General features: G+C 40.3%; 1 protein-coding gene and 2 long non-coding RNA genes across 4 annotated transcripts; 2 read left to right on the forward strand and 1 right to left on the reverse strand.

Annotated features, from left to right (window-relative positions):
* The first annotated feature begins 5,591 nt into the window (after window positions 1–5,591).
* Window positions 5,592–75,861, forward strand: LOC5568153 (muscle segmentation homeobox). Of its 2 annotated transcripts, XM_021854436.1 has the most exons (3): window positions 5,592–6,652; window positions 56,058–56,084; window positions 74,188–75,861. In XM_021854436.1, the coding sequence occupies exons 1-3, from the start codon at window positions 6,055–6,057 to the stop codon at window positions 74,526–74,528; spliced, it is 966 nt and encodes a 321-aa protein (XP_021710128.1). In that variant the 5' UTR covers window positions 5,592–6,054; the 3' UTR covers window positions 74,529–75,861. The 2 variants fall into 2 exon arrangements, with proteins under 2 accessions (XP_021710128.1, XP_021710133.1); XM_021854441.1 differs by lacking the exon at window positions 56,058–56,084.
* Window positions 63,608–64,217, forward strand: LOC110679545. The gene is made up of 2 exons (XR_002502578.1): window positions 63,608–63,803; window positions 64,088–64,217. It is a non-coding gene; the product is annotated as an uncharacterized LOC110679545 (long non-coding RNA).
* On the reverse strand, window positions 64,022–72,170 carry LOC110679544. Its single transcript, XR_002502577.1, has 2 exons — window positions 71,547–72,170; window positions 64,022–64,202 (listed from the first exon to the last, which is right to left on the reverse strand). It is a non-coding gene; the product is annotated as an uncharacterized LOC110679544 (long non-coding RNA).
* Window positions 75,862–144,179: the final 68,318 nt, after the last annotated feature.

The raw sequence follows: 144,179 nt of genomic DNA on the forward strand, positions 1-144,179 counted from the left end.
GCGCGTATGATTGGGATGAAATCCTTCAGTGAAGAAGTACGAAGGTTTTACATAGTAAAAATAAGTGCCTGGCGAAGTAAGTCATACAGGGGGGCGGGAAGAGACTTGTATCATAAAGTGATGTGACTGGTGGCGATTGCTAAGCATTTCTCTCGAATCGTGTTCGTCCATGCGATTTCGTTGAAAAAGTGCAAAGTGGATAATTGAGCTGAAGTTATTTAACGAAAACAGTAGTTTTATTGCATTTTTGGTGTACAAGTGTACAAACCATGAAAGCTTTCACAAAAATACACATGGAAAATGAATCTATGTAGCAAGTAAGTTGGAATATCCGCCGTAGTGGTACATTTTAAGTTAGAACGAAACCCTAACATGTATTATGTCCAGGAATCATATGTGTACCATTTTTTAACCATAATAATCACTTGACCGTTTGAAATGTTCAGATATAGGAGGCCGAAACATTCATTACGCGATGTTTGAAATTTTGGTTTTTTTATACCGGAGCTACTTAACAAAACCTAATATGGCATCTATACGTCTAGAATGTCACTTTTTTGATCCAGTTTCCAAATTGCAAGTAATTTACGTTTTTCATTATTTTCCATACGTTTTGACAGTTCTCTAACTATCATTCTTCCATGCGCTTGTGTTGAAAGTTTGAGAAATTTGAGAATCCAGCGTAGCATGATCAGTGGGAGGAATACAAACAACAGTGTCGTCGCTCGGCGGCCGGTGAAAGAAACTGAATGTTCGAAAGGTTGCCTGTACTTTTTGCCGCTGACGCCAACTGTTAGCGATTAAGAACGAAATAAACAGTCGAAAGCTCGATATTTATATTTTAAGATGTTTATTTAAGGATCGTGAAGTTATTTTTTCAATATTTTTTACAATTTCCCTTTAATTGCTGCTAAAGCTTATTTCAGGGACCATTGAATATCGCAAAAGGATTCATATCATCTTCATTATATAAGTTCCAATATAAATAATAGTTTTTACACCGTTAATCGCATAAATAGCCTGTATGCATCATTAGTAATAAAACTTATTTTATGCTATAAGCCCTTCAAAAGTTAGTCTTGATAACTTGTTTCTTGAAAACAGAACATCAAATTTGTATAACAAAACTCACAAATATGACATGAGAAGGCAAACATATTTTAGGCCGTTAGTTCATATGGAAACTGCCTATAGCGCATGCTACTAGTCCATGTTGCGAACAAACCAAGTTAGCGATAAATATAGACATTGGATTAAAAGCACAATTTGAAGTTATATGTGCGAAAATATTACATTTATTCTCTGTGAGAATCTGACTTACGCCTTCCAATCCGCTAGTGCGTAACCGTTGCGCAAAATGTTTCGGTAAGCCAGAGTTCTTCTGCGACTTCAATGATTGTTGCAAAACAAATATTGTGGCTCAGCGCTTTTTCAAAAACTTCTTTCTTGAATAACTTACAACATTTTTTCTTCTATTCTGGAGTTATGAACTCTTGGCAAATTAGGAATTAGAAGCATGATTCAAAAAAAAAAAAACTATTTCTAAAATTTAAGAAAAAGAATCATAATATATGATGGACCAAGGGTTGATTAGCTTTGAGCTTACCAAAATAAAAACTCGTCTGGGGATTCAAAATTTACTAGCACACTCTTCGAAAATTTCGTGCAAATTTCAGTCTTTTAAGATGCACATAAAAGAAGCGAATATTTTGACTCAAATTTACATCCGTTCTTAAAATTACAATATTATCACAAACCAAAAAAAAAATACACGACATGACGTAAAAGTAAGTTATGAACACTTACTTCCACGCCATGCCGTGTATTAACTCTGCATCCATCAGCTCTGATGACGGCTTTGTTGATCACGATGACCGGGGTGACAAATTATACATTGCTAGACAAATTGAAACTCTCAACGAATGGAAAAACTTACCTTCTAGTAGTAAAACTGCTCTTTCTCTCGTTGTGTGTTTTCTGAAGCTGAATGAAACCTTACTTACACTCAAAATTAATTTTCAAAAGCAGGAGATTTCGGAAAATGATAATTTCACTCTCACTGGCGTAATTTGATTTTTGGGGCCCAAATTTTAAATGCAATCAGCTCATTCACTTTCATTTACTTCCACCATCATATTTTGGTTTCAAACACACCGTTGCTTGCTATATGTGTATAAAAAAGAAACTATTCACATGATTCCACTATTGCATAAGTCAGAATAACATCTTGAGCATCTTCTCGCCTTCGTTCATAATCCTCCCGGTTAGGTTGCAACGCCATTGCGCACTTCCTACAATTTACTGGTCGTCAGAATCGAGACCAAACATTGGAAAATACTGGTTCAGTGCAACCTACGACTTGTCCTGTAACGTGTCGATGAAGGGAACAGTCAAATTTACGACAATTCACATATTGTACTTCATTTCTCACAACATTTTGCCAAGTTTTTCGAACAAACTTTACACGCGACGACTTGCCCGGACCGCGTTTGAAAACAGACTTGATTGTTTGCACGGCGCTGTCATCAGAATCAACAATCATGTAAATTTATGTCTTAATAACCATGAAATTGAACCAAATATTGAAATTGTATACACACTTCGAAAAAATCGTGTAATTTTGTGTCATATAAGACCGACATATTAAAGCGAGTCAAATGACACAAAATTGGGGTTGAACTTATTTTTACACGAGGCCACATCAAACAGATTTGTAAAATTACTCGGTTATAATTCGTTCTTGTAATTTTACCCGTATACGTATTTTCGTTGTCAACATAACCTCAATCAACAATCTTTGATATCCTAGTAGGAAAAAAAACAATGAAACGTCGATATTTCTTCCGATCCGAAATAGTGCGCTGTATAGAGAATACCTTTGCGAAAACATCGCATAATCTCCACACTGAATATCATGTGTATAGTAAGTGAAACTATATCTCATATCTATATTTTCGGCTTCCTGATCACTATACACCAAGACAATATACTGCCATCTTAACACCCATCCCTTGATCGTCACAATTCCAGTTTATTCGGTGGTAGTTCCAATGAATATTTGTTTCTGTGTTCGATGCTTCCATATTACGATATTGTTGAGTTCTGTTGTTTCGATGGTAGCAAGGAAAAATAATTCAATTACGAGGAATGTAATGATTTCGTCTGACTTCAAAACATGGATGACGTTTGAGATCACCGGACCTAACTTGGTTGTATCAACGTTCTTGTAAATTTACAAGATTTATGCCTCAACAATGAGTTCAGCATTTGAATATTGCGATAATGTGTCGGAAATGTTCTAATGCTGATTTGACAAAGTTGATAATTGCGTTTCATTATCATATAACGTAAAATTTAATCAGATTTCAATTTGCGTCATGGTTCATTAAGTCAGATCTTGCCAATGTGTCACTGTCAAAATTGAGATTTTTTTAGTGTGTAGCTTTGGACATCTAAATTTGAATTCGATAAGTTTATTTCAAATGTAATTGTAAAAATAGATTAGCGAATAAGTATAATTTATTATAGATCACAAGAGACATAAAACTCAATCATATTTCTGATTGAGTCTACAAAAAATAAGGTATTACAAGGTTTACGTCACACGTAAAAATCATAATTTTTAAGAGTGCAGGTTGTATTCAGTCAACAGTAGGTTTTTCTTCACTATGGAGTATTGGATAATACGTAGCTGCTGTTGTAATGATCGGGTTAATAATCAATAGCTAATAGGTTTGATATGAAACTCAAATGACTTTTATATAAGTATTATTTAAACTTAACTAGATCTTCAACTTCAACTGGATAGTCATTATTGGACATCTCTGATATTATTCGAATAAGTTTTCCGATATGGATAAACAATTTTTAAGATATTATTATAATGTATGAAACAGAGAGAGGAGAACATCACTCGCTGTTAGACCAAATCTGCATATCTATCAATTTTTCTAATATTTTCAATTTTACAAAAATTGCAAGATGTTCAAGTATTATGTTTATTGCACAATAATCAATATCGAGGTGGATTATCTATGGTGTCGTCATAAATATTTAAAGTTGAAAGTCGCTGAAAGTCATGTTTGTTTCTGTTACTAATGCATCATCACACGCTATGTCTAAACAAGCAGATTATGCAAATCGAATGTACCTCGGATTTTTTCCCGCTAGATATCAGTATTTGGTCCATTATTTAATAATCGGAAGGTTACAAAATGTTCTATGGGTGAAATGTTTCTCATACATTTGATATGTGCTGAAATGTGTAGGAAAACATGATCGCGTTGTTTTCCCGACGGCATAGAAATTAAATGCTAGGGGAAATATCATAAAAATAGATTTATATGTAAGCGTTTTATAATGAAAATCAAAATCGTTTTTACGCTCGAGTCAAATTACATTTTCCGCCTGAAAACAATGCCAAAACCAGAAGTCATAACTCGCAGAATTCATTATCAGCCAAGTGGTTTACGAAGCCGAGAACTTGCGAAAAACTCCCTAAAAGAAGCTCCACCAATTACCCACGGGACAAATCTTCAATTATATCAGGTCTGAAATTATTATTAAAACGGTGACCCCTTCAGCAACAGCAAGTAAAAACGGGCGGTAGGAGAGTATGCCAAATATTTCCTCGGCACGAAAAGCGCTTATCAGCATCGCCATGCTGTCATCATCAGCACCCGACCGCTCGAAGGAACCGCATCGTTCCGTTTTGTGCGTTTTCTGCCGGTTTGTGTCTAAAACCCATTAAAAATTAACAAGAATAAAATGAGCTGAAATAAGGAGAATTACCACCCGATTGTGTCCAGCTTGATGGGCGATTGCCGGTGAGACGGGAAGGGAAAGGAGAGGAAACCAAGAGAGACTATTTTGTCCAAAATTAATTACACAGTAAATAAGAAATTATGGAATGAAAATTGAATATAATCGTGTCTGCCGGTTTCACTCATCTGCACGCCCGCTATCTCTGTTTGGCTCACGTGCAACGTCTGCATGGCCTGCCATAGACCCGAGAAACGAGAAGCTAATTGAATTCGCGCTCCCTAAAGAGACGACCTGACAGCTCTTCACCAACACAGAGACCGTGTGCATAGCGCAGAAAATAAGAGCACAGTGTGCTGAAGAGCAGAATAGACGTCAAGTTTAACACCAACACCGAAGTCGACAACTGCACCAAGCGAAAGCGAAGGCAGCCAAAGCAGCAGACAGCGCAAACCAGCAGCAGGCTTCTTTTCAGCGATTCGTTTTGTATGAATGGGAAGAGAGGGAACGTACGGGGACATAATCGTAAAATATGAACAACTTCATTTGCCGTTTCTTGTAGTCGGATTGAATGGATGGAGAGGGAGTGGGGAAACGAGGTGTGATCAAAGCGTTGCAGACAGAACGTCCCCGCCGGCATGCCTTATGTACTGAGCGACGATTGGTTGGAACGGTGTGAAGCAAAGACGGAAACATGTAAGCGAACGAAGCTCCGCCCCTTTTAAGATCGTGTTTCCAAAGCAACATCATTCGGTTGCGGTGTATTGGAACGTTGGTATTGGTAAGTCGAGTCGTTTTCGGTGCTTGGGTTGGCTTAGTGGTGGACAAACTGGTTGATTGCCAGTTGTATGACAGTCGTAGAACCGCACGCACGTAATCATAGTTGACCGAAGATCCCTTGCTCTCGTCGTTTCCTAGAGTTTTGTGTTGTTTGCGCCTATAGCGGTGACGTTTATTTCGATGTGGCCCCAATTGTTGTCGCAGTCGTTGATGCCGATGTCGTTGTCCGTTGCGTCGTAGCGAGTGAGTGGAGATCGTGTGACGTGCACCGGGAGATAAGAATTATCGATTTTCTCTGGCTCGGGTGTGTTTTGGAGTAGAAGGAAGTTGCGTGAAATTATATCGCAAGAGGTGACACTTTAAGAGTTTAAACGAAGAAGTGCAGTAGAATTGCTGGAAACTGGGAGTGAAAGTGGTGTTGTTGAAGAAAATTGGATAGCTGTGTTGAAGTGCTTGTACATTATTGATCTGGCTGATGTGTGGAAACATTTAGAACAAGGACAGCTAAGATTTATGTTAAAATCATCAGGAATGACTGTAACTCCGATACGTATGGCGATGACCAGCCCGACGGTTCCCGCGCAACAGAAGAGTGCCTCGCGGATCAGTAACTTTAGTGTGGCGTCACTGTTGGCCGATACGCGGCCTAAGACGCCATCCAGTGTATCGGCCGTCACGGAAGTGCTATTACCGGCTAATCTGTCCCACGCGAGTAGTTCACCCCGATCAGCTCATGACAGTGGATCGATTAAGAATGACCTGGATCGATCGGACACTCCGCATAGTTTGCTGGAATCGGACGACTACGATTCAAATCAGGAGGACTCGATAGTAGACATTGAGGATATCAATAACGAGAATAGTAGTTCACAGCCGGGTCTACCGGATAATAGTTCACCAGCACTCCTGCAGCAATCGGCAGCCCTGGCAGCCGCCGGACATGTTCCTATTCGACCCACACCATTCAGTGCCCTGGCGGCAGCAGCTGCAGCTTGGGGCGGTATGAGTGGTGGTATGCCTTGGCCTGCAGCCGCAGCTCGGCAGATGCCCCCTTTTGGTCCACCCGGTCTGTTTCCCGGACAGGGCTTCGGATCGGGACAATTAGGTGGAGGTGAGTGTCATTAGTTTTTCTTACTTGTTAAATGTGAATGCCGATCGCGGTAGGTTGTTGACTTCATTGTTTGACCACTAAGTCAATTAGATTCTAATACGATTTGATTAGAAACACGGCGGCGCTCAAATTTGTGTATTTAATTAGTGTTCAAATGTCGCTGTGCGTCCACAACAGCTGGAAGCAAACCGCCCTACGATGGTGCGTTTTTTAATTAGCTGGAACGCTAATGTCTTAATCGAGCGTGAATCAAGAGAGCGTCGGTAAAATGGCGTTCGTTGATTTCGGTGGGATGAACTTCTCGCGTTTCTTTCTGTGCCCGGTTGTCCACAACACCAGCTAATGACAGGGCATTCCAAACTGTAACTAATTACCGACACCGAATGGGGTCCGGGCTTGTTTTTTGCCTTTCCAAACGCCTAATTAAATTAGAGAATTTAGATTAGGGAATTATGTAAATCGAAGTGTTTCTATTTCGTGCGTTGAGCGAGCCCGAAGTTGTGAAGTTTATCGCTTTTGATTGTTGGCCTAACGTTCGGTTTTAAGGAAATAAGACTCAAGTCAGAAGTTGAAAGTGTTCAACAGCTTTTTCGATGAATGTTTCACATTTTTCTCAACCATTGGAGCATTTTGTGTAAAGTAGAGCAGCTTTACAGCCACAATGTTAGTGAAACGTATTCCAATTCCTACCCAATAAAAATCGAGCTAGTTTCCAAAGCTTGGCTGACCGTCTTCGTCAGGAAGTCGTTCAAGTTCCGACAAAGCCAATTACACATCTCCCGGCTGTCATAAAACAATCGACCTCGTAGTCGCAGTGATTACTACTGTGTGCACAGCTTCTTTTATGACTGCTCCTCTTCTCTCTAACCTAACACCGGACGTCGGATTCATGAATGAATGAACTGAAACCCAATACCAGCAGACTTGTTCGTTCGCTTGGGGGCCTAACTACAAGTTAATTAAGCCACTGGAAAATTCATAAAACTCAACGTGGCCCGACTGGACCCAACTGAGTGGCTCTTCTTTATCGACACCTCGCGAGCGCGGTTCCCACACTTCTGGTTCGAAGCAGCTACCTGCATTCTCCGCTTCACCCGTTGAAAAATATCGCCGAGATAAAACTCGTGTATCCAAAATCTATTAATTAGCGTTCTTATCGGTTGTCCTCCGAGATCGCTTTTCAAATCGAATGACACAGCCGAAAAAGATACGAAACTAACGAATGAGAGAATCGAAACATGTCAATTTTTCGAATTCCTATCCCTCGATTCTTCCGCGGATGAGCCGTGCACCGACTGCTTGTCACTGCTTCCCATCCAGAGGCAGGTATACAGAGGCAGCCCATCAACGGAGAGATAGAAGGAGAGCGCACCCGGCCGGCCTCTGGACGCAGAACCAATTAATTATGGTGTGTGATCGATATAAATTCGGAGATTCCGGGAACCCGGGAGTTGTCCTTTTTCTGTCGTGTTATTGTTTTTTTTTTGTTCTTAGTATCATCGGGTCTTTGTCTTCATTTGTTGGAGGCCGTCGGTCTTTTTGTATGCGCTCCCATCGTCAGCAATTAATTTGAATGTTATTTATAACAATTTTTGGACTTCTTTTTTTTTGTACTGCCCCTTTTGGTGACGAGAAGGGTATTGTAGTCTTTGGTAATTGGTGATTCTGTTGTGTAAGCTACTGTTTGAAAACTCCTTAAAACAGTTGATTGAGGACTCAGTTGGAGATTTAAGTCTAGAGTCTATGAAATTGTAAGAAAAACTTGATCCACCAAAAAGGGGATTCTCTTGCAACATAATCGAGTGTGCTATTTCGAGGCTTCATTCAAAAATTATGAGACATCTGAAACATTTGTCATCGGTTGTTTTGGTCTCTCGAAGTGCGTTCTCCTCAGCAAAAAAAACAAGATTTATTCGGTTATGATTTGCCCATTATTGCGATTCTCTCTCAATGACATCCAATTTCTCAACGCGCCCCCTTATTGGCGAGTCAACGCGCCCGTGAGCGTTTCAATCACAATTGAGATTTCTGAGCAATGCTGTTGCGGGCGCACAACACATGTGACACACAGCTCGGAGATTATGGAGCGTGTAATTATTTTCAGCAGGATTCAAAGTGCTGCTGGTGGGACCAGAAGCCACGTTGGCTTCAATTAGTCCGTCAAAGTGGTTTTTATTGGATGCTTCCTGACAAGATGTTTTGTTTCGATGGTTGGGATATTTCAGAGTTTGGGACTCTCGGTACGCATGTGTGACTTTGACGAAATTCTTGGGAAGTCTCTTCGAATGTTTGCCACCGTGTGTGGATCGGAGTAGTACCAAATGTGAAATGGATACTCTAGAGGAGAGAATGATTGAATTGACGGATGAGTTGACGATGGAGCTGTTGGGATGTCTGTTGAGGCGGATGACACATTTTTGTTCTTTGAATTGGGTTGACGCTGGTTTTGAGTTTTGTAGAGCTATTGATAGTCGTGGATCAATTCTTCGAGTTTATATGGGAAATTATTCTACTCTATTTGAATATATTTACCATCTGGATTTAAATTTTAGGATAAGGTTGGTAGAAATCAAAGAAGACCTCCACAATGACTGCCTTATTTTAACTATCACTTTCTCATAGCACAAAACTTGTCATCGAGCGCAGTAAGTTCTACTTGCTCTTTTTCTTGGCATTACGTCCCCACTGGGACAGAGCCTGCTTCACAGCTTAGTGTTCAACAGTTATTAGCTGAGCGCTTTCTTTGCCAAAGTTTGCCATTTTCGCATTCGTATATCGTGTGGCAGGTACGATGATACTATGCCCAGGGAAGTCAAGAAAATTTTCATTATGAAAAGATCCTGGGCCGACCAGGAATCTTACCCAGACACCCTCATCATGGCTTTGCTTTGTAGCCGAGGATTCTAACTACTCGGCTAAGGGAGGTCCTCAGCAGTTTGTTTCTGCTCCTCAGAACCTTGATCCATCTGCAGATAATCACCTAATTAGCATACTATTCGCATTGATCCGGCTGCTCAATTTCAAGCAAATCCACGAACAAAAAAATCAAATCAATTAATCAAAATCAACTTCGTCAGTCAGCAAGCGACTCTCACTCCCCCCAGGCTCTCATTCTTTGCCAGCAATGATGACGACGACGCGACGCCGCCGCCATTGGCCCATCATCGCCACCGAGCTGACCATCCATCCATCCATCGCTCGATGAGCACATCGCCGCGGCGCACCGAACACGATTTTGCACGATCAATTACAGTTGCTAATTAATGTTAAAAGGCAGCGAGATTAATTAATTTAGATCTTCTTCTGTTGTTCTTGTTCGCTAACCGTGCTCCATACTAACTAAAAGGGAGAACATTTTCATCCACCAGAATCGGTTTTTAGACATGGTGCTCTGCTCGGTAGGAACATTGTAAAAACTATAATTAATTGACGAACCAACTGGTAGCGGGCCGAAAAGCTTCCAATTCGGCTGCAGAAGTATTTAAGTGGAGATGATCGCCTCCGACATGAATGCTCAAAGGTCCACGTTGAACCTTCAAGCGAATTTCGCTAATTACTGCGATGTAGTTTTGGAAGTCTCCCCACAACCTGAAATCGACGAGTTGGTTTGGGGAGGGAACGCAGACTTAGGTGGTGTAACAAATTTTAAGGCCATTGTTCGTCGGGTGCATCCGAGGCACGGTAGCTCATTGACATTTCAAATTTAAAACCTCAATATTTTAAATTTGAAGTAGGTTGGGCCATTGGGAAAGCACGGTGATGTTGTCATGGGCGTAGCTAGAGGGTAGACGATCTTGAACGTAATTTGACGTAAGTGCATGATTGACCGATCGCAGTTGCTACTCCATTTTTGCAAGAATAGCTGTACTTACACAGGGAACCTACAGACACTACTCAGGATCAGTAGCATCTAATGTGTAAGTACTGGTGCTCTCTTTATGATAACAAACAATAACGATTTCGGCTGCGTCCGAATGCAGGTCAATGCAGGAAATATTGACGTGTTACTTGCTTTATTGAAGCCGAGAAGTCCTCTGCACTTCCACAAGAAAACGCTGGGAGTTTGGATATGGGAAGGGAATCGTTTTGGTAAAAATATAACTTGAAATGAATACCTTACCATTAGTATGCGGCTTATTTTTCAAAAGTTCTCAATACCAAATATTCGTGTGCTCTACTGAATTCAACTCACATTAAAAGAGAAATCTCAAAGTTTGAGCCAAAAATATTGAGATTTAGAGGTGGCGCAAGCGTCTTGAAGGTGAATTTTCAGGTTATAAAAAATGATCTCTAGTGAAGTAAACATAACTTTGTTATTTTTCAACTGATTATTTTAAAACTTTTTTTGCATCAATACCTTCGAAATCAAGTATCAATACCTCCAAATTAAAACTTTTTAGAACACCAAATTTGTCAAAAATCAAAACAAGTTGAAGTTAAAAGTAATTTATTCCAATTTTTTTCTTATTTTACTAATAATATTAACTTTGTTTGACCATAACTTCATGATTACTCAACCGATTCCAAATCTTTTTATATGCTTTTGAAGCCAATTCAATTGTTTTCAAACCTTTCACTAAAAAAATGTCCTGACCAAGTTATTCAGCAAAAACTGCAAAAAAAATATTTTTTCACAAAGAAAGCCATTTTTTTCAAATTTTTGCCTGTTTTATATCGATTTGAATTTCAAAAAAAAGCTTCATAGGACAACAATCAAATGTTTTTTCATGAGATATGGTTTTCGTCAAAATTGTCTATCCTTAGAGCTTCATCAGATCAATAATTCCTGCATGAATCAACCTTGGGCTATTTCTAATTGCATGTGCATCATGCAGGCATTGCCGAATTTGCTCTTATTTGATTATGAAGCACGATCATAGCAAGCAAAGAAACTCATCACATTTGTATGGGTCCATGATCCACAATGTTTCGCAAGTTTTAACAAGCTTGGTAAATAACAGTAGCGGCGGAAGAGCCCCAAAGAGAGAGCGATGACGAAACCCATTTCACTCGCTTATTTGCCATTGGGCGTTGGAGTTTTATTTTACTGACAAGATAAATAATCTTCGAACATACGATAGCGATAGTGTCCTCCAGGTTCAGAGCTTGTTTAGATGGGATTTATCATGCACTGTTATCCCTCGATCTAATCAGAGCTGTAGCAGAAGAAGATAAACAGACTCACATGATATGCAAGCGGATCATGTGCACGCTAAACTTCATCCGCTCAGAAATGAGTGCCGAGTACACTAAATCGGCCTCTCTTCATGCAGCACAGATTCTGTGCAAAGGGGGCTGTACACAGTTGTGTGCAAACGGTGGTAAACAAACCGAATGAGTGAAATGCGCACAGAGGAGGAACGCTTAGAATGCGGAATTCGCATCCATGTTTGTTTTGCTTCTAAAAACATTAAAAAAACATTCCGATTTTAAAGTTTTTCAGAGATGTTTTCATTCAAATAGCCGAAACGGAAGCAAGTGGGGGAAAAACTTTCTCATTTGCGACCATCTTCCGGCTTTTCGCTGGAAAAAATCCCTAAAAACTCCCCATCTTACCAACGGCCAACTGTTTGCTGCCGCGCGGGAGATGACTGACAGTTCCATTTCCATCGATCCGCGCACAGCTTATGGCCAACTCATCGGTTACACATAGCACGAGTGCGACTTACACAGAATTTTCACTCAGCCAGAGTCCTGCATTGTTTGCCTCATTCTGTGTAGTTTTAACACATGCGCTGCGTTGAGCAGGCTTAGCGTGTAAACAGCCTATATAATAATGAGAGATTCTCCCATATCTCACTCTCAGTTTTGAATCTTACAAGGCAATACTGAAGATTTTGGGAAATTTTTCGCTATTTATCGGAAGACCTTAGCTGTACCGCTGAAAAAACCGCAAAAAAATAGTAAATGATGATGATGATGATGATGATGAAGATCTTAAGGGTGCTGTATTGTTGGTTGAATTGTTCATACAGTGACGAACAGAACATTAAGCAAAGATGATGAAAGGAAAAGGATGAACGACTCTTTATTTTGCCATATATTTTGTCGACTACACGGTTTTAATGTAACACTTCTGCCATCTCATGAGTCAAAAGTTTTCCTACATTTATTTCAATGTTCATGTTTTTCACCACGTTTGGACAGAAAAGTGGTGAATATGTTTGGGTTAGACGACTTATTTTCATCATAAGAAATAAGTAAACCACACAATATTTGACCATAAAACACAACTTCGAAATCATTTTTAATTTAGCATTTTGTCATACGGTATACTGTTTCCGAATCACTAAATATGTTGGAAATCAAGACAATCGGATTCCCGCAGCTGATAAGTCGGCAAACATCATCAGTATTCGGTTCTAGACAATATTTCTCACCAAATTTCTCACAAAAACTGTTCTTCAATATTCGTAGTAGTCAGTGAATCAATGGATTATCTGCTTCGCTCTTGCCCACAGTTGATCAGCAAAAGTTTTCTCGTTTAATTTTGTATGGGGAAAGGCATCTAACTCTAGATTTCTCGTAAATGGAAGCATTAATCGAAAAAAATATTTGATAGGCGTGATAGTCATTTTCATTACGTACAACCAATACCAAATATTTTTTTCGAAAATAGTTCACAATTTTTCGAAATAATTAAACAAATATTTTTCGCGTTACCTATTAGCAATTTTTCGTGCCTAGACACTAGCGTGCGTTACTCTGTGGCGAGTAGTGAATCAGGGCATGCATCTAACCCTGGGAGGGAGAAACTAATACAAAATTTCTGTACGTCATAGTGAGCCGAGATTCCGCTGTCACAAACTGTTACTGTGAGCCCAGATCTCAAACATTGGACTAACATGGAAAAAGCGCGTAACTGATTAAAACACATTTTCGCATTTCATCAAAAGTGACAAAAATTGAATGAAAATCAATTCATGCACATAATGCAAGTAATGTCACGTGAGCACCTTTCAACTGATTGAATATAAAGTATTGAAAACGCATCGTTTTACTTTTTCCAATGAAAATTAATGTTTAGTGCATAGAAAACTGAGGCCCTTTTTCCTTGTTTGTCAGGAAAGATCGAAAGTACACAATAAAAGAAAACTAGCGGTTTTCCCCTAGCCAGCCTTGATTGTTGTTGGCAAGCTGGAGTTATCTTGCAGTTCAAACAAACGTTGTTCTATATTTCGTGTGTAGTATCGGTGCCTCCCTCCCAGATCTAACCCATTGTCACCCAACACGCAACAACAAAGACATTAGACAATTAGTTTAAAACAAAATAGTAACGGCAATGAACCTTACAAACACTTTTTGCGGATAAGCATAAGCCGAAGTTTCACAAAATTTTGACGGTTGAGTTAGTCGAATATGTTTGCAGTTACTCAAAAGAGAGTAAAGCGATTGTCTACCGTGATTGAGTGAGATGTTACTCACTTTGATAAAATGTATCTACTCACTTTTGACAATGGATTACCTGCTTTGCTCATGTCCACAGTTGATCAGCAGAAGTTTTCTCATTTCATTTTGTATGGGGAAAGGCATCTAACTGCAAATACCTCATAAATGAAAGCATTAATCGAAAAAATATTTGGTAGGCGTGAAAGCCATAATCATTGCGCACAACCGGTACCAATTTTTTTTTTCGAAAATAATTCCCAAATTTGAGACATAACTCGTTAGATACATTTCGCCATACAAATATTTTTCGCGTTACCTGTTAGCGATTTTTCGTGCATAGACACTAGCGCAAGTGCGTTACTATGTGGCGAGTAGCGAATCAGGGCATGCATGTAACCCATTGGCATGAAAGTTCAAAATTGAGTCAAATTCATTCTTTTTTGAGTAGATCTGAACGAGCGTGTACCGTTTTGACTCATATTTCGAACACTTAAGGCCGACAGTGATTTCAAATGCATCTAATAGGCATAAATAAGCTGACATTTGTAAAATTTTTAATTTATCCGTAAAGTCTAACTGTTGACTGTTGGGTGTGCCGATAAAAATGTTTATTTTAATTTGTTTAGTAATGTTTGAACGTAAAAGTATGAAACAACATTTTGATTCAAATGCCGAACACTGTATTAAGAGGGCTGGATCCGTCATTGATTTCGGAATTTTAAGAGGAGGTTTTTCGTTCAAAATCAAGAAAATTTACAGGGAAATGTGTTCACTGTACTCTATTCTCCAAACAAAGTGAACACATATTCATCAAATAATTTTTAGTTTTGAACAGAAAAACTGCTTTTGAAGTTTCTATGATGACGATGATTACGATGATGGAGCGTTGATCGTTAAGTCTGTCTCATATTCCGAACACTTTGATTCAAATTCCGAACAGCACGAATAAATCGGGTCCTAATGAATAATTTCGCAAACAAATTTATCTGAGCTGGTTTTACTGGTCTTGAACTAGAGAATCATAACTACTTCCGAGGTAAAAAAATATTTGAAGACGATGCAATTTAATTGCAATTGACTGCCATTTCCTTATGATTCGATGATTTATTTCAGCGAAACATTTCAACCAAATCGCCATTTAAAAACCGAGTGTTCAGAATATGAGTCTGTTCAGAATTTGAGACAAAACGGTATATGATGCAACGCATATGCAAAGCGAACAGTCAACCGACGTATCAAGCAAGGTGTATGTTTAAATCAAGGTATGGTTTCGACGAACCATCATGGTGTTTGTGAGCAGCACAAAGGAAAAGGGTTTTAATAATTTTAGCAGTTTTTCAATCTTATTCAAAACAAATCAGAATTGTTTAATAGTGATTAGAAATTTTTTAACTTATAGTAGACACAGCAATAGAAAAAAAAGCAAAATATTTTAAACATGATTTACATTTTGCTCGAATCCTTCCTTAGTGAGATACGGCTTTTTGAAAAATTATGCTTGAAGTGATCGATCGAAATTTCTTCAATGCTCGAAAACTTATTTAAACAGACTCAAGTCAAAAAAGTATATAAACTTACTTTATCGATTCTACGTGTTTCGCAGACGAAATTCTACACATTTTGCTCTAAACCAACTCGATTTTTCACTTTTAGAACGTTTATTTTCCGGAATTACAAAACGACGAAAGTAAGATTTTCAACTTTCGCTACCTAACCACTACTTTCGCCGCTCCGCTGTATGGAGAGACAAAGTGACTTAACCACGAATCAAAACAAAACACTACTTGAGCTGATTTTACACTGGTACAAAAACGTCGAAAGTAACTGAATAAATCGGCTTATCATTTTGTAATAATTTTTTTGTGGGAAATAACAGGAACTCCCTAGTTTTTGAATGCGAGCTTATTGTATGCAAAATTTAAGCAATGTACACGGCGAAAAAATGTAAAAAAGGTGATTCATTTTAAAACAGTTTTAGAAGACAGGTTGTGATACTTCCGAATTAATTTTCTCAAAACTGCATGGAAGTTACTTACGTCGATTTGAAAAAGTAATCGAGAATTTTACGTCTGTTTGTCTGTGATTAATCTATGGCAAAATATTGACTGCGGCTAAAGGACAAACAGATGTAACAACTAGAACAATTATCAATCTAAAACAAAGTCCCGTGATTATTAATGACCACAATGCCAAAATATTGTGTTTGGCTAACAGCAAGCTAGGTGGTGGTAGTGCGCAAACGTCAAACTTGAACAAAAGCGATACGAGCGCCATGGGCAGCTACAGTGACGATTCGGTCGTTGGAGCTCCACTACATGGAATGATTCGATGGTTGGATGTTCGCTGGTTGGAAAAAAAACTTCATTAAAAAGCACTTGAAAGTCAAACTGACTTTGACGTCTCAACACTGTCGCATTGAAGTCTCCATATATAGAACAAATGTGCTTGTATATGTGCATTTAATGACAATTTGCTCTCCATATGCGTGAGTCTGGAGCATTTTCAACAGCTGTCAGTCGTCCCAACTAAAGGGTCGGGTTCGCTAGTTGGAAAGCAGTCTAGTTGCAACCTGCGACTACTCGCTGTACCAAATAGTAGAATTGAGCTTTTTTCACGATGAAAATTCAACTGTTTGAATTTCCCAAGCAATGGAAGTCGTGTGTGTAAGTCAGTCACGTGATCAGTGCTCTCAAAGTATTAAAATCGATTCTAACCTATATAGTTTTGCAATCTTTTTGCTCCTTACATAAATATCTTCTACTTCTTCTTCTCTTTGGCGTTACGTCCCAACTGAGACAGATACGAGATACGAAGATACTTTATGCCCTGGGAAGTGGAGAAAATTTCCAATCCGAATTGATCCTCGACCAATCCCATGACCCTAAGAGTGGTCTTGCTAAATAGCTGTGTGTTTACCATTTCGGATATCTGGAAGCCGCATGAATGTACTTTATGAAATTGGCATTGGCACCTTAAGATATTGAAATATATTCGTCACAGAAATAAATCGTGAGATTTTTGGATTTCATCAGTGCAGATCCCTCTCCTTTCCTCTTGCTACGCTCATGAAATTTGCTATAACTTAACGGTTCTACGATTCAGTTTACGGTCGCATATTAATTGATTATTTTCGATTAACTTACTTTCATCACTATATGAAGTTTGAACTTTTGTGTGTGAAGGTACCATATCGGTAGAAGCTTTGAGTTTTTGAGTGCTTTATCGTGTTTCGGAGCTCAAGTAGCGGAAGATTGCTGTTATGGTTGGGGGCTCACACGACCGAACCCCTCCAAACAAGGCTAATCGAAACTTATCGTGCACACAAGTCCCTCAGCATCACGTGTCAACTGGAATTTCTCCGGACAAATCGATTCAGTCTTGTTGTTGGTTGAGAAAGGGAAGGGGAGCGAAAATTTATGCATGGATATATAATTTAACAATTTCATTAGGCTCGTTTCCTTCCCGGTAAGGAAGGAGTCAACCGGCTGAGCCAACCAAGATTTTCCCTGTGAGGATCTTGCGCCGAAGGTGGGGACACCGGCAAAAGATAATTTACTACTTTATTGTTTTCCCTCCTTGCGGGGGAAATAACGATTCCGATGGGATTCCAAGTTTCGCGTTCGGCAGTCGTGAAATGCGGTTAGCATAAGGGACGGGGAGCATCAGGAATAATAAAACAAGAATCATGCAATAGTTTATGATTTTATTGTGTGATTCCCCGTTTCACCTGGACAACTTCTACACACGACCAAAACAAAAAAAAAACGGAGAAAAACTTTCAGGCATTCAGATTGGACAAACGAGAAACACCAAAATCGATTGAGATTGCAAATTTGAACTTTCCCGTCTCGCGTCTTTGTCGTCGCGTTGTTGATACAACAAGACGGGTCTTCTACCGAGCCGAAGTGCTCCTAGGGTTACCATACGAACTCTCGAGCTAAATGGTATAAGGTGTTCTCTTCCCTAGTTTCACTCAGAATTGCAAACCCAAACTATTTTATTATGAATTTGTTTATGATTATATATAAATATGATATCGAGAATACAAAATTAGCTTAAAACTTCTATATATTTGGGAACAAGCCTTCAGTCAATGGCAAGGAATGGTTATAACTCTTTCCCAGGGATTAAACTTTAAGGAAATTGAGAGTATCGCTCTCTGTAACAATTATGATCCGCAGCAGATCATGAAAGTCTGTTTATCATCTTTTGCTCTGATCAGTTCGGGGAGATAACGGACTGATAAAGATGTAATATTTTCCATCGCTTGCTCTGATCTTGCTTCAAAATGAGAACGGCTTCTGTAATGCCTTTTCAGATTCCGTGTTTCCTTCTTTTCAGTTCGGAAAATTGAACGAATTTCTCGTGCTTAACTTGAGCAAATTACGAAAAAGAAAATTAATTGAACAAACCAGTATCTGTTAGCTCGCTAATTTGACTTTTTTGATTTGAAGGAGTATAAAACGACTAATATAGGGCATGTCTGCTTTAAAACACCACTATGTAAGCGAATTAAAGTATTATTAAATTGCTTGGGAAATCTATTCGTTTGGAGTCAATGTCAAATAGAGAAGGCATGATTTTTACCAATTCCAAAAGTTATTGCAATCTGACAGGAGACATGGTTAACGCAAACGAAGATTTCAACATTCATAGATCGAAAATGTCCAAAACAAGCGATCAAAAATAAAAACACCTAAAAACGCAGATTTTTTTTTATTTATGACAATTTGCTTAGTGTACTCTTTTGTACTAATTAACGAAGTAATACGCGAACGACCTAATTATTTAAAGCATCTTAAATAAAGACAACTAACTAACCATTTACAAACTTACAAATATATACTCATTCCGGTCAAATATGGTAACCCTAAGTGGGCTCCCATTTCCGAATGGCGGGAACGGAGATTAAGTGGTTCGGCGGCGGGAACTTGTGGATGGTTGGAACTATTGTTCCTGTTATGTTTCTGAATTTCCAATCGCGGCTCTTCAGCCAGGACATGGCTGGTTTCTTGGCTCGGTTTTCTTTCGCCGCTACCCATGATGTGGATTTGAAATGCAAATTTTCCCTGTTCAACGGAATTGGTTACAATAGTCCGAGCATATTGGATTTGATTTTCGGGAACCAATCCGGCGCGGGGAAAATCTACGGACGGGAAACTCGCGCTACCGAGTGTGGCGAATAGTTTCGAAACACTAAACAATATCCGGCGACAAATTCTGGCGAAGTCGGTTGCGAGTTTTTTTTCGGTGGATAGTTGGCGTGCGGGAAAAAAGTGTAATGAACTAAGTTGTGGGGAATTTGTTTGCTCTACTGGTGGAAACTATTACAGCCAACTCCAGGTTGCACTATGCAATGAATACCTTTGACAATTTTGTTGATAACCCATAGCTAACGGCGAATATCCCTTTATACTCATGACTTTCCATGTGTACCCCTAATACCCGTGAATACGCTTGAAAACTCGTGAGTATTCATGAATACTCATTACTACTTATGAGTACCCGTATATACCCTATAAAATGGCATGAGTACTCTGGATTTCTTGCAAGAACTTGAGATTGTACAAGAATACTCGTAAATAACCACAAATACTCATACCTATTCCTCAGGACCCGAAAATGCTCCTGAGTACCTTCAATTACCCGTGGGTGAACACATGGTATACCTGCAAATATTTCAGGATTAATTTAGGAGAATGTTTCGTAGGGACGGGAGGAATAGTTTTGGGAGTTCGAGTTAGAAACCAATTGAGTACCTAAGGCAGAGTGCACTGTTCAGTAAAAACCATTTCTGACATTTGCATTTGAATCAACGTGAGAAATATAGAATAATTGAAAATGGCATCGCATGTAAATCTCCCTCGTGGAACTTATGCTACGATCCGATTCATACTTCACTTTCCGCTCGGAGCACCCCGATCTAGGCGTCTGCCCTCTCTCGATTGAGCATTCTACGAGGAGTGCCGGTGGGCAAATGGGCAAGACAAATTACCGCCGCTGCAGTGACAATTAATTAAAAATGCACCTAATGTAGCGCCGAATGAACGGCAGCAGCAGCAGCGCTTCGCTCAATTTTGTCCGCCAAATTGTGGATGCAAATGAATAATTCGCCGTTTTTCGCGCTCTACGGCGGCAGACTCGGAGCTCGCTGCTGCTGCGAAGTGGCTAATGGTCTGGTGACATCTTCAACTGTGGTGCTCCCGCGCCGTTCTCACGAAGTCTCCGCCTTGAGAGATGGGGAATGGGCAAGGTGGTCGTAAATGAAGCTGTTAATTTATATTTCTTTTATTTAACGGCGCATTTCGCTCACGCGGGATGCAGTGGTTGCATTCCGGGAACTTGGCTGAAAATTAATTTTCGCGTTTTCGGTTCGGTCTGGCTGGGCGCAACAAAAGAAACTCGTAAAAACCCTTTTTCTGCAACACAACAAAGTGGCAGAAATAAGAGGCCTGGGACGGTAAAAGCCCAAGGCAAGGAACTTTCTTCGCTTTGTGGGTATATTTGGAATTACAAAACTAGCATTTATGAGATAAGGATCTAATCGCACCTCCACGCGATTTCGGTTGGATTGCGAGCCGGAGAAGATGGGATCAATTCGCTTTTAGGGATGGTCGACTGTTCTTATGGTTTATTACTTAACGAGTTAAAGTAGCTTATCATTCTTAGTTGATATATTTAACAAATGTTTTCAATTAGCATATTTTTCTGACAAATGGAAAAATGCTAAGGTTGTACCTGACAAAAATCCTGCAGAAGCTTTTAGCTATCGTCCAATCAGTTTGCTTTCCTCCGCCAGTAAACTTTTTGAAAAGATCATTTTGAACAGAATGATGGTCCACATCAAAGAAAATTCAATTTTTGCCAATAAACAGTTTGGATTCCGCCATGAACATTCGACCACTCATCTACTTTTACTTGTAACAAATTTGACCCGTTCCAATAAATCTGAAGGTGGTTCTACTGGTCTTGCTCTTCTAGACATAGAGAAAGCATTTGACAGTGTTTGGCATGAAGGCATGATCGCGAAATTAAAAAAAAATTCCAACATACATTGTTACAATAATTTAAAGTTATCTGTCAAATCGTACACTTCAGGTTAATTATCAGAACTCCAGGTCTGAAAGACTTCATGTAAGACCTGGTGTTCCTCAAGGCAGCATTTTGGGACCAATATTATACAATATTTTCACATCTGACTTACCTGAGTTACCTCAGGGATGTCAAAAATCTTTGTTTGTGGATGACACAGGCCTCTCCGCCAAAGGACGAAGCTTGCGTGTCATTTGTACTCGATAGCAAAAAAGTCTGGATATTTTTTCTTCATACCAAAAGCTCTTTATATTCTAACATAAACCAAAAGCTTCTTATTTATTTATTGTCGTCAATCATGTTTGTAGACCGTTACAGAGAGTTTCTTATGCGCTAGTTACACTTCTACATTCAATTACCTAATTTTTTCTTAAGATAATGTGCGGAAGTATTGTTTTAGCTTCGCTTTGGACCAAGTTGAGTCGATTGAATTGTAATGTTTATTATAAGTAGTCATCATTTGGTTCATTGGCCCAAATTTTGCATAATTAGTACGGTGATAGTTGATTGCAAATAGTTCTCGATGGGGTAAACGTCTTTATTTGAAACCTTCAAGTAGACATGTTGTCACGATGAGAGGGGTTCCAATAAATTGGTCAGATGAAGTTAAGTATCTAGGGCTCATACTAGATAAGAATTTAACTTGCAAAATTCACATTGAGGGCATTCAAGCCAAATGTAATAACTATGTAAAATGTCTTTATCCCCTTATTAATAGAAAATCAAAACTTTGTCTTAGGAACAAGCTTTTGTATGTTGTATGCTGTACCAATATGGACTAGCTGTTGTACTACCAGGAAGAAAGCTCTGCAAAGAATTCAAAATAAAATTTTGAACATTATTCTGAAGCTTCCTTCCTGGCATAGTACCAATGAGTTACATAGAATATCCAATGTTGAAACATTGGAAAAAATGTCAAATAAAATTATTAATAATTCCAGGCAAAAATCGTAACAATCTTCTATTGAGAATCTTGAAATTGTTCTGGAGCATAATGAATATCTTGATCAGCTCTCTAGAGGTAGGCATTTTCGAATTATTAAAAGTTCATTGCAAAAAAATATAAATTTAATAATAAAATAGGCCATTTTCATTAGTTATTCGCGATTCTACATCAAGAAAACTAAGTGAGTGTAAAGAAATATGGTCTTCACTCTCGAAAACGTATTGTTATTGATGAAGAATCGCGAATAACTTATGATAATGGCCTATTTTAATATTTAAATATTTTTTTTTTGACTTGATGTAATTGGAAAATGCCAACTACTCAAGAAGTTATCCAGATGATCATTATGGTTTGAAATCATTTCAAGTTGCTTATTGTCAGAACGTATTTGTTTTGACAAAAAATAAATGAAAAACGACCAAAAAGTGTGCTTAGAAAAACTTTTTTATTAAAAATTTTTCTATCATGAAATTTGGTTCCAAACATCTGTTTACTATCAAAATTCTTTAAAAAAATCTTAAAAATATTTATATTGTCGTTTTTGTTTAATATAAAATTTAAGTTTTACATCTGTATTTTTCATGAAAAACGTAACATATTTATGCAGTGTTTTTTTTTTGTAGCCCAAACGGTTCACTATGACTTCTTAAAAGAATATTTTTCTTTAAAATCAATAGTTTCGGTGTTTGATTTTTTTAAAAAATTGCATGCAAAAATTCAAAGGCCATTTTCAAAAGTTATTCTCGAGTCAAAATGATCGATTTTGCTATGGAAAACATTTATTCTACAATACTAAAAACATGTGCAAAATTTACTGCAAATTAAAGATGTGACTCATTTTGCAGTATTTTTATTTTGCGTTAACGTTCAAGGGTCCATCATCGTAATCATCGTTAAATTCGAAAGCAGTTTTTCTGTTCAAAGCTCTAGATTAGTCGATGAAAATCTGTTCACTATGTTTCGGTTGGAGAACAGAATACAGTGAACACATTGTCGTGTAAATTTCATTGATTTTGAATGAAAACCCTACTTTTAAAAATCCTGAAATCAATGACCCCTTAAAATGCAAATTAATCTAAGCCAAACGTCAAACATTCAAGAACACAAATCTGGAGAACCAAACATCCGATTAATCTGAAAAGTTGATCGATTGGTCACATGCTGGTAGTTACCAATTGATCATGTTTTCAGCTAAAACGGATGTTCAGTTCTCCAGATTTGTGGTTTTGAAAATTCTAGGTTTGGCTTTGTTTCATTTTCAACTTCAGTTAAAAATATAAGCAAAAATATGTATCTGCTCTCTGGCAACAATTCCTTTATCACAGTTAAACTTTTCCACAATATCTTTATTTCCCTTATCTACAATTTTTCAAAAATTTATTTATATATTCTTGCTTATTTTATATATCTTTGTTTATTTTATATGTGAAGTATTTTCCACTTAGAAATTGATCGCATAAAAAGAAGGATTTCTCCAGGGAGAGACACTTAACGTGCTTAACGATTATACCACTATTCCCCGAATTTCGGTTCTCCGAATACCGATTCCATGAACGCCAGTTCCTCGAATACCCCGTTTCCCCGAATAGCTCATTTCCTCGAAAGTGCTTGGCAATCATAATCCATTTCATAGTGGCAAATGAATCGGGCATCTGATATGCACCTTTCATTATTGATTGGCGGTTCGTTCGAGTTCATCGTCCTTGGCATTTCACGCCAGTGTTGCATTTGAACGCGTTCAGTTCGCGTTCCAGTTCAAATTTTTGAACGAAAGATCAAGTAAGCTTGAACATTGAGCAGTTCATAAATTTGAACGCAAAAGAACAGAAAAATGAACGCGAAAGGAAAATTGTTTTCATGGCAGATTAAAACAAATTAAACAGCAGAAATATTTACTAGAGATGTCAAGGAACATGAAAGGTTCCATACATTGTACAGGATACCACTCAGTGCAGTTTAAAGTAGTACTTTTTAAGTTTTGTGCTTCAGTGTGTATTTTAAAGTGAACGGGCCGTTCGTGAGCAGCGGCAGAAACTTGCACGAGAGTTCAATATTTACTGCGTTTACGTGCAAAATTAGAACGCGTTCAGTTCATTTTTGGCTCGCGTTCAGTTTAAAATGCATCACTGTCCCACGCAATATTTTTTCAGCCGAGAATGAACAAATATCTCCTTCTTCTGATGTTTTATTTGATCTTTCTAGTTTGCCATCATGTCACTGAATACTATTATGGTACATTTCTAAACTGCATCAGTTTTCGGGAAACGGAATTCAGGGAGAAGTGGCACATTCCATTTTAATTAACTTCAAGGGAAACAATATATTGATATATATTTCTTAGCTAATCAGTTTAGTTTTCTAACTCTTGGCTGAATTCTAAGTCTACCTGCACAATCTTTTTTCGAGAATATAATTAAATCAGACGGTGTTCCAATTATATTGAAATATTTTTAGAATATACACTTGATAATGTGTCACATTTTTTGAACGATATATGTCCGATTGAATGGACTGATAATTTGGGTGCGACTCTTTTTTCGGAATCTTTCTAAACCAAAAATTTGAGTGCTCTTCTGAATTCAAATCACATACAAAAGAACCCTCGAAGCTTGAGCTTAAAATAATATTATTTAAAAGTGGCGCAAGCGAGAAGAAGGTGAATTTTCAATACATATGATATGACCTACAGTAACAACATAAGTTTGTTATTTTTTAATCAATTTCGAAACTTTTAGCATCATTGTCTCCAAAATTAAATTTATGAGGAGTTCGTGGAACACCAACATTGTTGAAAACCTAAGCAAGTCTTAGTAAAAAGGAGTTTTCTCCAAATTTGACCTCATTAAAAAAAAATAAAACTTGTTTGACCATAACTTTATGAATATTAAACCAATTCTGGATCGTTTTGCATGATTTTGAAGTCGATTTAGATGTTTTAAGCTGTGTGTACAGCAAATGTAATTAAACATTATTATAGCTTAGTGATCCAACGAAAACTACCCAAAAGCATGATTTTTTTTAATTTAAAATTTCATTAAATTCGATTTTATTCGGATTTTTCAATTCGTTTCGCTGGAAATTACATTTAACTGTTTACCTGAACTTTAAAAAGCATCTTGGTAAAACTACGAGTAGTGCAGCGCACATTTTTTGTCTAGTATACGCTGAAATACTGCTGTCATAAAATTCACTTAAAATGTTGCTTAGGCCTCTATAAAGGATTTCAGATAATTTAGATGTTCCAGAAACTTATCATCAATAATTAAAAAGAGAATGATGCTTAAACCATCAAAATTGGTTGAAAATTTACAAAACTATGGAGACTTCAATAAAGGTCATATTTTATAACTCTTAAATTGACCTTCATGCCACTTGAACCACCTCCGAATCTTAATATTTTTGGCTCAAACATTGAGGTTTCTCGTTTTATGTGGTTTTAACTCAGAAAACACAAGATTTTATTGTTTTAAAAACTTTTGAAAATTAAGCCTCACCTTATTGGATTTGGTGATACTTTTCTCACTAAAATCTTCATTATTGTGTTTCTGGATCATAATGGCAAAATAAAATCACAGTTCAAACCCGACCCCGACCCGAAACCGGATTTTTTTTTTGCGATAAAACCCAAATTATAAAAGATGATAATTTCATCGTTTCTGAAGCATATGAAAGCTTTCAGGTTGTTACCCTTCTCATAGTTCTCACCAAACCCGACTTTTTTCAAGCCCGAACCCGACCCGTACCCGATAATTTTATAGACCCAAACCTGAACCCGAAACCTGAAACCTCAAACCCGATCCCGACCCGAACCCGTTGGGTTCGGTTTCGGGTTCGAAAGACCGAAATCGAAATAGAAATCGATGAAACTTTGTGTCTACACATCTCGACACAATAAGAATTTCAATCTTATGTCACTGATCGCTAGTAAATGCTTAAACTTAAAGGTGATCGGTTTTATAAAATTAGTGAACCCCTTGTTCGTCAGATAGCTTAACAGTTTGCAAAACAGTCCATTTTTGAATAAATCATAGATATTTCATCAAGTGATATGTGTCATATTTCAATTGGAATTCATTGAATGGAAGGATGTAGCTTTCATTTTAAGCCTAAACATTTTGGCTGTCATTTTGAAAATTGTCGCCATCTTGAATTTCGTCAGAAAAATCGGCTTTTCACTATTAGCTTTTCACTATTAGCATTTTTGCGAAAGCCGTTTTGTTTGGCATCGTTTTGTATCAGTATCATTCACTGCAATACTGGGAAAATTGCAAGTTCTCACTGATCAAAGTTAAATACGATGGATTTTAGCACATCACCCTGCGAGGATGAACATTTTGTTGTCCGAACAAACTAAGATAAGCTTTTTTATTACAATTTGTAGTTCGTAAGTGCCATGTCATCAATATTAAACAAAAATGTTAGAACATTCAAAATATATGTTTCAAATATCCGGAAATTCGAAGTTTCTGAAAAGTTGGTTTCGAAATGAATTTTAAGATATAAAATAATTTCAGAACCAATCGAGGATATCAAAACGTTTCTTCTTGCACGGTAAAAGTAGGCCCAACCAGAACCCGAAAAAAAACCGGAAGGAGAAATGAAGCAATCGTGCCACCACCGCGCACCGTCTCCGATCCACACGCGGAGCCCCCTGTTGGCAATTAATTCAGGTTAAATGAAATATTTATATTTTATATTTCTCGCTCAACGGCTTTCGGTTCGAGCCACAGGCTTTTATTCAATTTCTGGTACTAATTAATTCCATGATGACGGTATCATGTCGTAAGATCTCGAGTCGGTAATTTCTGCCGGGCCTGCCGGGCCCGTTAGAAGGAAGGCAGGATCTCGCTCTACCAGGTTGGGGGAAGGCGAATGGACGGGGAGGGAGAGTAAATAAATGATTAACACAGGGCAAACAAAAGTGTAAATATAGCGATAATAAAGGCTAAACACTCTGACATGGGTAAACCGAAATATGGCACCTTTTTCCAGTGTTTTTAGGATCCACAAACACCGACTGGCCGACAGGCAGGCGAAAAAGTGGGTAGGAAGTTTCAATTTAGGCCCCCTCGCCTCGGGGGCAACGGGCGCGTATAAATTGAGCTATAAAAATTAATTGCATTATTGCCCGATCATAATTTTTTGTTTCACCCCACTACTGGACTGGTCGGCGATACACTTTGCGGTCGTTGGAGTCGTCGCCGTCGTCTGTTATAAGCGGTGTCAGATTTATTTTTCTGTGGGGGTTTGCACTGATTGGATAATTTTCAATTGACACTCTGTCTCGCCCTCCCAGTTGATTGCTTTCGGTTGCTGTAGGTTACACGAACTTCGGAGTGAAACGGAGCATCATCAGCACCATTAAACACAGACAAACAGATGTAAAGCTTAGGACGATTGCCTTCAAAACCCATCGCTCACTTCTGGTAGCCATATTGCACGAAATACGTTTATGTTCAAGAAGGCCTACAGAAGGCGCTGCTATGAAACGTCAAACACGAGGAAACGCCTCTGGATGTGAAGTTGGAAACATACGGAATTCGAAATTATCGTTTGAAGCGTTGTCGATGGAAACTTCATCAGTGTTACGTCTGTCCGTCTTTGACAGTGGGCTTGTCGGAACGCGTGGGACGCTTGTCGGTTGTTAATTTTGACAGAGGCTAACTGCCGAACCGAACGGGTCCCATTTTGAGAGTTCCGATTGGTGTCATTCCCCTCAATCGACACGATACCACAGCCATGGGCCGGAACTAAAATTTAAATAAATTAATAATCATCGCCAGTAGCAGCAAACGGCTAACTGGTTTCCCTGGACAACAGAGATAGCACTTTTTTACAGTTTGTGTCGGAAAAAAAAAACAGATGACACTGGTTTGAACATTGTTTTATTTTGGAAGCATTTTAAATTGTTTGATTATTTATTGTTTAGAAGCAATTGTTTTGTTTTGTGTTTGGGGTGAAGATTAATCAAAGTCTTATCCAAAGTTTTTGAATTTAAAAAACCCAAGAGTGTGCTTTGTGCTGATCCTATAATGACAATTATATGATAGGATCTTTTTTCTTAAGTTAGGGAAAAACTTCAGCTTAATCTCATAGTTGCATTTTTCTTCAAGGCCTTTGACGGGAGTTATTGAGAAATTTGAATATGCTTGAAAACCGATTATGACGCTGAAAGATGTAAACCAAACATGATTAAAAATTTTCGACAATCCTTTTGAGATGAATTTGAATAAAATGGGAAAAATTGTGAGAAATTAAAAAAGATTTGCATCAAATCATTCAAAATTCAATATGTAATATGTTATTAATAAAATTTAAATATTGGCCAAGAAATTTGAAAAATAATGTTTTCAATGTTTATTACCAGTCTCGGAGATTGGTATTCCAGATATTTTATTAATAATTATTAGTTTTCTAAATTGTATCGCCTAACACAAAACCTCTGGATAAATAAAATCAATGAGATATTTGAAATGATGTATATCAAAAAATCTTCAAACACAAATTTCTAAAACATCCTGTCCGTCCAGATAGAAGCCCGGATAACCCAGAGGGTGCGTAAATTTATGTCAATTGTGTCCACTTTCCACTCCCTATGGCGAGTTTTTCTCTTTGGCCGATCCATACCCGATGCACAGTATCGTAGAGGATGTAAATAACTCTTCGATCTTCGTAGATCGACGAGGTTCGGATCCAATACCTATCGCCAACCACCAAACCAGAGACAAACGGACGTAAAACCTTTTAAATCCATCACCCGCTTCACGCAATCATCATCTGGTGGTCATTTTGCACGAAATACGATGAACCTGCAGATGGCGCAAGTGAGAAACGTCAAACACGAAGGAAAACGATGTGCGCGGCTCAGGTTATGAGATATTAAACCTATAATGCTTCAAATGATCAATTAAAGAGTGGTCGATGGAAATTTCGTCAGTGTTACGTCTGTCTGCCTGTGTCTTCAGCCCAGTCGAAGTGGCAATAAAATTTGCGTGTTTATCGCTAATTTTGATAGTAAATTTTAATTGGTCGATAACTTTGACTTCTTTTCGCATCAGGTCCTCGATGGTGTGTTTCATTTTTTGTTTGTCGATTTCGTTTTTGGTTCAGAGACCAATTAATTGTACCGTCCGCGCCAAAATAAATATCCGTCGGCGACAATGATGCTCACTACTGGGTGCACAACACTGGCCATAATTGGAACCTGGTCGAAGGGCCCGGTCTTTAGTTCTAACCGTTTGCACCCACCATACACCATCCAACGGGAGCTTATCGGTTAATAAAGTGATAATGGACTGCCACCGGTAAGGGGACAAAATTACGCGCTTATAAATTATATTAAGCCATTAAAATGCTTTATCACAGGTGTAATTGATTTAATTAGTCCATTAAGGGGCATGGGAATACGACGACGCTTCTTGGTTCTTTGATTCCTTGGAATTTGCTGTTTTATGGAATATAACCTGTTCGGAAAGGGCATCAGCAGTAAAATTGATAAATGGCATGCAAAAGGGTACCGAAAATTAAACATTAGCCAATTAGTGCAAATGTCCTAACGCTAAAATTTGTTATTGGCATTCCGCTTTGGGTAACTTTTCGCAGTTTTCGGATCAGTTAAAACTGAAAAATGGATGAATCAATATTAAATATTTTTATTGTTTTATCTCCCTTCTTTTATTGTCGTGAAGTCGCACATAGTTACCGATTTAAAACGGTAATTACGCCATGTTTTAACCAATTCCCTGAAGAAAGCGCTAGTTCTTGAAGCATACCACCATCTGTGTGGCGTTAGTGCTGGAGTAAACAAATTTAGACTTTGCCCTCATCAAACCCCGTGCGGAAGCGACAAATGTCGTTTGAAAAAAACATTATACTATTGATAACACTTTTGATAATCTGCCTAATAATATGTGCCTAAATTATCTAGCAATTACAGAAAAGCTGGATAAAGTTATACGCACTCAAAACCAGATTGATAGGTAAAATATGAATGTCGCATTCGAAAACGAGTGTGTCTCGTGCCTAAAACGGTATTTTTGGACGAGCTGTCAAATCAGCAACATCTCCAGCACCAAATCTTTGGCTTCACTTCAGTTGTTCGTGGATGACAGCCGTTTCAGTCCTGTGGTTTTAACGCTTTTTTGAAAATTATATTTTTTAAATATTCTCTGGAACATGTTTTGTTTTCCGTGTACTTAATGAAATGAGCTTCAGAGTTAATCTCTAATATCCCCTAGTTTTTTTTCTGAGATAGGCATAATGTGTAAACATATAACATAAGTTACATGAAGGGTACCCTGTACAAAAGCTACAAAAGGGTAATAAAACTATTCTCTAAATTGAAATGTAAGGACTCCTTCAGTAAAAAGTCAGATGCTCATCTGATCAGCTAATGGAGAATCATAAGCTGTTTCGGTTTACCAGTCTGAACTACTGTGTAGACTTATATTTGGATGTTTGCTTGCAGCCACAATCAAAAGCGTTTATTTCATTGCTGACGTTTCGATCCTTTGGTTTGCATCTTCTTCAGGGCCAGTATTATATATAATAAGTCGTATAAGTTCACACAATACCAGTCAGATCTTTGAAGATTTCTGTGTAGACTTTTGTGGTGACTTATGTGATGTCCTTCGAATAGATTTATGTAGACTTTTGTGAAGCATCTCTGTGGAGATTTCTTCGCAAACTACGTTAGATGATCTGTGAAAACAACCCAAGTAACACCGAAAACATCTTCTCTGATACCAGAAAGCAGATTTTATCATATAAGAGTTATAATAGTGAATACCATGACATCTTGTGTTATAAAACAGTTATAAAATAGCTCCCAGAAAACAAATTATTTCAAAACGGTTAATTTAACTTTATGAATCGGTGGTCATAAATTTAAGCTGAAATAATGTGTTTTTAACGTTTTTTATACAAGATTCAAACATCGATTAAAATGTCGAAACTGATAAATCTTGTGTGCCATTTTCCAGAAGTAGAAGAGTCTAAAACGCCATATTCATGCCCTCTGGAGAAAAATCAACCTGAACCGAAATGCAACGAAATCGCTAAGCGATGGTTCTTAGAAGTCGGTTGCTTTTCATAATGACAAAAAAAACAACTGGTTTGAAAATATTAACACTTCAGTCGTCGCGCTGTTGTATTTTGTACAACACCGCTGAAAAAAACATCGCTTTTTGTTCGCAACAGCAGCGTGGTGGTTCTGACGGTGCCAAGCCGCGCGACGACTGGAAGGTTAACGGTAAGAATGTGAAAAAATCGCGGCAACTGCTGAAAAAATAACAGCTTTCGAGCCTTAAGCGTCGGAACATAAGTGGTCACACAAATCACCTCAAATAGGCATTTTTTTCAAGCTGAACACAAATTCTTCCAATTTCGTTTGTCTCTTCTTCTAGGATTCCCTGTTTCAGCAACGAACTTCACGAATTTTGCTATATTTGATTTGACAAAGAAACACAAAAAGGTGCCAATTTCTGACGGCTTTTTTGCACCGTGATTGGCACATAACATAATCCGGAGCGTTACCTGTACAAGGGACACCTGAAATCACCTGTCACTAAAATCAACATAATATCAAATTGCTCTAGTAGCAAAAAGCACAGGTTACTAATGATGATCTTTCACGAGTATCTATTGAAATAATGCAGCTCTTTTCCTCTGTGTTGGCTGCATTCATTGAAGTCGAATACGCTTCCAAATCGATGAATAAAAAATAGCTACCGCACGAGTTTTTTTCCGTGAACATTACTGCAAATTTTACAATGTTTACATTTGTAAACCGATGTTTGACGTTTGACGGATAAAAATCGATTCACTCAGCAAGAAGCTATATAAAAGTTGTTTGGGTGTTATTATTATTATCGAAAGAACAATAAAATAAATTCTCAAAGAGAATGTTGAAAAGATGTTCTCAAGATGTATTATAAACGTTATTATGTTAAGATGCTCTGAGGATGTTATTCTAAAGTAATTTCAGCTTATTTCAGAATCAAAACAAAGCCATTCCACATTTTGCCAAATAAATAATCTAGATTACAGTACCGGTTGAAAATTTGAATCGCCTTAACTCGAATCAAATGAAGCCGCATGTCGATGATATTAACCAGATAATTTTGTTAGAAACCTGGGTTCAATTCAGTGAATTGAGCAATCATGAAAAGATATGTAAAAAAATAAGTAACAGTTTGGAGTGTGACCGATATCATCAAAGTTATATTAAAGTTGAATAAAATAATTGAATAGTTCGAACATTTTCGGACGGTGCTGTAAGATTGATTAAAAGTCTGCCATATTATGTTTTCGTTAGAATTTGAAGCAAATTCATGAAAACAACACAATTTGGGTGGATTTGTATTATATTAAAGGATTTCTAAAATGGCCCATGAATTATTGAAGAGTAAAATTGAAAGTTTCACCATAAATATTGAACCGCATATTAAACTTCCCAAGTATCGATCCACTTTCGTTAATCTTCATTTCAGTGATAATTAAGAATCATAGATATGATAACTTGAAAAATATTTTTCAGGTTGGAGTAGCCATGTATATTATGACAAAAAATTTGTTTTGATTTTGCTGTAAGTTCATTCGTTTTGTATATATCTTGACGTTGGACATTCTAATGAGATAGTGTGTAATACAAATGTGTTTTTCAAGTTATATAGCTTACAAATAATCTCACAACAACCAAAACATTTGCCAGTATTATAAATAACAATCTTGTATCATATACACGTTATGTACACTTTCAAATATCTCAATTACAACAAATGAACTATGTCGCTCTATACTCCTGATTTGTGAGTGTTTAGTACTGAAAAATAACATAATTAGAACAAATGATCACCGCAACTTAAATTTGCATCTTTATTACGTTGGGGGTTTGTTTATAAATCGTCGATTGCATGTGATTTTAACTTGTTGTCAGATCTATAAGATGTTATATAAGCCGCCATTTTTTGCGCTGTTTAAGCTGTACAAGTGTTAGATATAAAGTAAATACTACTAGAAGAATACAACAGAATATGTTAAAAACTTGAGTTATTTACTCATATATGACTAGCTGTGTTACTTGGGAACTGTAGAAATTTAAGTATAAACTACTGTAAACTACTGTAAACACATCTTTTTTTTTCTTTTTTTTTCATGCAACTAGGAGTTTAAAAATCTTCATAGACTGGCCTGTATTTGTTCATGCTCATGCCAGTGTAATTTTTGGCGCGGTGTGGGATCCACTTAGTGCCTTCCCCACTAAAAACACTCTCCTAGGTTTAGTACCATCACCATCACCCTCCGGAACTACCTTCCGGTATTACTTCGAAGGGGAGGACAACGTGCTGAGCGCACCACTTCAATTTGTTATTCTACATGCTGAGCCCTTCGGCTCCTGAGCCCTTCGGCTCCTGAGCCCTTTGGCTCCTGAGCCCTTCGACTCCTGTTAGCAGTTTTAAAACCGTTCAACGACGTGCCTCATGCTGAGCCCTTCGGCTCCACTCGTTAGTAATTTGTTAATACCTATTTTCGCCCTTTGGCGACCCGTCAATTTGTTAGTACCTACATGCAACATTCTGAGCCCTTCGGCTCCAGTTTGTGCACCACTCTGAGCTCATACAAAGCCCGCACTCGTACGGTTACGGCGACTATCTCCTTTCCATAGTTCAGCTGGTAAGATGCCGAGGTCGGTCCAACGATTCCGGTTGAGCATAACTTCCGGTTCGTAGGCGCCCCGACTATTCAATACCAGCGTTCCGACGTATTCTACTCGACCAGTCCCCGACGGTGGACCTAATCTACACCGACGGAGAGTTCCCCGGCGGTGGAATTTCTCCCGACACCGATTCTTCTACTTCTACGATACGAGTCCAGCGATTCCGGTGGAGCCTAGCTTCCGGTTCACTGGTGCCCCGACGACCCTCAACCGTCGCTATGACACGTCTACTCAACTAGTCCCCGGCGGTGAACCTAGCCTACACCGACGAAGAATTCCCCGGCGATGGAAGTTCTTCCGATACCGTTTCTTCTTCTGATGCTGCTCTTTGATTTTTTACGGGCCGACCGGTAGGGTGCCGGAGTCAGTCCAGCGATTCCGGTGGAGGCTAACTTCCGGTTCACTGGTGCTCCTACGACCCGGGACCGGTGCTACGTCGCGTCTACTCAGCTAGTCCCCGGCGGTGGATCTAGCCTACTCCGGCGGAGAGTTCCCCGGCAAAGGAATATCTCCCGGAACCGAGCAGTATCACTTTCCCTTCGTCCGCTCTTTTAGAGTGTCGAAAACAGTCCGGCGCCCTTCTTCGTTCGGCAGGGCTGCCTACGTCATCTGACGCTGCTCCTCTCGCCATGTCCGCTGTAGTGTTGACATAATCTGAACAACAGATCGGTTCACCGCGTTCCACTTATCTTCATTACTACACATCTTTAGGACGATATTTTCCACGTTCACGTCGTCTCCGACGATGGCAGTCATTTCGCTTCGCTGCTGTGCAAACCGTGGGCAAGTAAAGACTACGTGCTCTGGTGTTTCTTCTATGTCTCGGCATTCAGGGCACAACGGTGACCTTGCGTGGCCGAACCTGTGCAAGTACTGCTTAAAGCAGCCATGACCAGACAGGAATTGCGTCAGTTGAAAATTAATCTCGCCGTGCGCTCTAGTGGTCCATATCGACACGTTTGGAATCAGTCAGTAAGTCCACCTGCCCTTCTCTGCGTTGTTCCATTGCTGCTGCCATTTACTAAGCGTGTTGGCTCTCGCTCTGTTCCGGCCTCTCCCTGTGGCTCGATCCCTGTAGCACTCGCTATCCTCCTCCAGTAGAAGGCAGATAGGAATCATTCCGGCTATTACGTGCACGGCGTGCGATGATATCGTTCGATACGCACTCGCTACACGCATTGCCATCAGCCTAAACGTACGGTTCAACTGGGCACGATTTCGTCCTGTCTTCAGTGCCGCCGACCACGCTGGAGCTGCATACCGGATGATCGACGTTGACACGCTCGCCAGTAGCCTCCTCTTGCTACTGGTAATCGCAGAATTGTTAGGCATAATTCGGGATAAGGCCGATATCACCTTTGTCGCCTTATTGCAGACGTAGTCGACGTGACTGTTGAAATTCAAACGGTCGTCCAACATCACGCCCAGGTGTTTCACTTCTCGCTTCGAGTTTATGATGCACTCACCGACCATGATGCTCACATTTTGTACTGCCTTCCGGTTACTGATCATAACCAATTCAGTCTTTTGATGGGCCAACGCTAGCTTCTTCTCTCGCATCCAATTTTCCACGGCATCTATCGCCTCCGTTGCCAGTACCTCCACCTCTTCCCGTGATTCGCCGATCACTACAAGCACTACATCGTCCGCAAAACCGACAATCTTGACTCCTCTGGGCAGGTTCAGCTTCAGCACTTCATCGTACATGACATTCCAAAGGGTGGGACCCAAGATGGATCCCTGTGGAACGCCCGCCGTAACCAACAGATTTCTGATCCCGGCATCTGTTTCATATATCAGTGTCCGGTTCTGAAAATAGCTTTTCAGAATCTGACATAGATACTTAGGCACCCTCAACCTGTGCAACGAGTCGGCAATTGCTACCCAGCTGGCGCTGTTGAAAGCGTTTTTAACGTCAAGAGTGACAACCGCACAATATCGGTTCCCTCTCCTCTGCTGCTTCTGTGCCGTCTCCATGGTTTCCACTACCATTCGGTTGGCATCTATCGTAGATCTACCTTTCCGGAATCCATACTGCATGTTCGATAGACCGTTCTCGTTCTCCGTATACTTCGTAAGCCTGTTAAGAATCACTCTCTCCAACAGTTTTCCGACAGTATCCAACAAGCATATCGGCCTATATGCAGAAGGATCGCCGGGCGGCTTACCTGGCTTTGGTAGCAGCACCAGCTTTTGTCGCTTCCAAATGTCGGGAAAGTTTCCGTCCTCCATACATTTTTGCAGTGTAGTCCTGAACATGTCTGGATTCTCCTGGATTGCCGTTTTAAGGGCCAAGTTTGGAATCCCGTCCGGACCCGGTGCCTTCTTCACTGGTAAGGCTTTCGATACCACGACCAGTTCCTCGTTCGTTACACGGGTCTCTTCGTCGTGTACATCCTGTTCATCGTACGGTGTAGGTGGCCAGACCGTAGGCTCGTGCGTCGGAAAAAGAGTTTCGATAATAACCTTCATTTTCTCCGGACATCTGTCGGGTGGTATTGCTGGACCTTTCATCTTTGCCATGGCCACTTTGTAGGCATTCCCCCACGGGTTTTCGTTGGCATTGCGGTAGAGCTCTTCCAGGCACGCTTTCTTGCTGAGCTTGATTGCCTTGTTGAGTGCGGCCCTTGCCGCCCTATAGGGCAATCTTCTTTCTTCTCTTTCGACGTTGTTGCTAGCCCTCTGCATCCTCCTCCTAGCTTGGAAGCAATGTGCGCGTAGGTCACCGATCGTCGAATTCCACCAGTAGGCTGGTGGTCGACAGTTTCTAGGTTTCCCCATCCTCGGCATAGTTGCATCGCACGCCCGCGATAGGGCTGCAGTCAACTCCTCTGCGCTTAGGTTTACTAAGTTATTCTCACGCCTCATCGCTTCCACGAACACGTCCTTGTTAAAAATCTCTGTTTTCCACCTCCGCTCGTATATCTGGGCTCCACTCGATTCCATCTGCAAACAGTGCCCAAAGCGGTACCGAATCGCTTGGTGGTCGCTGTGGGTGTAATCCTCGCATACTCTCCATTTCATATCACGTATCATTCCTGGGCTGCAGAAAGTGACATCGATGATAGACTCTCGACCATCCTTACGGTAGGTGGTGGTGGTACCGTCATTGGCGAGATCGACGTTCAACTTAGCTAGGGCCTCCAGAAGGCTGCTCCCCCTTGGGTTCGTGAAGCGGCTGCCCCATTCGACCGCCCAAGCATTGAAGTCTCCAGCTACTACCACTGGTCTTCGGTCGGTTAGCTCTTCCGTCAGTTTGTCCAACATCCGGTTGAACTGTTCGATCGTCCATCGTGGAGGTGCATAACAACTACAGATGAAGACACCGTTGATTTTGGCTATAACGAATCCTTCATCTGCGCAGTGCACCACTTCTTGAATGGGGTATTTTCCCACTGTCCATATCGCTGCAGTTTTGGTTCCGTCTGATATCCAGTTTCCATCTCCGGGTGGAATTTGGTATGGCTCCGAAATTATCGCAACATCGCATCTATGTTCCGCAACAGATTGCCGCAGAAGATGTTGTGCCGTATCACAGTGGTTGAGGTTGATTTGCACTACCTCCACTGGGACTTCGTTGCTCTCGCTCGTTTGGAGGCTGGGCATCTGCTACCGCCTGTAGGGTGTTCGTTATCCCCCGTAGCAGCGCAAATTAGGCATTTCGGAGGCTTCGAGCAATCCTTTGCCTTGTGACCTTCCTCGCCACACCTTCTGCATAGTTTGCTCCTATCCGGCCCTTGGCAATTCCGTGCGAAGTGACCAAAGCCCAGACACTTGAAGCACACGTCCGGTTGCTGGGAAACGCTCAGCGGGCACACAGACCAGCCCACACATACTTTCTCCACTCTCAACGCTTTATTAGCTGCATCTACTGGCAGCTTAATTGATGCTACCTTCGTGCCATCAGGCCCATTCCTGATACGGATGGTCATCTGGACCTCTCCTAGCTCGCATTGCTCCTTCAGGGCTAATTTTACTTCCTCCTCCGTGGTAATCTCGTCCAGATCTTTACACAGGAGAGTCGCTTCCGGGCACAAGGCTCTTACTTCCACCTTGTTTCCGAGAGCTTTCTCGGTAAGCTCCTTGTACGAGATGCTGCCTGCCTTGGGATCTCTTTTCAGCTCAAAGAGCATCTCTCCATTACGAGTGCGCCTGACCTTTTGCACGTCTTCCCCTAGCTCCTTAAGATCCGGGTTCATCCGCATAGCGCGTAGAACTTCGGCGTACGAGTCGTCACTCGCTTTGACGATGAGAGCCTCGCTCTTATTCCTCGTCCTGACGACCTTACGTTTTTCGGGCGGTTTTTTCTTGCTCGCTTTCTCCTTCTTTCTATTCTTTTTGCCAACGACCTGCCATTCAGTGTGGCTGTTTACCACGTCGGTTGCTTCTGGTGGTGGTTTAGCTCCAGTGACACGGACATCCTTGTGTCTCTTGGGACCACCTGGTCTGACATCTCCAGGCGATGCCCTTGGCCTCTTCGGTGTGAAGAAGGGCGTGGACTGCACCCCTGGGGGGATACTTCTCGCCGCGTTGACCTCCCTCGTAGCTGTGTCGGCTTCTGCCCTTCGCATTTCCGCTGCGCGACATGCCTCTAAGGCAGTTTTAACGGCTAACAACTCCTTCTCCCCTGCTTCTGCTCTCTGCACTACGTTTTTCCACTCCTTTACAGCTGAACCAAGAGCGCCTTGGAGCTTAATCACCAACGCCTTGATGTCTTTGTGCACGTTACTTCTCTTATCCACATACTCGTGCAGCTCGTCCACCAACTTTTTCGCTGTCTCTACCCTCGGTTGTTGTGGTGGTTTCGTCCACACGCTATACTGCTGCTGACCCTGCTGCTGAGCCTGCTGCTCGTTCGTGGGCTGCTTTTGCACCTGCTGGGTTTGCGGCGGCGGTGTCCTCACCAATCCACTCTTGACAAACGGATTTGTCACTTCTTCCTCAACTTCAATTACGCTTACTTCCATTCTTCAGGGTCCCCCCTCCGAGCCGCTATCTCCATCCGCCGTACGTAGTCGCCTTCACGATCCCATGGTTATCTGTACCTGCAAGCAACTATACCTGCAAGCATTGAGGCCATGCGAGGGTTGACACGGACCCTTATGGGGGCCGGGTACAGTGCCAGATCGGCGTAGATCGGGAATGTTCCATCCGAACCTACGTACTCATCAGAACTGATGGACAGATTTCGAACGTATCCGGAGGCCTGCCAAGGTTTTAACGGGACGGAGGCAATCGAACCATGAGCCCACTCGCCGTTTCAGGTCGGTGTCACCCTTCCTTAATCAGGGAGCAGAATGGCCCGACTGTCAGCCCAATAACGCCATCCAATCCGTGATCCGTAGCTTGTCCGTTGTTGAACGCCTTCACCAGTATACCATAATCAGGATGTTACTGGCATCGATCCTGATGTGCCGGTTGGCACTCCAATGGTTGGGCTATGGCACTTTGAAAGCGGTGCCAGGCCGCTTGTACGGAGTTGCTTGCGGATATGTGGCTTTTTGCAGAGATCCAACAGAGCCCACTGTTGAACCCCCACCACATCCTAGGCATCCTCTGCTTGAGCTAACTGGGAGGAGCTCGGTCACTTCTCGAGAGAAGTGCCAAAAGGTGGTAATCCATACGGATGCATGGAGTTTTTTCGCTTAAGAAATGCTTCCTAAGCTCCCACCCGACTCGCAGAGGGGGGGTTCGTCAAGCCCCTGGACTCCTGTCCCTGCTGCCCATACTGTAAACACATCTGTAACAACTCATGTAGACACATCTGTGTTGACTTCTGTATTCACTTCAGTGGAGAGCTGTGTGGAGACTTCAGGTGGCGCTTCGCCAAGAGCTCTGTGTACATCTGTAGAAAGATGTATAGAGATCCTTGTGAAGATCACTTCGGAAATTCCTATCCTCGATGAAGAGACTCGTGTGAAGAATATTATGGAGACCCACGTGGAGATTTTTTTTTTGCATGCATCTAGGAGTTCAAAAATCTTCTCAAGACTGGCCTGTTGTGTGTATTGTTCATGCACATGCCAGAATACAGATTTGGTTGGAGCTGCGTGGAATTCTCTGACTTCCCCTCCGGTACCACCTTGCAGTATAACTTCGTAGGAGAGCAGTTATGTGCTGTTTTCACCGCTTTTTTAGATTTCGACGTATTCTATCATTGCCATGCTGAGCCCTTTGGCTCCTGTAAGTAGCGGGAAATGCTCTCGTTTTCCGCCATTAAGCGACCCATATTAAGACATTTGCCATTCAGCGATCCTGTTAGCATAACTAACTTTGTTCAAATTTCGCCATTCAATAACCCATCTTGGAACCAGAAATTTCTCCCAACACCGACCGTGGGCCATTTAGCTCTCGAACTTTTCGACTCTACTCGGATAATCCCCGGCGGCGGATCTATCCTACTCTGACCGAGAGTTCAATGCCGTTGAAAAACCACGCGGTTTGTCACCGTTTGAACCACCACGCTGATGCTGTGTACGATAAGCGAGGTTTTTTCACGTTTGTTGTATAAAATACAACAGCGCGACGACTGAAGTGTTAAGGGTTGATTAGCATAATTAGCAACACTGCAACAATCTTCCTAATAGTCGTTCACGGAAAACCCATCCAATCCTATGAGTTTGTATTATCTACGCTTATTTCTTAATCGATCACAGTTAGAACTTAGGCTCCGTTTTATATATACTCACAAAATATGAATTTAATATGCCTTTTCGAACATTCTGCAAACTTTTACCACATATAAACAGACGTAACACCAACGAAATTTCCAGCGACCACTCATTTGCCGATCTCTTCACATTGACTATGTTATAAATCTCACTACCAGTGGCGCACCCATCGTTTTTCTTCGTGTTTGACGTTTCACGCTACCGCCATCTACAGGGTTGTTGCACAAAACAGTATTCCGTGCAACATGTTTACCAGGTGATGATGGTGTAAGCTGGGCGATGGATTTTAAAGAAATTTGTTCTGAAAGTTACGTCTGTTTGTCCGTGTTTTTACTGCTGTGGGAAATTTAGTGAATATTTCTTTAGGGACCTCCGTGCTGTTTTATATGCATAATTCTGCGGAAACTTCTGTGACGCATCTCCGTGGAGACTTCTTTGAAAACTGTTTAGGAGACTTTTATTGAGATTTCCGTGGAGGCTTTTGTAGAGACTTCTGTGAAGACATCTGAAGAGACTTCTATGTCGAAATTTTGTTGAATCGTCTTCTGTGGAGACTTTTCTAACGGCTTCAGTGAAGAACTTTGTGAAGACTCCTGTTTGGTTGTCTTACAATATTTCTGTTGTATGAAAATCTCTGTGAAGATCACTTGGACCACCCCCGTTATCGCAGTGAAGACCACTGTATACCTTCTTTGGAGACCTTAATGCAGATCCATGTAGAGTTTCCTGTATACACTTCTGTGCAGTTTATTGTGGAGACTTTTGTAGCGACTCCTGATGGAAAAAAACATGTTTTTTTGTCAGCCTCATAAGCCAACAATCATCTTCATTCGCAAAAACCTCATCCAAATCGTAGAATTCAAATCATCCACCCCAGGCATTTTCCACTTTAACCAATTCATTAAGTGCAATCAAATAAATAACTATCTCATGGTAGTATTTTGAAATTGTTTATCGGCATATCGGTCTATTTTGCTCAAAGTAAGAGGGAGCATGGAGAAGAAAGCATTGAATACTAGATGGATAGGAACCGTAAGGGAACGGCGAGAGAAATTGGATTAGATGTTGAAGAGGGCATACCATATGAAACAGTATTACTTGAAACGTCACTTCCTTGTGGCTAACGTCCCCTATGGGAACGGCTTGGGTGTGTTTTGCGAATGACACTACCAAGACAGCCAAAAGGAAGGAGGTCTCAAGCGCCCTAATACTGTTTGGCGATCAAGCAGGTTCTATCGATCGATGGCTTATATTATTGGGGAATCATTACACAATCATGGATGGTTTGTCCATATCATGTGTATTTCTCCCCGATAAGCCACACACATGATCATTATTTATGAACTGCGTTTTTATCTTTTTAGCCGTTTGTTATTTTACATACAAAGGTATCGACCGTGATGATTTTATCTCATGGTAGTTTCTTCCAAAGTACCCAGCAGACGAGAGCAGCATGCCCGGTTGTGATTATGTTATAAATTTCGCACCATCGCGTTCCTCTTTCGCCGGTCTCAAGTGCGAGACGATCACCGAAGTCGCGCGTGAACAACAAAAGGCAAATCTTTTGACAAATAGTCCTACACACGAGATAATGCCACCATACAACCGTTTAGCCTAAGGCTTTGGCGTTTGGTTGCGGCTGTTTTCGGCTGGCGATTGTGCGGATTTTTGTGTTTTTCGAACAGATTCGATCGACACCGGAGGAATTCCGATAGCAAATTCCCCGGTTTTTGGCTGTTTGATGTTGTTGCTGCTGGTTTCCGTCGAAAATAGTCATCACACGATCGGATCGGTTTCTTCTCACAGCAGAGTAGCAGCGGCCCGGCGGCGTGATGGGTGACACATGGGTTGCCGAATTTAATGGAAATGGTGCATGGAGTGTAGAAAATAACAGATACAAGGGAGTATGATTTCTATTACGATTTGGATCAAGAAAATTAGCACTTTTAATATTTAAGCATTTTTGATACGCATTACCCTAGTTTTTGCTCTTTGTTTTCTCGTTACTCTGCTTCATATTCATTTTTATTACTTATCGCCTAGGGTATACCTGTATGTTGTATGCTAACTTTCTCGCAAAACTTTAATATACAAATGGGAAAATTCAACCAAATGTTCGTATGCCTTGGGTAATTCCGTTGGTAAAGGACTTACTCGAAGGAAGAATAAATTTCTCATTAAATTAAAATTGAAATAATTTGTTCGATTTCCCACAGAAGATTCAACCAATCGCCTTGTTCAAAATGCCTCACTTTACTGAATCTACATGTACCAGCAGCATTAGCGGCATGAGCGCTTTTGTCTGCTGCCAAATATGTGAAATTTTAGCCCCTCTAAACCGTGGCATGTTTTCTGTCTCCCAACCCGCTCGTCAATCCCCCAATATGTTTCTTTAGTTTGCCACGACATATCGATGGGCATCGCAGGCAACTCGTCGTTCACAGTAGCTCTTCAGTCGGAGCAACAGGCTACAGTTGCCCTTAACCTCAAACTGCGATGCTTCTGCTGAAGCTGCTGCTACAAAATCGCTTTGATGTTTCTCGCAGTGTCGACTACCTATCTACCTACCTACCGATTTGGTATTTAACGTGTGACTCACCAACACTGCCGCATCCCGCACAAAGCCCGATGAATGCAGCTCATTTTAATTTGATTCTAATTGAAAAAGAGGGTCACACACCATTTAATTAGCGAACGATTTCGAACTCCGAAGGTTTCACTCGTCACCACTCGGAGGTATCCTTGCATCTCGTTCTCGCTGTGGTGGAATATCTGCGCCGGCGCTGACTCCCCTCCCTCTCTATGGGTGAGGTTGTCCATAGGGAAGAATGCTATGCTGGTGGGGTGTTTGGTATGCTGGTAGTGGTGACACGCCACACATATTAACCGGGATCATGCTAGGGTAGGTACTAGTGAGCGATACCCTTTTATGGGAACGGATCAAATGTCCGTATCCTGGTTGTGCGGATGCTGGGCAATAATTTTCAACGTAATTTCTTCTGACGAGGTTGGCTTGCTTGGAAGAAGGTCAACAGCGATACAAAACGGAAACTCATTATATTTTGTACTGATTAGATGAGAAATAGAAGTGAGTACACCAATCATGGCTAAAGTTAGTGAGTAATTGGTTTTCAAGCTTGATTATTTGCAATCCACTTTCCAGTATAGCCATAGTTTTCTGGAATCATTTTAGTGGTTTTCTACGACTTTGTAGATATTTCTCCATTTAAGGAACGATTAAAAAGAGGTTAACCTTCCAGTCGTCGCGCGGTTTGTCACCGTCAGAACTACCACGCTGCAGCTGTGTACGAAAAACGACGTTTTTTTCACCTGTGTTGTACAAAATACAACAGCGCGACGACTGAAGTGTTAAAGAATGGTAGACCCGTGCTTTTCATCATACTTCGTAGTTGCATTCTGTTCTAATCAATAGACAAGAAAAAGTTTTCCAAACCTCAATCATTATTGCCACGTATAATAAACGTGAGGTGCCATTTATGCCATCCCACATGATACCGTAGACGCTGTGGTATAACCGGTCTGCAGTCGTCGAGAAGAATACTATATAAATTCTTGCTCTTTCCCCTCGCTCAATCACTGGGATCGTTGTTGATCTCATATACTTTCTTAAGTACTGGTTGTTCCCTACAGCTGGCCTGACATTACTAGATTAGCGACCGTTGGCTGAACCGTGAAACTCAAGCTTTGCGAACTGTTGAACAGGAGCGTCCAAGTTGAACCTAAGATGAAATCGAAATACACTGAATATTTTTGCCGACATCCAGATCGGTCTGAGGGTTGCTGTTGAGCTATTCAGTATTTCGGAAGCATCCTGCTGAATTGCAAACACTTCGCAGCCCTATCGGATATTGACCTTGGAGTTAACGGGTTTCCTGTTGCTCTTATAAAACATTCAAGGATTGGAGAAACAAAAAAGTAGATTGGAGAAACAAAAAAGTAGATTGGAGTACCTTGTATCTTTCAATTCCGCCCTAAGTGCTTATCTTTGACGGATACGCGTATTTCGACTACCACTACTCTTGATTGCCGAGTTATTGGTCATGATTCAGGATAGAACATTCATCGGTAGGTGGTAAATGGGTGAATCGTGCTCTAGGAAAATCTGCTATGTCTGGTCACTGTGCTTATTTGATAGATAATCTACCGAAGCGGTCGATTTGGGCGTGAGCATACTCCCTCCGGGCTGACAAGAACTCGTACGAAGCACTGACATACTGATGTCAGTTGTTTTCTCTGGGTTCCGATTGGTCGTAGCAGAGTCTTTCTTCCTTCGTCGGTTGAAGGACATAAAGCGCTACAGGGTTGGTTCCGACGATGGACGATTCCCCATCGACCAGTGGGAGTTCTCCATGTGGATTCGCTGAACTACACACCAGGTCTGTCCATTTTCGAGCTGATGCAAGAATCGAAACGGCTCAATCTCCGGCTGCGCAGCATAACACATCGTATGCACGCTGTAGGACGTCCTCTGCTCGATGGAATGTAGCTGGATTCTTGGCAATCGACGCTGAATGACACGTTGCTATGTGTCCGTTAGTGTCTCCGGTCGTCCCTTCCTTGGTGAGCGCACATTAACGCTGATCGAGAGCTGTGAGTTGCAAGCCATTGCTACTCGATGCCAGGCTTCCTGAGTTGGTGTCCTTTTCGGCAGTTGGACTCATTTTGCTTGGAAGAAGTCGTATAGTTGTTCAGCAGACTCAGTCCAAACAACAGGTTGCTCCACTGCTGGACCGGTTCAGAGAGACGCAGGTTGAGACATTCCTCTTGTTGATTAACCAGCATGAGCCAGTTCAACAAACCAGTATGCGCTTCAAATATGGGCTCCACTTGGTTAGCCACAGTGCCATGCCGATTTCCACAGGATGCCAGGTTACACTCTTCACGGTCGAAATCCGGTTGTGCAGTAGATGACACCTCGTGAAGAATCTGGGTCGCACAGGACTGATCAGAGTGTTCCTTCTGAACGGACTCTGACTCCTCGTCCTCCTTAGGTCACTGACTGTGCTCAATCAATGGGATGTCTGCGGTAGTCTCTGTGTGAAATGACATATAAACATAGGACGGTCCAAACAGATCATTCAAAATGGGTTTTAAATGGTGTGACTGCTCTCCACTAGAATGTGTGGACTGCTTTTTAGTAGCGGAATCAACGTGTTCAGCACATGCGACGGATTGATGGTTTCACAGCTGGCTGATTGAACGGCTCCTCCTGAGCCGACTCCTAACGGTGTTCCGGGCAGTCACTTCGCTGGTGTTCCCTGATTGCTGGCACGTCGGACGTCCTAGTACGTTTCGGTGACTCCACTCTGGGCGAATCAGAGAGTACTTGCTCCTCTTGAGCGTTCTGCAGTTGGATGTCAGTCCAATCGCAACCTGACCGTGAGTCGGCACAGCAAGATTCGGATACCTTTTCCTTGGTGGGCTCTACCAGACGATGAAACCGAAATGCCTTGGAATTCAAAATGCCTGGGAATTGACTGCTCGAGCAGGTGTCACTGCTTTACTCGGCACATTTGCGCAAGACGGGTTGAAGCATTCTATTTGAGCAGACTCCGTCCGGTAACGACGATTCAACGAGCGTGCTCACGGTGGACGGCTTCGACTGGATCCTGGGTTTCACAGTGATGTACGAATCAGAGAGCTCTCTCTGAGCAGACTCTGACTGTAATCTGTCTCGCGATTTCACTGGCGAATTACAAGGGATTCCAGTGCAGTCCGGTTGCTTCCTGCTGGACGGATGATGTACTCTCGATAGTACATACCCAGCCTCTTATCGTACGCTCGTAGCAGGGATGATCTTGTCTTGGATAGATCATCCTTCGCCTCCTCCAAGTTACGGATAATGTACGTGACCTTGCGGGTGACTTGGTCACGTAGATGGGTATGTTTCTGAATCTCATCCATGCGGGGTGTCACTGCTCATGGGGTAGATCAACTGGGATTCCTCACTGTCAGTCGGCTCACTGACTAGTTGGACCTTCTCGAATGGTCACCTTGTTGACTACGGCACCTCTTCAACAGATGCCGTATCTACTGCACGCCTAGTTATCCAGGGAAATGAGGTCTTCTACTGATACCCTAGTTGATTAGCAGAAGCCTTCGCTGTTACCGATCGCCTCACAGACCGGTAGATGCATCTCACTACTGTGCGCCTCGACTCTCGCTGATCGGTATGAATCTCTGGCGGTCTGTTGTGCAGAGATTCCACACCTTCGGTACCAATCGTCACGTTGATCGGCGGGGATTCCTCGGCTGGTCTATGACCAGGGGCAGCAATGAGACCGAACAACTCCTTGATTGGCGGGAATTTCTCCGATGGTCGCCTCGATGACCAGGGTAAACGGGTCCTGCTTCTATTGTGCTCCTCGATGACCAATAGAAGGTTTCGAGGGTGCCAATCCGCTCGAAGATCGGCAAGGATGTCACCATTTGCTTTTGCTACTGCAATCATTTCTCGACTTCTTTGTCTTAGCTAAACTGAATTACGACACTTCACAGTTGCAAAAAGGCAGAGTTTCACATTATCTCAGTCACCCTTCATATTAATCAAGCGGAGTAATTCACCAACTGTGAGTTTAATTAACTATATAAGTCAGGCCCACTTCCAAACTAGGTGGATGCATTCCGCTCTCTATCCCATTAGGTCCCAAAAATAGTTTGTGGCACATATTTTTTCCTTCCAATTCGGGTGAGGTTATCGTAAAAAATAACCCTTTCCCTGACGCCAGCCGTTCGGGTCGCATTCGGTCGAACTTCCGAAGAGCATCAAAGGGATTCCGTGCTCATAAATAAGCAAAGAGAACTTATCAAAGGTGACAATCAACTCGTATAGTTTTTGATGTTCTTTTTTTTGTTTGTTTCTGTAGGGATGCGGAACATCTGCATGTTGGTGTTTTCTTCGGTTTTGTTTTCCCTTTTGTTGAGTAATGTGGAAAATGGTGGACGCGACAATCCTTATTAGGATTCTGTAATTAAGTTTATATCCTCATCAAACACCCTTCCTGGTAATGGTTATGGTTCGAAAGGGTTGATAATTAGATTTCTGTGAGGTAAGAGGAAAACGGTAAAGCCATTTTATATGTTTTTTTTTTTTTTTTTCTCTGTTCGGATGCGCCACTGCGACCAGTATTTAGATCTATTGTGGCATTACCCGTATCCTTAGTGTATAGTGCATGTCGCATTACTCCATTTCCATTGATAGGTAATGAAGCATCGATTTCTGTACAGTTCTTGCTTTGATTCCTCAGATATTGATACAAATCGACTATGATGAAAAGATCCCGCTATTTACACCCTTCAGAGAAATTTACATCTCAGCGAAGGCGCGCCCCTTAGCAAACATAATCGATTAAATTTCTGAGAAACCAAATCGATACTACTGATATTTGACCATGCAACGGAACTCTAGTCCCATCCTTGTTTCGCTTTTAGTTTAGTCCCAGAAAAATACTAGAAAAAAGGGGCTTTATGCTAGCAGCAAAACCAAATCAAGCTAGAAAATTTGTGTAGTAATCAGAATTCACGTGAGTCCTTGAATTACCAGTACTTACAGTCCTTGTTGAGTTAATACTCATGATTGTTATCCTGGCTTCAAGTGTAGTCTCGGGACTGACCAACTCCGAGTCTTTAACCATCTGCTAGGTAAAATAGATTAATTTTCAGAAACTGTTGCCAGTAACAAGGACTTTGTACCGCGAATCCTTGAATTACCAGAACATATTACCCTAGCCCGACAAACAAGATGAGACTAGGGTTCAAATTGGTAGATCTTACCTCGTAACGCACCACGAAAAGGTGATCTACCCGCGTTACGGGACATTTTATATGTTTCTATGATATGAATGAAATTGGCGGCAGAATTTTGTAACATCTTGGCTCTTCAATGCAAAAAAGGAATTAGAAAATGCGGTTTTGTAATATAATTTCATTATAAATGGAGAAAAGCTAGTAATTATAATAATAGAAATTCATTTATCCATTTTCTGTGAAACTTAAACGTTTCAGTCATGCATCTAGACGTAAAGAATGCCTTGTTTCCCGAACAGTCTTTCTACACTATAGTTTAGTCAGTCAGTAGCAAATTACCCCTTATTTCATAAAACTCCCTGAACCCAGCAAATTAAATTAAATCACCCATTGCAAGAGTACATCCACAAGTTGGCATTAATTCACAAACTAATTACAATAAACAATAAAAAGCAGCAACAACAGCCAAGAAGCAAACAATCTTGCGCTGTAAACCAACAAAACTACACGCACACGACCAGTTCGGTGGAAGCACGCCCTCTACCTTCACCGGCTGCCGGATTGGAGACTCTGGATTGCGTGTCGGGGTGCCATTATCGGCCTACGACGAATCCCAGCGGCAGAGACTGCATGGCTCGTTCCCGTCTACTTCCACCACCGCCACCATCGTCTACCCAATCGGCAACGAACCGCTGACCGGTGGAAGTGATTTGAAATTATTATTACATTAATTTGATACTTGTTTATAATAAAAGAAAACATGGAATAATACTGTTGTTAATTTATTTGTTATTATAATTTTTAAGTAGCCACTTTAGTTGGACCGATTTTCTTTTCGGTCATCTCTCGCACTGGTTTTCGTTTGGCTGTTGCGTTGCAATACAGCTGTTAACCAAGGTTGTTGCGAGGCTTGAAGCTAAATTTGTTCGACTGCTACTGGGATGCGTTTCACGATTTTTTCTTTCTTTTTTTTTGGTTCATTTATGCGACGAAAATTCGGTAGTAGATTCGCTTGCCAGATTAAGTCCCGAGTGACATATTTTTCTTTGGTTTTTCGGTCTCGTTTCGTGCGTTGGCTGTGTGTAGCAGATTGGAATCTGTCGGGATGTTTAATTGGACTGATTTTTTTTGCCTGATTTGGGAGAACATTTGAATTTGGAACATGAAGATGAAAATCGTTAAAAAATGGCTTGTGATTGGGAAGAGATAGTTCTGCTGGGAAAGTTTGTCGGAGATTGACAGCAGTTGGCATGTCTTACAGTTTTAAGAAGTTATCTACAAATAATTGAGCGTACAGAGATTGATGCAAGTGAAGTAATGTAGAGCGAGGGTAACACAATTTATGGTGGTTACTCGAAGTGCTCCCTAAGTAAGGTTTGAATCATGTGACTGTAGCGCAAAAAAATGACGAGAAGGTTCGAGTAACAATTCATATAAAAAACTTGCTGCTTAGAAATAACTTTTTCAAGGAAAACATTATCGATCAGGATAAGGCCTCTTCTTACGTAGAAGTCGGCTCCATGCATTTTGAAGTCCACAGATCGTCCTCCTCCTACTACCGCTTTTCTGCCCCTTCTCTGTGTCATACAGTAGAATCCTACCATCAAAATAGCTAGAAGCTTACACAACTGCACCGGTACCTTGCGGCGATGAAGAGCGTGGGCTACTGCTTCCCAGCTTGCGCTGTTGAACGCATTCTTCACATCCAGAGTGACAACCTAAATCCAAACTGGCTGTTTGACAGGCCGTCCTAACATTCCGTATACGTTACTAGACTGTTGACGTATCTAGTAGACAGGTAGGTCTATACGCCGACGGGTCACCTGGGGTTTCTCCGCCTTTGATAGTAGCACCAATTGCTGTCGCTTCCATACATCCGGGAAGATGCCTTGATCATAGTTCTGAACATGCCCGGATCCTCATTCACTGCCGGTTTTATGGCAACATTTGGGATACCATTTGGGAAACTTCGCCCCACCTTTCAGGCTTCTCTGCAAACGTAGAAGGTTCTCTGAATGGGTGTACCCACAAATCTGTGTTGAATACTGGTAGCTGCCAATAAATAGTGGCCAATCGATCAGATCGCCGGAGAAGAAGTACCAGCAGTTGAGCTAGAACGATTCTCTTGGTGGGAGTTGTTGCTGCGGAGCGTAGCGTACGTTGTGTGGTTCATCGACATGGATGAGCTACAGAAAGCTGAACGGTGCTTGTGGCGAATAGCACAATTTGCAGTGGCGACATGATAACGAGCTGCAGCTGATACGTGAAAAGCGGTTGGGCTAGAGAAACATCTAGCAAATCCGATCCTTTTGCAGGGGCTGGTGGACAAGCTACCAGCGACGGTAAGATCCAGCAGGGTGCTTCATTAAGAGCATGATCCAATGGTGGATCTGAACGTATTCAGCAACTACATGGCGAACGCGTTGTCGGCGGCTAGTGGCGTTACGCAGCTTGCAAGCATCCCACGAAAAGCTGGCAAAGAAGAACGAATATCAGAGCAGCCGAAAGCAAATCGCCGAGAAGAGACACAAAAAGCTGGAACCGGTATCAACAGTGGACAGCTGAACGTCGAGACTCACCAACTCGAAAACTGATCGTCGTTCAAAGGGCTGGATCTAGACGGCAGATGGAAGGCAGTGAAGGCAAACAAACTGTGCGCTCGTTGTCTCACGTCACATGTTCGATGGCCATGTAAAGGAGAGGAGTATGCGGAATCAACGACTGCCCAAAGCGACATGATCGTTTGCTTCTCTTCGAACCTCCAGTGACTTCCAAGACTACTAGTGCGGTGGTTTCAGTTCATCGTCAACTGCCGTCATCCACGCTCTTCCACATCCTGCCAGTGACCTTGTTCGGGGCAGAGGGACAGTTCAACACCTTCGCATTTCTAGACGACGAATCGTCAGTAACACTCGTTGAGCGATCGATCGCTGAAGCTCTTGGTGCCAGCGGAGAAGTTGAGACTTGGAACTTCGAGTGGTCTGTAGGTATTACCAAAACGATCGCTGGAACAAAGGTCGTCACGTTTTCACAAATTTCCGAGGCTGGGGTTAACAAGCGGTACAAGTTGTCCGAGGTCTACACAACTGACAATCTCGGCTTACCACAGCAGACCACAGACTACGCTGAGCTTGCTAATCGATACAAGCATCTCAAAAAGCTTCAGGTGTACTGTACCAGGAATCCTAACTGGATAAAGCAATGTTCATCTTCTCGCTACACTCAAGTTGCGTGAAGAAAAGTTGAATTAAGGGGACAGGATCCGTCATTGATTTCGGAATTTTCAAAAGCAGTTTTTTCATTCATAATCAAGAAAATATACAGGGAAATGTGTTCAATGTATTCTATTCCCCAACAGAAACACAGTGAACACATTTTCATCGAATAATTTTCAGTTTTGAACAGAAAAACTGCTTTTGAAGTTTCGATGATGCCAATGATTATGATGACGGAGCGTTGAACGTTAACCGATTATCACGAAGGCCAGGATTGAATGGGCAGTGTGTGGCATTCTTCGGAAGACAAGAGCTAACGCAATACGGTATTCCGCACGAGGTGATTGCTGAGTTGACGGGCGTATACAGGAAGCTGGCTTCGTGGACTTCGATGCTAGGAATCCAATGATTTAACCTAGATGAAATCGTGTGACTATTCCACTACTAACATGGTATCACCTGAAGTTCCAGCATGCAAACGATAAAACGATGGTAAACCAATTCAGGCTGCGTTATCACATACCAAGATTAAGAGTTCAGGTTCGCCTTGTGACGAAACAGTGCATGTTCCAGTAATACCAAAAATAGGACCGCTCCCAAAAGCCAAATTAGTGCCGTTTTGTCGTCACATTACTATGGTCGGAATCCACTATTTCGGACGTTACAAAGTACGATCACCAACAGGAACATGTACATTGAAGCGGTCGGTTGTCTTATTTACCTGCTTGACAATCAGAGCAGTACATGTAGAAACTGCAGCCAAACTATCGACGGACTCCTGCAAGAAATCGATTCGGCGATTCATCGGACGCAAAGGTGCTCCACGTGAATTCTTCTCGAACAATGGTACAAATTTCGTTGTTGCGAGCGGAGAGTTGGCCTCATAAATACGGACGATCATTGGAAAAATCAGCAGCACGTTCACTGACGTCAAGATACAGAGGCAGCTCAACCCTCCATCGGCACCGCACATGGTGCACTCGTTCAAAACCGCTTTAGGAGCCCTTCCGATCGTTTGCCTGTTAGATGAAGAAGCGTTCGCTACGGTACTCGTTAAGGTGGAATCTATGATCAATTCCAGACCACTGTCCTTCATCACGCTGGAGACCGCTGCATACGAATCTTTGGTGTACAACCACCTGTAGACGAAAAAGCTGCAATCCGTAATAGCTGGAGTATGATTCAAAACACACTGGAAGAATACCTTCCTACCCTAACCCGGAGAACAAAGTGATTCAAAGACGTCTGGCCGATACGAGAGGATGATTGCTAGTAGTTGCCGGGAATGTTAGGAAACGTTGGCAAAGGGGGCGAGTAGTACAAACATATTCGGGTAAGAATGGTACAGTACGAAGGCCCGATGTGCAGACATCCTGGGGAATCCTACACTGCCCTACGCCTCTACCTTTACCCAAGTAACCACTAGCTCGCTAATTCGCCTTTTTGGCCTTATAGGGCTATTACACGGCTAATTTAGGGCATGTCAGCTGTATAATAGCAGTATATTGGCAAGCAGGGTGAATTATATTGCTATTTGGTTATTTGGGTAAACCTGGTCTGCTATCTGTTCAGATGTTCGACCGACAATGAATATACCATCCGCGAAGCAAACAAATTGATAGGATATGTTGAAAATCGTTGCTCGGCTGATACGGCTCTCCTCATGATTCTGTAATAGTTCCCTTAATTGGATTGAAACGATTTCGATTGTCCGTCTGAACAATTGGTGCTATTGAAATTTCGAACTCTTCACATCAATGTTAAAGTTTGCGCAGTGTTGTTGTTGCTGCTTTTCAATATTTTGGGGTTTTCGATCTCAATATGGTGGAACGCCTTAGAACTTTTCGAAAGCAGTCTCGCCCTTTGATCCCACGTCAAGGCCTCTGGAATGATTCCACCCTTCAGCACATCCAGTTCATCGCTCAAAACATGCAAATCACAGTTTAATGAGTGAACCGTACCAGCAGCGACCGCCTAGGTATGTAAATTCGACCAAATCATGCTATAGGTCCTCGCCTCTAACAAATTACTAGCGTGCAAAGCTCTTCAACTCTCTGCGCCCCCTCGCGCCTATCTCGCCCGAACATTGCATGCGATAGTCAATTGAAAAGGCTATAAAATTAATTTATTAAACTGCAATTTACACGTTGTGCAGTACCCGTAAAGAGCGCGCACATACAGCCGCAAGCAGCTTCGGCAAAACGCTTCTTTGTTGTCGCTTTCTGCTGCTTCTGTTGATGCACACGGCACAATATTGGGCGATCGCGGAAATGGATTCGATAAATCAGAGCAAACGATTTGTTAACTAATCTATTACCGTAATCCGGGGTAACATTGATCATTTTTCTAAATGTTTCTTCAATATTTCGTTTAAAAATGCAAATGTTGCAGGTTTTATATTTTTAAAACAAGTACTGCCACCCATAGCTCGAGACTATATACTGTATTTTGTTTATTGAAAGATTTAAGCATGTTGAAAAAAATGTTTTAGGCGATTTTTTTATTTAGTTGATATGGGGTAACATTGATCACCTTTATAAACAACATTCGGTAATAAAGAAAATGTCGTTACTTACTTAAATCATGGCCCCTGAAGCCGAAAATGAAGACCAAGCGCTTACAAGTCATTTACTTTTTGAGTTATTTTAAAATTAAAAACACCTCGAACCACGGAATACGCCTAAAGGTAGGCAATTTCCTAAGGGAATTTTACATTCCTAACAGTAATTCAGTAATGTTGCCTAATTGAGCATACTTATAAGAGTTTTGACAACGGAATCGTTTTCGGCGATGTCATTTTTAGTAAGTCATTTTTAGTAAGCTTATGAATATAAGAAAGAGAAGCACCATTCATGATTTGAAAATGTTTCATCAATAAATGATAATACGAACTTTTGATGAGGTGAGTCATTCCGATCAATGTTACCCCGCTGATCAATGATACCCCGGATTACGGTACATGAAAACTGGTCGTTGAATCGTGATTTTTTGGTATTATTGTGTTTTGGCCCTTAAAAATTGCATGAGAGCATGAGCACCCTGGCCCATAGAAATTCACTTAATTGTCGTAATGTATCATTATTTTATACCGCCGATTACTAATAAAATGCCTTTAGATAGCGAATGTGTCAATTAATACACGGAAAAATCGTGGCCGGATTCATTAATAAAAAGTCATGACATCATAGAATTTTATGTATGGATTCAACAAATATAAACTAGAATCCAAATTTAAGAATAATGTTAGTTTTCATGAAATGAGTTCATGATTGCAGAATCTTGAATCATGATTTTATGACCGTAACAGGCTATCGACATGATGGAGACACCATCTTCTATGGTGACAGAGGGCTCGATTGGCTTGTCAGATAGATCAGGCCCGGGACATCCTGTCTACTGCGAATCGCTGCAGTTGATATAGGGCATGTCCATTGCCTGGAACGAAATTACCAATTTTCATTGATTACTAAAATCAATGAATTTCTTCCTGATTTAAATTTCCCTTCACTAAAAATTGAAAACGTAACGCACAGCTGACGTTACGGCGAAGTATTCATGAGTTCATGACATTTGGTCATGGTGTATATTCATAACATGAACTTCATAACATGAAGTCGAGTCTAGTACACGACACTGAAGACGGCCTTACAGTTGAAGTCGAAATACGTTTATCTGTCAAAGGATAGAAACTCTAGTGGAATTAAATGGTACAGTACTGAATTCGTATTTTTGTTTACTTATGGAAATACACTTTCCTCCCGAAATCTTGACTTTATTCTTTATTTAAAGTGTCGCATCTTTTCCCACGTATGACTAAAAATACAACACGTTTGTTAGAATGCGTGCTATTATCTTGCTCATCTATCACTCTAGTTGTACAGAAGAGCCAAAACCTCGATCAACCTTGTCCAAGTTCGCCCAATGCTAACCCCAAAGCACACCGCAGTTCTGCATGGCACATATTTACATGCATTGCACTCTCTATGAACATCACGATGCGACGACGACGACGACGGCGACGGTGTTGGCACTCGTTGTCGTCACTGTCATCGTTTTTTTTTTCGCCAAAACCTGTTCCAGGTTATGCTGTTACTGCCGCGCCGCTGCTGCAAACAAAAGTGCAAAAGTGAAAATTATCGAGCTAAATAGGAGAGCCACCGAAACCGAACGCAACTGCAGTGCAGACAACCGATTTGCTGCGGTACGCCCGCCATCAACGCCGCCGCTGCTGTGGATGTGACGTGACGTCCAGCCGTAAGGGAGGGGTAAAGTGGTAATGGCTGCGCGTTGACCACACCATCTGTTGTTGGTACTGTTGCGGTTGCTGTTTGGGGCCAAACGAGATGGTGCGGGTGTTGGTTGGTTCAGGTTTCTGTTGTACCAAGAGGAGGTGGGCCTAGCCTTTATTTGCTGCATTCACACCTTGCGCGTACCGAATGGCTCCCCACAGTCACCATACTTCATGGGGCAGTTGCAAATGCACTCTGCGATGGCTCCGTCAGGGTTGAAGTTTGAGCAGAGGGACAGCCTTTACCCAATTTAATGACGTAACTTATTTCTGTTGATGCGATTTCGTTGTTAATGCGAATGTTGTTTCTTTTAATTTCAGCTTGCAGACAACTAGTTGCACTCTTTGGTATGTTATTTGAAAATTATTATGAACTTTTTATACTTATAATATTAATCTCATCGCAAGAATTGTCCTCTAACTCCTGACTGGAAAATAAGAACCGGTTATGTCAGTCCCCACTGGTTATACGGTGGTTTCATAAACCAATTTTTGGTCCCTTCGAAATTTCTACCCATTGTCACAAAGACACTGACTTCAACACTGTAATATTTGCATTCAATTAACACACTATTTGAGTTAGTGTCGGAAATGCACCCAACAAAACCGGATACTGCCGCTCGGGGTCTGCGCTACGAAGTCATTCCATTGTGGTTGCAGCATCGGCAGCTCCTATCCAGAGGCAGGTTCTTCTAGCTAGCAACCTATCCAGCAAGTGCGAAAATCTAAATGCAACAAATTAAATGCCGTCAATGGAATTTTGTAATGCCACAGCATTACGATATGCGACGCGGTGACGTTCCTCTCTATTCGCTAATCATCGCCAATGCATGTTTAGCTGCAATAAAATACTAACACATTTCTCTTTGTATTGGACGTGATTCGGACCATTTTTGGGCTGCTGGAACCCTACCACGCGATACTTGGATTCGTTTCGTGTTCCGATCAAACGCAGTTTCCCGTCGCAGCCCGTCGATTTGCATTTCTTGGTTCCGTTACTGGACGTTGTCGCAAATGCGAGAGAAAAAAAAGGCCGAAGAGCGATATGAATGTAATTAATTTTAATTGAGTAATGTTGGGGAGCACCTCAGCCGTGCAGCTGTACAAGAGCCCATTGCAAACAACTCACAAGTGCGCCGTTCAATACCCGTTTGCATATAAAGGCATGGGGAGATCTTTCTTTCTCCAACCAACGACACGGTTACAACTGAGTACAAATAGTTTTATCTGTCAGTTGAATGGTGTTCCATTTGCCTATTAGATGCCTGATGATGGAGGAGCCGGAGAGTCGGGGAGGTCGGCCAAGAAGGATGATTACTTAATTAAGCGATTCCGAAAGAGTGCTATCGACTGCTCACTTTGGATTGAGCAACAACGCCGCCCGCCATTAGGTACTGCTAGCTCAGTCACACCGCTGCTAGAGCGAGAGAAAAACAATAAAACACAATTAATCACCGTTGGCAATAATTAATGGTTAAATGGCTGAGAACGATCGATCGTGACCAGTCCTCCTAGGATCATGGCTGAATGGTTTTGAGCAACTTTATGTGTTCGACAGGGGAGCTAGCAAGTGAAATGATATCAACTCAGCATGTATTACGACTTTCCTAGTGATCATTTCATTAGAATTCGGGGGCATTATCTGAGGTATTCTTTGGACTCTGGTTGGATTTTATATCGCTGGAGGAGTAACAGGAATCGGATGAGATCAGAAATTGCTATGGCGTGTTTTGTTGTCCAACACTTTCAATTTCTAACAATCAATTGATCTTTGCAAAAGATTCGGCTTCAAGCTCGCCTTTGTCATTATGCATCTCGTCTCAATAACTTCCTGACTAGAAAGTTCACTATTGTGGCTGGGCAAGTTTGCAGGGATCCATCTGCATCTGAGTTAACGGAGTGGTCAAATCAGACGTTGAATGGTCTCGATTCCTAGAACTTTCGGACGAATACTAAATAGTGAATCGAACATTTGAGCAATACACAGTATTGTTTTTTTTTTCTTCTATAGAGCAGAAATTATATCTGCTTAAAAGCTCACCATTCTTTGCTAGCGAAGTCATCCTTAAACTTCAGTTCATCATCGTTGATCTCACCTTTATGGCAATTGATATAGCTTACAGGAATTGAATCCTGAGAAAATCTCTTACTTATCTCTCTCAGCAACAATCATGATTTGCAACACATCATGGGCGCCTGTTTATCGTATACTACTACAGCTCTGACTAGATCATGAAATAGCAGTGAATGATAAAACCATGATAAATATCACTAACAAGAGTTCGCCGAGGTTCGGCGTCGACATTCTACCGAAGTGCTACGCCGACAAAGGAATTCCTTATGCATCGGCGAAGCACTAAATTAGAATGCCGACGCCGAACTTCGCCGAAATTTTGACTGCCGAACTTCTAATTGTCACTCGAATTCTCAATACAACTGGCGATACCTTTCCGATCATGGACCGCTACATATGGGACGTTTTTCTTTGCTTGCTTTGATCGTACTTCTAAATCAAATGAGAACGATTTCTGCAATGCCTGAGCTTCATGCTAAAAGCGAACGAGTTGTTAAACTCCATTTTTGTCGATACTGACTGATACTTATCCAGTTGACCAAACGTTTAGGGTTTCCAGCTCCAGATCATAGTGGTTTCTCTTAGAGTTAAATGAAAATTCAACAGGCTTGGTTGATGGTCTTACGATAACTGACAATATATTTCAAATTAACTTATACACTAATTCGTCCCCATAATGCTACAACTAGATAACTCGAAAATCAAAATTTTGAGATGTGCAACTTTGTAAATATGACCGTTTAACAAGGTGATGGTTATTCGCAGAGAATATGATTGGAAAATAAACTTCAAGTTATGCATATTGAATCACACGCTTATGAGCTGTAGATATTTTTCAGATCTAATTGAGAATAATATTTTGACATATTGAAGTCAAAAATTTCAAATTTCGAGTTATCTAGTTGTAGCATCAAGGGGATGAATTATTCCATGGTATGCTAAATATCACACTTGCACATGCGTCTTCTTCAACACTCTTTCTCAAGGATGATGTTCTGCAGGACGATTTCTTCCCTCATCTTCTTTAATTTGATCCGGCTCAAGGGTTTTGTTAGCACGTCAGCCAACATATCCTTAGTCGGACAATACTTCACTTCAACGATCCCAGACGTGTCCAAATCCCGGACGAAATTGTACCTGGCATCGATGTCTATCTGTCTGGTCCCACCTTCGGCGCTCAGCATCCTGATGCACCTTTGGTTGTCCTAGTAGGTGGTCCCTGGGCGTTGGACGTCCAAGCCAAGTCCTCGCATCAGCTTCAGCAACCACAATAACTCCTTGCTGGCTTCGGCTATTGCGACATATTTCGCTTTGGTGGAAGACAAAGTCACCCACTCCTGCTTCCGCGCTGTCCAACTTATGGTTCCTTCTCCAAGTTTGAACAAAAATCCGAAATTGAACTTCCGGTTGGTACTGTCGCCTGCCTAATTGGCGTCCGCATATCCCTCAAGATCGCCGCTTCCTCCAAGCTTCAACTTCTGTTAAGCAGTACCCTTGAAATACCGCATCGCTCGCTTTGCTTCGTTTGCTGAATACGCCCGATAAAAGACGTTATTATTTCCAGGTCAAGCAGTGTGCAAACGGCAAGGTAGAGTATCAGGTGTTGGTACTTTTCAGTAGTGGTCATTATCTTCTCCTCCTTTTGCTCTGCGGTGACGTATCCTGGATCCTTCGGAATCGATGATGGTTTCGCTTGCTTCATTTCGAATTTCGAAAGCATCATTTCTATGTAGCTCTCTTGACTGAGAAGAAAACTTCCATCCTCTTGCCGTTCGACGTGGATACCGAGGTAATTCTTCACATTACCCAGACAACTTATTTTGAAATTTCTTTCCAAACTCGCTTGTACTCTCTGTCGTTCTTGGTAACGATCAGCATGTCATCCACGTAGAGTAGGATAAACGATGATCAATCAGTGATCTTCGTGAAAAGGCAGTTGTCGGTTTCCGTGGCTTCATATCCCAACTCGTTCATAACGTGGGTGATATTCCGGTACCAGACCCTTCCAGCTTGCTTCAAGCCATACAAGCTCTTCCTCAAATGACATACCTCATCGGGATTTCCGGATTTGTATCCGGGCGGTGAAACATGACGAAAGCTTGCCTTCTTCGTGGTTCGATCGCCAATCCGACGCAAGCAGCTCCTTCTCCTCGTCGTCTGCTGGCTCACCGAGAACGTCCACGTCTGCAACGATAGGAAAGGATTTAGGTTTGGAATTGTCGGTCGATGGGAAGTGATATTCGATGATTCTTCCATTCACTTCTTTATCGGCTGCTGAACTAAGCGTCGGAAAGCATTACATTTCATTTTTTTTAGTTAACATCTAAACAGATAACACTGAATCGTTCGTGGCCGCATCTCTCCATCCTCGGTTTTGCCCCATGCTCGCCAAATCGATACGCACTTGATCCGTCTACCTAGCTCGCTGCGCTCCACGCCTTCTTGTACCAACCGGATCCGAAGCGAACACAATCTTTGCAGGGTTGTTGTCTGGCATTCTTGCAACATGCCCTGCTCATCGTATTCTTCCAGCTTTAACCACCTTCTGGATACTGGGTACACCGAAGAGTTGGGCGAGCTCGTGGTTCATCCTTCGTCGCCACACACCGTTCTCCTGCACACCGCCAAAGATCGTCCAAAGTACCCGACGTTCCAAGACTCCAAATGCTTGCAGGTCCTCCTTGAGCATCGTCCACGTTTCATGCCCGTAGAGGACTATCGGCCTTATGAGCGTTTTGTACATGGTACATTTGGTGCGGTGACGAATCTTTTTTGACCGCAGCTTCTTATGGAGGCCATAGTAGGCCCGACTTCCACTGATGATGCGCCTCCGTATTTCACGGCTAACGTTATTGTCGGCCATCAGCAAGGGTCCAAGGTAGACGAACTCGTCGTCCACCTCGAACGTATCCCCGTCTATCGTAACACTGCAACCTAGGCGAACCCTGTCGCGCTCGGCCCCACCAGCTAGCATGTACTTTATCTTAGTCGCATTTATCACCAGTCCAACTTTGCTGTCTCGCGTTTCAGGCGGGTGTACAGGTCTGCCATCATTTCAAATGTTTGGCCGATCATGTCCATATCATCCGCGAAGCATACAAATTGACTGGATCTCGTAAAAATCGTACCCCGGCTGTTAAGCTCGGCTTTCCGCATAACACCTTCTAGCGCAATATTGAACAACAGGCACAAAAGTCCATCACCTTGTCGTAGTCCCCGGCGAGATCCAAATGAACTGGAGTATTCGCCTTCTATAGTCGCTCTTATCAGTCTCGTGAGCTTCCCGGGAAAGCTGCTCTCGTCCATGATTTAATCGTTTTTGAAAGTAATTTCATCCGTGTTACGTATGTTTGTCTGTGTCAAAACTATTCGTTTTAGTTGAAAAACCCAATCTCTTTTTTAGTTAGTCGATTAGTAAGTTGGCTCAAGTACCATCAAGCATAACGGAGCCGAATTAATTCGGTTTCTTTTAAAACATCGTGTTTGTTTTTTGGGTAATCTTAATCTTGGGTTTGGCTAAGTCACAAATAATGAATTTCGAATAAATTGAAATATTGAATCAATCAGGATTTCCCACAAAAACAAGCAACTTTCCCCGTATGAAATACCTTCTTAAGTAAACACTCATGACACTCTTGATGAGCCCATTAATCGTCTTATAAATGACGCTTTCCCGTGGAAATTCACCATAACTCACCATCTGCCACCAACGAGTGGAATTCCCTCGGAATCGATCCGACAAACAGTTCTCTTAGCGCCTTGGGATGCATTCACTCACTTAACAACAAAGCATCGCCGCGGCGGCATGCTTGTTTCTCTGTCGGAAAAGTCGTTAATGTTATGACACGTTGTTTTGAGGTTGGTACCATCATCGGGAACCGGTGTGCGTTCCAATCCCAGTTTCGGCAACAGGAAAATTAATGAACTTGACACTGCTAAGCGATGGAAAAACTTTTGAAGCTACATAAATTTTCCCGGCATGGCATCAGGAGGAGGGGACCCACCAGATGATTTAGCACTAGTTTTAGAATTTTTTTTCCCGAAAAGGGAACAGTGTTCAAACCGACGGCTGACTAAGAGCTCAAGCTGTTCCACCTCATTAGTTAGCTATGCCCCAAAACGATTGGCTTCTCCGCGTGTTTCTTTTTCGGTTTCTTCTCCTTTTTTTTGTTCAGCGGATCGGAACTCGGTCCTGACAGCAGACGCAGCATCCACCAAGCATGTAGTCATCGATATGTTTATTTTTAATTCCTCTGTTAGGTCTCTTCTGGGACGACGGATGATGCTTATTTACGATCGTTGAAACGCTAGAACAAGTATTGAAATACTTCAAAAAATCATTGACTATCCATTGAGTTCCCGAATGACTAAAATAAGCATCACATTATGAAATTCACGTATATCAGAGAATGTGGAGCTTTTTCGTGCTTCTTCCGCTTCTTCATGAAAAAAAGTTATTAATTTTTGTCAAGACAAAACATACCATTATTTGCGATATTGCTCAAGCAACTCCGAGTGGCCACCTCGACCTGTCCCGTAGATGGATCGAATCCACATTTTTATCCCCATTCTGACTTCCTATGCGCAGCGTAACAAAAAGAACCATGGAAGTGCAATGCTACTAATAGACTATTAGCTTAAATTGATACTGTCAAGTTGGCAGCGAACCGAATGCGGTATGGAAGACGTGCGAGGAAGAGAACGGGACCGCGGCAGCCACTCTTCGGGAGTTAATTGAAAGGAAAACTCTTGAGTTTGTTGCACATCGATGAGCAGTGGAGAGCACTTCAGGAGACGATGAGATCCGCTCTTCAAGTGAGAGGTTAGGTTGCGTGGCAAAGCGAGGCGCGGTGGCAACACTGTGTGGCGAAGAGCGAGAGGGAAGTGCTAGGTGCGGCCAATAATGCGCTGGTTAAATAGCTGTTCGGATGAATGGTAACAGCGCAAAAGGCAATAGGGGAAGGGAGTAAGTGACACAATAAATTATAACCTCAATCGGATCGTTTCTGCGCCTCGCCAGCTGGGCAGAAGAATGGAGAGAGGGATGTGCCGCAGGAGACAGGCAGTCATGCAGTGTAGAGTTTGTTAATTGAATAGATTGTTTACCGATGTGACATGTTTTGTTGTTGCGTTTTGTAACGTGGCTTCTATTTTTAAACGCAAGCGAACAGAAGACAAAAGTGGGTAAACGGATTTAAGGAATTTTGACAGTTTTGACACATGTTTGTGAGGTTGGAATGGAGAAGAACAACTCTTTACTGTTGAAAGAATTTAAAGAAAGATAAATCGTTTTGAAATGTATAATGATCTGTATTGTAGAGCCATTAAGATTTCGAATCTCGTCGACGATATGCAGAATTCTATAATTTCCTCAGATATATGCCAAAATCTTTCGAAACATTTAATGGCGCTTACGTCGGTCTGTCAAATTACTGCAGTAAAACGGAGCCCGGTACTCGAATCTACAATCATGGTTTTGAAAAATTCACAAAATCAAGTTATGGACAACCCTTTTTGGGAGAATGCTACTCAAAGTCATGTGACACTTATCTAAACAGATTGTAAACAGTCGAAATACTTATCAGCTGTGTATGGTTCAAGCGCTTGACGATGAATTTGAACTGCATTTGAACTTCGTGAACGTGTTGCCTATAGGCTATTATGATTTATTACGCTTATTTCTTCTTTATTTTCCTATTTGGTTCTAATTTGACAATTTTTCAACAACTGATATGATCGGCTTGAGGGCCTTTCAATCTTGGTGTAGTAATTTTTATTTTTGGGATTAGATTTAGATTACACAGCAAAAAAAGTTGTTGAATATTACATCGAAACTGCTGCAACCAAGTCGTTCCCTCGGTTGTGGAATATTACACAGCCCGACGTACTCGAGGGCAATTGGTGTAAAAAATGCGACCGATGTAATTTTTGCGATGTAATATATTCCATGTACACAATACGATGTAATTGATGCGATGTAATATGAAAACTATGTAATCAGAACGATTTTAACAACAAAACGTTTGCAAATTTCGTCCAATGGTTGATCAAATTGCCTTTTTATCCTTTTTTGCAGCTGAATCTCGTTTATGATATAAAACGCGTTTTACTCGGGAACAAGAGTTACATATTAGTGTTTTTTTTTGCATATTAAAAATGGATAAAAAGCAATTTGATCAGCCATTGAAAAGAATTTGACGATAAAAATAAAGAATGGTTAAACAGACAGTATTAAATTTTATTTATTTTTTTTATTACATATTATTATTTTTAACAGTAATAGGCCTTCGCAATGAAACCCAGAGTGATGAATACCAGAAGACGCTCGATCTTGTGTGCTGACTTCCTGATTAGACTGTGAACCATTGTGGAAAGTTCGTACTCTGTTGAGCCTATACAAAAACAAATAAAATGTTAGTAAAATGTACTGTTTGGTATTTTTTAAGTGTAAAAGGTGATATTTAAAAATAAATATTATACATTGTTCATCACCCTACAAACATAATGATCAAAATTTTCGATTTCTTGGGAGCCCGACGCATATCCATAATGTAATTAAGATGAAACAGTTTGAGATTCTAGTTCAATCTTATACCAAAACTTCAAAGGCACAAATCTGACGAATAAAGCATCAAACAACAGTGTACTAGCAAAGAGCTTAAAATGAGAAGATCTAGTCCATTAGCTGACGATTTCATCAGCTGAGTGCTTCTGAAAACGTGAATAGGGCTACATGTCGGCCATTGTAACGGCCATGTTTGGATTCAGAGATGTTTAATCTTAAACATTTCAGCCTACAGATTATTTATCATTTCGATTATTTGTTGTTCAAAACTAGAATAGGATGAGAGACTGAGAAAAAGAATCATATTGGTATCACTTTTTTGAGTAATGAACATTTATTTTTCTGGTATACAGGTCGGATTAGATTATCCGGAGACTCGATTATTCGGAATTTTAGACTCGATTATTCGGAGTATGATTTTTGATATTCTTGTTTTTTGGTTTTTATGCATAAAATTAAAATAATTTAGTATTGCAATATACAATATGAATGGTTTAGCAGTTTTGGACTTAGGTAGGAAAAGGAGAGTTTTTGAAAATGGTTTGTTTGTGTATGCTGGTCAAAAAATTGTTTTCTTCTCAAGACCCCTTATGTTCCTAGAATTAATTTCTGGCTACGCCACTACACCATTTAAATGAAACAACGAAAAAAGATAATATTTAAGTTCTTTTCTAGCAGCTGGAACAAAAACAAAACCAAACGCTCCCGAACGTCAGAGCGCTGGTTTACTCGCATCCGTCGTGCTCCCGAGTAACCGAAGCTAAAAGTGATTCGCGAGCGTGTTCAGAGCAGTTCAGAGTCATATTGTGCTTTTAGGATAAAAACTGCTTCCTTTCCGAGATTTATGATTTCCAAGGGTTTTTGACTACAAACTAGTAGTTTACTGTCGATTTGATGGGTTTCCAATTAATTTGTCTGTCAAAACCATAATAAATCACACTTTGCTCTGTTACTCGCGAGTAGACGTTCCCGAGCTTGTTGCTACTTCTTTTGACATGTTCTCCCGAGCAGACGGGTGCGGACTTACTCACATCTAACCAGTTCGCGAGTCAGTGATGTTTGTTATGCGTTGGTATAAACTCGTGAGCTGCATCGTGATGCGAACTTTTCCACCACTGGCCTTAAAACAGTAACTTTTTAGTGATCGGCTTCAAGAAAGTGACCAAGGGTTTAACAAGTTACTCGCTATCAACCCTACAGTAATTTCAGAAATAATATATTTTATTTCCAGATTATTCAAGTGTTTTTACCCTAGCTTTTTCAAAACAAAACAGCTCTGATAAACACCAATAATAGTCAAATATTTACAAAAATCATCAGCTCTATAAATTTTGTGCGGCCTACGGAGGTTTCGAAGATTTTTTTCATATTTGGCTCGTTGAGTATTCTACAACGTGAAGTTGAGATACCGTGGTTGGTTTAAATTTAGTTTAGTTAACATTTGAGCTTGTTTTTTTATATTGAAAACATTTTTGCTTTTATGAATTATTAATAGTTTTTATTTCAAATATTTGAAAAAAAAAAATTCGGGATATTTTGCAGTAAGATTGTAAGCCCTGTCGATTTTAGTTTCACTAACAGCCAAAACATTCCACAAAGAAATTTAACTTGAAAAGACCAAACTGAGGTTACTTCTAAAAACCACAAACTTATGAGAATCTTGCTAGGTTTATAACAACACATTTTTGTGCAATAACCTCCTTCAATTTTCGTTAATGACGCCTAAACAAAAGTCATTGCATCAAGGTCCAATTTTCAAACATGATTTTACTTAATTACATTAGAATATTTACACAGGACCTTAAAATTAATTCTACCAACTCCTAGGAGTGATACCTATACGTGTGATTATAAAAAAGACAAGGTTTGCACAAAATCTTGGACAGGATTCTCAAAGAATTCTGGACACGAGTTTCAGAGATAACATGAGCAGGATTCTCATAAAATCTTCAACAAGATTCCATAGACTTCTGGTCAGGATTTTTAACCTATTCAATTCCAATTTTCGAAAATAATGGACAAGATTAAAGTGCAGCCTTAGGTAGGGATTAAAATGATTCTCAAATTAATTTATAATAGAACCCCAGACAAAAAGACGTAACACTTAGAACAAATTTCTTTAAAATCCATCGTCCAGTTTACACCATCATCATCTGGTGAGCATGTTGCACGAAATACTGTTTCGTGTAACAAGACCTGCAGATGGCATAAGGAAAACGATACGCGCGCCTCTGGTTGTGAGATTTGTAACATAGCGAATTTGAAATGATCGTGAAATGAGTGGTCGATGGAAGTTGCGTCAGTGTGACGTCTGCTTGTCTGTGTTGAACTATGAGTTGAACTATTGGAAAGTATTTAAAATGATTTTAATTCAGAATTGCGAAATGAAAATTGGAAGAAATTTTGAAGGAAGAGGGCAGAGTTTCAAAATAGCTTGAAAAAGATTATTGCACCAATTCGTAAGGGAATCTCACAATCTACAGTAGGATGTTTGGATGTTTAGCAGCAATCACTTATTGTTCGATGTGTTCAAAAGAAACTGGCTTACTGACTTTTGTCAAATTTCATGCGAATATTTATACATTGTAAAAAATGGCCCCCCACAAAAAATTGTTTCAGCGAATTGACCCGCGGTTTAAAAAGGTTGGGTAAGTCTGTTTTATAGTCTAAGCAGGGTATCAACCAAATTTTGATGAATAAATTCCCTGATTTTTCCTGACCTTCCAGTCGATTTTAGAAAAAAAAATCTAGACCATTGAATCATCAGGAAGAGACTAATCAATCAAGTTTTCCTATTAAATGGCTGCCTGGTTCTATAGATTTATTCTCTTAAAAATTTGCAGCGTGGCTTCGATCTTAAAAACCAATCGCAGGGTGTCTATTCAAAATAAGTTTTCAAATTCCCGTAGAACACCATTGCATTGGTTAGTATGTAGATTGTCCAATAATGGAAAATAAAAACAAGTATCTGAAGAAGAAACAAGTTACGAAGAGATATAATCAGTTTATTGAAAATCTGATAGATCAACTAAATTTTTTATCAAACTTTACACTGAAAGTTTGCTGAAGTTACCTTTGGACCAGGTCTTCGATTTTTAGGAAATATCAATTCAACTTTCTTATCGAAAAATCACATGTATATTTTGAAACCTTTAAAGCAAATATTTGGCACAGAAAAAATAACCTTTCATTTCAATACGTACAGTACATTGTGTGTGTGTGTGTGTGTGATACAATCCACCTCCCACTGGCCGGCAGTGCTTTTATGGAAGAAAATTGTATGCATGTATTTAATGATACCCTTCGATATCTTTATATCTGCAGACAATTTTAGCCCAGGAGATGAAAGGTGATAGCTCTACTGAAATTCCAACGACCCATTTCAAGAATGGCAGTAAATACACACACATTCTGAGGTCATTTTTATTTACAGTAAGCCCCGCATAAAAACATCCAGATATCAAATGGATATATGCAATGTTTTTACACTTCCCGAATCGAAAATTATATTTTCGACCCTGGCACGTATTTAGTTTGAATTGGTAATAAGTGAGTAAAGTAAACAATAATAAAGAACGATTTTACCAGGATGTGAAGCAGTTTTTCTCCGTCGCCGCACTGGGGTTTCCGTAAAATACTATTGACTGGTAAACGAGAAACTTGTGACGATCGACGCGCCACCATAATTCATATAACGGAGAGTATTAGAACTAACTTGGAGGTGATGATTTCGTAATTTGGAGGTTAAAATCACCTCCAAACACTAGCGATTTTGCGGTGGGATGTTGACGTTTGATCACGAATACACTTTTTCACTGCACTCCACGCATAACACGTTCGATCCTGACCGCATCACCCGCCCCGCAGGAGCAAGCGTCGCAGTCAAAGGATCACACACTACTGCAAAACAGGGGAAAAAATTCTCCGGCAACGAAAATACGCGCGAATCGGTCAGAAAAATCAATCGGACGACGCAAAACCGAACTGTCCTGCTTGGGCTTCACAAAGCACTACCCAGCAAGACGCTCCAAAACAGGGGAAACAAAATTCTCCGGCAACGAAAATACGCGCGAATCCGTCAGAAAAATCAATCGGACGACGCAAAACCGAACTGTCCTGCTTGGGCTTCACGAAGCACTACCCAGCAAGACGCTCCAAAACAGGAGAAAAAAAAAATTCTCCGGCAACGAAAATACGCGCGAATCCGTCAGAAAAATCAATCGGACGACGCAAAACCGAACTGTCCTGCTTGGGCTTCACGAAGCACTCATTTCAATACGTACAGTACATTCATTCGAAAGAGTGAAGGATGCCGTGCATGAATTAGAAATCATAAAAGTTTCTGGGATATTTTGAAATAATATGAAAACCATCTGGTCAATTTGTTCTACAAAACAGCAAAGTTTGACATGACCTGTGGCTGGTTCCTGAGTCCTGGTCAAACTCAAAAACAATATCTCGCCAAACATATTTGATGGCTTGTGTCGTTGAGAACTAAACAAAAATCTGCCCAATACTAGCTAAGTGTCCTCGCCATTTATTAATCCATTAATGATCTCGCCATTAATTAATTGCGGATCTCACTAGAAATTCGCATAAGAATTCGGAAAGCCATACAAAATCACGTCAAGTCATTAAGACTGTGGACTAGTTAAGCTAGTAATCCAAACAAGGCTTCACACCAACAAAAAAATCCTATTAGCCGCTGTAGGAATCCACCAATCAGGCTCCTTAATGAAACTGTCCAGGATTTTAGTAGGAAACCACTCTTCTAAGAAATTTATTAAAAAAAAAATCAACTGCTAAGATTCATAGCATATGAGTTGCATGAAAATAAGATCTTTTGAAGAATTCACTAAAAATCTCTTATGGAATCCGCCAATTACTTTTTCAGTTATGTTCCAAAGAATTTTCAAGTACCGTTAAGTCACCAGTCACCGTGCGGCCTCCATTCACCGTGCACATATACAAATTCCTACAGAATATTCATACAATTTTCGCAAATTATTCTTTTGTCAGCAAAATAAGATAAAACTGATAAAATGAAGTAGTTTTTGTCACAAAGCATTTGGAAAAACCTAGTTTATGTAGTCAAAATCATGCGAATTCTGTTCGATAATGAGATTTTTCAACACTCTTAGTAGAAACCCCAAAAAATCGAATTTTTCATTTTAACGTTAGGGTTTGAATTTTTTAAAATTTCAACAAGTTTTCACTCTCCCGTGAGAGCAAACTCATTAAAGATCTGCTTCGCAATTCTCACGCTTGAGATTTTGATGCAGAATCAACTCAATCAACTCAAACCGTAAAAAATGATTCAGTCGCAAAACCCGGCAAAAACTCGTGAAACCCGAATGTTGTTGTTTACGTTAGAAAGGATTACTATAATTTTACCAGACTAACAAGAAATTATTGCCGTGTGTGAGTAAACTGTGGAAATACGAGACAATGAGTTAAAAAGGTGAGCCAACTCATCCATGATTTTTTGACTGCTGAGTTGCGTGATTGACAGCTCACGCATGAAAAATCTCAAGCGTGAGTTGTGAGAAATTGAGTTTTTCACAACACTGGTCTATGCAGAATGCAGATTACATGAACACCATCGGAAAGCATAGAGAGGGTTGTGATAGGGTTGTTGTTTGTTTGTTTGTTTATTAGAGACCTTTTAACCGCTTGGTCATTCAGGTCGATAGGGTGATAGGGTAGGGGGAGATCCCCCAGTACCGGACACTTAAGCCACTTAATTCATAATTCGAAAAATATTGATTTTATGGGCTCGTGTTACCCATTTATGATAAATATTATCATTTTTATAGTGTACAAAAATAAATTTGAAAATATAAATATGAATTTTGACATTGCATTTTGATGATGTATTTTAGTACCACATTGATCGATCTTGAAAGGCACCCAATACCGGACACGATCTGGGAATGCCTCGAATTCTGTAAATTTAAACATCATAGAATGTGTACACTATAGGAATAGTTTATAATTCCAATTCAATGCATTTGCAACAATTACAAGAGTAATCTGAGTTTTTCTTAGTTTGCAAGATGCCTATCAAAAACCTCTATCATATATGATGAAAAAAAGCACATTTTACGATGTTGTTCTGAATTTTCATTCTTCTTAATTTTATTGCATGTTTGATACCATGATCGACGGAACCCATGAAAAATGAAAGAATTTTGAGACACTGATGCAAAAATTACAAAGATATCATATAACAAATCAAGCTGTCCGAAACTAAGGGACAGGAGGTGCTTAACCAAAATTGTAATTTGTCCATATTTAGTTCAATTATGGTACAAAATACATTCATGCTATCAAATTAGGATTATGTTCGATCATGCTTGTGGGATCCAAAGTATTTTTTTATGTTCAAAATAATTATTAAACAGGCTCAAAATTAAAAAGATACGTCATTTTTTTAAAGATTTTCAAATTTTTCTACTTTTTTAAAAAGGCATGCATATTTTAAGGATGTGTTATTCTACGCAAACATTAGTCTACATAATAGCTTTCTTTTCTACTAATACACCATCTTGATTGGACCATGATTTCTCAATGTTTCGACTTTGTCCGGTATTGGGTGCTGTCCGGCACTGGGGGATCTCCCCTTATAGGGAATTGGTGTAGACTTGGCACAGTAATGCAATTAACGCTGCAAAATGTAAATGTGTTGATAGAAAACCAAATCACATTTTGTTAAATAAATTAAATATTTCAAATAGTTCAAAATTCAAAACAAAAAAATAAAAAGGGTTTTACTTCTTTTTAAATTTAGCAGAAAAATAATAAGATCAAATAAACTATGTGTTAAATTGTTGTATCGTCGAAATCTTTATTAGGAAAAAGTGTAGACACGGACACCATCTAGCTGCACAGACTGTAACTTGACACAACGGACATACATGCTCCAGACACAGCCGACAAACATTCCTTATGAAAAGTTTCAATGGCCACACCCCGTGACACGATGCAAATTACTGCCGAACGACACTAAACTGCTCGGCCACGAAACCTACAAAATTGTGTGAATTGCTAGATATTAAACAAAAATTCTCAATCATTCTCCGAGACCCTAATCAACTCAAAAACCACTAAAAACAATTTTCAAAATTCTCAATCAAAAAGTAGTTAATTTCGCCCATTGACGTACAGTTACCTTTTTTACCGTAGTTGTTCCGAAGCTCCATTTAGGTTCATCATTAGAAGCTCACATCATTGCAGCGCGCCAGTTGCTGAAGATCGATTGGAATGGCAGATAAACGGGACGTCGGATCCCGTTTACGAGCGTCTCCACTTATTCCCAAGTCTATCCATGGGCAGATTATTGAAATGAGCCACCAGACTTCCTTTGGTATGGCCGGTTTCATGGCTTTTGCTGGACAACAAACGTCGAAAAAGGTTGAATTCTCCCGACTGGTTTACCGGTTGAGACGGTTATGCCGGAAGGATCACAAGGGAGCACATTTTCTCCAGAGACGTCTTAATTTCCTGCTTCGTTGATTGCCTTCCTGGCCGATGTTTCTAAATTCACTATTTTCAGGAGTTTTTTGCGTCGGAAACTCCGGAAATCCACAAAATAAAACGCGATCGCGCACTAATGGCGGCTAACAACCGCCGACCAAAACAAAGTCTGAGCAGTGTTGCGAGATGTATTATAGCATAGATGCCGAATGTGAAATGACATCGAATTAGTGTAATATCACTAACGTAAGTTGGAACGAGTTGGTTGCAGCTGTTTCTGTGTAATATTCAACATTTTCAGATGTGAATATTACACAACAGCAACGTGTTGAAAATTGGTAATGATGTTTCCGTGTAATTTTGGGGCGATGTAATATAGCATTGAAAATATGTTATTATACACCTGAAATTGTTGATTACATCGGATTTTCAATACATCGGCATGAGTTACGTCGATGCATATTACATTATTTTTTGCTGTGTAGATTACTCTAGTTTTACAATTTGGCTCGTTCAGGAGCGCTGATGATTTTAAGAATTTGAAAACCTAACTACTATATGCACAAGCAAAATTTGATAACCTAGTGGAGTGCGACTATAGTGCGGATCTGGTCTGATAGACGGCAACGAGCCCTGTACTTTTTATCAGACTCACTAAAGCAATCCCCGATCGTCTCTATCTCGGCCAGACGATGGACCTCATACGATGTTTGAGTGCCAAGATGCTATCGAAACCTGGGGCCTTCATGCTTTTGGTGGATTTTAAATAGGTCGAGAGTTCGTCAGCTGTGATCTCCAACTCCTCCGAGAAGTTGTTGGGAATCTGATGGAGGATGTTCGCATGCTCATTTACAGCAGCTTCATGCGAACTGATGATGCTATGTCCAAAATTATGTGAGCTGACGAATTGTCTACCTATTTCGGCTGCCTTCTCAGCAGGCGTTATTAGGCGATCTACGGGGCCAACCGGGCTTAGTTCTTAAAATTTTTTTATTAGCTTCTAGAACGGCTTTCAGACTGTGGAAAGAGCGCGGATCTAATTATGTAGTCGACGTAGGTGCCGACACACTGCCGGAACTGGTCCCAGTTGACACGATGATAGTTGCGCCGAGGACCCAACTTCGGCCACCACCGGATAGTGGTCCAAGCTAAGTTCTTGGTAGACGACCGGTTGGGAGATGTTTACCACGTTGGCGGATCTGCTCAAGCAAGATGCTGAAGTTGAAGATGTTGAAGTCACCTTCTTCCAAGCCAAGCTGCAGGATTACTCCGTTTCGGTTTCTTCGGGGGTTCCCCCAGGCTTCGTGATTCACGTTGAGGTCACCAGCGATGATGTGCCGAGTTAGCTTGGTAAGATCCGTTTCCAACCCATCGTTGTGGTTCGCTTGCGTTGGATAGTATGCAACGATGATGATGATCGGGCCATCAGTAGTTTGCACTTCTACTCCTACGGCCTCTATGAGTTTGAGCTGCAGGCTCGGCAGCAGGCGACAGTTGATGTTGTGGCGCAAAGCGATGGCGACTCCCCCTCCTTCAGAGCCGATCCGTTCTAGCCGCACAAGACGATGGTTGGGAATGGAGACGCTCAACTCAGTCTTGAGGAACGTCTCGAACTCGATGCAGTTGGCGCACTTCGGTTCGATACCATCCTCCATCGACTGGCATGTCGTCGTTGCGTGCGCGCCGGCACATTGGCCACAGCGGGGATTCATGCGGCAGTTGCTCGTTCCGTGACCGATCGCGAGGCAGTTGCCACACTGCGTCACGTCCTTCTTCTTCGGGCGGTACCGCTTCCATTCAACAATGATGTTGAAGAGTGCTCTCATCTTCATCAGGCCCGCCATGGTGATGGATCCCTTCTCCAGGTGGGCCCGGTAGAGGTTGTCTCGATGCCTTCCTCCTTGCACTCGGGAAGTGCACTTCGCACACGAAAAACGGAAAATAACCTTCGGATAAAAGAACGAACCGAAAAGCGTCCTAACTGAACGGTAGTCCGATGCAGAATGATTTAAGATTTATTTTGAGCTTCCAGACTTTTGTATTATAATTTACTGATTTGATTAAAAAAGCATCATTAGAGATCTGCCATTACAGAAGAGACTTGCTGTCAAATAATGAGTGAGTCTCTACAAAGTGACCTATTGCCCTGCCAATGTTTTTCGTTTATGGTTTGGTACTAAGGGCTCCGTCTATTTGTCTGAGGTGCGAAATTGTTCAAATAATGAAATCAATGTCACCTTATTGCTTATACTCGGTTTAGTAACACTACATTCAAGATCTGCACTTATTGCATTTAACACTTCAACTAACCTCCCTCTTCTCTCTTCTCCTTCCAGATAATGAACCTCCCCGCATCAAGTGCAACCTCCGGAAGCACAAACCGAACCGAAAGCCCCGAACCCCCTTCACCACCCAGCAGCTCCTGTCCCTCGAGAAGAAGTTCCGGGAAAAGCAGTACCTCAGCATAGCCGAGCGGGCCGAGTTCAGTTCTTCGCTTCGGCTCACCGAAACGCAAGTCAAAATCTGGTTCCAGAACCGACGGGCGAAAGCGAAACGACTCCAGGAGGCCGAGCTGGAAAAGATCAAGATGGCAGCTCTCGGACGAGCACCCGGAGCCCAGCTTTACATGGGCTACTTCCATCCCAGCCTGATGGGCGGGGCGATGCATTTAGGCTGAAGCCATCCGGCACCCTCAAACCTGCATCCTCATCAACAGTGAAGGACTGTCGTGTTCCAAAGCTAGCAACCATCCTGTTCTGTGAATATTAGCCTGTAGGATCTCGCGTATTGTAAAAAGTATCTCGATCAACAAAACCAAATTATTACTATACAACACTTTTCTTCCCCCAAACGGTTTACCTTCGAAGAAAAACGAGTCTCTCTCACCCTACCACAAAAAGGGGTCTACAAATATGTAAATGAAGAATTGTAGCAAAAGTTTCCACTAACCAGAAGCACAAGGGCTCAGCTTACTCTATTTATTATTACCACATCCATCCCAAAACCACAGACAAACATACGTAACACTTGAAAAGATTTCCTTTAAAAATTGTCTCATTTCACTCAGTCATGAAGGCGCTGTGAAACGTCAAGCACGAAGTTAAACGATTCACGCGTCCCTGGTTGTGAAATATGGAACGCAGACAACTTGAACTGATTGTTTAAAACCCGGTTAACAGTAAACCCATCAGTGTTACGTATGTTTGTCTGTGTAAAAACTATTCATTTTAGTTGAAAAATCACAAACTCTTTCCGACCCAAAAAAAAGTCAGACGCTCAGTTGTTGTTTGCATTGATTTAAAATTCGAACGAAAACAAAAATCGTCGGAGCGAGGCCCTAGCGAGTGCCAGCTTGTAAATATTAGTCCAATCAGCCAAAAAGAGAGGAAAACGGTTCGAAAAACAATTAATTTCGGCACTTCGGCCGGTCGTCACCCGGGGATCCTCACGCATCACGATTTCGTTTGAACAAAAAATGCTTTTGTAAATATTTAAATTCACGATGAGCCCCGCAAGAAAGGTTATTATCTGGCTTAATTATTGTCAAACACTGAGACGGAGAATTCACGCGTGAGAGTTGACAGAAGAACTGAAGTCTCGGGAAGGAGGAAAAAATTATGGAGCCCAACCGTGAGGACAAACTTGTGTATGTGTAAATAGTCTTTGTAATTCCTAATCGTCGGAATATAGAAAACCGTGCAAAGAACCGTTTTGTAAATATAGTCTGTAAGAGGGAAGGTTAGGAGAACAAAGCAATTGCAGTCGTCGACTGTGCCACGTGTAATTTAAAACGGAGTTTGATTTGTTGGAAGAATGAGCTAAAGCAAATAATTATTGTACGTCTTCTAGGATAAGGCTAAACTTAATGAAAAATGTATTGTAAATGAATGAAAAGCAGTCGAAAAGGCGGAAACGTTTAGCGGTACATAAAGAGGCAAGAGAAACAAAGTGATTGAAATATGATCAACTCTTGGAAGGAACAATAAAACAATGTCACAAATTATCGAAAATTTTGTCGTTGAAATCGTTCATTGAAAGAAATTTCCTTTAAAATGATGGTGCGTGTAATATTGACATCAGCGGTATGTCAAATAATAAAGGCTTGTGTGTGGAAGGATCCTTTGAGACATTTGATAAAATTACGGCTTCTACAATCAAATTTTCAAAAACTTGGCAATAATATTATGTGCTCATATAAAATAGAATAACATGTCTATTAAAGATTGTATGTTAATTGTGGAAGAAGTCATACAAAGAGGACGGAATATTGTATGTAGTTGTTGTAGAAGCCGTTATTTCACTTTTCAATGTCGTACAAACGAGGCAATTTTAGGCCTCGGATCACTACTTTTTGAAGGACCACTTCTTGTTTAAGGGATGGTACACAAATGAGTCCTCCGAAATTTTTGTAAGGTTTGTCACACTTGGCTTGACTCCCTTCCGCCTTAGAGCGTGACGTAATTTGTGCATGACCCCTAAAAAGGTTTATGGACAAAAGGTCGAAAGACAAAACGTCGAAAGGACAAAAAGTTGAAAGACAAAAGGTCAAAAGGACAAAAGGTCGAAAGTGATTGGCTTGGTGGGAAACTTTTCCTTCTTTGAAAAAATATTTTCGACCTTTTGTCCCCTTTTTTTTGTTCTTCGACCTTTTGTCCTTTCGACCTTTTGTCTTTTGACCTTCTGTCCTTTCGACCTTTTGCCTTTGGCCTTTTTGTCATAGATTCTCCTTCATGTCTGAGACGGGCTTTTCGTGGAGTTCCAGTTCCATCGGTCTTAGAAGTTGCAATAATTATTCATCATAAAAAAAACTTCAAAAATCTTAAGCTACATGAGCGTGAGCATAGATGACCGTACAATTCATAGTTGCTACTCCGTGATTGACCAGAGCAATCGAAGTTGCAAAAAGATTTAGTGAATGGGGCTTGGGATTAGCTTACCACTTTCAATGTGCACAAATCAAGAACTCAATTTTAAAAATCAATAACGGCGCCGGCCACGTCCTTACGGTCATCGAGGAAGGGAAGGAATGTTAGTTAGACAACCATTGTTACTAGAGACCGAAGAATCTTCTGCATCTCCACAGTTGTCATGGAAAGGTTTTTTTTTTAATATTTATTAAAAGCTAGTATATGTTCGTGTAACATTTCTTGTTTTGTATTCTACTTACTACTACTATCATCATAGTACTATCAACAAATATTTGAAAACCTTCCAAATTCCGCGTTGAAAACATTTCTGTTATTCCATCTTAACTCTCGAATTTCTTTCTTGAACATGAACAAATTTGGTTCATGAACCCTCAAATTGAATTCGATCGCTTTAGCTGTCAACCAAAGAGCAGCTTTCAACTGCTTCGATGATTTTGGAATTTTAAACTGCAGAATATCTTCAATATCATTAAAATTAATATTAATTTTTTGTCTTACTACATTCGAGCACCAGTTCCAGATCATTTTGGCTTTGGAGCATTGTTTGATACGATGTTCGTTGGTGTCTGATAAATCGCATTTGTCACAATTTGTCTAGTTTATTTGCCCGATGTTATATGTTTTTAGTTTCTCTTTGTTCAGTATGAGATCATTCACAAATGCGAATAACGTAGCACGTATTTTGAGCGGTAAGAAGCTTGAACTTATGTTTTCCCATAAGTTTTCCCAATCAATTTAGAATTTATTTTCAATTGCTGGTATCTGTTTATTTTTGTCAATAAAAAAAATCCATACCGTTTTGATTCATATTACGGACACTTAAGGCCTCAGTGAAGTATAACCCAGCTTGGACCATACAAAATAAATCATTATGTATGATTTTTTAGCGTTATCGAGCGTCGGAAGCCCTTAACTTTTGGATGGTGGGTAAAGAATACGCATCAGCAACTTGAATCATTTTAAATTAATCAAAACGTGTGGCCTTTTCATGATTCTTATTCCGGACGCTCCCTCACTTTTGCCTCATATTCCGGACGCTTTGATTCGAATTACGGACAGCTCATGATTATCATTAATGGAACAGTCAAATCATCAATTGGAATCGTTCAACTACTTAAGAGACGTCTAAGGTAGTAGGGCATTATAAATTTGCAATGATATTTATAGAAAAAACCTAATAAAACAAGCCTCGAAAATGAGAACTTTTGGACGGCGAAAATTGAAACATTTCGTGTGAAATGTTTCCTATACAAACGAGAGTGTCCGGAATATGAAGCTGTCCGTAATATGAATCAAAACGGTACATCAGATATGTTGTTGGCAAATTATAATTAGAATTTATTATAACACCTTCACGTAACCATTCTCTGGCGTTACGTGTTAATTTCCCACTAATGTTATCATTAAGCAAATATCTTTTCATCTGTGCTACGACCACTTTCTAAGTTAATATGGTAAATATTTTTCAGAAATAGCGCTTTGGTCTTAGCTTCTGGATCAACTAGACGAAAACCACCTCGTTGAACATCCATGTAAAGCTGGTTTCTGTTAAGTTTAAAAATGAAACTCGTCCAAATGAATTTTCCACAAGCTGATTTTATTTGTGCTAGGTGTTTATTTGACGGTGGAATAATCTGCGCTACCACAACTACATTTTGATAATACGAAAACATTGAAAACTATGCTTCTTTCTATCAAATTAAGCTGACAAACATTATGCATATTCAAAACAGCTTTAACATTTGTTATCAAACTACCATAATTAGCATTGATTATAGAACTCCATGTTTTCTGAAATACAACTCCCAAGATTTTTAAATTGTCAACTTCTTTAATTCTCTGTGGGCCTATGTTAGCATAATTAAGCCTTAAATAACTGTATTTTAGGTAATTCAATCGGATTGGTGTAACTTATCCGTAAGAGTTAAGTATAGATAGTAAACAATCGAATTCTAAATCATTCATTTGTTGGCACTGAAAAGGATCGATTGAATTGTTGAATTCGAGTCAAACGGACACATTTTGACGGCGAACTGGTCTAAATCCTCCTCGCCCGATGAGGTTTGCGGTGGCGGCTTCTTCGGGGTCTCCTACATCACGGCGGTCTTTGAAACTTGGTGGGGGTTTGCTTAGGAATTGCCTTCTTTTTCTCCTCCTTTTTCTCGGATGCCAGCTACAATCACAGTTTAGGACTGCGATGACGGCCATAACCATCTCATTCTCCTGTGCTTCCTCTTATTCTTATTCTTCGCGGCGGCAGCGGTGATGGCTTTGGCTTCGGACGGCATCTTCTCTCGGTCTGTAGACGGTCAGTTTGATTTGAGCGCAGCACGACAAACGGGGGGTCCTTCGCTATCGATGTCTGTGCCTGAGGAGCACGCCCGGTCAGAGCAAGCCGATCTGTTGCCTGCTGAGATGCGATCCAAGCGTAGAGTGAAAAGCAAACGACGTCAATTTCTCTAGCACCCCTATTTATAGTTTTTCTTAAAATTAACGTTCTCTTTTAAAACACTTATTAAACTATTTGGACAGGTATGTGGGATTCAGTAAGTATACGACATGACCCTTTTTATGCCTTGTCTTCTGATTGAGGTGCTTATCAAGGAATTTCGTTAAGCCAGCAAACATTTATAGGAGTTTAAAAGATTTCATGCCAACGTAACGCTCCAGGTTTTGAAATTGCAATTTCACTTCTGTATAGAGAATTTTTTTAGTATCAAACTGTGCGGCATTCCGGTGGTTAGTGCCTGTGCTTTTACTGTTCATAATAGGAACTTTCCCCGAGTTTATGTACGACTTTGATAAAAGCCGGGATCAGCAATTGGTATACATTGGTTTGTCGCGGGTTACTTCACTACAAGGACTATTTTTGACAAACTCTACCAATTCTTTCAAGTTCCATCACGCCAAAGGCAGCAATTCTCCCAAGAGGGTTGACTTCAGGAACGAGCTGCAGCGCTTGGGCAATTATCGATTATGGAGCTTGGAAACGAACTGCGTGAAATACTGGATCATAGCGGCCCTGCCTGCACATTGATGAGTATCAATGTACAAAGCCGAAATGCTCATGCAATGGATATAGCTACAGACAAAATTCTGACTAGAAGATAATTCCTTGTACTGAGTGAGACTTGGCTAGACGATCACTCCACCGTGGCTACAGCTGCATCTACCAGTTCAAACGCCCAGGCGTGAGAGCTGGAGGTGTGGTGATTCATCAGAAGGATGCGGCCTTCAACGTAGCTGTTCCTCACTCAATTCAAAAGATTAGTGATGAATATGATGCAATGCTTGGCGTAGCAGATCAGGTTGGAGACATTTGTGCGGCATCGATTATGGTTATGGACATTGAAGTACTTCTAATAACAGTGTACATTTCACCAGGTACTACTGTGCAAGATACGAAAATGTTCATGACCCGTAATTCATTCAATTATGTAAAACAAGATACTCGTAGTGTAGTCACCCGTGATATTAATATTGACGTTCTCAAACAAGAAAATATTAAATTTGTCGATTTCAGGAATTTAAAGTTGGCAAATCGTCCAAATGAAGATACTACATTGAGTGGTTCTTGTACTGGTTTAACGTTTATTAAAAATATAAGTGTAGAGTGCAATCGATATTGTTCATACTTATCATAGACCGATTCTATCGATTATCACAATCGAAGCACCCGTGCTATCAGACATCTTATCTACTGGAGGAGTTTGGTGAACTATAGATGGGGCCAGAACTGAAACCGATCACCCAACCAAACAACTCAAGGAAGCGACGACCAAACAAACAAACTCGATCATCTGGCACATCACTGGATTATTCCTGGAACACCAAACACTGGTTCTCGGAACCACAGAACGACAAATGACCCATTTCAGGACCACCAAAATGAGTCCAAAAAGAGTTCATTTGTGAAAACTTCATCCGATCAATAACAACACAAAACTAGTACACTTACAAATGCATACACATGACAAATTAATAATAATCTTTCATTATACCCATGCTCAAACTTCACTGTCATTCAAACATCATAATCAAATCAAATTATTTTTAAAGTATTTTACTTTGAAATCCGAAACTCTGAAAAAGCTCCCAAACCAAATGACAGATCTCCCTTAAAACCAAAACATAATTGAATACTCACAATCACAGCACCTATCATCTATCATCAAACATCCTATCACCTGCAAAAAATTACCGCTTTGTTGTAAGAGTCTGACCAAGAATTGATCGAAGTAGTGTCCATACTAGTTCTACGTCAACCCCGCGGTAATGCAACATACTTTACCCACTCCCATTTTTACCTTAAACTAGCCTTTAAATATAATATTTTCAATTGATATGAAAAATTTCCAAGTACAGTCAACCCTCCATGAGTCAATATTGAAAGGACCATCGACTCATGGAAATATCGAGTCATGGAACTGCAATGCTATGGAAAGCCGTTTGAGGGGACCATCATAGTAGCCAAGAAATTTGATTTTTAATATGGTTCCATGAGTCGATATCGAGGAATGGAACATCGACTAATGGAGGTTTAACTGTAGAAGAAAATAATGTCGACACTTAAAGTTACGAACCATTCAAAGTTTGTTGAACAAACAGCTAAACAGAACACTCCTTCGCCGACACTTACAGTGGCAAACCATTCCAAGTTTGTTGAATGAAGTGAAGGTTTTGCAAATCTACACTCATATCAATCATTCAAAGTATTTTTTATCACAGAAACAATAGTAAAAGAAAAGGGGTGTTTTGAAAAAGAAAAAAATGTATCAGGTATCAGGTATCAGAAGGCCGGCTCCAAAGGCACGTTCCCCACCAGTTGGGAGATTTGTGCCATCGCCATATTTGAGCCTATTTCATCATCTACCCGATGGGAGAGGAAAGGGAAGGGAAAGATGGGAGGAAATAGGAGTGGGGTCCCTTGAAGAGGGAAGATCGCATAAGCGAAATGAGAGCATGTAGCTCCATACCACAATGGGTTCGAACAGCGCCCTAAAAAGGGCACTGCAAAACGCATGAGCGCGAAGAGAGCCTATAGCTCATTACCACAGCGGGTTAAGAATAACAGAATGTCATGAAGATTCAGGCTTCTGAATTCAGTTTCACTTAATAAGTGTTTACCAAGTAATTGGAATCGCATTTGCGAAAAAACTGGACAGTTACATATCAGGTGATACGAAGTTCCATAATCGGAGTCACAACTATCACACACAAATGAGTCAGCACGCTGAATATTTGCCATGTGATAGTTGAGTCGGCAGTGGCCTGTCAACGCTCTGACCAAGAGACTGCAATTCTGCTTTGACAGATTTGTTAAATACTTCGCCACCTTTGGAGATGGCTCAGTAATATACAATTTTGTTTGACGACAGGACTCCAAACTATTCCAATATTGCTTGTGCTGAGTTGCCGCCCAAGAGTTTATCTGAAGCTTCACCCAGCACTTCGAAATTGGAATAGCCGGCTCAGGGCCAATGAAGTCATGCGATGCTCCATCGCGAGCTAGCTCATCAGCCAATTCATTTCCAGCGATGGAAGAATGGCCAGGTACCCATACAAGGTTTACAGAGTTAACTGAATTCAGTTCCTCAATTTGAGTTCGACATGCGATTACAAGCTTCGACCTTGAGTTGGCCGAAGCGAGAGCTTTTATAGCAGCCTGACTATCTGAACAGAAGTATATGACTTTACCCATTACGCGCTGTTGAAGTGCTGATTGCACTCCACACATAAGAGCAAATATTTCCGCCTGAAAAACGGTGCAGTTTCTACCAAGTGAGTAAAACTGATTCAGCCTTAGCTCACGAGAATATACTCCTGCACCAGCTCTACCTTCAAGAAGGGAGCCATCAGTGTAACATACTATATTGTTTGATATACTTCTTTCCAAATAGCCAGACGTCCACTCTTCCCGTGAAGGGAATTGTGTGGTAAATGTCCTGTAAGGAAAGTTACAAGCAATTGTGAGATCACTTGGAGCAAGGACAATTTTGTCCCAATTTACCAAAAGTGGAAACAACGAAGTGTGTGTAGATCTACGATTCACTAGTTTTTTTTCCAGTAGATCCAGTACCCATAAACGGTAAGAGCAAGAAAGTGCTTCTTGTTTAAGATATATGTGTAGTGGCGCAACGTCGAAAAGGGCCTCGAGCGCTGCTGTGGGAGTTGTAGAGAACGCACCAGACATCGCCATCAAGCACATCCTTTGGAGATGGCCCAATTTTGATTGGATTGTTCTCACTTCGCCCTTTTGCCACCACACAAGACATCCATATGCCAATATTGGTCGAACAACTGTTGTATAAATCCATTTGATATATTTGGGTTTGAGGCCCCAAGTTTTACCAAAGGTTCGCCGGCATTGACCGAAGGCCATGCAAGCTTTTTTAACTCTGAAATCAATGTGAGGTGTCCATGAAAGTTTGGAATCTAGAATGACTCCGACATACTTTACTTGATCAGTCACATTAATATCAGTGCCAAAAAGACGTAAAGGTCGAATTCCATCGCGGTTTCGTCTTTCCGTAAAAAGAACAATAGATGTTTTATTCGGGTTAACCGAAAGGCCATATTGGCGACACCAACTCTCGACTACCTGAAGAGCACTTTGCATCAGGTCGAATAGGGTGCTTATGCACATACCAACTATCAGAGCTAGATAGTCGTCGGCAAATCCATATGTTGGAAAACCGCAATTATTGAGTTGCCTCAATAGCGTATCTGCTACGAGATTCCACAAAAGTGGTGACAAGACTCCCCCTTGGGGGCATCCGCAAACACTCAATTTTCGAATCGCTGCTTGACGCAATGTCGAGAAGAGATGTCGGTTTTTGAGCATTTGATGAATCCAATTGGTAATCATTGTAGGTAGCCCATGGTTTCGTGCGGCTTCCAATATGGCATCGAAAGACACGTTATCAAAGGCACCCTCAATATCCAAGAAAACACCCAAGCAGGATTGCTTCTGAGCGAATGCTTTCTCGATATCGTATACAACTTTGTGTAAAAGAGTCACAGTGGACTTTCCAGATTGGTAAGCATGTTGATTGACATGAAGAGGCATGTTTGCCAAATAAACATCACGGATGTGATGATCGATAATGCGTTCCAGACATTTCAGAAGAAAAGAGGTCAGACTGATTGGTCTTAAACTCTTCGCTTCCTCATACGACGCACGTCCTCCTTTTGGGATAAACTTTACAGTAATATCACGCCAGGATTTGGGAATGTACCCGGTAGCAAAACTGCTTACAAGTAGCTTTTTCAAAACATGTTTGATAGACTCAAATCCCTTTTGGAGCAGAACAGGATAAATCCCATCCGCTCCTGGAGATTTGAAAGGAGCAAAACTATTAAGTGCCCATTGAATCGATTCAGTAGTTACGATACTGCGAGCCGAGGCCAGAGACTCGTAACTACATGAAAAGACATTTGGTTCATCCGTAGATGCTATGTCCACACATCCGGGGAAGTGTGTATTGAATAGACATTCTAAAACTTCTTCATCGGAAGAAGTAAAGTCACCATTAGGTAAGCGAATTTCGTTCACTTGGAAATCCTTAGATTTTGCAAGAATTTTATTCAATCGACTGACTTCACTCAAACTGGAAACATTTGTACAAAGGTTTTTCCAGCCGGATCGTTCAGCAGAACGAAGAGCCTTCTTGTAAGCCTTGCGAGCTGACTTGAACGACTCTGATCCAGCTGAACGGCGTCTGTTCCAACTCCTTCTACATTGTTTCCTGAGTCTAGTCAGATCGGAATTCCACCATGGGGTCCCTCTTGTAGTCTTTACAGACCGCAGAGGACATGCTTCTTCAAAAGCTTCCATAATGTAGGATGTTGTAGTATCAACGGCATCATTCAGATCACTTGGATTTTCAATGGACGGGGAATATCCATGAAATTTGGTCGCAACCAATTCAATGTAGAGTTCCCAGTTTGTAGACCGGGGATTCCTAAAACGCAAAGTCTGCGCAGTTACATTTGAATGTTCAAAGAAGATGTAGCGATGATCAGATAATGATTCCTCATCTGATACATGCCAATTCGTCAACTCGTGACTGATTCTATTCGAGCAGAGCGTTATGTCTAACACTTCTTCTCTATTAGAAACCATGAAGGTTGGGCGATTGCCTATGTTAAGTAATCCAAGGTCTGTACTACTTAAGTATTCCATCAGACTGGAGCCTCTCAAATTGATATTCGAGCTGCCCCAGATGATGTGATGAGCATTGGCATCACTGCCCACAATCAGCGGAAGGCCTTTTGTTACGCAGTGTACGACAACTCGTTTGAAGTCATCCGTTGGGGATGGTTCATCATGTGGTAAACATACCGAACAATAGACGTATTTTCTGTTGAGGTCACCAACAGAAACATCGATTGTGACAGCACATACATCTCTGGTAGTTAACTCAGAAATGAGTGTAGCAACGATTGCTTTATTAACGAGCACGCATGCGCGGGGCATGGAGCGCGAGTTTGCCATTTCAAGCTTGCTAAAAGTAGCAAAAACTGGGTCCACAAGGTTACCTAGATAGAAGTTCCCTCTACGAAAGTAGGGTTCTTGAACTAGCGCCACTTGGGCTGCACCATTTTGCATGAGTCTGCAAAGATTGATCGTTGCTGTTCTTTTATGCTGAAGATTGATCTGAGCTAACCTAACCGTAGCCACTACCCAAACTAGGCAGGATTAAGCTTTTTGCAATCTCAGCACGAAAAAGACCAGCAACGAAAAAACCAGATCGGTATCTATTTAAAGTCGCCAAAGGCGAAAGAGCACATAATACACTGTGTAAAACGCATAATGCGAATCCATATAGGTGATAATTTAAATTAAATGTCAACATATTCATAATCCCACCCTTATTAAGCCTCAAGATAGAGACTGAAGAAGGGCAGCCGATTATCTCGGAGAAACACAAGGTCACCTGCACCATTGCTCCGGGTAGCACAGGAAGGACTCAATACTGTGGAGGGCGCCCTGGTACCCCACAGGCTCCGTTTGCGGTTAGGTTTTATTTAGACCCCCCTAACCATTCATTCTTAGGCACGGTACGCATCACACCATAAATTAGGGGTCACCTGTGAGGTGGACTTTTTTTTTTTTAGTTGAAACAACCGCTACCGACACTACGCGGCTATCTAGGCTGCTCGGGAAAAGGAGGTTAATATTGATGATTAACTCCTGACATGCCCAAGCAGTCTCCGAGAACCGAGAATGGCAAACCATTCCAAGTTTGTTGAATGAAGTGAAGGTTTTGCAAATCTACACTCATATCAATCATTCAAAGTATTTTTTATCACAGAAACAATAGTAAAAGAAAAGGGGTGTTTTGAAAAAGAAAAAAATGCAAAACAAGCAGTTCATAAATAACAGTTTCTGCCGAAACTCATCGTGATGAGCCATTGAGACGGGGTTGGTGGTCTGATGGCTACCGCTTCTGCTTCATATGCAGAAGGTCATGGGTTCAATCCCAGGCCCGTCCCTTTCCTCGTACTTTGTAGTTGTATATCTCTCACTTGCTTTTATCTTCCATTCTAAATATATCACACTCAAACTATTCGTTAATAGCAAACGCTAGAACCAGAGACGGACAAGAAACCGTTTCCCTAACGCTTCCTACTTCCACGCGCACGCCTTTCTTACGCCTGATACATAGGCAGTCTGCTAACCACAAAAGCAAACCTCTCTGCCATGCCTTTCCCCCACTCCATATACTCTCGCATGAACTGGCGTGGATGCAGTGGAATATACGGTCTACGTGGGAGTCAGTTCAATGCATCATCAATTCCTCCCCCTTCCCCTCATTGGTCTGCATTCTGACGTGGCAGGTGCCATTGTTGCCTAAAAATAGAAGATCACCAGCACTTATACACTGAGGATGCCTGTTAGTCTTAGTCTTAGCCTGTTAGTGGGGGCCCAGATAGCCGTAGCGGTAAACGCGCAGCTATTCAGCAAGACCAAGCTGAGAGTCGTGGGTTCGAATCCCACCGGTCAAGGATCTTTTCGGGTTGGAAATTTTATCGACTTCCCAGGGCATAGAGTATCTTCGTACCTGCCACACGATATACGCATGCAAAAATGGTCATTGGCATAGTAAGCTCTCAGTGAATAACTGTGGAAGTGCTCATAAGAACACTAAGCTGAGAAGCAGGCTCTGTCCCAGTAGGGACGTAACGCCAGAAAGAAGAAGCCTGTTAATCCGCAGTCATTCGGTTGGTTCCTTGTGTAAGTGCAGCTGATCTGGTGATACTGGAGAGCATCCACGGGCGGCCAATCAAGCTCAAGCTCAAGCTCAAGCTCAAGCTCAAACTCATCGTGATGAGCCATTCTTTCTTGCTCGGGCTTTTCAAACCGCACTCTAAATTAAAAATATTCTTATCGATATCCTAAAAATTCCCATCGGAATTCAGTTCTACGAAAATCTCAGAATACCTTTCAAAATATCATAGCTGATTTTTACTCAAACTTTAATTATTCCATTAATTTAATAATTTCAAAGCATGAAATGCAACCTCTGAAGCTATCTACCAACAGCTTTGTAGTAAATGCTACCTTTATTCATACCAACGACTCGTTTGTAGTATATTCGAAAGGTGAAGGAAGGAAAATGACAAAAAACATTTTCCACTGGTGTTCCACATGTTGAATTTACTATCAAGAATGCAGTAAACTCAACTTTACTACATTTTATTCATACCACCCAATCTCAGAAATAACTTTCAGCAACATTATCAAAAAGCACAGCGCACTTATGATATAAAGAAGGCATATCTTCTTTACATCATGCAAGATATATAAAGTTTCTATTTGTTGAAAAGTCGAGTTGTAATCTTAATTGTCTATATTAAGCTCTCAGTTAATAACTGTGGAAGTGCTCATAAGAACACTAAGCTGAGAAGCATGCTCTGTCCCAGTGGGGACGTAATAACAAGAAGAATATCAATTATCACTACGAAAACAAAGCATAAAATTCAGCATTAAATGCTAAACTTGCTTGATTATTGGATCAGTATAACTTGGAAGAACAACCTATAATGCAATGAAGGGATAATAATTAGGAAAGATATTGGTACTTGCCATTTTGTCAGACAGTATACAGCCAAATGTCGTTTTTCATAACACATCTATCTAAACAACTTTTTGAAAATGTCCAAACATCTGTTTTTAGAAGTTTATTTGAGAATAAATGATTAAATAAAAGTCATCCAAAGTTTTGCTTTTTTGCTGAGATTCAACTCAGTTTGTAACTATGTAATGCCTTTCCTAAAGCCATTAAAAAAGCAGTGTGTACTTAACTTATTATCTGTAGCGTGTAAAATTCTAGGTTCATTAGCTGACATGTATGTTTATCCTGGGATCGAATTTTTCGTACCCTTATGTCTTTTTTCTTTTATTATTTATTTGTATCATTCTAAAAATTCCATTCATTTCTTAAATATCTAGGTGTTCCCTTAAAAAAAAAAACATTCTCATCCTAATTTGGTAAAGCTATTACCATGTTGTTAACAACATATTACATTTAATCTGCCGCAACAGTGCACAATTTTTACAGGCTACTTGATTTTACCAGCTTATAAAAGAAAAAATAAATCGCTTTCAATTTACTGAACCTAACTTAAACTAGATATATAACACTTTTATCGTGGCAATAGAAGATTGCAACGATTTTTGTCTAAAATTATTAATAATTTTATTCGTAATTTGTTCCAATTCAACATTGGATATTCTATGTAGGTAACTCTTTAGTGTTGTTACAGGGAAGGAGCTTCAGAATCATTTTCAAAACTTTATTTTGAATCCTCTAAAAAACTTTTTTCCTGGTATTACAACAACTAGTCCATATTGGTACAGCACACAACATGGCTGGCCTGAAAATTTGTTCGAAGATCAAAAGCTTGTTCTAAAGGCAAAGTTTAGAATTTTCTTTTAATAGATGGATACTGGCATTTTATATATTTGTAACATTTGGATTGAATGCGCTCAATGTGATTTTTGAAAGTTTAATGTACCCTATGTCCCAATTACCGCTCAAGGCCAATGAAGATGGGACTACAATACGCTCGGTAATGACGTGATGCTACGTTGCAGTCATTAAGTATGTCCTAACTTGATTCACCTGGAAAATTATGGAAAATGCCCATTCTGCCTTGCTTCATCAACATTTATAATAATATTGTTGTTATGGTAAATGTATGTTATGGTAATCATATATTATGTTAATTATCTACTATAACAAAAGTCTGTTTATCTTGCATAATTATAACAATCATCATAAGTATGGCAACCATCCGTATGGCGAGCATATTTATGCCTATTGTCATTGTCATACATTGACAATATCATGGAATTATTTTTTTCAAATAACTGTGGCCTATCAATAACAGCAAGATCAAAATCAGCTCGATACAGCTGAAAGCAGTGGGCCATCTGTTGTCGCATCACCTCAAAAATACCTACTCATGTGTGCCGCAATGATCACATCATCTGGACAGAGCCTTGTCTAAGCTGTCGTCACCGATCTCGACAAGCAAGACCGATTCTTCTCGAGTCCCACATCGTCATCGGTTTGCTGTGTGTGATATTAATTTCCTTTTTATCTCATCTCTGTTGCCCGGTTAATTTGTATTTGTATAAATAAACCTCTTGGATTAACCCCCAACACTCGTCCACAAACATGCTGCACAACTTCTGTTCCAAGGTACCACCACCCGTCATCCAGACGAGCCAGCAGACGAGAGCTCTAATCTCAACTTCTAATCAATTAAACGCTCAACATCATCCAGCCATCAGTTGTCTGCTTGGATTCTCGGATTCGGTTCATCTCCTGATGCGACATCCTCTTGCAGCTCTGCTGCGTTGGACTGAAAAGGCACACGCGAGCTCTGCTGCATGCAGTCCAGTAGCCGATTCAGTCGTTCAGTAGTTCGACGATTGCCGAGAAACCAGACAGCGAGACTTACGGCTGTTCATTGATTAGGATCTTGTTCTGCACCCAGCTCGTTTTAACCCTTTAGGGGAAGATGGTTCAAAATGGCAGTTTGAGCTGAAGCTCATTTTACTGAGCTAAAGCAGAGTTTTACTAGAAACTTAGAATAATAAGCCCCAAATTAGCATCATAGATGCATATAGGCATTGTTGTTGCCAGCACTGCTCAAGCTAAACGATGCTTTTGTGTGAAGGGTCAAGCAAAATAATATGAGAAAAGAGATTTGTCAACTATAGTACCGAGCAAAGAGGGGTAATGAATATGTAATCTGGGCCATTTTTCCTCATGTGTGCATTTTTCATTACTTTACCCTAGCCCGTACCAAATGACGCCTCTTTCGGCAGCAGTCAGTCGGTCCTAACAAGTTGCTCGGTGGTAGTGTTGGGCCAGCAACCGTTGAATTTCTCGGAAATCTGTCCCATATTGTTGGTATGGCGTCCAATATGGCACGCATCAATCCCCCTTACTTCCATCCCGCACTTCTTTCGATACCCACGTTAAGTCACCAACACAATCAAGTCGGTTGTGTTTGGCTTGGTTCGCAAACTGTGTGCTGTCGTTTTATTATTGCTAATTATGTGAAATATAATTACCATTACACGCATTCACTCGGGCTTTAATTTGATTTAATTAATTCTGGGAAACACGCGAGATTTATCCGTCCTGCGAATGGGAATGGTACTTGTGAGAGGCAACTAAATAGATATTTTATTAGCTGGTTGATCTAAATCTAGGGTTGAAGGATGGTAAAGGAAAAACTTGGTCTTCATCTCCTGGCGTTTGCAAAATGACAATCAGGTTAAGAGCGATCATTCATATATTTAGTTAACTTCTAAATGGATAACAATGAATCAATAATTTCACGCCACAATACAGCACAAGGTTCGTTGCCGCATCTCTCCATTCTCGGTAAGGTAAAAAGGTGTAATACGCCCCCCCTTAAGGAAAAACTGCTCTATCGCAGTAGCAAATGCATCACTTCTAAAGTTTTATATGTCAATATGTTGCTTATTTAGTTGGCCATGTTCTGCACGCAACTTTCTCTTTCCAGATTGCTTCAAAAAAGTGTAAAAGATGTTTTTTTGTAAACGGTCCCAATGTTTACATTTCAAAACAACCCGGCAATATGCCCCTCTCATAGAAAAAAGGTGCAAAGCATTGTAGAAACGTTTCCAAGGAGAATTTCACCACCTGATAATCTTAAAAGGGTCCATTAGCAGTCGTCTTCCGGTAAAAGTTTTTGTGTTAGGTACAATAGTAAAGAATGGGCTTCATTCATCCTGAGACTTGCTTGTAAAAAGCAAAATGTTAAACCTAAAACCTGATTTTCGATATTTTTCGAATTTCTATTGGATGTTTATACTTTTCAAAGAACATATATGCGCAACATCATTTTTCGCGAATATTTAAGATGTGTAATCATATTTACGTGTGAAAGAAGCCTCAATCCCGTGAAAATGAAGAGGGGCGTATTGCCCCGTTGGGGCGTATTACACCGAGTTACCCTACTGCCCCACTCTCCCAAAATCGTTGTGCACTTGATCCGCCCACCTAGCCCGCTGCGCTCCATGCCTTCTTGGACCAACCGAAGCAAACACCATGTTTCCAGGGTTGCTGTCCGGCATTCTTGCAGCATGCCCTGCCCATCGTATCCTTACAGCTTTGGCCACCTTCTGGATACTGGGTTCGCCGTAGAGTTAGGCGAGCTCGTGGTTCATCCTTCACCGCGACACATCGTTTTCCTGTCCATTGCCAAAGATCGTCCTGAGCACCCGGCGTTCGAAGACTCCAAGTGTATGCAGGTCTTCCTTGCGCATCGATCACATTTCATGCCCGTAGAGGACAACCGGTCATATGAGCGTTTTATGCATGATACATTTGATAACCTGCGATGCCAAGTCAATTTTTCAAAAATCTGGAATAATTTGAAAATTTGTCTGGAAAATTCAGGATCGCTTATGTCGTATATGGAGATCCTTACCAATTATTTGCAAAACCTTATAAATTATTTCCAAATTTTATCGGAATCTTCCAGATTTTTTATACAAAAAATCTGGAATATTCCAGACAAATCTGGAAGGTTGGCAACGCTGGTTCCACGTACCGAGCAGCCAATCGCTAGTCCCTTTACGTCGCTGTGGTCTTCGCCAATTGTTTCAGTTCGTATTTTCTCGTTGTTTGATTTTTTTTACGGCTGGCTTGCAGGGCCTGACACCAACCTCTTAGATTTCCGGAGGACCATTCCCCCTAACTGTTCGGAGGACCATAGTGCGCAGTTAAGCTTAAAGTCCTTCTCTGGCACTCGGACGATGATCAGCCACCCCTGACATGGGGAACAGACGCTGCTGTGAGCCGCTCCTTACATGGAGTACAGACGCTCCAGGTATGTAGGAGCAAACCCCCCTTTCCTTGTCAGCATACGACCAACCATTCCTTCAGGTACTCGAGGTACCAAAGGTACTCCATGCCCAGCCATTTACCAATCAATTGGAAGAACGTACTTGGAGGAAATGAGATGCATTAGATCGTTGGGGTATGTGAAAGCGAAGTCTTGACCTTCGCAAAATAACTCCGTTCTTCTTTTTCTTCTTGGCATTGATGACGTTCATTGGGACAGTGCCTGCTTCTCAGCTTAGTATTCTTATGAGCACTTCCACAGTTATTAACTAAGCGATTTCTATGCCAAAGTTGCCATTTTTGCATTCGTATATCATGTGGCAGGTACGATGATACTCTATGCCCAGGGAAGTCAAGGTAATTTCATTACGAAAAGATCCTGGACCGACCGGGAATCGAACCTAGACACCTTCAGCATGGCTTTGCTTTGTGGCCGCGGACTCTAACCACTCGGCTAAGAAAGGCCTCAATAATATCCGGTAACGAAGATCTTCACATCTCGCGCCTTATCTGAGGATCCTCAGACTTAGCTATTTCACTTCGTTCAGGTCCACGGAAGAGGCATTATCTGTGGAAGTCGGGCCTACTATGGTCTCCAAAAGAAGCTGCGGTCAAAAACAGATTCCCGCACCAAATGTATCATGTACAAAACGCTCATAAGGCTGGTACTCCTTTTCGGGTTTGATACGTGGACGATGTGTAAGTTCTGCTTGAGCCCTGATATCTTCAAACGCCGGGTGCTTAGGAAGATTTGGCAGTGTGTAGGAAAACGATGTGTGGTGGCGAAGAATGAACCACGAGCTCGCCCAACTTAACGGCGAACACAGTGTACAGAAGATGGCCAAAGCTGGAAGGATACGATTTGTTTTGTGAAAGTGAAGTCTTGACCTTCGAAAAATAACTTCGTTAGTGTCGCGTAATATCCGGTAACGAAGATCTTCATATCTCGCGCGTTATCTGAGGACCCTCAGACTTAGCTCGTTCACTTCGTTCAGGTTCACGGTAGAGGCGAAAACGGTCCAACTTCGGTTACCGCGCCGTGGTGTGTTCTTGAAGGTGAACTAATTAAAACTTTTAATTTAAAAGTTTGAAAGTGCTTCATGTTTGCTTACTTAGATTTTCTTTCATTTCCTTCGAAGTAGTTTAGATTGTCAGAAAGAAGTGTGGAGTGCGTTTCTTGTGGTTTAATGCGAGTGTAGATAAAGCGGTGAGATATATGAGCGTACAGTGTTGAACACCCGCAATCAACTTTTTTAATTAGATTTGTGACACGTTGCGAGCCCATTACACCACCCCCATATCTTTAGCGACCGTTTTCGATTTCGCTCTCCTGCTGTGAAAGAAAGTCCTGGCGGTACACGTTTCCGGAGAGCGCAGCGCACGTTATTCCCCCTCCCTTGGCAGGGCGTCAAGCAACAGGACCGGTCCTCACTGGCGAGGTAGTCAGCTCCGACGACATTGCGTTTGAGTGAGGAAAAGCGGAAACTAAAAACAATCCCCGACCGGATTCGATCCGGTGACCACCAGCGTGAGAGGCGAGGACCGTATCCACTATCCCACCGGCAGACGGCCGTAGCTTATCGTTGAAGACCACAGATGTACGTGGGATGCGCCGTTGAGAACGGCAAAATGTCCAACTATCGAGTGAGAAGCATCAATAGTCGAGCACTGGAGAGAAGACCACGTGTATTACACGTGGTACTAAGAGTACAAGGAAGCAAACCGCAGATGCCCCCACGTCAGTAAACAGCGTGCAAACTGTAAGTAGCATGCATGCTTTTTTTCTCATGCGCTTGTTGAGACTTGCCCCTAGCCTTAGCCAAATCAGATAGTGGGCCTAAGAACTACCTTTGAATCAAAGAAAGAAAAACAATGATGAATGTGTTAGCTATTTGAAAAAAGTAGTACATGATCAGATTTTATTTCGGCCAAAATATCCTCTCGGCCTAACGACATTCGGTCTAATGGTATTCGGTCTAACAACCTGTACCCCCACCGAAATGAATATTTGCACCGCACGTATGAATTTATGGCTAGAAAGCGTAAATATGAGGAATTAATTAGATAGGGGTGCAGGTCGTTAGACCGAAAGCCGTAAGGCCGAATGTCGTTAGGTCGAAAGGGTCATTAGGTTGAAAATGGCCGACAGTTCTAATGAACCGTAAGGTCGAAACATGCAAACATCGGTCTCAACAATGACAAAACATCTGAAGTGTCAAGTGGATATTGAAGTGTTAGTTTATGCGTGTGGAAAAATTTGCACACTTGGCAAAGAGTGTACTGAGGGCTTTAGATAGATAGGCCTAGAAGAGTTTGAATTTGATGTCGACATAGCAGAACTGTAAATACAAATATTGAAATGAAATCAGGTTTCATTGAATTAATGGATATTTGGTTTACACTGCAAAATAACAGTTTTTGAACAGCATACCGTATGAAAGCAATCTTAACCGGTAGATGTAGGAACATAATTTATGCATAACTCATGATCTCGCTCTAAAAGCAAATGAATGTACCAAGATAAAAACTATCACAGCAAGGGGCCCAGATAGCCGTAGCGGTAAACGCGCAGCTATTCAGCAAGACCAAGCTGAGGGTCGTGGGTTCGAATCCCACCAGTCGAGGATCTTTTCGGGTTGGAAATTTTCTCGACTCCCCAGGGCATAGAGTATCTTCGTACCTGCCACACGATATACGCATGCAAAAATGGTCATTGGCACAGTAAGCTCTCAGTTAATAACTGTGGAAGTGCTCATAAGAACACTAAGCTGAGAAGCAGGCTCTGTCCCAGTGGGGACGTAACGCCAGAAAAGAAGAAGCAAGGAGATAGAGGAGGTTCTTCTTTTCATCGTTAAATTGTTAAACAACGTGTAAATCCATTCGTTAGCTCAATAACAATAAGCTACACACTCGGTTACCAATGGCTCTTAGGGCAAGATCAAAAATTAAACAAGATTTCACACTTTCGGTCGTTTTTGCAGTTTTTCTTGATTATTTTTCTGGGAAGGTTGGTCCTGAATCCAACCAAGAATTTTCTCTCATCGAACGTGGCTTGTTTGAAGTGTTTACTAGTGGAGTCTGCCCGTGATGATACCCCTCGCGACATTTGTCCAGTTACAGAGTTCACTTTTCCACACAAAGATTCTCCGATTTGCACGACTTCTTCTTTCTTTAGGTCTGCCAACTCGTTTCCCGCCCAACAACTTTGGGAAAATCTATAACCCTCCCTTGAAGGGTCTCTCGAGCTTCCTCCAAATGCGGTTAGGTGTCTCCAATCGGAGTGGCGCTTAGGCCATTTTAACCCAAACTTTTGCACGGGAGTGTACATCCAGAAAATTTGTAAGGCTGCCAGGTTACACCATAAATGATAAATTATAACGAAAAAGTAAAAAATTTCCATAATAAAGCGACAGGCCTGTGAATGGATTCACGAACTCTTGCTTCAAAACTAGAAGCGATAGCCAATCAACCCCATCAGTAACTACATATGGACAATTAGAAATTTCTTCTAAAACAATTCAAAAACACTGGATGAAAGATCTGCTCAATAACCACTTGTGGAAGGTGCGCTCCAATAGCAAGATGTGTTGACATCTGATTCTCAACCTCATAAAAGAATTCATTTTCCCGTAGATAACCCACTTTCATTGAACGAGATGCTCTGTGCGCATGTGCGTGTCTCCCCTTTTTCGTGAGTGGAATGTTCATATTTGTGAAATCTACACAAACGGCACGCGCTACGGGGTGTCTCGGATTTCTGATCTGTTTGCCATCGCCACGAACGATGTACCCGTGATGGCTATGATGATGATGATGATGATTATGATTTGGAGTTTGATTTTTCGACAGATTCGTCGGCCAGATGGGGCCGGAGTGAGCAAATATTTACTGCGGGAACCAATTGGAGGAGGAAAAGCAAGCAAATCGTTAGAGTGTGCGGTCAATTTAGTGCCGATTGAGCACTGAATGATGTGGTTAAGACGAAGATGACGATATGGTGTGGTACGAACTTTTTCACTTTAGGCACGTGATTCGAAGAGATGTCGCTTCTCTTCATGGAGACCTATGTCAATAGTATTGATTGAATTGTAAATTGACCAAAATTGGATCCAAATTAGACAAATATTTACTTATAAACTACTCGTTGGCTATTCCAAAGTGACCCCATAATCATAAGATGGGACTGATAGTTAGCTTTTCCTTTGGAGTTTATATTGTTAGCTCATAATGTGTATAGTTCATTGATTTTCCATTATCACCCCCTGTCCACGAAAACTCGGTGCACTGAAACCTATATTTACGTAATGAACCGAGGGTTTGAAACTAAAATTTAACGTAAATAGATTTGTTGTAACGCAACTGGGACAAAGCCGGCTTCTCAGATTAGTGTTCTTATGAGCACTTCCACAGTTACCAACTGAGAGCTTTCTTTGTCGATTGACCATTTTTGCATGTGTATATCGTGTGGCAGGTACGAAGGTACTCTATGCCCTGGGAATCGAGAAAATTTCCTTTACGAAAAGACCCTCGATCAGTGGGATTTGAACCCACGACCCTCAGCATGGTCATGCTGAATAGCTGCGCGTTTACCGCTACGGCTTTCTGCGCCCCCTACGGGTAGATCGAATTCATGCCCCCGAAATTCAGTTTGCATGAAGTTTCTTAAGATAATATCAAATAGACTACAAACAAAAATTGTTTGACAAAGCATGTGATAACCTATGTCAGCTATATGTTAATTTGCCGTGGTAATCAAGGTCCGTCACGATCTCTGTTGAAACCAGTGAACTGTCGAAGGTTTATGAGCAACATTCATACACAAACAGGCTTAAAAAATGTTTTTTTTTCTCATGTTTTGAATTCAACAGAGATACAAAAACTTCTTCCAGTACAGGTTTTCAGATCTAAAAGCCTAACCATTAGGGTTTCCAAAACCACAATACATAATTATTAGGGACAATGGAAATTCGCGGCAAAATTCTTGAAATTTCGCTTGTGATCAAGGCTATAAATTGAAAATTTCGCAGTCCTATACTTTTAATATACCGTAAAACGGGGTAACTTTGATAGTTTTTTCGAAGAAAACTTGAATATTTATTTATGCTGTTTCAAAAAATTTTAATTCATATTTTTAAAACAAGTACTGGTATCCTAACTATCGATTCCAGTTGATAGATTTCCAAAAGATTTATTCTTAATGGATATATAATTTTTCATATAATCGAAAGTCGGTTTTCTGTTTTGGGGTAACTTTGATAATGGAGCATCACTCGAACAAAATTGAATGAATTACAGAACATTTGTAGGGCGTTGCATATCTTTAGGCGTTTAACGCTGTATGGAAATTTCTAACTTCGATTACAAAAATGGCCCCAGTTTGTAAAAATAGTATTCACTAAGAGTTTTGAGACCGAATTGGAGTTCTACTATAACTAGGCTGTCAAGTATAAGTGACGAATTCATTATGACTTCATCAAATAGTGATCGTAGAACAGATTGTTTGTGAGCATTTCAAAATTGCTAAAATCTTATAAATTTTCCATATTTGCATATAAATCCTCAAATGTACTTGATTCCAACGGAAATAGTTTTAACATGAAGTGTTATACTAATACTCTTTACTTTTGCATTCGTTTTTCTTAACAGATTAATAGGAACTTTGTTATTTCGTTTAGTATGTTTAGAGTCTCGCATTATCAAAGTTACCCGCATTATCAAAGTTACCCCGTTTTACGGTACAATAAAAAATACACGTTTTCAATTTAAATAGATTTTTGATTGTAAATTTCGCGGTATACCATTTAATTAAGTTTCACTGGTATTCACTGTGATTGTCATATAAATTCTTCAAATATAACTAATTTCGCGAGATTTCCGAAAATTCGCGGCAAAGGCCAAATTTCGAGGATTTAGTGGCTTCCGCGAAATCACGAATTTCCATTGTCGCTAATAATTATGAATAGAAAAATATCATGGAACTTGCAAATTGGCAAAATAAGCAAATATAATTTGAATTTCATAGGGTAAATGATGGCTCAAGAAATACTCACCACTTTGAAAGGTCCAATTCTCCGCTCCAATGCCAATTTGTCATGCGCATAAACTTTAATATACTGAGAAACATATAAAATATACGTCTTTTAATAGGCTAACTATTTTGGTAACACACCTGTTGTTCTACAGGCAGTGTTTAAATTTTGATTCAAATAAGCCAATCGAACCATATTCGGAGAGTGTTACAGTTCGCGAACCATAACAGTTCGTGGTACATCGCAATCGAATAGCCCTATGAATGTAAACATTCACTCTCTTATTTGGTACGTAGCACGAGAGCGTTCAAGAGCAGCGACTCTCACAGACTGCAACAGTATCGAGCCGTTCGGGAGATTTATGTTTTGCATAAAATTGGTAAAAACTCTCATATTTTCTGGTAAGGCAGCCTTTAACAACTTAATTATAATCTATTGGACCATTGCACACCGCTTTTGTTGCAAACATAACACAGAAATTAAAATATATTCGCCTCTGTTTCTTGATCAGAATGAGAGTAGGTCAGTGAATGTTACAAGTGATGACACACAGTGATCGGCGCCGAACAGTGGGTGGTGTGTGTCTATCTTGTTTTTGTTCATGGCTCGTTATCTTCCACGAACGGTAAATGTCATGCGTGTTGTATGAATGTAGGTGGATAAATGGGATTAAATTATGGCTCGTATGTCAATGATCTGTTATGGTTTTACCGTCAGAATCTCGGACTCGAAACAGCTACCGGAGGAGTGGAAGCAAGGCGTTATATACCCTATCTACAAGGAGGGCTACAAACTGGAAAACATGTAAAGGGAAGATCATTTTTGTAAATGTAGCAAATGTGTAGCAAATAATATGAGCCCATGCATGCTATAAAAGGTTTGACTTTTACTGTGCCGTCTTGTGAAGAATTTTCATGTAGTTCGTTTTGTTTTCTGTAATTTCTTTTACTGGGTAAGTCGGCCAGAAATCGACCTTTAACCATTCTCATATTGGAAACAGTTAACAATGGAGTATCGATTATACTGGGCCAAGACAAATGAGGTAATTGCTCAGAAGAAGCTGGCTAAGTTGCAAAGACTAGCTTGTATATCAATGACAGGGGCAATGAAAAGTACACAATTGATTGCCTTGGATGCCATTCTTAATATACTACCTTTCCATCAATTCATTAAACTGCAAGCTGCAAAAAATGCCTTGCAATTTATTCGTTATAATAAAATACTAGATGGTGATTTGATTGGTCACATGAAGATCATCAAGGAATTCAATTTGAATTCAGATATGAAAACAATAGAAGATTGGATGACAACGAAGACCAACTATGATGTTCCCTTTAAAGTGGTTAAACCAAGCCGCTATACTTGGGATTCTGGTGGGCCAACTTTACGTCCAGGTTCTATTGTGTTTTATACCGACGGGTCAAAGATGGGCAACAATACCGGAGCTGGAGTTTTTGACCCTGGTATCAGCAAGGTAATCGCTGTGGGGCGCAGTCCCACTGTGTTCCAAGCTGAAATACAAGCCATCATTGACTGTACAAACATTTGTCTTAAAAGAAACTATAGGTTTGCAAAGATCTGTATTTTCTCGGACAGTCAAGCAGCTTTAAATGCTCTAAAGGCATTCACAAGTAGATCAAAGTTAGTTTGGGAATGCATTCTTTCTCTGAAGCAATTGGCCAGTAGGAACGAAGTTACATTGTACTGGGTGCCCGGCCATTGTGGAATTGAGGGGAATGAAATCACCGACAATCTAGCAAGACAGGGTGCAGTAGGGCGATTCAAATTTTTAAAATGTTTGAAAATCTAATCTCCCATATGTTCCGTACCTTCCTTACCATAAAAATAGTGCTCTGTGAAATTTTCAGCTTTCTAGGTGGTGATTTAAAGGTGGCCCAAAGACAATGTAGGTTTATATAGAAATTACTATGGAGAAATTTTGAGAAATGTTCCAAACACGCTAGTACTGGAATGTAAGTAGAAACTTATCATCCCATATTGAAAACTCATTCTTCAAACCTTAATGAAGAATGTTGCTGTAGAAACGAATCCCTTTTGAGCTAATTTTGTTTTGGGATTTTAATACATGTTTGCAGGGCTTTAATTCCATATTAAGCTAAATAATAGCAAACAAACTCATGGATATCTCTTCTGCTATCCGTCGGATTGAATTTCTCTTTTCAGCAAATTTCTTTATTATGGTTTGAAGAAAGACTTTTTATTATGGGATAATAAGTTTGTATCTACATTACAGTAGTAGCGTATTTGGAACATTTCTCAAAATTTCTCCATAGTAATTTCTATATAAACCTACATTGTCTTTGGGCCACCTTTAAATCACCACCTAGAAAGCTGAAAATTTCACAGAACAGTATTTTTATGGTAAGGATGGTATGGAGCATATGGGAGATTAGATTCTCAAACATTTTTAGATTTTAGCAGCTTCAAGCTTTGTCGGCCCTGAACCGTTCTGTGGTGTTCCTGAGTGCACTCTCAGGATGAAACTGAAAAATTGGGAAATGTCCATGGTAGAATCGAATTGGAACGCCACGGATACATCCAAGCAAGCGAAAAGATTTATAAACCCCAGTCTAGCTAATCTTCCGAAGAAATGGTTTCAAAAATGGTTTCAATCGCGTATCAGTGAAAGCATCTGTAACTTACTTGGTTCTAGTTCGGTTGCATATCAATATCAAGGCTCATAAAGTTTCATTGCCGTTCCAATGAACATGTATTTCACTCCTTGTTTGACGTTCAACATTTTTGAAACGACAAGATTTGCTGCAAATAACAATAAAGTTAAATTTATCAAGATGTTTTCAGCAACATTTCAAACAACCTCTTGAAACTCCTCCCAAAATGCTGATTTTAATGTTATGTTTCAAATTACTTTCGTTCCCATACTCAAGAAGATTCATCCCAGTTGCGAGAAAGTTTCACTAAACTTCGTGTATGACAGCTAGAAGTTTGTTTGTTTCAATCCAGTAACAATATAGTTAAGTTGCACCTTACGTATCATCTAACAAAGAAAACATGGACTAGCAACAGTTTGTTTGTTTAAAAGGTGTTTCTCATGTGTTGCGTGGAAGTTTTTGCGAAAAGTTTAGTTTATTTCATGCGTGGCCTAATTTCGCCAGTAATGAACTTGTATTCCAAAGGGTGCAGTCAAGTTATAAGCAACAAGCTTTGATAAATGGGCCATGTGGTCGCTTTTATAGTGCATTGGCGAAGCAATTGTTCGAAGAGCTGGTGGTAGAGAAGTGAGTAGAGGAGAAGTTTGGTGATCTTGAGGTCGGAAGTTCGATTCTCGTTCATATTTTTGTTTTATTTTTATTTTCTTTTAAGTATTTTGCAACAAATAAGCATTTTCAATATAACTTAAATATGTTGTAAACAGACTCCGCCTCTTGCGCTTTTTGCGTTGCTATTCAGTGCAATTGTAAGTCATATTTTCACCAATTGCCAACTCTGATTAATTTCAAGAGATAATTTTATTTTTGAGTTGCAACAAACTGTGCTGCTTGGGATACTGAATCTTAATAAAGGAAATCTGAGGATAAGAGCTGACCTGATGACCAGTCACTGCCCAAGTAGGTATCATCTTAAAAAGATAGGAAAAATACAATCCTCTGGGTGTCGTTTTTGTCAAGCTGAAAACGAAACTGCTGAGCATTTACTCTGCAACTGCGGAGCATTGCTTGATCGAAGAATGTTTGCATTTGGAAAAGGGTTATTAGAGCCCTTGGAAATTTGGCAAGGTAGTCCTAATAGGGTAATAGACTTTATAAAACGAGTTGTGCCCAGTTGGGACAGTGTGACACATCAACCAATGTCTATCACATCTCAATTGTGAAAGGATATTTGATGAGCACCAAATAAAATATGGGTCATACCACAATATTACTAAATAATGGAAGCAGTGGTTAAAAGGCTCTACAGATGAGGAAACAAAAAATACTGGGCCAATGTTGAGAACATCCCGCTCCAATGATTCAGGTTTCTTAGCAGATTTGGGAAAAGTTTTGAAATTCACACTACAGTAGGCAAGCATTGCAAATCACAGTCAACGAAGCCAGTGGAACTCATGCCTATCGCTGCTGTAGGAAATGCCTTGAAAGTAGCAAAACACCCGTTGCTAAAGGCAACCCAAAACTACTGTAGAAAAATATTCTATTTCGCGCATTTACAGTATTCAATAACACTACTAATTTAGAAAATTAATGCACCAAACATAGCCTACGTGATGAGATTGACGGTTTTGAACTACTGTAGTGAGAAGAGCCACGTATTTTTCACGAAATTCAAGCCTACTACTATTAGGGTGCCGGCACCAATGGTTGTAATGTACCAGTAGATTGGACTATGGAATAAAACGTACATTTTTCGATGAAAACGACATGTGCTATTTTTGGTGGATAGATCGCCTCTAGTTTAGTCGATTTGCCAAATTTCAGCTTTTTGTGTTATCAAAAAGTCATATAAATAAATAAGTTTACGCAATAAATTTGATCCCTTGCACCAGTAGTTGCCGTCGTGTTCCAGTAGTGGATCAACGGATGGAATCAATTTTTAAAATGGATGTATTAAAATAAAGAAAAGTCTTAGAGATGATCTTTATGCTTCATTCGAAACATATTTGTTGCTGTTCCGAGGGAAAAATGTTAAACCTATGCAAGAATTTACCATTTTGTTTAAAATTCCTTGTATCATCACCGAACGTCTACTACTGGAGCACTAGCGCAACTATTGGAAACGTGTACCAATAATGGCTCAAGCGATTTATTTTAAAACATAAGTTTTATCACTCTTTTTATATTTTTCCCATATAGTAGAGCTTGAAATCTTTCTGTTGACGCCAAAAGATCTCTGTTAAGGCTTTTCATTATTTTGTAATGATTTTTTATTGCTTACAGTGCTGTTCTGAATAATAGCAGCGCATGTCGATTTTGATACAAAATGCTCAACTTTGACATGCTGTAGTTTTGTTCCCTTTCAAGCAATCGAGTTGAAATTTTCTCCACAGAACTACAAATATGCCCAATTTTGTAAACACAAAATTTCAAAATTTTCTAAGCCCCTGCCGGAAAGTGAGATACTAGGTGAAATTGTTCGAAAAAATAGCATTTTTTTAAAATTTGAATTTCGGCTTGACATTATAGTTTTAAATTGTATATCACTTTCCATTGGAACAATCTCCTCCTACTTATCAAACCTACACCTAAACCGAAAATGTTTAAAATATTTGTAGAAGAAAAATTTTAAAATGAAAAACTGCTATTTTTTCGAAAAATTTCACCTAGTGTCTCACTTTTCGGCAGGGACTCAGAAAAAACTGAAATTTTTTAGTTACAAAATTGATCATATTTGTAGTTCTGTGGAGAAAATTTCAGCTCGATTGCTTGAAAGAGAACAAAACTACAGCATGCCAAAGTTGAGCATTTTGTATGAAAATCGACATGCGCTGCTATTATTCAGAACAGCACTGTAGATTGTCCACTAATGGCACCGGAATTCTAAAAATTCTTGGAATTTGTATTTTGAACTTCAGTGGTATTGATGGCCTTTAGCCTCTACCTCTACAACGGGTAACTTAACGCAGCCATTCAGCTTTCATCCCAAGTTTCTTAAAATTTACCCCTCGCTTGAAGGATCTCAGGCAAACCTGCAAACTGCTGGGTGGTCTTCTTTTAGGAGTGGCGCTTAAGCCATCCACTTACGAACGATCTGGCGAGTTACAAGGGAATGGGAAGGATGATATTGGAGCGGAACTTATTTAAATGGAACCTGTTGTTTGCACCGATTCATAACCAGGATATGGGATGCAGAACAGCTAGCGGAGGTGTGAAAATAGAGAGAGTGATATACTCGATATGCAAAAAGATTCAAAGTAACGTCTATCGCCGCTAACAAGTAGATTTTTGGGGAGTTATCAAGCCAGTTTCATAGATAAACAAAGATGAGTTCGAGGCAGTGGACGAATTTGTCTACCTCGGATCAATGATAACGTTGGATTTCAGAACTGCGAGTGTATTACCAAAAAACCAGAGTACTTCGCACCAAAATTGATCAGTTTTTTGTAGCAGTTGCAGATGCAGCACATGACATAATTGTCCTGATGGAAATTTGGCGCGATAATTTTATCTCGTCAACTCAGTTATTTGGAAATGCATACTCAGTCTACAGAACTGATCACAGCCCGCTTAGCAGCAGAAAAACTAGATATGGTGGAGCATTAATAGCCGTTTCGTCCAGCTTTCAATTCTGTATTGATCCATCTTCAGTGAGTAGCTCTTTGGAGCAAATCTGGATAATTTTTTATCAATTCGATAAAAATATAAATAAATAAATAAACCACCTTGGAAAAAACTTATCTTCGTAAACTGAAAAGACAGGAGATCAGCACTGCGGAAATACTGACTTTTAAAACGACGCTTCGTGCTAGCCAACAACAAGTATGTAAGCTACAATCGTCTTTCATAAGCTCGATATGTTGATCGAACTCAACGGAATCTTCGACTATATCCAAAACGTCTTTTATGAAGTCTAAGCGCAAGGAATACGGACTACCGACTGTAATGCACTACGAAGAATCTACTGTGGGGATCGCTACTGAAAAGTGCAATCTTTTTGCACAGCATTTCAAGGCTGCTATTTTCTGATTTAGATCTCAAGAAACCGATACCTTACGCAATACTCTATCGGAATGCATCGATTACAGTATATTTTAAATAACTGAATATCACATTCTTGAAGCTTTACGAAAGCCTAAGTACTCAGCATCACCCGGATCAGATGGAATCCGTAATGTTCGCTGAAAAGGTGTTCAGGTGCCCTTTTAGTGTCATTGCTAAAATTGTTTTATTGCTCGTTACAACGAGAAACATTTTTTGCTGCGTGGATTTTTTTTTTTTGCTTTCTCCGATTTTTATGAAAGGCGACAAATGTGGCATTGCCAATTACAAAGGGACTACATCTTTAACAACATGTTCAAAAGTTTTTGAAATAATAGTGAACAACGCTCTTTCCGAATCATGCAGGAACTACATCTTTACTGCTCAGCACGGATTCTTTCCAAAACGGTCAGTGACTACTAACCTTGTCGAGTTTACCTCGCCGTGCATGAAAGCAAGTCGATGTCATCTATACGGATTTGAAATCAGAATTTTCTCGTGTGAATTATGCTATTTCTTTGAAAACTTGAGAAGTTGGGGATGTCGCCAGGCCTCGTTGGATGGTTCAAATCGTATCTTTCCGACCGATCTTTGAAATCTTTGGAGCAGCTCATTCAGATTCTTTTGTTATTCCTTCATAAGTGCCACAGTGAAGCCATCTTGTTCTCTCCGTTTATCAACGATATTGCCTTCATTGTGCCTCGCAAAGAACGAGTCCGCTACGCAGATGACGTGAAGATTTTCATGCTGGTCAATGGCGTTGAAGATTGTTTGGTATTATAGGCGACCTTAAATTCTTTCGAATGCTGGAGACGATTTGGGCGTAATAACCTTGAGCTCCGCATAAGTAAATGCAATTCAATCACTTTTAGTAGAAAACGTAATCCAATCCATTATATTAAGGATCTCGGAGTGACACTGGATAAAAACCTGACATTCAGGCCGCACTATGAGTTTCAATGCAATCAAGTATTATAGGCAAGATGTAACCTAATTCATTACATCAGAAAGGTCACTGGTTATGTGGGTAGATTCGAAGTCACAAATTCAAAGGTGTACTTGGATAACCCTATATAAGCATTGAACTGCACACATGATAGATCATAGTTTCTTGTACTGGCGTGAGGATATATATCTCTATGATGTTTCCGTGGCTTAGCATCAGCTTCAATGTTGTGAGTATATTAAACATCTATACGTTGAACTAAAGTTGCGTTACCTCGAATGTATAAAAATAATGTTCACGCAATATTACGTTAATGGAATAACGAAAATGGAGGTTTCAGTGTACACATGCACATAGTCCAACTCCGAAACCTCATATTAAACCGACCGAACGCTGATGAAATAATAATAATCGAATCAAAAATAATTACGCGCTATAATGCTCACCCTCGGATTCCCTGATCCGAAGCCGAAAACTGAGCAGAAGACCCAGCGGGAGGTGGTTCCGCAGATTATGATTTTATTACCGAGCAAACGGTTGGACCGATTGAGCAGTCGAACGACGAACGCGGAGCGGGAGAAAGTCACAAAAGCCCTCTCGGCGGGTGGTTCGGCGGTAATCCGCACTGAGCGGGGAATCACTTTCCGTTTATTCGGGGGTAATTTGGAAGGATAACCTGCTGATTTGGTGGCCATCGTCGGGACGAACGCCACTACTGCCGGCCGACGTGAACTGATGAGATGTGACTGAAAGGTGCCGACTGTGGGCAGCGGTTGGGAAGACCGCGCCACCTACTGAGAGCTGCTCTTTAGCACTCACTAGCTATACATTGGAGGTTTGGGATGAAATATCAATTGACTATGAATATTGGCTTCGGTGAAAACGGATTATGATTGGTCGGAAATATCTGTTATAGTTAATTTTCAATCATCTAATTTAGTCCATTTCTTGAAGTATGATTATGAATTACTGGAATCCCCCAACAACCAAGTGGTTTCTTTACTAAGTAAAAAAAATGATGCTCAACAACTGGACAATGAATGTCAAATAATAAAAAGTATCGGATCTGCAACTATCGCGGGAAGTTATCAAGTAGATTTCATCGACGGTCCCTCGACAACGGACCAAATATTTTTCGTCCTTCAGTAATGCCGTGAGTGCATTGATTTCAAGGCGGCATACAACAGTATTGACCGTGTAGAGCTATGGAAGATCATGGACGAGAACAGCTTCCCCGCGAAGCTCACAAGATTGATTAGAGCAACGATGAACGGTGTGAAACACCGGATGGTAAATATGCCTTAGAATGCCAAGCTAGGACCTTTGCAGAAACTTTCTGAGCTGTTTTCAAACTCAGACTCATTTTTTTTTCTGTTCGGAACATAAACCACTGCGACCAATATTTGATCTATTGTAGTATATCCCGTGTCCTTTGTGTAGTGCATGTCGTTTTACTTTGTCACTATCGAGAAGTGATAAAGCATTCGGTTTTATTACAGTTGTAATTCCTAACTTGATCACAGGAAAGGATTCTAACTGAAAGGTTCCTACCCTTCGAAGAGTGTGGAGCATGCACTCTCCACAGGCGCGCCCCTTTATCAGGCAAAATCGGATCCCTCGATAAAACTAAGAAATTACACCAATATTGTCCATGCATCAGAATCCTAGTCCTTACTTCTTCAAACTAGAGAACGAAATAAATAAAAGATTAGAAAACAAATTGTTGAATTCGACTCATTTTTTTTCTTGTCTCAAGATCATTCTCGGCAACTGGGAAAACCGAGACTTGTCACTTTCAACAAGGTTTAAAATGTAACAAGGACTGAAAGTGTTCCTTTGATTACTATAACATCCTGTTCTCTTCGTTTGAAGCAGTCAGGACTAGGGTTCACTGGTAGATCTTTACCCCGTAACGCACCACGAAAAGGTGATCTACCCGCGTTATGGGTCCAGACTCATTTAAGTAGAATCCTGTTTAATTGCTAAGTATACACCTTGCATTGCTTTACACGAAAAACTACCTAATTAAATATGATCGATTGTTTTGATTAATCACCTGTATTTCAACATTCAGACACTATAATTGCTCGAAAGATTACCTGTTATCACCACATAGCCATCTACTATACTTTCCGTTATCAATCCATTGGTAACGATCCGACAATTAACTGGCTGCCCAGCTAGGGCATTTATGGTTCTCCCAAACCTAAATTCCCTATTTAGTCTGGCGAGAGTTGGGCATTGGAAGGGCCTCCCCTCAATTTGCTCATTTATCGCTTGGTTTTACGACCCGAGCAAGCACGGAATACTCCAAAATGCCATCCAAATCACGGATGACAAGAGAACAATGCAATTAAACGTGTTCACTTTCGTTAATGGCAGCGGGTCCCGCGATCTCCATCAGCGCCGCCTGGTGATGCGAGTGAGAAAACAATCGGAGGAAAATAGGGGAAACGTACGAAAAATGAAAGAGTTTACTCAACTGGAACCGTAGAACGGGGTAACATTGATTGAAATGACCCTTACCAAAGTCATCATATTTTGTCTTTCTTATCTCTCTTATATTCATAGGCTCATAAAAAAAAGGTTTTTGAGAAAATTTGCCTTCAAACAATGATTTACATAATTCTAGATGACACTACCGAAAATTCATTAATCATTCAGGTTATGTAAATGTAATAAACGAGGAAAATCCTCTTTAGTACAAAATCTGGCATTGCCGGAAACGATTTCGTTTTCAACATATTGATAAATACCTTAATTTGGGATATAGTTGATCAAAGCCGCACCCATATGTATAATCTGTCAAGAGAGCTATAATTCGTTTTAAATAAACTTCGGGTGAACTATTGAAGAGTTCTTCTCCGATATTAGGATATCATTTAAAAAAAAGGCTGTCTTATGAATTCCAGGTTTGCATTCTGAACCCAGTTTCTTATTTTTATTGAGAAAAAAAATCTTCCCAGGGATAAAAATGTTGTTTTGTGCACAAGTTGCCATTTACAAACCAAAAATTGCCTACATTTAGGCGTTTAATGTGGTTTATTCTATAATTCATGAAGTTCAAATGTAAAATTTATCGGTTTTTCAACAATTTGTTAGATTTTTGAGGTGTTTTTCATTTTAATATAACCTAAAAAGTGAATGATTTATATAAGAATAGCTTTTAAATTCAGCTACATGGGCCTAACATTCATATTGTAACGTTAATTCAAATATTACCGAACATTGTTTCCTTAAGTGTTGCCCCGAATCAGCTAAATAAAAATAAACTAACACATTTTCATTAACATGTCTTAAGATTTCATAAAACAAACTAGAGTAGATAGTGATAGTAGTTGATACTAGCAACATCTGCCTTTTAAAAATATTTTTTTAGGAAATAGAAACAAAAAACTAATCAATGTTACCCCAGATTACGGTACCGAAAGCAAAGAGATGCAATCGCGGATTCATTGCTAACTTGTGGGGTCGGTTCGGATTGGTGTGGGATTGGCTTTATGCAAATTTGTTGCCTATAGCTAGGTTAAGTCATCGCCGCATTAGAAGTCCTCACCATGGAGTGCAATTGCCGGTGGTAGGTAACAGTAGTTGAATCTGTACGAGAAATCGTGAAAAGTATCCCATAAAGAAAAGAAAAACTCATTTAATGTCTATATTAGTGCGGCTTTGCTTTTTGAGTTACGAAGTGGAAAGCAACGAACAGCAGCAGTTGAGTGTCGTTTAAGTTGGACTAAAAGAGGTAGTAATCGTTACTAATAAAGGAAACCATCGTTGAATGGTGAGTGTTTACATAAAAAAAACTCCCGAGGAGCAGTTTTTTTTGTATTTGGCTGACTTAAGCAGCCGTTTTGTTACGATTGGTATTTGTAAGCATGGGCATAGTCAGAGTATGGCATGGTGAAATGATTGGGGGGGGGGGGGGGTAGATGACAGGGATGCGTTGCACACCATCTCTTTCTATAGCCGATGAAAAAAAAAAATCTAAATCATAGGGTTAGGCACCGTCCACAAATAACGCTTTGAAAGAGAGGGAGGGGGTGTGCTAGTGAATAACCACAGCGTTACGACTCACACTAAATTTTGAAAATATTCATGTGGGATTATAGCGAAAATCTCAAACAAAACAAGCTCAAAAATAGTTTGTTCCTTCTGAAACATTCTTAATTATGATTAAAAAAATTATAGTTTTCTCTATAAGGACTGTTCATTTTATAAAGTGGACACCTTGTGCATGCTGTATCTTTTTAATTTATCAATGAAATTTCAATCGGTTTTCTGCACATCGTTCGGCTAGTATTGTACAATGTTGTGGTAATAAAAATTCTCTAAAATAATTAAATTTCACACGAATATGGAACAACGATTGAAACGGACGATTTTTGGAGGTTATCAAAATCAATGATTGTTAGAAATTAGCTGGAAAATACGACAATTTATATTTTTTATTTTCAAAAAAAGGTTGTTCTTCGAAAGCATTATTAATCAGAAGTTTGATGGAAAATATCGAGTTATTTCTGGAGCAACAATTTTACAGATATAATGTAATCATTTTTCCCCTATATTTTTTAGAGAAAAATATATTAAATTTGAAGGAAATGGATATGAGTTGAATTTTTTGGTTAAAAATAAGTCCTGGAGGAAATGCTAATGTAGTATTAATATGAAAAATAACTTACACCTTCATAGAGTTACTTATTTAGTCCCCACGTCACATTTAAAGCACAATAGAAACACAATTGCTTTATTCTTAGAAGACCTTTCAAAGTACATTGACAATCATCAAAATTGGCAACACTGCTGTAATAAAATCGATTTTATTTTCCACATATTATTTTCATAATATGTTATTCTGAGATTACCAATTGAAATATTTGAAGATAACCGTTTACAATTTGCAGTAGATCGATAAATATGCTTACATGATTTTAAAAGTAGGAGACCTTTTAGTAAATCTACCATAACCAGTAAAATTTATACTTAAGACTGTGGTTTAAACTCACGATTTAGCTCTCGTTTAAACAAATATAGTTTCGTTTGTAATCCAAACTAGTTTTGAACAAGCTTTTTACTTTTCTCTTTTGCAGGGAGTGAAAAGATGGTGTATCAGCAAATTTGGCCATATATCACTAAAGTTACCTAATGTCAGAGAATTGTGGAATTAAATTGATTTTTTAAAGTCATACCTTCAGTAGAATAGTAGAGGATACAAACATACAATTTTTTCAAAAAAAATGAGTTTTTTTTGCAAAAAATAATGTTAAACTTTGACGAACAGCTTATCTTAGGAGTTTTTTGGAAAAACGATATAGCTCTTTAACCAAAAGCATTTTCTAAGATCTTATATTTTCATAGCATTGTAGAATAATAGTTGAACGATGCACAGAAAACCGATTACGATTTTATCAATAAATAAAAAAGTTATAGCATAAACAAAGTGTCCACTTTATAAAATGAACAGTCCTTAAGATGATAAGTTTGTACTGACATTACAGTACTTATGTATTTGGAACATTTTTCAAAATTTCTTCATAGTATCGTGTTTCACCACAAAAAAAGCGGAAAATCTGCTGAGGTTTTGCACAATGATCATTTTTGTCGTTCATAAATGGAATTTTGTTGTCACACGTCCCTTTTCGATGGAAACCCTTTCAACGCCCATGCTTGTAAGGCCTTCTTTCGGTGAGGCAACTTTCGAGAGCCAATGTTTGTTCTTTCTAGTATTTATTTCTCTTTGACTGATCTATGGTGGAGTGGACGGCGGCCGAGATGAGGGTGGATAATTACCTAAACCAATATTGATTTATTTGAATAATTCACTCATCATCTACTCAATCGATGCTATGGGTGATGGCATTCAAATGAATTCAGAAAAGATCTCTATAGGTTAACAGTTAATCTGCACTGACAGATGGAAACAGCAGGAACCACTCAAGCATATCAAGATATTTCTGTAAATGTGCTGACTCTCCCATGAATAGGACAAAAGAAGTGATCGATCAACACGATGTCAATTAAAAAGTCATTTTTTCGTCAAAACCTCTTAGGAATTGATGTCTGTTCATCTTTTGGCTTTTTTCGATCGGTACATCTTCTTCGGAACAAACCAGTAATATGTCTTTGTTGCAGAATTTATTGTGCGCAAAAGAAATATCACTTTCACACAGCATGAAATCGGAAAATGAGTGGTTAATTCTAAGCCGCACTCAATAGTACAGCGATGAGGATTTGATGAAGTCGGTCGAATAGACAAAGTCAATTTTGATTGACATTGCATTGAAAGATTTTTTTTTTCAAATTCATAAGTTATATGTAATTGATCACGGTTAGCAGGCATCGATCTTTTCAAAACGCAGTGTTATTGGTGTTTGTCAGCAATAAAAATTTATCTTGACAGGGATAAAATTCCGTTGATTATGAGTATCATTATTACATGTTTGATGCTACAAAACAAGATGAAGGTGAAAATTTGTTTGAAATCAAAAGCTTTTTATTAAGGCATAGTTTTGATTATAATTATGATGATGATTATCCTGAAGTGTACGATTTGACAGATGAGTTTGAATTATTCTAACAATGTATGTCGGAAAAATCAAATTTTTTAAATTTTACAATCAAGCCTTCATGCCAAACACTGAATGCTTTTTCTATGTCTAGAAGAGCAAGACCAAAAAAAGAGTCTTCAGATTTTTTTGAACGAATCAAAATTGTTGCACGTAAAATTTGATGAGTGTTCGAATATCCATGCCGGAATCCGATTTGTTCAGTGGCAAAAAAATAATTTTCATTGATCATTTTGTTTAAAATTACTTTTTCAAAAAGTTTACTGCTGAAGAAAAGCAAGCTGATTGGACGATAGCCAGAAGCTTCTGGGGGATTTTTGTCTGGATTCTACTTTCTACTGAAAATCACTAGGGCAAACGCTCTACAGAGGCGGGCCTTCATACAAAGGACGGACAAAACCTCAAATACTCTTAAAATCGCTTGATAATGGTAATCTATTAACTATCTTGGATACCTGATCATACCAATGGAAATAACTGTCAAATTGAAAATTCGATTTTCTAGTGAAATTTGTTCAAAAATTGTGTTTTTATCCAATCAAATTAAAAGGCTATAATTACAAAAAAATTGATTGTATGGTAGTAATTTGTGCATAAACCTGAACTGAAATACACATTTTAGTTCCTTTCAGTAAATTCAGTAAAGTTTTGAAAAAGTTATGGCACATCATACTGATTTGAATGATGACACAGATAAATTATAATGAAAAATGAAAATGGAATTTTCATCTCAAGGGGCAAAGAGGAGCAAGAAAAACTGTAGTACCTCAGAAAGTGTGGATGATTTGCTGCTTTTTAGTGACAGACTCATTATTCGGGAACAATTTACATTAAATGAAAGAAGCTTTGAAAATGTATCAAAATGTTGGAGAAATATTGCGATAAACATGTTTTGCTACAAATAACAACTCAATGTGTAAAAAATTTTGTTTTTATAGTTAAATCAAAGTCCTAAAGCTACGCTTTCAAATGAAACCTATTGAGCTTAAATCGGTTATGATTTCGTTGGGATACAGCTGTTCGAAGTTTGGTAGCTAAACCAAAGTTGATGAATTTTAAGCAGTCCAATTTTGCTGATTTTCCCGCACGTACGATGCTGCCAAAAATCAAAAACATAACAGATCACTCTCAAATTTTGAGAAACGGTCACCTAATCATAAAGACGTCTATGAAAAATATTAGCAAGTGATTTTGAGAACATGAATTTTTGAGGTTTTGTCCGGCCATGCGCCACTGTGCGCTCCCTTAGTGGAGGTTGCTTTAATGATGGTAGAAACCATGCGTGTGTTTTGACATGTTCCGCATAAATTAATGAATTCGTTATATTTTTATATGATGTACGATGCGAAAATGATACAAGCAATCGAAAATTATTCATGAAATTTAACCGTAAAGCTATTTAAAACTTTGCACCTATAGTGGTGCATCGGTACCCATAGTGGAAGGTCCCATAAGAAATCCATAATGGTTTGAGCCATTCAAAGAACCATTCTCAAAACATATCTCCACTAAAGGAACAGTGTTTCTATTATTGGTGCGAACATGTTTTCAGGTAATTTAAAATATACCATGATTTTTATATATGTAAATGAAAGAAGAATTTGAAACCAGGTGCACCACTAATGGTACATTTGCTCATTATCGTAGCTAGGATTTTTTGTTGGAGTGGGCATAGGCCTAGGCCCTAGACCTCCATCCCCCCCCATAGCAAATGCTTATTTTACAGAAGTAATGTCGGTTGCAATAATCACGATTTTCACAAATTTCGTAGTTTTAACAAATTTGTATTGGTTTTATTTATTTGATTCGTCTGATTTCGCGGCAAGTAAATTTCAATTTCCGCTATAAAAAAAAAATCATTCTTGTAGTAATCCAGTCAAAATACCTTCAAGATTTCTAGCAAAAAAAAAACTCACATGAAATGTCCTCCGTAATTATTTCACGAACTTTTCAGGTATTCAACCATGTGCTTTGAAGAGATTCCTTTGAGGATTCCCTCAGAAACTTCTTCTCAAATTATCAAATCTTTCAATCATTTTTCCTGGTAGGCCCTTTACGTACTTATTACATATCAATTCAATTGTTAGATTACAGAATCCTCCAGTTGTGCATTAATAATTTGTTCAGGATTTCCAGGAAATACTGTGGATTTATCCAAAAAATAGCACGAACAATTCTAGGCGTCTCACAAAAAAATGTCATCAAGATTACAAACCAAGGATTAATTCCACGAATTCTTTAGAGAATTCGCAAACAGGTTTTACAACTTTGCTTTTGAAGTTCTTCTTGAATTTTTTAATGAAAGTACTTGTAACTAAGATAATATTTTGTATGAACTCCGAAGTTTCATGATACTATGGTCAACAAATTGATCTAAAACCCATTTTTTCTACCTTAAAAAATCCAAACAATCTTTTTGAAGGATCTTTATTTATTTACTTCGAAAATTTGTTGAGGGACTTTCGGAAATCAGAAACCATGCGTGTAACATTTCTGCAATTTTTCATAATTCCTATAATCTCTCATATTTTAGATTCATTCAAATGTTGTTTTTTTAGTATGTAGAGATTTTTGTACGAAGTTCCTCAGAGCGGCATGCGAAAGGATGGAATACAATGCTGAAGCACATAGAACAATAGATGAACAATGAAAGATAACTGATTTATAATCTTTTTTCTAGAGTTAAATAACTGGATAGTTTGAACTACTCTAATGTATTTATTAAAAGAACAAATTTTTCCAGTTGTGTTTTAAGGTGATTATAAGACGAAGCCAAACTTTAAATTTTCAAGAGCACAAGACTGAAAAATCTGTCAACAGTTCGCGTTGTAAATCAATCAAATTGCTTGCTTGCTTGTGGTGACCAATGGGATACATTTTCAACGCAGAGCGCTGTTTGGTTTTCAAGTCTTGTGCTCTTGAAAATTGGAGGTGTGGCTTCGTTCTATAATTACTTAAGGTAGATCAATGACGGATTTCTCGCCAACTCGACACGCGATTGGCAGCACCCCTTCAGAATTCAATGAAACTTTCTGGATGTCAAAAGTATGTGAAACTGAGATACTTTGCATATTTTGTTCCTTTTTTTCAAAATTGATCTCTAGACTAACATTTGGAAAGGGTCAATTTTTTTTTTTACTTTTTTTATAAACTCCATTCGAAGCACCTATATCCAGCACAGCCTTCCGTATCGGTACACCTGGAGATCACCTCAGCAGACAGAATCGCAAATCGAAAACGTTTTGATTGAAGGACGGCACTTCTCCGACATAACCGACGTCAGAACCTATCGTGGCGCTAACATTGACTCTGACCACTACCTGGTGATGGTGAAACTACGCCCAAAACTATCCGTCATCAACGATGTACGGTACTGACGCCCGCCTCGGTACAATCTAGGGTGACTGAAACAACCGGATGTCGCCAATGCGTACGCGCAGCATCTTCAGGCAGCGTTGCCGGATGAGGGCAAGCTCGATAGGGCCCCTCTTGAGGACTGCAGCCATTAACGACGCTACCGAAAGCATTGTCGGATATGTGGATCGAAGCTCAAGAAACGATTGGTTCGACGCAGAAGAATGCAGCGCGGGCTGCAATGCTGCAGCATAGTACGCAACAAAACGTGGAACGATACAGACTGAAGCGGAAACAGCAAACCCGCCTATTCTGGGACAAAAAGCGCCGCCTGGAAGAGGTGGAATGTCAAGAGATGGAGTTGCTGTACTGTTTTCAAGAAACACGGAAGTTCCATCAGAAGCACAACACATCCTGCAAAGGGTTCGTGCCCCGAGCTAAACTGTGCCGGGATAAGAATGGGAGCATCTTGACGGACGGACGCGAGGTGATTTAAAGGTGGAAGCAGCACTACGATGAACACCTGAATGGCGCAGAGAACACAGGCACAGAAGGACAGTGGAAACCAATTAGCTCCCACGATGGGGGAAGTTAGCGATGCTATTCAACAGCTTAAGAACAACAAGGCCGCTGGCAAGGATGGTATCGGAGCTGAACTCATCAAGATGGGCCCAGACAGATTGGCTGCTTGTCTGCTTCGGCTGATAGTCAGAATCTGGGAAACGGAACAGCTACCGGAGGAGTGGAAGCAAGGCACCCTATCTACAGGGCGACAAACTGGAGTGTGAAAATTATCGTATAATCACTATCCTAAACGCCGCCTACAAAGTGCTATCCCAGATTCTCTTCCGTCACCTTTCCCCTATAGCAAACGAGCTCGTGGGAAGTTAGCAGGTTTCATCGTCGGCCGCTCAACAACGGACCAGATGTTTTCCGTGCGGAAAATCCTTCGAAAGAGCCGTGAGTACCAGGTCCCTACGCACCATTTATTGATCGATTTTAAGGCGACATACGACAATATTGACCATGTAGAGCTATGGAAGATCATGGACGAGAACAGCTTTCCCGGAAAGCTAACAAGATTGATTAGAGCAACGATGGACGGTGTGCAAAATTGCGTGAAGATCTCGGGCGAACACTCCAGTTCGTTCAAGTCTCGGCGGGGACTACGACAGGGCGACGGACTTTCGTGCCTGTTATTCAATATTGCGCTTGAAGGTGTCATGCGGAGAGCCGAACTTAACAGTCGAGGCACGATTTTCACGAAATCCAGTCAATTTGTTTGCTTCGCAGACGACATGGATATTATTGGGAGAAAATTTGAAACGGTGGTGGATTTGTTCACCGCTTTAAACGCGAAGCAACAAGAGTCGGGCTAATGGTGAATGCATCGAAAACAAAGTATATGCTGGTTTGCGGAACTGAGCGCGACTGGAACCGCCAAGGAAGCAGTGTTAGGATAGACGGGAATACTTGCGAGGTGGTGGACGTGTTCGTCTACCTTGGATCCTTGCTGACGACTGACAACGACGTAAGTCGGGAAATACGAAGGCGCATCATCAGCGGAAGTCGTGCCTACTGTAGTCTCCACAAGAAACTGCAATCAAAAACGATTCACCCCGGCACCAAATGCACGATGTACAAAACGCTCATAAGACCGGTAGTCCTCCACGGGCATGAAACGTGGACTATGCTCGAGGAGTTCGAACGCCGAGTGTTTAGGACGATCTTTGGCGGTGTGCAGGAGAACGGTGTGTGGCGGCGAAAAATGAATCACGACCTCGCCTAACTCTACGGCGAACCCAGTATCCTGAAGGTAGCTAAAGCTGGAAGGATACGCTGGGCAGGACATGTTGCAAGAATGCCGGACAGCAACCCTGTAAAGATGGTGTTCGCTACGAATCCGGTCAGAACAAAAAGACGTGGGGTGCAGCAAGCTAGGTGGATTGACCAGGTGCACCAGGACCTGGAGAGCGTGGGTCGCAGTCGAGGATGAAAAGATGCGGCCATGAACCGAGTGAATTGGCGAAATATTGTTGGCGAGGTTTTATCAAGATAATTGATGTACAGCTAAATAAATAAAAAAAAATTAAAAGATTGGACACATTGGTATTTTGGAGGAATTAAGAGGGAAAACTGGACTAGTGTAAGATTAGGTAACACGTTTTAGGTAAATCCAGGAACATTTTTCCGAAATAAATTTACTAATAAACAGTAAACATAGAAGGAATAAATGTCCACCAGGAGGAAATCGCTTTTTGCTATAAATATGTCGGAAATTAATCAAATTATGTTTGTTACAAGAAGTCGTTATTGTTCTCAGACAATACATAGCAAGAGTTTTTGTGGAAAAATAAGGCTTAATCATGGCCAGATGAATAGCAGAAATTAAACCTGGTGCGGAAAAAATGTAGAAAAATCGACCATTGTGTGATACTCCAAAAATTGATTAATTTTTTAAAGTATTTTCGTATGTATAAATTGATCACTTAAACTATATTTTTTCAAGAAAACATATTAGGGTGCTGAGCTACTTGAGCACTTCCATAATTCACTTTGGCATGGGGGATTTTTATCGCAGGAATCGTCGGAAACTTTGCAATAAGAGACACTTCACATGGTGGCCAAAAATGAGCTCAGTAGCTTTCAAAAAACCCCACTGCCGAAGTGAATCAAAAGTGTACTAAAAGTCGTACTAAAGTGTTTCTTGGTGCAAAGATTCCGACAATTCGCCGAGAAAAACCCCTCATGCCAAAGTGAATCATGGAAGTGCCCAAGGAGCTCTGCACCCTAATATGTTTTCTTGAAAAAATATAGTTTAAGTGATTAATTTATACATTCGAAAATACTTTAAAAAAAATGGTCAATTTTTGGAGTATCACACAATGGTCAATTTTTTTACTTTTTTTTCGCACCATGTTTAATTTCTGCTATTTATCTGGCCATGATTAAGCCTTATTTTTCTACAAAAACTCTTGCTATGTATTGTCTGAGAAATGTGTTTAATAATTTTGTCTATTTTTTCAATGGTTTTCGTACATTATATGAGTTGAAGTTAATGTACTCGAGCAGGGTATCCTCCAAAAACATAAGAAATCATAATGCAGTGAATATGCTGCACAATTTGTGGGTTCAAGTCCCGCCGGCTACATAATCTTTTAGCACAATGTTACCACAATTACACTTAATTTGGCAAACATATCTCTATCTGCCGATATTGAATACCTTTACCCTAAACGTAAAAATAGCTGACTGCAAAAGTCGAAAATAAAAAAGAGAAGAAAAAACTACTATGTTTTCAAGGTTGTGCTATTTTTTCCCGAATGTCGTTGGCCTGAACTCCCATTCCCCGAATGCCAGTTCCCGAAATACCCTGTTACCTCGAAGAGTGTTTCCATGTAGACAATTCTGGTACTTTTTACACTGCATCACTTTTCTGGGAAACGAGTCATTCGCGGAACTGAAATTCGGGGATAACTTACACAATCTGTTTTCGAATTCCTGAAGATACACCAATACAGATGGAAACATTACCACAGTATAGTTTGATTCCAAAAAAATCAGAGAGATATCCAACAGTTGCCTTCAACAAAGTGATGAAAATACAACAAAAATAAAACTTTCTGCAACCATGAAGAAAGATCAAGTACAATGTTCAATGATAGCCCAGATCAAGCTACTTGTGATTGCTAGATAAATCCGAAAAATAAGCGTGTTATAATGATGACACAAAAAAGGCACTGTCGCCATTAGTTGGGTTAGTAAGGGGCTTCAAAATTAGTTTCAAGCTTGCGCGTATCCATTCATTCAACCATTTCAAGGGCGGGAAGGAACAATTAATGTTAAAGCAGTTTCGGTTGAACATGACTCTAAAACGTAAATCAAAACAAGACATTTTGAAATACCCAGTGTAATAAAAACTTACATGGAAACTCAAACCGTTTGTCGGAGACGAGATCGTCAAAAACAAACCTAACACGTTTTCATGAATGAAATGCCTGGTTTGATTCCTTCCAGACAAGTCCCACAGGTTGTAAATAGTTGTGAGATGAGCTGTTCAGATGATTATTATCCAACTAATTTAAATTTGCTGCTGTTCTTAATGAAAGTAAAAAGTACAACTTGGTCCGAATCAAACAAATGGTCCCACAATGAGCGTGCACTAAATCTTGAATTTGAAGGTACACAGGTACGATGGAAATGGTATACATCCCCTGGAAATGCTGGACTCATGGAGTTGTCTCTGATTTGACGCATTGACATACATCGTTTGACGGAAGAGACCGGATGACGATGCTTGTACCTCACCGATTGAGCGCCATCACCGCCACTGTTGAATGTCGAAACAGCGATAGAGAGGAAATGATTAGAGCAGTAGCAGGGATTAATTAATTGCTTTTAAATTAATTACCCACTATTACACTCCGCGCCCGACGAATCTGACTGTATTCCTACGTAAATGGGGCGAAGTAGCGTTGCGAGTAAGTGCAAGACAGGGAAACCAAAGGAAGATGTTTCCCGGGCGGCGACGGAAATCTGGGAAGTTGTTAGCAGAGCGCGTACTATTTAATGTGATCAAGCGTCTAAAGTCACTCGCCATAGTCAAAGTCTGGATGCCTTAAGGGTATGCGACATTCATTGTTTCATGTCGATACGAAATGAACAGAATTTCAACCATTGTTAACAACAAAGCGGAACCAGCAGGGTCACCGGATTACAACAGCTTTTGTTCCCCATGTCAGTGGCGGCCGATCATCGTCCAAGTGCCAGAGAAGGGCTCTAAGCTAAACTACGCACTATGATCCTCCGAACACTTAGGGGGAATTGTCCTCCGGAAATCTAGGGGGTTGGTGTCAGGCCCTGCAAGCCAGCCGTAAAAAATCAAGCAACGAATAATCAACGAGAAAATAGGAACCGGGACAATTGGCGAAGACCACAGCAACGTAAAGGGACTGGCGATTGGAAGCTCGGTACGTGGAACTGTAAATTTCTCAACTTCATCGGGAGCACACGCATACTCGCCGACGTGCTGAAGGACTGCGGATTCGGCATCGTTGCGTTGCAGGAAGTGTGTTGGAATGGATCTAATGGTGCGAACGTTTAGAGGTAACCATACCATCTACCAGAGCTGCGCAACACACGTGAGCTGGGAACAGCTTTTATAGTGATGGTTAATATGCAGAGGCGTGTGATCGGGTGGTGGCCGATCAATGAGAGAATGTGCAATAGGGTGCGGCTTATTTTTCAAAAGTTCTTAAAACCGAAAATTCGTGTGCTCTACTGAATTCAAATCACATTAAAAGAGAAACCTCAAAATCTGAGCCAAAAATATTAACATTTAGAGGTGGCGCAAGCGTCTTGAAGTTGAATTTTCAGGTTATAAAAAATGACCTTCAGTGAAGTACACATAACTTTGTTATTTTTCAACCGATTTCAAAACTTTTAGCATCGATACCTTCAAAATTAAATTTGTAAAAACTTTGTTAAACACTAAATTTGTCTAAAATCAAAACAAGTTTTAGTTAAAAGTAATTTATTCCAAATTTTTCCTCATTTTACTCAAAATTTCAACTTTGTTTGACCATAACTTCATGATTACTCAACCGATTCCAAATCTTATTACATGTTTTTGAAGCTCATTTAATTGTTTTCAAACCTTTCATATATCACATTTCACTAAAAAAATGTCTTGACCAAGTTATTCAGCAAAAACTGCACAAAAACATTATTTTTAAAAGAAAAATGCTAGTTTTGTCAAATCTTTGGTAGTTAAATATTGTCTCTTAAGCTGAAACTGATTTTTTTCATTTGTTAAACCTTTGGGAAGGACTTTGCAACAATTTTTAAATAATTTTGAAACAAAATTATGTTTGCATATGTTTAAAAGTATATGCACTATTCAACTCGTAATTAAGGCAAGATGCTTTACATATTTAAGTTTTATAGAAAAATGCTTTTTTCGGCATAAAAAACTTAAATAATCCAAAGAAATTTGATTTTTTCATTGAAAAATCATGTTTTTGGGTAGTTTTTGTTGAATACCTAAGTCAAAAATATTTTTTAGAAAAAAATGTTGTATGTACAGTTTGAAAACAAATAAATTTGCTTCAAAAGTATGTAAAAAGATTTGGAATCGATTGAGTTTTAATGAAGTTGTGGTCAAACAAAAATGATTTTTTTAGCAAAATGAGGAAAAATTTGGATAAAAGTATTTTTAACTAAGACAAGTTTTGATTTTAGACAAATTCGATGTTCTACAAATTTTTTATAAATTTAATTTGAAAGAAAATGGTACTAAAAGTTTTGAAATCGGTTGAAAAATAACAAAGTTATGTTTACTTAACTGCAGGTTATTTTTTATAACTTGAAAATTCACCATCAACACGCTTGCGCCACCTCTAAATGTTAATGTTTTTGGCTCAGATTTTGAGGTTTCTCTTTTAATGTGATTTGAATTCAGTAGAGCACACGAATTTTTGGTTTTGAGAACTTTTGAAAAATAAGCCGCACCCTAATGTGCAAGTTGTGGATCAAAGGCCGGTTCTTTAACTCCAGCATGATAAACATGCACAGCCCTCACTCAGAAAGCACTGATGATTATATAGACGCTTGTTACGCGCGGCTCGAACGCGAGTACGACAGCTGCCCAAGCCACGACGTCAAAATCACCATAGGGGATCTAAACGCTCAGGTTGGCCAGGAGGAGGAATTTAGGCCGACTATCGGACAGTTCTGCGCTCACTGGCTGGCGAACGAAACCGGCTTACGACTTATTGATTTCGCCGCATCCAACCCAAGAACAATAAAGTTGCATCCTTACCATCGGAGCTAAACTCATAAAGATGGGCCCGGAGAGGCAGGTAATTTGCCTGCACCGGTTGGTATACACAATCTAGGAAACATAACTACTACCGGAGGAGTGAAAGGAAGGGTAATATGCCCCATTTACTGAAAAGGCGACAAGTTAGATTGTGAGAACTTTCTTGATACTTGAATGTTACATGATCGTGCAAATATAAAGTGTATTCGATTGAAAAATAGGCGATTTGTATTGATGCTCCAAATATGTGCATGAAAACAAACTGAAATTTACAACATATTTTAGCTGTGTATGGACATTGTCGGCCGAGCATTTGAAAAGGTGGCAGACCTGTACACCCACCAGAAACGCGAGGCAGCGAAAGTTGGACTGGTGGTGAATGCGACCAAGACAAAGTACATGCTAGCAGATGGGACCGAGCCCGAACGGGCTCATCTAGGTAGCAGTGTTACGATAGACGGGGATACGTTCGAGGTGGTCGACGAGTTCGTCTACCTTGGATTCTTGCTGACGGCTGACAATAACGTTAGCCGTGAAATACGGAGGCGCATCATCAGTGGAAGTCCTACTATGGCCTCCAGAAGATTCAAAAAAGATTCACACCCGCACCAAATGTACGATGTACAAAACGCTCATAAGGCCGGTATTACTCTACGGGCATGGAACGATGCTCGAGTAAGACCTGCAAGCACTTAGAGTCTTCGAACGTCAGGTTCGTGGCGAAGGCGTGAAATTGTTGATTCAGTGTTATCTTTTTAGATGTCAATTTAATAAATGAAATGAACTCATAAAACATCATTTTAGGCGAGAAAACTCATCGACTAAACGATTGTATCCATCATGTAGTGCGAGTATTTACAGCATAGTCTAAATAACGGATCAAACTAATCACTCATAACTAATCACTTCATAAATGTAATGTAATGAGAAAGCGTTAAGTAATGAATCATTACAGCACTGGTTTCAGTTGCGTTATGACTGTTCCCGCACTGCATACTTCAGTGCAGAAAAGTAGGCCATTTTATGACAGATTGGCGTGATGAAAAAACAGCCTATTACGATGATAAATTGCAAAAACAAATATTTTCAAACTAAATCTATCGGCTGTAAATTACAGAATTATTCAAAATATCGCATACCTTTAGTTTGGCGGCAGCTCAAGAGCATCCGAAAAAAAACGCGGTACCGAATGAAACAAAAATCGTAATCCATGCAGACCGACAAGAAAACGAGATGTGATGATGAGAAATATCACGATCGTTAATCATCTCATTTCGAAGCTCGTAAGAGGGAAAGAAACTCGGAAGCTGTCTGGAATGGGTGACGGTAGTGATGCAAAGAAAACAGAATAGTTGGCAGCACCACTACTGGGCCACAATCTGTAAACGTGTAATTAAGTTGTTAAATTGATCGGCTCATGTCATTTGTTTTCTCCTGACGGAGTTTGTAGTACGCTGTTCGTAGACTTTCTTCAACCTCTTTTAAGTGCTGACTGTTTACAGCTAAGCAGAGCAATGAAGTTGATGAACTTAATATGCGAGAATAATATTTGAAACAAAATTTTCGTTTTGGTACTGAATATTGGACGATCTTCTTCTTTCTGGCGTTACGTTCCCACTGGGGCAGGGCCTGCTTCTCAGATTAGTAGGGGTATTCACTTAAAGCTGCGTAACGTGCGATTTTGCGTAATTGTAGCGATGAAATATTTCGAATGAAATAATTCTCATCTAACTCAGTGCGATGTCAAAAGAGCGATAAATAATCTAGTTACCCGCAGCAAACTTCTGTCATTTCAACGATTGTTGTTGTTTGAGCTTGAAAAATGGAATGGAATAAATGTAAAAACGGAAGGATTTTGTTGCTTTTTGCAAATTTGGCTGCTGTTTTGAATGATAATTACTGTGAATGTGATGGGTGCATTTAAGAGATGAAAAAATGAGTTGCGCAATATCAAGTGTCGTTAAGTAGTAAAATTGTGTTGCACAACATCAAAGTGATTAAATGGAAGAAAAACTTGAACCGAATTCTATAGAAAATTGGATTTGGATGGTGTTAAGTTGGGTTGCATGAATTGGGTATTTGAGAATATAAAGAATTGAACACACTACTCGTTCGTGAAGCGCATACACCGTCGTCAGTTGCATCGCTATCTTCTCCCCTGGGCCACCTCCAACAAAGACGCTCCTAATTATTGACAAGATTTAGTTTCCATGGCTGTTCTTCAGGCAATTCAGACCTCTTAAGACCACCATCAAAATTCCTACTCGTGAATCTTAACCCAAGATTTGCTGACCTCATTTCCCAAATTGGGAAAAAGTTTGTTTGTCATTCTCATCATGACAATGAAACAAGGATAAACAACGCCTTCCTAGATTGAAAAACTGACGAATTTCTACAAATTGAAATGTTTCCTTCACAGTTTACGTGGTTTCGCGAAAGATTTGAGTTAATCAGTTTACCACGATATACGCGGGGATTTACGCCGTTAAGTGAATACCCCTAGTGTTCTTATGAGCACTTCCACAGTTATTAACTGAGAGCTTACTATGCTCGACTCCCCTATCTGGACGATCTGGCAAATAAATAATTGCTACAACAATTTAACCACCTTACTATTTCGTGAGGGGCCTTCCTTAGGCTAGTGATAAAGTCCACTGCAACAAAGCAAATTCATTCTCAAGTTGTCGTGGTTTCATTAGCGATCGGTCCAGGATGTAAATTAAATTTCCTTGACTTCCCTGCCTGCCAAACGGTATACGAATGCGAAAAATGGCAACATAAGGAAAGCTCTAAGTTGATAATTATGAAAATGCTCTTATGGTGGTAAGCTCCATCGAAGTTAATACGCCAATCGCGTAGAAGGCAACCAATCTTTTGAGCGTTTTGTAATTGGTACATTTGGTACGCGGATAATGTTTTTGTTAGCCGTCAGCAAGGATCAAAGGTAGACGAACTCGTCGATCACCTCGAACGTATCTCCGTGTATCGTAACACTGCTACCTAGGCTCGGCCCCACCAACTAGCATGTACTTTGTTTTGGTTGTATTCTCCAACAGTCCTGCCTCGTGTTTCAGGCGGGTGTACAAGTCTGCCACATTTTCAAATGTTCGGCCGACAATGTCCATATCATCCGCGAAGCAAACAAATTGACTGGATCTCGTAAAAGTTGTACCCCGGCTGTTCAGTCCGGCTCTCCGCATGAAACCTTCTAGCGCAATATTGAACAACCGGCCGTCAACGAAGCCTACCTGAGAACTTCGTACGAACTCGTTTACTATAGGTGATAGACGACGGAAGACAATCTGGGATAATACTTTGTAGGCCGCATTTAGAATTGTGTTCGCTCTAAAGTTCTTTCAATCTAGCTTGTCGATTTTCTTGTGGATGGGGCATATCACCCCTTCCTTCCACTCCTCCTGTAGCTGGTCTGTTTCCCAGATTGTGTCTACTAGCCGGTGCAGACGAATGGCCAGCCCATCTTTATGAGCTCAGCTCCAATACCATCCTTACCAGCAGCTTTATTGTTATTGAGCTAGTGAATGGCATCCTTAACCTCCCTCAAAGTAGAGGCTGTTTGGCTTCCATCGTCCGTAGTACTGACGAAGGCATTTCCTCCGTTGTCCCGATTTTCATTGCCTGTGCTCTTAGCGCCATTCAGGTGTTCGTCGAAGTAATGCTTCCACCTTTCGATCACCTCAGGCTCATTCGTCAAGATGCTCTCATCCTTATCCTGCACATCTCGGCTTGCGACACGAAGCTGTTGCGGGATACGTTGAGCTTTTGATAGAACCCGCACAGCTGTTCCATCTCCTCGCACTCCGTCTCCTTCAGGCGGCGTTTTTTCTCCCGAAAGAGGTGGGTCTGCTGTTGCCGTTTCCGTCTATAACCGTTCCACGTTCTGTCGGGTCCCTTGCTGCAGCATGACCGCCAGCGCTGCATTCTTCTGCTCCAGAATATGCCTACATTCCTCGTCGCATCAATCGTTCCGTCGACTCACCCTCTTCCGGTAATGTATCCTCGAGGTGCTGCGCGTATGCAGTTGCGACGGTTTATGGACAAAAGGTCGAAAGACAAAAGGTCGAAAGGACAAAAGGTCGAAATGACAAAAGATCGACATCCGTTTGCTTAAGCCGCTCTAGATCATTCCAGGGCGGTCGTCAATACTGATCGTTATTAACGACGGAGAGTTTTAGACACAGTTTAACCACAACCAGATAGTGGTCAGAGTCGATGTTAACGGCACGATACACCCTGACGTCGATAATGTCTGAGAAATGCCGTCCATCAATCAGAGCGTGGTCTCTTCTGTGATGATCTCCAGGTCAATCGGTATGGAAGACTGTGCTGGAAATAGATGCTACGAATGGCAATAATCTTTGGGGCGGTGAAATCAATTAGTCATAAGCCGTTTTCGTTCGTCAGCCGGTTAGCGCAAAACTTTCCAATAGCCGCTCTATACCCCTTCTTCTGACCAGCCCGAGCGTATAAGTCTTTTGCCGTTCTCGTGTTCGAGCTTCGATAAATAAAGCGTCTTGCCCCCGATAAAGTTAATAGATTTACAGTTCCATATACCGCGATTCCGGTCCGCGCTTCCAATCGCAAGTCCCTTTTCGCCACTGTGGTCTTAGGCGATTGTCCCGACTCATATTCTCTCATTAATTATTCGTTGCGGCTGGCTTGAAGGGCCTTACATCAACCCCCTAGATTTCCAGAGAACCATTCCCCCAAAATGATCGGAGGGCCTTAGAGCTTAGAGTCCTTCTCTGGCACTCGGTCGATAATCAGCCACCCTTGACATGTGAAACAGATGCTGTTCGCCGCTTCTAACATGGCGTAGAGACACTCCAGGTTAGCAGAAGCCCTAAGCCGAGGTGGCATGGATAGGAGTTGCTGGGCTGGAGGCTAAGGACCGCACAGAGGGGTATCTTTTATTTCTTCAGGTACGCGAGGTACCAATGGTACGCCATGCCCCGCAATTACTAATCAAAAACTAAACGTCTTTATATAAAATGGGTCACCCCCAGTAGAATGAAATTCGGGCGTTTGTTTCATTTAGGCTTTTAGAATTCCACCGGAGTTGGTTAGCCGATCTTTTCTAAGGTTGCTCGTACTCTGGTCAACAAAGCAAGTAAGTAGGTATGGGCATATGTTTTATGCAGAAAACTGGTTTTGATATTATTGGTTCGCTTGGGTAGTGCTTTGCAAAGGCCCAAGCCATTCGATTCTTTTTTCGCGCGCTCGGAGAGTTTTTTCGGTTTTCACATGGTTAATGCCTTGCAAAGGCTCAAGCTTTCCGATTCATTTTTCTCGCGCTCGGAACGATTTTTTTTCAGTTAGCACTTCATTCGCACGCCATCGGAGTGATTTTGTATTTCTGCCTAAGCGTGTTGACGCTGAGATTGTGTTTTGTGAAGCCCAAGCAAGACGCTTCGTTTTCGGGTCGCCGGGAGTTTGTTTTTGTGTTTCGTTTCGCGCATTTTGCTGGGCAGTGTTTCGGAAAGCCCAAGCAAGACGGTTCGCTTTCGGGGCGCCGAGGAGTTGTGCTGTTCGCGCTGTGTGAGTGCGAAAAGATATTCGTGTTCTGTCAAGCATGGATTACCAACTGGTGAGCTCGTTTCATGCTTATGATAACACATTTTTTCATGAAAGCGTTACTTTTATGTAATATTCAATTAAACTTTGTATGGTTCGTCACTACAAGTGTCGGCATTATACCTGTTTATACAATTCCAATATACATATAAAATGTTTGACATTATTTAAAATATTTTTTAAATTTTTCGACACTATGAATGTTGACGTATTTTAAAAATCTTCTACCAAAGACTTTCCTTCTTGAGACAAAAATGCACAGCAATACTCTTATGTAATTTTCAAACAAACTATGTATGGTACGTCAATACAAGTGTCGGCTTTATTCCTGTTTCATATGATTCAAAATATATGCATATATTTTTCTCTTTTCGCCATTAATAAAAACTTCTTTTGAATGGTTCGACATAATAGATGTTGACGTTTATTTTGCATCTTCTACCAAAAACTTCTCGAGACAAAAAATAAAAACTAGGTTTAAGTATAAGTCGTATTTTTCCTCGCATCACTGACCAATGCTGACTCGCAGATCTTTTCCTCCTCCACTAATAAACACCCTTCCCGTGGTGATTGTGGAGATGCAGAGGTATTCTCGGTCTTTATAAGCAACAATCATTACACCCTAACATTCCTTCCCCATCCCAACTGACTGTAAGGACTTGGCCGGCGTCGTTATTGATCAATAATATTAGATCTGCTAAATTTGCATCTGAGAGTAAGCGGAAACTCTCATTCCTTATTCATTTGGATCGTAGTGCAATTCTTACCAGTTCCGATCAATCACGGAGTAGCAACCATTGACATGTACAATCGGTCTATGATATGCTATGCTATGCTAAGCGTGTTGATGCTGATAATGTGTTTGTTCAGTCGAGGATGGATTACTAACTGGTGAGCTCGTTTTATGCATGTAATAACACATTTGTACCATGACATGTACTTTTAGAGTACTTGTTGAACAAACAATGGATTGTTCGACACTTAAAGTGTCGGCATGAGCGCTCATTCATGTTTTAAAAAATTTCGAGATTCAAACCTTTGAACAGTTCGATGTTTGAGATGTCGACGCATTGATAGATAACTTTCTAAACAGAGGTTACATGAGTCGTATACCTTACCAAGGTGAATCCTGATCATGTAGCCCTCCCACTTTCGAAACTCCTTCCCGTGACAACCATGAAGATGCAGAGGTATACTCGGTCTTAAGTAACAATGGATGTCATACTAACATTCCTTCCCTTACCCGATGACCGTAAAGACGTGGCCGGCGCCGTTATTGACATTACTAATTTCAGAGTCCTCAAAAATGTACATTGAAGATGGTATGCAACTCCCAAGCTACATCTGTTGGTTCCCTGTACAATTTAGATTATTCTGGTCAATCACGGAGTAGCAACTACAAATTCTACGGTCATCAATGCTCAATGATCATGCTCAGAAAACTGATTTTTATATTATTCAAAAAAGAAAATGAACATATATCTATACCATATTAATTACTTTGAAAACAATAAAAAAAAAATGCGGTTAGTGTAACAAAAAGAACGGAAACAGTTACATTTGCAATTAATAACTATGTTTATCTTCTCTTCATTTCAAACTAGGCTGCATTCAAATCAATCGCTCCTATGACTGTAGTAACCTGTTCTATTCGAATCATTTCGCTGTTGATATCGTAAGGCATCCAGCTAATTAATTACGCAACAATTTGTTACTTCTTGGAATTTGCAACATTGGTGCTTCCGTTGGCTTCCTGTTTCATTCAATTGATCGTTAAAAGCCCATCTAACGTGAACACTTATAAATTAACGACGCCGTCATGTACGTGTATTCGATATCAATGGAATTTCATGAATTTCCACCATTTGTTTCCTCCAAAGAGCAACCTCAATAACCAGCACCCATTAAAAGCTAGTTTTCTAGGTTTGAATCAACCTGCAGTGAATAAGCGTAGGAACCGAACCGAGTTTATGGCTCCGATCTTTTGCTGATGACGGGAGCTATAATCTCCTGGGTAGCTTATCGAAAAGTGCGTTCCGTTGCGGTTGGAAAACCATTTACAAAAATGCCAACTATCAACGCTAAACCCACCAACAAAGGAAACAATGACAAATTTCCATTCGGCGTTTCGTTTAATGACCCCAAAGGCACAGACAGTTAGCATGGCTTGTAGGAAGTAACTAACCGAAAAAAAAATTCCACCTCTTTAATGGGTTTATTAAAATATTAGTCAAATGAGCTTAACCGCTCACTTACGGTTGCGGGTGCACACGGTGTGTCTGACAACGTTAGTTGCGAGGGGATTAAAAATATAGTGATTAATAAATTCGGATCCATTGTCATGTGATATTTTATTACATGAAAAATATCCTGTGCGCTGCATCATTTACAATTTTGAACCAAACAATATAATCATCAAGTTTGCATACAATATTCAAAATCTATTATTTCTAAACACCTACTGTAATATCGGGTGAAATTGGTCATTTTTCACTGTTTTCTATAATGTTGCCAATGGAAAACAACTGAATGAAGAAAAATAAGTACGACGGTGAGCCTCATTGGCGCATATACCGAAATTTTCATACATATGTTATTTTAGTGCTGAAAATCGTCTCTAAAGTAAGAAATCAAGAGAACCCATTTCGGGGCGAAATTGATCACTTGTCAAATTTATTATTGTTAGTTTTGGATACAATTCTACTTGCTTAATTTAGGCTCCCTGAATTCAAATATGCTTGCTTATTTCAAACAATAAAAGATTTATGGAAATAATAAGCAATTAAATTTTAAAGATACCACAGGAAGCGTCTAAATGAAGGCAATTTTAGAGAAAAATCTGATATCTATCATAAAATCAATTATTTCAATAAAATGTGCAAATTCGTACGAATTTCGATAATAATATCAATTTGACAATAGTTAAGACAAACAACGTTCATTTGCTATAGGTTGCATTGATTTTTGTTCTCTATTACTAAGAAATGGAATCTATGACAAAAGATCGAAAGACAAAAGGTCGAAAGGACAGAAGGTCGAAAGACAAAAGGTCGAAAGGACAAAAGGTCGAAGAACAAAAAAGAAGGGACAAAAGGTCGAAAATATTTTTTCAAAGAAGAAAAAATTTCCCATAATGCAAATCATTTTCGACCTTTTGTCCTTTCTATCTTTTGTCTTTCGACATTTTGTCCTCTCGACCTTTTGTCCATAAACCGTGTAGAATTGATGATCATTTTTTCATTAATAACGGTTCTCATCACACCGTGGGGTGACTTTTGCGGACCTAGGCAATGGCATCAGATTCGATTCCAGGAAGACTGGGCTGCTGAACAGAAGGCTCTCCGAGAGCTATGAATACAAAATTTTATTACGATTGCACGATAAAACTTTGCCGTTTTCTAGTGTAGTTGGAGCGCAATTGCTGCTGCTGAGGCACTCGTTTCTCAGTGTCGAAGCAGAAGGTTTGGAAATTGGTTCATAGGAAGAATGAACAGTAATTAGCTTTTGTTGCAGTTGAAATCCCGCATTTAAGACTGCGGAAGTTGCTGTGGAAGGGCAAATCAGCGATAATCAAGCTAAATCGTTTCAATGATGGGGTGAATATGATGTGTTGTGCTCTTTTTGAAGTTTGAGTAATTTTAATGTTGAAAACTAAAGTTCTTACCTTTATTAATATTTTTTAACAGTTAACTGAGAGCACTCTTTTCCAAAGTTTACATTTTCACATTCGTACATCGTGTAGCAAGTACCATGATACTTTATACCCAGGAAAGTCAAGGAAATTTCCTTTATGAAAAGATCCTGGACCAACCGGGAATCGAACCCAGACACCTTCAGCATGGCTTTGCTTTATAGCCGCGGACTCTAATCACTCGGCTAAAGAAGGCCCCAAAGTAAGTAAGTATATGTAACCAGAATTTAGTGCAATACCATTTAATTCTAACCATAACTTGAATTTTACATTATTCGAATTGATTGATGAATCATAGATTCACATATTTTTGAGTTACATGTCGAATGTTTCCAAAAACTTCAACCACTATGATGGTATGGAAAGAAAAATACGAGAACGTTTAGAAAAAAAAAAAACAGTCAGGTCTTTGTGCTACTATTTTGCAGTGTCCCGTAGGATGGTAATTTCACCATTTTTGCAGCAGCAAGAACGGCATTATCTTTAATTAGTTTGATTTGAACAGGTAGGAAATTTTCGGCCGTCTTCCTTTGTTTTGTTACCAACCTAATCGGCGCTACTTGTTTCTTTCTAGCTGGAATGGCGAGTTTATGATTCGGAAAAGAAGACGTAATGAAGTCATTAAAGGCTATCTCACCCTCTTTGAAGCGGTTGTTTCGTTCCCTCGATGTGGCGCATGGGAAGCAAGACTCATCCCATCGCGAGAGATTGGCAGCCTTCGAAACGCTTTTCTATCCATGGGTTTGTAAAGTATGGCTGGGAAATAGCGCGCTGCTTAATTGATATTAATTTCGGAGCGGAAAACATTCAGCAAATGAGGGAAATTGCGAAAAATTAACGGTCGGTAATGGGCCTTTTGGCTTGACCTCTTGGATTAAAGCGAACTGCGAACTGATGTGTGTTTGACTTCCGATGTTCTTCTTCTTCTTTTCTGGCGTTACGTTTCCACTGGGACAGAGCCTGCTTCTCAGCTTAGTGTTCTTATGAGCACTTCCACAGTTATTAACTGAGAGCTTACTATGCCAATGACCATTTTTGCATGCGTATATCGTGGGGCAGGTACGAAGATACTCTATGCCCTGGGAAGTCGAGAAAATTTCCAACCCGAAAAGATCCTCGACCGGTGGGATTCGAACCCACGACCCTCAGCTGGTCTTGCTGAATAGCTGCGCGTTTACCACTACGGCTATCTGGGCCCCTCCGATGTATTATTTCTTTATGCGGAGATAACTTTTTTGGTGCACAGGTATTAAGAAGTTCATTTCCTTATGAGAATTCTATTACGCTCAAGTGGTTCAATTCCTTAATGACGACTTTTTTCTCACATTATATGTACAGATTCCAGTTTTCCAAAATGTTCTGGGAAGTCAATGCACATTGGGCCAGATCGCAAAATAAGATGAAAAAAATATTTTGACTTTTTTAAAGATGATTTTTTAGAACAAAAGTGTTTTAGGCATAAATGTTACATATGATGAGACTACATTTTGACATTAAGTGACTTTAGACTGATCCAACAAAATACGGAAATGTGTTTGTCAACTTTTATGCTTTGCAAATTTAACACTTTGAAGTGGTATATAAAGTTGATATTTGTTTAAAATTGAACAACTTTGCCGAAAAATTGATATTTTTTTTATCTTTTTTATTTCAAATTCTATTACAATTACGTTTTCTACAAAGTTCTAGAACTAGTTGAAACGCGTGAAATAATAAGGTGATTCTATTCACTCGTTGAACATGACCATTTTTATTCAAAAAAAATAATAATAATAATAATATTTTTCAAACTTAATAAGGGGGGAAAACAGGGTATGTAGTAATGGAGAAGAAACAGTATAAATAAAATAATAAGTATGTAATTAAATGTACAAATTTAATAGACCATAATAATATAAATTAAATAAGCAAAATGAAAAACGTTAATGCTTGTTTGACAACACGGTCCGAAAAGGCCGTAAAGCTTCGCATATGATGGAGTACCGTAATCCGGGGTAACATTGATCATTTTTTTTTGAATATTTCTTAAATATTTCGTTTGAAAATGCAAATGTTGCAAATTTTATATTTTTAAAACAAGTACTGCCACCCATAACTCGTGACTATATACTGCATTCTGTTTTTTGAAAGATTTAAGCGTGTTTAAAAAAATGTTTTAAGTGATTTTTTGATTTACCTGATATGGGGTAACATTGATCACCTATGTAAACAACGTTCGGTAATATTGAAAATATCGTTACTTACTTATATCATGGCCCTTGAAGTCGAATATGAAGGCCAAAAGCTTAACAAGTAATTGACTTTTTGAGTTATTTTAAAATTAAAAACATTTCGAACCACGGAATACGCGTAAAGGTAGGCAATTTCCCAAGGGAATCCTATATTGTTTACAGTAATTCGTTAATGTTGCCTAATTGAGCATACTTATGAAAGTTTTAACAACAGAAACGTTTTCGGCAATGCCATTTTTAGTAAGAACCGTATTTTCCTTGCTCATATCGTTTGCAGAACTTATGTGAGATATGAATCTTCGGTAGTGTCATCCTTACCCATTGAAATCATTGTTTCGAAAAGTTGACAAATTTACGCATAATGTGAACGCAATTTCCGCAAAAAACCCTCACTTATATTAGCTTATGAATATAAAAAAAGAGAAGCACCATTCGTAATTTGGAAATGTTTCATCAATAAATGATGATTCGAACTTTTCACGAGGTGAGTCATTCCGATCAATGTTATCCCGCTGATCAATGATACCCCGGATTACGGTAACGAAAATTTGGTTGAAAGCTTCGCGTGGACAAACCACCAAGCTGAGTGCGCTCATTCTGTGTACGACTTTTGGAGAGGACAGTGCGTCGGTTCGGTCAAAGAAAGAAAAATCATTGGATTTACAGAACGCGGTGAACTGCTCCGAGGTGAACTGTGATCCGTTGTCCGATACTACAGTTGAAGGAACTCCAAAACAGGAAAACAAATCGTCCAGAAACACTTGATGTAGTTGGCGATCGGACGATCTGAACCTCTGGCCATTTGGAATGTGCATCGACGACAACCAGAAAATATTGATCGAAAAACGGTCCTGCAAAATCGATCTGAATTCGTTCCCAAGGACTTGCGGTTTGAGGCCATGATTGCAGCGGAACCTTCCTTGGTGTTTTCGAATGGGAGGCACAGTTGTTGCATTCTCTAACGAAAGCTTCAATAGCATTGTCCATTTTCGGCCAGAACACGTGACTTCGGGCGATGGCTTTCATTCTCTCAATTCCGGGATGACCACGATGTAGTTGCTTCAGAATACATGTACGAAAATAGTACGGTATTACCAAACTATCGGCCATCATGACGCATCCTTTCACAACATTCAGAGTTTCACGATACGGGAAGAATTGACGTATTTGCTCATCTTCGATACTGTTTGCTTTTGATGGCCATCCTTGCTGATTTAAACGGACCACTTGCTGCAGAACGGGACACTTGATTTTTTTCTTTTTGAATCATGTTGAAAGTTATTGGCAGTATTCCGATAGCTTCGTCTAACGGAACTTCAATATATTCTTGAACAGCAGCAATAATGAAATCCTCGTCAGGTTACGTGTAATTGTTGATCAGCGTCGATAGCACATCCGCATAGCCAAACTGTGTAGTTGAAACATATTCAATCTCGAAGTCGTAGCATAAGAGAGCAAATGGTTCGCGGTATGCATGGGTATTCCTTTCTTCGAACCAAAAATTCTCAGTAAAGGTTGTTGGTCGGTTTGCAGCGTGAACTTTCTGCCCAAAATCATACGGTGGAATTTGGTTACTGCAAAAACCAACGCTAGACCTTCTTTTTCTATTTGACTGTAACCGGCTTCAGCTTGCGTCAGCGTTCGGAAAGCATAAGCGATTGCTTTCAGGTTACCGTCTGGAAAACGATGCATGGCAACTGCGCCGATACCTGATTTTGATGCGTCTGCTGCGATGATGATTTCCTGTTTCGGATCATTGTGAGTAAGCAGCAAATCCGATTGCAGAATTTCTTTGATCTTCTCGAACGAATGTTGACACGCTGAGGACCAAACGAACTGGACATCCTTCTTCGGTAACGCATCGAGAGGACGTCGTAGTTGGTACATTTTCTTCACAAATTTTGAATAATAGTTCACAGCACCCAGGAATGGCCGCAAACTGGTAATGTCGGTTGGGGCAGGCATCTTGGAAATTGCTTAATCTTCGATGGATCCGGGCGTAGTCCATTTTCATCAACAATGTGGCCCAGATATTTGATTTCCCTTTGAAGAACGCTGCATTTTTCTTCGCGAAGATGAAAACCGTACTCCTCCAGGCGCTTGAAAAGAGCTTCGAGACGCTGATAATGCTCTACTTCTGTTTTGCTAAATACAATGATGTCGTCCAGAAATGATTCAACTCCTTCGAGGTCTGCTATCATGCCGTTCATCAATTGTTGAAAAACTCCGGGCAGATTTCACACCTGGCGCCAATCTGTTGAAACGATAGAGTACTCGATGTGTGTTGATCGTTAATAGTTGTTTTGAATCGTCATCCACTCCAACTTGAAGATATGCATCAGATAAATCGATTATGCTGAAGAACTTGCATCTATTCAGCTTGGTGAAAATGTCGTCCGATACTGGTAAAGGGGTAACTTTCCTGGCTTGTGGCAGAAGTCTGATGCGAAGGAACTTAACCGAACGGAGGTAAGAGAGAAGGATAAGGAATCGAAACTTGCTTCAAAACAGTACGCGGATCGTGTAAGAGGTGCTAAGGAGAGTGACATCCTCATTGGTGATACTGTTCTGCTTGCCCAGCAGAAAAGAAGTAAAACGTCCCCTAATTTCACTTCAGAACGTTATGAGGTCATTACCAGAAACGGACCAAAGATCGTGGTGATGTCTGCATCAGGCGTACAATATACCAGGAATGTCCAAGATGTCAAAATAGCACCTAATTCCAAGGATGTCGATGGCTCAGAATCAACCTCTAAAACGACTTCGGAAGTAACACTTGAATCAAAGGACTCAAGCCTTGGCGAACAATCAACTATCAGTGAAGATAACAGGAATCTACGTAAGCGTAACGATCTGAGGCAACCTGCGAGGTTCGATAGCGACTACGTGTACCATATTTTTTACTAATATGGGCAAGCCTGTAAAATACAAAAAGGTAGCTATTTTATATCCAGCTTTTTACGCTAGCTATAAAACAACGGGGGGTGAATTGATTTTGACGATTCTTGCCCACAGTTTTTATGGTTCGATCATAGTATGCAATAAATTGGGTTTGTTGATTCATTTGTCAAATTTTTTCACCTCATTTGTTTTGAATATCTTAGTATTCAAATTCTTTTACATGTACCTTAATTATTCTAATAACTGCGTTTTATTATATTATTTTAGGTACTCAATTGGGTGGTAAATGACTGGACAATGCGTACCATTGGTACTTCGCGTACCTGCAGGTGTAAAATAGACCCCATTTGTGGTCCTTAGCCTCTTGTCCAGTAACTCCTATCCCTACCTCCCCGTGGTGCCGCCTGGGATACGAGTAACCGTAGGGAAGATCGGGTAACCAACCCTGGTGGAACCTTGGTCGTATGCTGACAGGGAAGGGGGGCTCCTCTCCTCTCTTCTGAGGGTGTAGCTTATCAGAGCGTCTGTTCTCCATGTTAGGGGCGGCTCAAAACAGCGTCTGTTCTCCATGTTAGGAGCGGCTGATCATCGTCCTAGTGCCAGCGTGGGACTCTAAACAGTGCTGTGCACGATGATCCTCCGGCGAGACAGGGGGTTGGTGCAGGCCTTACAAGCCAGCCGTAAAAATCATCAGTACAGGAAGCATACAATGTAAATTCGGACCGGAACAATCGGCATAGACCCAGGCATCGAAAACGGACTAACGATTGGAAACTCGGATCATGGAACTGTAAGTCTCTCAATTTCTTGGGAAGTACCCGCATTCTTTCCGAATTATTGAGGGTCCGCAAGTTCGACATCGTAGCGCTGCAGGAGGTTTGCTGGAAAGGGTCGACGGTACATACGTATAGGGATGGTTATACCATCTACCAGAGCTGCGGCAATAGACATGAGCTGGGCACAGCTTTTATCGTGATGGGCGAAATGCAGAGGCACGTGATTGGGTGGTGGCCAATCGACAACAGAATGTGCAAGTTGAGGATCAAAGGCCGTTTCTTCAATATCAGCATAATCAACGTGCACAGCCCTCACCTAGCAAGTGACGATGACGATAAGGACGCTTTCTACGCGCAGCTGGAACGTGAATACGACGGCTGCCCAAGCCATGATGTCAAAATCGTTATCGGAGATCTCAACGCTCAGGTTGGCCAGGAGGAGGAATTTAGACCGATTATAGGGAAGTTCAGCGCACACCAGCTTACGAACGAAAACGGCCTTAGACTGATTGATTTCGCCGCCTCCAAAAACATGGCCATACGTAGTACCTACTTCCAGCACAGCCTTCCGTATCGGTACACCTGGAGATCACCCCAACAAACTGAATCGCAAATCGACCACGTTTTGATTGATGGAAGACACTTCTCGGACATTATAGACGTCAGAACTTATCGCGGCGCAAACATCGATTCGGACCACTACCTAGTGACGGTTAAAGTGCGCCAACGACTCTCCGTTGTAAACAACATTCGGTACCGACGCCCGCCACGGTACAATCTGGAACGACTCAAGCTACCCGAAGTCGCAACTGATTACGCGCAAAGCCTTGAAGCAGCGTTGCCGGAAGAGGGAGAGCTCACCGAAGCCCCTCTTGAGGACTGCTGGAGTAGTCTAAAAGCAGCCATAAACAACGCAGCGGAAGGTGCCATTGGGTTCGTGGAAGCAAATCGACGGAACGGTTGGTTCGACGAGGAGTGTCAGACGGTTTTGGACGAGAAGAATGCAGCGCGGGTGATGATGCTGCAGCAAGGCACCCGTCAAAACGTGGAACGATACAAACAGAAGCGAAGACAGCAGACCCATCTATTCCGGGATAAAAAGCGCCGCCTGGAAGAGTTGGAGTGCGAAGAGATGGAGCAGCTGTATCGTTCTCAAGAAATACGTAAGTTCTACAAGAAACTGAATGCATCCCGCACAGGCTTTGTTCCGCGAGCCGAAATGTGCCGGGATAAGGATGGAGGTATCTTGACGGACGAACGTGAGGTGATTGAAAGGTGGAAGCAGCACTACGATGAACACCTAAACGGAGCAGAGCAGGAAGATCAAGACAGCAGGAGGAATGGCTTCATCAGTACGGCGGATGAGGGAGACGTGCCAACTCCCACAATAGGCGAAGTTAAGGATGCTATCAAACAGCTCAAGAACAACAAAGCAGCTGGAAAGGATGGTATTGGAGCGGAACTTATTAAAATGGGCCCGGACAGGTTGGCCACTTGTCTGCACCGATTGATAGCCAGGATCTGGGATACAGAACAGCTACCGGAGGAGTGGAAGGAGGGAATAATATACCCAATATACAAAAAGGGTGACAAGTTAGAATGTGAGAACTATCGAGCGATCACCATTCTTAATGCAGCCTATAAAGTGCTTTCCCAGATCATCTTCCGCCGTCTATCGCCACTGGCAAGCAGATTTGTGGGAAGTTATCAAGCCGGATTTGTGGACGGGCGATCAACGACAGACCAAATCTTTATGTTGCGGCAGATCCTCCAAAAGTGTCGCGAATATCAAGTACCTACGCACCACCTATTCATCGATTTTAAAGCGGCCTATGATACCATCGACCGCGAAGAGCTATGGAGGATTATGGACGAGAATGGTTTTCCCGGGAAACTGACTAGACTGATCAAAGCAACGATGGATAGTGTACAGTGCTGTGTGAAGATTATCGCATTATCGGACCCGTTTGAAACACGCAAAGGACTTCGACAAGGCGATGGTCTTACCTGCCTCCTGTTCAATATTGCGCTAGAAGGTGTTATGAAACGGGCGGGCTTCAACATGCGGGGCACGATCTTCAATAAATCCAGCCAGTTCATCTGTTTCGCTGACGACGTGGACATTGTCGGAAGAACGTTCCAGGTGGTTGCTGAACAGTATACCAGGCTGAAACGTGAAGCAGATCGGGTTAGATTGAAGGTAAATACGTCGAAGACGAAATATCTGCTGGCTGGAGGAACCGAGCGCGATAGAGCTCGCATAGGCAGACGCGTGACGATCGACGGGGATGAGTTCGAGGTGGTAGACGAATTCGTCTACCTCGGATCATTGATAACGTCGGATAACAACTGCAGCAGAGAAAATTGAAGACGCCGGAAGTCGTGCTTACTATGGACTCCACAAGACCTTGCGGTCTGGTAAACTTCACTTCCGTACTAAGTGTACCATGTACAAGACGCTTATAAGACCGGTAGTCCTCTACGGGCATGAGACGTGGACAATGCTCGAAGAGGACCTGCAAGCGCTAGGAGTTTTTGAACGACGTGTGCTTAGGACGATCTTCGGCGGAGTATGTGAGAACGGCGTATGGAGGAGAAGAATGAACCACGAGCTTGCGCAACTCTACGGTGAACCCAGTATCACGAAAGTCGCCAAAGCTGGAAGGGTACGATGGGCAGGACACGTTGTGAGAATGCCGGACAACAATCCCGCAAAAATGGTGTTCAACTCAAATCCGGCCGGTACAAGACGAAGGGGAGCGCAACGAGCTAGGTGGTTTGACCAAGGAATTGGAGGTTAGCAGCCATGGACCGAGTTAGTTGGCGTAACATTGTGACGCAGGTCATGTCTTGAAGGACGTAGAGCCAGCAAAAGTAAAGTAAAGTAAGGTACTCAATTGTAGGATTCATCATTATTATTAACTGATGTCAGTCGAGCTATGGAAAAATGTTGGCGCTGCTTTGAAAAGCCCTGGATTAACCAATCATTTCATTGTTTCTGACACAGAGCACAGCTGCTATGTAAGCTTTTGAAGCAATGTGTCAAATTTTCATTCGACTGTTTTGTAATGAGAGGCTTACAAACGAGACAAACTGATCACTGAACATCGCTCAACAATAGATACATTCTCCATAACACTTAATAAGTTAACATTGCCACAAGGGTTTTTTGGCGAACCATTTGAACAGTGTTACATTTTAGTTGAACGCTAGTCTAGATAGAAACTAAATCAAGTTGATGATAGTTATATGGTCCTCTTGCTGTAATTCTCTGAGATTAAAACAGTTTCAACACAGGCCCAAAAAAGGTTTACGTTAATTAGCTTTTAGGAAAATTATTCGCCGTACGCCTATGTCAATTTTTCATCCACAAACTATTTAAGAGGATTATAGAACGAAGCCATACCTCCAATTTTCAAGAGTATAAGTCTGGATAACCAAACAACGCTCCGCGTTGAAAATTTGTCTCATTGGTCTTCACCAGCAAGGAAGTAATCTGATCGATTTTCAACGTGAATTGTTGTAAGATTCTCCAGACTTGGGCACTTGAAAAATCAAAGTTTAGCTTTGTAAATCACATGAATACAGCTGTGCGAAAGGGAATAAGAGTGATTTGACACTGCACATTTTGAGCATACGAAATTAATCCAGCATGAAGCCACTTCAGTTATTGTCCACTGCTTCTCATTTACCTAAAAAAAAAAGAAAATCACTAGAAAATGAGAAATATTTAAATATCAATTTAAAAGTCCTGAACAAAGTCATTACATCGTCAACAATGAAAATTTTGACATTCACGATGATTGCTTTGATCGAACTATAAAAAAAAATAGTGTAGACAAGACATGTCAGGAGAGGGTGATTTAAAATTTATGGCATGCTAGCGAAAAAAGCTGGATTACAATTTAACTTACCAGAATGCCATTACTGCTGATTTTTTTCTTTCGTTTCCGACCTTAGGTTTCCATGGCAATCGATTGTGTACAGACGATAAACAAACTGTCACTTTTGATTGGTGATCGCCATCATCATCATTTATTGATCATTAAATTCAGCACACTGAACTAATCAGTCGTTTTTTTTATTTTTACAAAGTACACTGAGAAAAAAAATCGCATTGTAACAGGACTAATATGGACTGTTTCAAGTTTTCATCATTATCGTTTTAAATTATAATATTTGTGTGTTTTTTTCGTTTTACGAGTTATTGTATCTATTAGGTATTGCTTATTAACTAGAAGATATCTATATAATTCCACTATCGTAACACAAATCATGTCAAGCTAAATTTGAACTTTTTTGACTCTCCTCCTTTTGATGGTACACAAATCATGTCAAGCTAAATTTAAACTTTTTTGACCCCCTCCTTTTGTTACGCTTTCTGTATGAGGCTTGACTTCCTCCCCCTTGTAGCGTGACATAATAGGCCTCTGCACTGTTTTGATTTTGTATGGGGTTTTGACGTTTACTGGCCTTGTTGTTTACAAATTTTATGTAAGTGTAAAAGAGAGAGAATGATTTTTGTGCAGAGCCCCATACATTTATAAAAAAAAGTGTTGAGAAATTTAGGGTACTTAAACGTATAGCGATCCATAAAAAAAAGTTGGTTTTCATGAATGAATTGCGCAATTGTATTATCTTAGAGAGTACAGCAGGGAGCGAATGTAGTAATAGAGAAGAAATAGTATAAATAAAATAATAAATATGTAATTAAATATACAAATTTAATAGACCATAATAATACAAATTAAATAAACAAAATGAAAAACTTTAATGCTTGTTTGGCAACACGGTCCGAAAAGGCCGTAAAGCTTCGCATATAACGGAGTAATGAAAATTTGGTTGAAAGCTTCGCGTGGACAAACCACAAAATAATGCTTCTACTGGTAAATATTGCAGAAAATTGAATGTGAAGTCAGCGTCTTACCGATTCCATTGTAGTTCAGTATGATACCGATGGACGAGTGAAAATGTGTGACAGTCCTGTGTGAACTGTATCATAGCCTACGTGATTGAAAACTGTAAGTCGAAACTACTTATGGATGCTTGTCCAAGTGGGTTGTCTTCTATTTCTAGCAATAATGCAATTAGAACGGCTTTTTACACAATTGAAAAAAGTTGTATGCATCGCGTTGCAAAACTCGATTTTTTCAGCAACTCGTGCTGAAAAAATCACCATATTGCTACTTGTGGCATAAATAACTATTAAAGTTCAGTAGTTAGGGGAACAATAAGGAAACCGATTTTAAATTCTGTGCAAAACTCCGAAATAGACCTGCTGCTATCATCAACTTGCTGCATCTTCAACTTGTTACAATCTTTCTCTCTCAGAAGTGTTGGATCAATATCAAAACCACAACAGAAGCAGCACAAAAAAACAACACCTTTTACAGTTCATCACTAAGCAACTGTTTGTTCGCCCAAATTGTCGTGTAGTAAATTTTGCGGTTGGCATCGCTTTGTCCACTCATTTACCACCGCTTATCTATGCTTGATGTGAAGTGCGAATGTAACGCTTCCAAGACATATCGGGATGCTGTGTGACGTGATGCCAAATATTTGAGTGTGCAAGTGAAAGATCTATCGCAATTCAGATCATGCGCAAATTTGTCTTACCGAAGGCATGTGCATTAAAAATGCGCCGAAGCGTTGCGAAAATTCCCCTCGTTGGTTTATTGGTATGGCGAGCTCGATAAGATTTTCGTATTTTCTGTATGTGGTGGTGTGATTTACCCCACTGTTCCGTATCAGTCGAAAAGAGAGAATACGGCCATTTTTAAATTTTTGCATCGAAACGCGTAGTTCATAAATGCTTGACTTCACAGGTGCTGTATCGAGGGATAAGACATTCTTATGTACTGGCATATTTCGCTATCTCCCTCCATTCACTACAATGCCAAGCTTGCACATACAAGTTTGGTGGCTTGTATGGCAGAGCAGTAGAATGCCACAATTTCTTAGAGATGGCTCGTTGAAATATTATGCAAATTAAGTAATTAAGGGCTATAAGGGCGAAGCAAAGAGAGTAGTTATAATTGAAGCAATGTTTACTCGAAACAAATTAATTACATAGAGTATTTGCTTTAACGCTCCTTTTATTATATTTTCTGGTTCACGTCTCCTCACCACGTCTGCCGCGGACTTCCTACAAATGTGACATCGAGACTGAATAGAAACGCACACCAAATGGCGAGATGTAGAGATCAAAAGTGGTTCATGTGTCTGATGGGTCGAAAAGTTTTATTTTGTTCTTTTTTTTTCTTGAGTAGTGCCATTTTTTAACGACAATATATTTTTTATTTTTTCCGAAGCGGTTTTTTATTTTTTTTTCTCAGGGTCATTGAATGTATCTACAAATAAGAAAAATTGGGCAGCTATGAAAGTATATTTACCAAGCTGTTTTAGCAGAAGCACTCAAAGTTTCAAAA

This window comes from Aedes aegypti, chromosome 1 (assembly GCF_002204515.2).
Source record: "Aedes aegypti strain LVP_AGWG chromosome 1, AaegL5.0 Primary Assembly, whole genome shotgun sequence".
NCBI lineage: Eukaryota > Metazoa > Arthropoda > Insecta > Diptera > Culicidae > Aedes > Aedes aegypti.

Bases quoted from the DNA above. Each gene is read 5' to 3' on its own strand.
- LOC5568153 (XM_021854436.1), top strand. From the start codon at position 6,055: ATGTTAAAATCATCAGGAATGACTGTAACTCCGATACGTATGGCGATG. The intron at 6,653-56,057 runs GTGAGTGTCATT...TTTTAATTTCAG, and splicing joins ATCGGGACAATTAGGTGGAG to CTTGCAGACAACTAGTTGCA. The intron at 56,085-74,187 runs GTATGTTATTTG...TTCTCCTTCCAG, and splicing joins ACAACTAGTTGCACTCTTTG to ATAATGAACCTCCCCGCATC.